Raw genomic sequence first — 138983 nt, 5'->3', positions numbered from 1 at the left:
AGTTCGAATTAGCGCTGTAGTGTAGACATACCCCTAGAGAATTGGGCTGAGGGTGCAAGAATAAAACTCCATACCGTTAGCCAGGACAAAATATTTTTTTGTCTGCCCTCTTATTGGTAGGCAGGGCAGAGGCTGGGGTCTGCCAGATCTCCTCGGCAGATTCCATAATGGCCTCATCTATTGGTAATGTGATTTTGGCTCACTGAGAGGGTTGGAGGTTTTTAAGGAGGTAATATTGCTTCTCCTGAACTTCAGTTAGATGGACCTCCTGGCTAGTGGCTACTCTTTTGAACAGTTCTTGGAACTTTTTAAGATCGTCTATAGGTGACGTATCCCCCAAGATGACAGCTTCATTTGGAGAGGAGGAATGATCTGTGGGAGAAGTATCGAGCTGCTGATCATCTGGTTCCAATAATTGACCTTCCAGTTCAGAATGGTGTGGTGGAGAGGAAGAGATATGAGGTGGGGTGTGTTTTCAATGGGTAGGTGGAGAAGAATCATATCGCTGTGGGTGAGAGGATCTGTAGTAGCTGGGTGACCAATGTCTAGAATAGGAAGGCTGGTGTCGGTGATGGTCAGTTGTCCAATATGGTGGGTGACTGTGGTAGTATCTGTGGTGATCATGTTACGAATGTCTTGAAGATGAATGCCTGGAAGAATAGACACTCCTATGCTCCTCCCAACATATTGCACGCCCCGATAAGGCTGGGGAATGGGCAAGCGTTACCGAGCCCCTGGAGGGTAGGGGGAGAAGAAAGAGATATATGTGTTGGCTGGGAGCTGCAATGAAAATCTGTGCCCTGGTGTCAGAGGTAATGGGGAGAGAGACTTATGGTGGTGCGGTACTGGCGACCTCAGTGCCAGTGGCAAAGGGGACAGTGTCGGCAAAAAGGTTGGAGAGTGAGGACTAAAGCTACGGGGCTTGTCTGATTTTGAATGTGCCTTCCTTGGTACCTGCAGTCTGACAGCTGTGTCCAGTGCCAGGGGAGGGTGAGATGCCCGTGCAGACACCGTTGATGGTGTTGGTGCCGAGGGTTGACTGGATGGCGGTGCCTACACTGGTGCCGGGGTTTTTGTCGATGCGGCTGCTGGTGCTGCTGGTGCCTTTGGTGCCGGATGGCAGGAGTCTGTTCCCATTGTTGGCACTGATGATGCCCTTTGATGGATTTTCAGGTCTGAGATGGCCCTAGGACATGAAGGAGCAGTGCCAGACATACCAGGCTTATCCGTGGTGCTGACCCTGTTAATCGGCACAGGTGGCTGGGAACACACTGGTGAGGTTCATTTCTTTGCTGAGGACTCCATAGTAGGGGCCTCTGCTTTTGGGCCCTGGGGGAGTCTGAGGGAGCTATGGATGATATCAAGTCTGATGGCTGTAGCTCTTTATCGAACAGGAGCATGCAGAGATGCGTTTCTCTGTCTCAGTGAGCTCTGGCTGTGAGCTTCAAACAATGCAGACATTTCTGAGGCTCATGGGCCTCCTCTTCATACAAGAGGAATGCCCCTCAGAAGCCAGTATGTGTCGCACTGGAACCCTGGTGAGCCTGTCATTGTGAGAGGAGTACTGTCGTCAGCCCTCCTCAACTTCGGCTTCTTCTTTTCTGTCTCTCTTTTTGTTTTTGTTTTGTTTTGTTTTTGTAATGGCCAAAGAAACAGTCAGTGAACCAGAAAAACTTTATTATTTTTCATATAAACGAACGATGAACTTGATAACTGTAACTATAACTATGAACCATGAACAACTAACTAACTAACTAACTAACTAACTAACTAACTAACTAACTAACTAAGTAACTAAAAGAATTCTTATTTTCTTTTGTGACTAAAAAGTTGAGAAGACCTTGCTCCATCTGTGACCAAGGATGGCAATGAAGGAACTGGAGTGAGCCGGACCACGTGCATGAGGGAAAGGGGGCAAACATTGCAAGATGCTGACTGTGCATGCACGGTCTGGCTGACTACTGCTGTTCAAAACTCTGATCTGAGGCTCCAGGACGAGCCCAACACCAACAGTGGAGCGCCGACAGGGACATCACTCAAAGAACATCATTTTTTTAGCAAAGACATCTCAGCCATTAGATGGTGACCATGCTGACAGTGATACTTCCAGTTCTGATGATGAAAACTTTGTACCAACAAATAACATTTCAATGCCACTGCCTCAAAATGAGGAGGTCATTAATCAAGACACAGAAATGCCAACATTAGTGATAGATGCAGAATCTACGCTCGATTCAGAGACTGTGAAGGCAGAAAATGAGGACCTCAGAAATGTTGCACTGCAAGAGCAAGAACTTATGACTAGCACTGTACACAGTGTAACACCAGTGACATCAGAACCTGATATTGGACTTCTTGATAAGAACAATGTTGCTCAAAGACAGCAACCATTTTTTGATTCTTTTGGGAGTTCAGAGAACTAAGTGATGAAGATCTATATTCAACAGCTGAACAGTTTCAACAAAGGTACAACAGTGAAATTTCAAGAGGTCTCTGTGACCAGATCATCTTCCTGAAATGTATATGTTCCTCCAACTTTAATTCGGATCGCAAGCCAAAGGAACCGCTTCAAGAAATATTGAAGCTTGGCCTGTCAACTGTATTTCCTAATATCACAATTGTAATACATATTTTTGTCAGTCTCTCTACATCAGTGGCTTCAGGGGAATGCACATTCAACATGCTAAAACAAATAAAGAACTACCATTGTTCTACAATGGGATAAGAGCATTTGAATAGGCTCATAATGCTTAACATTAACAGTGATGCTGCACATAAATTACATTTTTCTTCAATTAACGAGTTTGCACACAACAAAGTGAGAAAAGCATTCCTAAAATGAAAAGTTTTGCTTGTAGTAGAAACTCACAATTAAAGTTACATTTTTAATATACATGCTATTGGTATAATGACTTCATTGTTAATAAATAAAAGTCTCAAGTGTTCATTTTCATATATTCTTTTGGTTTTAGTATGACCATGTGGATGAGAAGTTAGATACGTCTGGGGTTGAGGCTGGGCTGGGGCCTCTAAACTCAAAGTGGCCCAGGCCTCTGTCATTCTTTGAGAGGGCCTGGTGATGAGGGGAAGCAACCCTTGCTGCTGCCCCACACCAAGACCTCAGGTAATCCCCTGGGTCCAATTCATAGGATGGTTGAGGTGGCCACCATGGGAGGTCCCAAGCGTGGGGGCTAGGGTGGCTACCCTGAACTGTCCTATGCTTATATTGAATCCTTAAGTGAAGAGGACAATAAGTACTTGTTAAGTCAGTTGAAAAAGAATACAAACTTCATTCTCACAAATCTACAATAGTGATCTTTGGATTCTACTCAACTTTGTAGCTTTTACAGAAACCTGTCTTATAAAACATGTAGGCTGTGTCTTCATTGGCACCCCTTTCCGGAAAAGGGATGCTAATGTAGACTTCGGAATTGCAAATTCCGCGGGGGATTTAAATATCCCACGCGGCATTTGCATTTACTTAGCTGCCGCTTTTTTCCGGCTTGGGGATAAGCCGGAGAAAAGCGCCAGTCTAGACGTGATTCTCCGGAAAATAAGCCCTTTTCCGGAGGATCTCTTATTCCTACTTGAAATAGAGAAATTTGAACGCAGAGTGAAATATCGCACGACAAACGAAAGAAGATTTAATTTCAACTTCTTTATCATTATTAGGAGTTCAACCCAAACTTTGTGCTGTTTCCTGGGATGAAAGAGGCAGGAATTCATCTCTTGCTATTGCCAGTCACAACAGCTACAGTTGAAGATTCTTTTTCCTCATTGAATAGAATTTTGAGTTCCGAAAGAAGTCACCTTCTGCCTGATCATGAGCATATCATGAAGGATTCTGAAACCAACCTGCAGGACCCTGACATCTTCCTCGGGGAGGTTTAAAAAAACAGGCTATTTACTCACCCTGGTGATTATTGTGAAGAAAAGTGCCATCAGTGTTGAGACTTACCCTTTACGCACTTAGTACACTTTGGAAGGGCTAAATAAATAAATACAGGAATATATAAATAATTAGCATAATTTTGGAGTCCTACTATTTCAAAAATCTTTGGGCCAGATCCTCAGTGTGTCTAAATCATCTCAGTTTAAATCAATGGATCCATATTGCTTTGTACCAGCTGCGATTCCATCCTTTGGTGTTTGTTGTTGTTGATACTTGTAATTCAAATGCCTGACAAATAATTCATAGAATCATAGAATCAAAGACTACTAAGACTGGAAGGAACCTCAAGAGGTCATCGAGTCCAGTCCTCTGCTCCCATGGCAGACTACTAAGACTGGAAGGGACCTCGAGAGGTCATCGAGTCCAGTCCTCTGCCCCATGGCCAAATACTGTCTAAACCATCCCTGATAGACATTTATCTAATCTACTCTTAAATATCTCCAGAGATGGGGATTCCACAACCTCCCTGGGCAATTTATTCCAGTGTTTAACTACCCTGACAGGAGGAACTTTTTCCTAATGTCCAACCTAAACCTCCCTTGCTGCAGTTTAAACCCATTGCTTCTTGTTCTATCCTCAGAGGCCAAGATGAACAAGTTTTCTCCCTCCTCCTTATGACACCCTTTTAGATACCTGGAAAATGGCTATCATATCCCCCCCTCAGTCTTCTCTTTTCTAAACTAAACCAACCCAGTTCTTTCAGCCTTCCTTCATAGGTCATGTTCTCTAGACCTTTAATGATTCTTGTTGCTCTTCTCTGGACCCTCTCCAATTTCTCCACATCTTTCTTGAAATGCGGTGCCCAGAACTGGACACAATACTCCAACTGAGGCCTAAACAGCTCAGAGTAGAGCGGAAGAATGACTTCTCATATCTTGCTCACAACACACCTGTTAATGCATCCCAGAATCATGTTTGCTTTTTTTTGAAAAAAAAAAATGGGAGAACATATTTCTTTCTGACAGTTCTGGAATATCTTACTCCCCACTATTTCTACTAAGCTGTGGAAGTTTACATGCCTATTCTCTTCCAAGAAGTTTTCCAGCAAAAAAGGGAAGAGAGGCCTTGGCATTCTAACAATTTCTAAGATAAAGAATGAGCAGACCCCTTTTCCATTGTTTAGTTTAGGCATTCTGTATAGAACAAGCAAAAGATGGTACAAACTCAATGTATTCTTCCTTGAAAGCAACAGTGGACAAAATGAAACACTACAAAACGTACTATAGGGAACAATCCTGTTCAGCTGTGAAAAGGAGCTTAATCTAAAACTCATTTACAGCAATAAGAGTGGAATCAATGATGGCCTTTGAATCAGGTCATGGGATTGGATGGGACCTAATAGGTCTTTTCCATTTCTGCCTTCTGTAATTCCAAAGGCCGTGTCCAGACTCAGGGGTTTTTTCGGGAAAAGTAGCCTTTTCCCGAAAAAACTTCCCCTGCGTCCAGACTCAAGCCGCGTTCTTTCGAAATTATTTCGAAAGAACACGGCTTTTCTTTCGATGGCGGTAAACCTCAATTTACGAGGAAGAACGCCTTCCTTCGAAAGTTCCTCTTTCGAAAGAAGGCGTTCTTCAATGTAAAGAGGCCATCTTCGAAAGAGAGCATCCAGACTCGCTGGGTGCTCTCTTTCGAAAAAGCGGATTTCTCTTTCGAAAGATCCGCCTGCAGTCTAGACGCGATCTTTTGAAAGAGGCTCTTTCGAAAGATGCTTTCGAAAGAGCCTCTTTCGAAAGAAGCCTGCAGTCTAGACATAGCCAGAGGCTACGTCTACACTGGCCCCTTTTCCGGAAGGGGCATGTTAATTTCACCTATCGTAGTAGGGAAATCCGCGGGGGATTTAAATATCCCCCGCGGCATTTAAATAAAAATGTCCGCCGCTTTTTTCCGGCTTTTAAAAAAGCCGGAAAAGAGCGTCTACACTGGCCCCGATCCTCCGGAAAAAGCGCCCTTTTCCGGAGGCTCTTATTCCTAATTTGAAGTAGGAATAAGAGCCTCCGGAAAAGGGCACTTTTTCCGGAGGATCGGGGCCAGTGTAGACGCTCTTTTCCGGCTTTTTTAAAAGCCAGAAAAAAGCGGCGGACATTTTTATTTAAATGCCGCGGGGGATATTTAAATCCCCCGTGGATTTCCCTACTACGATAGGTGAAATTAACATGCCCCTTCCGGAAAAGGGGCCAGTGTAGACGAGCCCTCTAGAGTGTCTGTCAATACCCAAATGGGGTTCCCAGCTGTTCACTTTTTTCAGTCAGATAGATCCTAGCACTGTAAGCTTTTATGTCTTCGGTTCTTAAAACAGTAGATCCTGCCTCTCATTTAAAGCATTGTAAGAGCATAAGAATTACTACACTAGGCCAGACCAGGGGTCTATCTAGCCTAGTATCTTGCTTTCTAGCAATGGCCATGCCAGATGCTTCAGAAAGAATGAACAGAACAGGGCAATTTCAATTGATCTGGTCTTTGTCATCTAGTCTCAGCTTCCAGCAGTCAAAGATTTAGGAACACTCAGAGCATGGGCTTGCATTCCTAGCCATCTTGGTTAATAACGACTGGTGGAACTATCCTCCATTAATTTATCAAATTACTTTTTTAACCCAGTTATGCTTTTGGCCTTCTCAACATCCCCTGGCAATGACTTACACAGGCTGACTGTCTTGTGTGAAGTATTTCCTTATGATTGTTTTAAACATGTTGTCTATTGATGTAATTGTGTGATCACTAGTTCTTTGTATTATGTGAAGTGGAAACAACACTTCCCTATCTACTTTCTCCACACCATTCATAATTTTATAGCTCTCTAACATGCCCCTCCTTCCCCGAGCAGTCTCTTTTCCAAGCTAAACAGTACCAATCTTTTTAATCTGTTTTCATAGGGAAGCTGTTCCCTAATCACGTTCATTGCCTTTCTCTATTCCTTTTTTCAATTCTAATATGGATTTTTGGGGGGATGAGGTGACCAAAACTGCATGCAATATTGAAGGTGTGGATGTGCCATGAATTTATATACAGATATTATGATATTTTCCCTCTTATTATCTCTTTTGTAGTGGTTCCTAACATTTTGTTAGCTTTTTTTATTGTCACAGCACACTGAGCATATGTTTTCAGAGAAACAACTACCATCCCACTGCAGTATGGATGTTGGAAGATATGTAGTTAGTGCCATGAGATAATTGTACACCTTTTTGTAGTTATACTATGTAATAAACATTTATAACATTTTACATGTATATAGAATTATCACCACTGAAATGTAGCCACCTGTCCTCTGGAATGGAGCAAGGCACCTGTGCACAGAACAGAACAGTGCTACATAACAGTTTAGGATGGGAAAAATCTTGAATCCATTCAAGAGGGGGGCAGGATTTAGGAAGATGAATGTACTACTACTACTACTACTAACTTTGCAGTTCTGTAGCACCTTTCAAGATGCATTTCAAGATAATGCATATTATTTTCAATTTGCAGATAGAGAAGCTGTGGCACAGAAAGGTTAGAAGACTTGTCCAGCATCATAAAAGTCACTTCTAGATAAAGGAATAGAACCCAGGTTACCTGACTCCCAATACTTTGTGCTAAACACTAGTCCAACATTGCCATTCTAAGCTGGAATTTTGCTAGAACACCAGAGTCAACATTACTTGGTATCTTACCACTTTCAGAAGCTCAGCAGCCCCAATCCCTGTATTGAGGCAAAGGTTCTAGTATTTACTCAATGCCATCTACAACAATACCAGTGCCACCTCCTGCTATACATGAATTTCCTTAGCACACAGACTTACTACTAACCATTTGAAATCTGAAAATCAGCTGAACTAGCAGCTTACATGGGCTTTCAAGTTTCTATTAAACTTTCACACACTCTTATCTCAAATGCCCCCGACTGATTGGAGGATTCACAGAAATCTCTTCCCCTTTCTGTTCCACAACACTATAATACACCCCCTTTTTCATTCAACTCTTCTACCTCTTTCCATGTTCTCCTACTCACTGGTCTGATTCCCACCCCCCTACTTATCCCGAGCCCTCACTCATCCCTTTTGCAACAGAGGAAGGAAGGCTGGGAAACAAAAAACAAAAAAAACAAAAACAAAAAAGAGGAAAAAAAGAAATATTCCAAGAATGAAGAGGCTGAGGAACCCCCCTCCTTCTGCAATCTCCTTCCTTCCCCAGTAGCAGGATGGGGGAGTCTAGAGAACAAAGAGACCATTGCTGGAAAAATCAAGGTTTGAGAGAGCAAAGACAACAATTTAAACAATATAAAGAAGAGGAAGTGTCTTGTCTCCAGACAAGCTATTGTCTTCCAGGCTGAATAATAATGTTAATAATCCTGCTAGGCCTGGAAGCTAGCACAATAGAAGAAAGAGAGGGGAGGTGTAGTTCACAACTTGACCATAGCTTCTGTTGTTAAGTAAGCATTATCCCCAGGGCTTTGGAATAAGAATTAGAACTGCATATTGTGGGAAATATCAAAGACCCCTTCAACCAAAGGGTCCATATTTGTTTTACACCCAGGATTTTCAGTGGAGGCTGTTGTCACCTGGGGGAGGGGGGGGGAGGGACATGTGAAACTGACATGTTAAGAAGCTGCTCTAAATTACTTTCCAGCAGGGGACAGAGATCATAAGGAATCTGATTCCAAAATGGCCTACTCTGCCAGCCTGCCCAGGAGGGATTCCAGGGAGGATTTTTCACATGAGAGTACAGTGAGTACCCACTTATTCAAAATGCAAAAACGGAACACATACAATAGCCCTGCCCTGCTCTGTGACCTCACCCTCTGGCCAGGCCAGAAACCAGAGCTGGAGAGTGGTAAGAGCTGGCCAGGGAATAGGGTTGCCAGATGATCTCCCAAAAAATACCAGACACCAGGTATTTTTTTGGTCGAGAGAAAAAAAAAAAAAAAAAGAAACACGGAATAAGCGGCAATTGCAACTCCGCCTCCCACCAGCTGGGACTCCCAGGCTCGGACTGGAGGCGGGACCACGATCGGCGCTGGGAGCCTGTGATTGCGCAGAAGTCTTGTGGGGGTGGACTCCCAGCCATTCCCCCCGCCCCCACCAGGCTTCTTCACAATCACAGGCTCCCAGCGCCGATGGCGGCCCCGCCTACCAGCCTGGGAGTCCCAGCTGGGAGGCAGGGCTGCGATCGCTGCTCTGGGCACTTCAGAAGCCTAGCTGGGGCAGGGGACTCCCAGGCACTCCCCCGCCCCAGCTAGGCTTCTGAAGCGCCCAGAGCAGTGATCGCAGCCCTGCCTCCCAGCTGGGACTCCCCACCTGGTAGTGCTCTGGGTGCTTCAGAAGCTTTGCGGGGGTGGGGGGAGTGGCTGGGAGTCCCCCGCCCCAGCTAGGCTTCTGAAGTGCCCAGAGCTGCGATCGCGGCCCCGCCTCCCATCTGGGACTCCCAGGCTGAGAGGCGGGACCACCATCGGTGCTGGGAGTCTGTGATTGCGCAGAAGCCTGGCGGGGGCAGGGGGAGTGGCTGGGAGTACCAGCCACTCCCCCCGCCAGGCTTCTGCGTAATCACAGGCTCTTAGCGCTGATCATGGCCCCGCCTTCCAGCCGCTCCTTCTGCCCATGCCTGGCTTCCGTCCGGTGCGCATATGGAAAAATCAGAGAATACTGGACATTGCACATGTCTGGTATTCTCTGATTTTTTTTACTGGACAGAGAGCGCTAATACCGGACTTTCCAGTAGAATACTGGATACTTGGCAACCCTACCAGGGAACCCAGGCTGCTGTTGAGGCCCTAGACCCTCCACCTGTACCGGGTGAGGTGCCAGGATGACCAAGAGCAGCCTCTGGCCCTCCCCCCACCGCCCCGCATTTCATGGTGTCCATAGCAGGTGGAGGGTCCATGGCTCCCCCAGCTCTCTGACCAGCTCTAGCTACTACCCAGCTCTGTTTTTTGTCCTGGCCAGAGGTGAGGCCTCAGGGTGGAGAAGGGGAGATGGGGTCGTGGCCTGGTGATGAAGGGTGCTAAAATTCACCTCAGCACTCCCCACCCCCTACTGGAATGAGGCAGGCACTGCCCCTGGCTTCTGGGCAGATACAGAGCATTGCCACAGGAATCCAGGACAAATGCTATCCCAGAGTCATTCAGCCCAGGACCAGAACTTGAAATGTACACTTTGGGATTGTCCTGCCCTATTAGGTATGGGTGGTTGCTCTACTTGAGAGCCCTAATCACACACAGAATCAAGTGATATGTTCTCCTACTCTCTCTTTGAGCCTGTTTCTCCACACCAGCTGATAGACTTCCTGTCTTACCATCATAAGATATGTAGGATGTTTCATGTGATACAGTGATCTTCATGATGTCATGTCCCACAGATGGTGTGTCTAGACTACAGGGTTTTTTCGAAAAGTAGCCTTTTTTCGAAAATAGTTCCCCTGCGTCTAGACTGCTGCCGCATTCTTTCGAAAGTAAATTGAAAGAATGCGGCAGTTTTTTCAACTGCAGAAAACCTCGTTTTACGAGGAAGAACGCCTTTTTTCGAAAGTGCTCTGTCAAAAAAAGGCGCTATATAATGCAAACTGTGCTTTTTCGAAAGAGAGCATCCAGACTGCCTGGGTGCTCTCTTTCGAAAAAGCGGCTTGCTTTTTCAAAAGTACTGGTCTAGACACTCTTTTTCGAAAGAGGCTTTTAGTCTAGACATAGCGTGGATGTCTGAACAATGTAACTCAAAACCTTTGCCCAGGCCTCTACACTCATGGCCTTTCATCTTTACACTGCCATGGACTATCTAAGCACAAGTAAATGAAGGTTTGTGAACTGTGCCTCATAGGAAGTGCATTTTCCAAGATGTGGCCCTGTAGACTAGAAGGAATTAATGCAATGAGAATAGCCTCCTAAATCTAGGCTCATCTCCGCTCTTTAACCCTGGCCTTTCAGCTCACTGACTTACAGGACCATGAAGATGAGAAATAACATAAATAATAGCATGGGCAGTCGGTGAACCCCTGGACTGGGAGGCTAGGTAGCCCCCAGCCCCACTCCTTCCACCTGAGGCCCCATCTGCAACCTTGCAGAGCTCAGCCCTCACTGTGGCCATTGGTCCCCACCTCAGGATAGCACCCAGACTGCCTCCAGCCTCCCACCCCAGTCCCAGAGCACTGGGTGGCTGGACAGCATGACTCTAACCCTTTGGCCTTGGAGTGCCAGAGAGCTGGGCAGTATGGCCCCAGACTCCCCTAGCTCCAGAGTACCAGAGAGCCAGGCAGCACAGTCCCAACCTCCCCAAACTGTGCTGCCCAGCCTGATTCCCAGCTGGCATGCCCCATTCTGGAAAGATGAGTATTATATTTCCCTACAGCAGCCCCTGCTGGAAATACTTAAATATGTCCTACACAGGCCTTTACTCACAGGCACACTTCTGTGACATGGAGTTAACATAACATGGGTTCATACTTTTCCAGTGAGTGATATCACCTCACCTGCCGATCACCTGATCTTCGAGACTGCAATGATATCAGGGCTTTGCAAACATTTACCTTAACATACAACTTGTTCAATTTCTTTCACTTGACTTTTCCTTCCAGTTCAGCTCTACCATTTCCAAAATTATTTCCATTGTCACTGCTCCTGTGATTCCAGGTTCCTTATATAAGCATTCATCCAAAAGGCAGGCCAGGCTGAACTGGAATTTCCTTTCAGCTTCTCTTCTGTTCCCTGTTATATAAGCACCCATGCTTGTGAAGTGATCTGAAGGCTCACTTTGATTTGTAGATAAGCCTAAAGGACTATGATGAAGCTGGGAAGAAAGCTGGAGTGCTAATGAAGGATCAGTCACTGCAAGATCAATCATATTATCTGAGGAGAAAGTCATGAAGAGATCAACAACTTTTACTTGATCTCCTCAAAAGAACAGTGAGGAGTTCAGTGGAATTGTTCTAAATTACTAGAGCCCTGGGAAATCTTCCCCCACTGCATCCAGTGAAACAATCCAGAATTTTACATGGAAATTTTTATAGGGAGGAAGTCTGTGGTTTCACAAGGAATGTGTCCAGTGATTGGAATGGGGGACATTGCATAAAGAGATCTGGGTTAAGATTTTTAAAAACAGGTACCGTCAGGAAGGCTCCTAAATCTACATTTAGCCACCTAAATAAGTAGCCTGTTTTTCAGAAGTGCTGAATACCCAACACTCCCAGTGTTATAAATAATACCTAGCATTACTCTAACGGAAAGAGATTACAGCGTGAAAATATTGTTTTCTCTTTTTTTCCCAGTCTGCTTACTTTGTTCATATGATAGCACTTTGTATATCGTGAGGTCTTGTGTACACTAGTGAAAAATCCACACCCTGAAGGGTCATAGCTAAGCTGACATACGTCTCTGTTTAGACAGTGCTAGACCTAAGGGCATGTCTATACTTAATGGAGGATCTGATCAATCCCCTGAGGGGCAATTTAGTGTGTCAAGTAAAGATCCACTAAATTGACTACCAGTCACTCTCTTGTAGACTCTGGTACTCCACCTGAACAAGAAATGTAAGACAAGTTGATGGGAGAGTTTCTCTCGTCGACCCTCCGCAGTGGAGACCCCACCGTAACTCAGCCTAAGGTATGTCAATTCCCACTACGCTATTCACATAGCTGGAGTTGCATGCCTTAGAATGACATTGCCCTGTAGTGTAGATTTGCCCTAAGAATTCTTCCATTGACCTAGCTACCGCTTCTCAGGGAGGTGGATTACATACATCACAGTGCAAATCTATCCCTTTTTTCCCTGTCTGTCCTTCCTGAGCAAGCCCTACCCTTCCATACCAACATTCCAATCATGCGTCCCATCCCACCAGGTTTCTGTAATACCAATGATATCATAGTTGTATTTATTGGTTAGCAATTCCAGTTCTTCCTGCTTATTACCCATACTTCTCGCATTTGTATATAGGCATCTAAGATACTGATTTGATCTTGCCTTCCTGTTGTGCCCTGACCCTCCTTTCTCCTTGCCATTATAAGCCGTAGTCCCCCCCATTTCCAACCCATCTCCCAGTCCCGCACATTCAGCACTTACCTGTGGGCTTTGCTCACCTGCCCCCGTCGAACCATATGACAGCACTTTTAATGAGCAATGACAGTCCAGGAATTTAACTACTAAAACACATATCAACAGAAGACCATTATATTGACTACTTTTTTGTTTTGGCTTCATAATTTTAACAAATCAAACAAAAACTTCCAATACAATATTTACTGAAATATAAGTACAATCAATGTGAAGTTAAAGGCACTGAGCGGAGAAGTGGCATGGCTAGAAAAGGAACACAGGAATCCTGCTTCCCAGAATCCCTTCCTTTCCCCTGTCCACCCCACCAAGCACTAGCTCCCACAGTCCGCACAGAGCAGAGACTGGAACCCCCAAATCTAAGCAACAGATCCACTGTCCACCTACAGGAAAGGAAAGAAGTCTGAAGTTTTAACACCCAGTTCCCTGCTGTAACCCAGTGCCCCTACCATCCACCAGAACCAGTCACCCTGCATCCCTCCCGCTCCAATCCAATGCACCCACCCCTCCCCCAGAGCCAGGTACCCCCAGCCTCCATGCTTTAACTCAATGCCCTTTCCCTCCTGCAGAACTGGGGACATAAATCTAGTGGGGCAGAGGGTACCCCCTGGGTCTCATTAGAGCCATGCGCTTTTCCCTCGAGGCACTGGGGCCCATGCACAGAGCGGCCATGAATGGTCTGGGCGTGTGGCTCTGAATGTGCCATTGAAGGCACGTGCCACCCCTCCCCCCCATTCCATTTGCAGGGCAAAAAATCCCAGACATTTTTTGCCATTTAAAAGACCTGTCCGGATGGCGATTTGACAAGTGAAAACAAGGACATGTCCGGGATAAACAGGACGTATGGTAACCCGACCCAAGCCCCAGCGCAGACCTTTCTCACCGCAGCCTCGCTGCCTGGCTCTACTACCACCTCGCTCTCACACTGCCCAGCTCTGCCACTGCCTTGCCACGTGCCTCTTGCAATCCCTGGTAGTTCCTGCACATGTGCCAACGTGGCCTGACTTGGACAGGCCCTGTGGCTGTGGCAGATGTGGCAGGTATGCTCTGCCACTGCCTTTTGCCACCACCTCCCCCCTGCTGGCTGGCAGCACCCATGCATGCACCGACACAGACTGTCTCAGTGCCGCGCCGTGTGGCTCCGCTCACGGGGAAGCACTGCCACTGTGGTAGAAGCGGCAGGCGTGCTCTGCCTCTGTCTCTTGCCATCCCCCCCACCGGCTAGTAGCTCCTGCGCACATGGTCTTGGCTTGTGGCTCAGCGCTGCCTCTGGAGTCCCAGTGATGAGGCCGGCAGGTGGCCTGGGAAGTTGCTCAAGGAGTTGCGGGCCACATGCAAAGGGGTTGTGGAACATGTTGAGTAGTCCAGTAATAGGCAATGGTTCCACTTGAGAATGAGGGCATCTCTGAGGAAGCCCTTGCCGATACTGGCTATGGAACAGTACAGGGGACACTTTTTGTTTGCCTTTGTAGTGAAAAGGTCTATCAGAGAGTGTCCTCATGGTGCAAAGATTGTTGAGAGAACTCAGTGATCTATCTGCCGTTCATGATCCTGAGATAGGCTTCTGCTTAGTGCATCAGTGGTGGTGTTTAAGGCACCAGGAAGGTGATATGCACTTATAGTGATAGCGTGAGTGAAGCACCAGTTCCACAAGGCAATAGTCTCTGTACATAAGGCATGGGAACGGGCACCACCTTACCTGTTTATGTAAAACATGCTGGCAATGTTGTTGGTATATAGTCTGACATGTTTTCCAGATATTGCTGGTAAGAAATGTTGGCAGGCAAGGCGTTCAGCTCTGAGCTCGAGGACATTGATGTGGAAAGCCCACTCTGTGGGTGTCCATAGATCCTGAGTTGTGGAGACCCTCCTGTGCGCCCCCCATCCCGTGAGGGAGGCATCTGTGGTGATGACTGCAACGGGTTCTGGTGTTTGGAAAGGGATACCTATGCATAAGTTTTTTGTTTTTGTCTACCATAATATTGTACTTCTTACTGTTGGAGAAATGGACCCGATTTTGGTGAGAGGGTGAAGGTTTGGCTTGTAAACTGTCCTGAGCCAGCCCTGATGGCATTGCACAAAGAGACATGCATTTGGAACTACCGAGTTGCATGATGCCATGTGCCCGAGCAGCTGACAACAGTCATGCACTGTGACTTGTGGCATTAGGTGCAGTTTGAGAACTAAGTCACACATCTTTAAGAACCTGTCTTGCCTCAGGGAGGCTAGTGCAATTGTCACATTGAGCTGTGCTCCGATGAATTGTATGGATTGCGTTGGTGTGAGCAACAATTTTGTCTCATTTATTAAGAGACCCAGGGAGTGGAAGCATGTCCTGACAAGGTAAGTACTTCAATGAGACTCGTGCTAGGTTCTTACCTTGATGAGGCAATCGTCAAGATAAGGGTAGATAATGAGGTCTTGTTTCCTCAGGTGGACAGTGATCACTGCAAGTATCTTGGAAAAAACTTTTGGTGCTGTATAGAGTCCAAAAGGTAGGCCAGTATACTGGTAGTGTTGGCTACTTATGGGGAAGCAGAGAAAATGCCTTTGAGTAGGATGAATAGTAGGCATCCTGTAAGGCGAGAAACGAAAACCAAGGTCCACCTTTGAAGAGGGAATAATGGTAGACAGTGTTACCACCTTAAATTTTTGCCTCTTTACAAATTTGTTGAGGGCTCTGAGATCCAAAATTTGGCACCATCCTCCATTCTTTTTCTGTGTGAGGAAATAGTGTGAGTAAAAACCACTCACTCCCTCGATACTCATGTGGGACCTCTTCTATAGCACCAAGTTGGAGGAGATGATCAAACTCCTGTCTTAACATGGCCTTGTGAGAGTGATCGTTGAAGAGGGATCGAGTAGGAGGATGAGAGGGAGGGATGGAGCGAAAAAGGAATGGTGTATCCTGAGAGGATTGTTTGTAGCACCCATTTATCAGATGTTATGCTCTGCCAGTTGGTATGAAAGGGTAGAAGGTGATGGGTGAATGGCTTATTGTTTATTGGCAACTCTGAAATGGATGGAATCATTTTCGGTCTCTTGACCAACACCCCAAATTTGCTTATTTTTTTGCTGTGGTGGATTGGTAACGCTGTTCTGATTACATCTGCCCTGTTGCCTGCCATGACTGCGTTGTTGTGGTTGGTGGTTGTGTCTCTGATGCTGATAAGTGTAAGCAGGATACCTTGGTCTTGGATAAGGTTTGTATATATACTGTTGCCTCCTGGTTGCAGGTGTATGGCTACAAGAGAGTGGAGTGTCACCTGGGAATCCTTCATGGAGTGAAGGACCTCATTGGTTTTAGCTGAAAACAACTTCTCACCCTCAAATGGTAGATACAATAAAGGCAATAGCCATTCAAGTTTCACAAATACATATATGCTATACATGTACGCATACCCAAGAGCACACACACTACTGTATTACTTCTCAGGCAATATTCATCAATCCTGCCCTGAGTTTTCATGGCCCATTCAGACTTTGCCCTCTTGAGGCAAAGGGGCAAAATTAATTTATCATTGTGGTATTTGTGGCATGATAACAGCTCTGCTAGGAATTAGAGAAATCAAAGTAAATCATATTGTTTTGGCCTGATTAGCCATATAAGCTTTTCCAATGAGAAAAAGAGACAGACCTCTTAGGGATTATGTTAGGCCAATCAAGTTAATAAATTAACATAATACAATCAGAAAGCCCCCTTAACACTGCTGTAGAAACAAGTTAACATCTTTAAAATTGTGTTGTCTGGTTCATTTGCAACCTATGCTATGTCTACACTATTTGGACCATAGCAAACAGTAAGGCAATAGCAATGTAGCTATGCCAGGATAAACCTGTATTGTAGATGGAGCCTACAACAATGAAAGGTGTTCTTCCATTGTGGTAGTAGCACCAATATCCTGAGTGATGATAGCTAGGTCAATGGAGACATTTTTCCAATGATCTACCTGCATCTACACCTACATCCTAAACATCAGTTCTGTTTAGGAATGACTTGTATCAATTTAGCTTAAATTGGTAAGTTATTGACTAAAATAGATAAAACTAAATCTGTGCAACTTCACTGTATAAACAGGGCCTTAGCTAACTCAGTTTTAAAAAGTCTCTTTTCCCAAAGTCTGTTCCAGATCTTGACAGGGGCCTAGGTTAGAAATGCTCTGCATCCCATTCTCTGAAATAAAGAGAACCATGTGTTTAGAATAATAAATCTTGATACCCCTGTGCCTTTTTCCTCTGTGTTCTATACTGACCCTCTAGCTCAGTGTTTCTCAACCCATGGTACGAGTACCCTTAGGGGTACTCGAAAGAAGTCTGGAGGGTACGTCAACACAACTGAAACTTGGAGAAAACTGTATTTTTGTTTTAAGTTTTATAGTGTTTTATTATTTTTGTACTTTTTACATGCAAAACTTTCATCGCCCGCCCAGCTACGATTAAATTGTTTAAACAAATGTGTTGCAATGGTAGAAAAAAATTTTCTGAGTCTGAAAACTGTAAGTACTGGGGGTACTTATAATTTTTTTAAAGGGGTACTTTATAAAAAAAGATTGAGAACCACTGCTCTAGCTCACCTTGTACAGTCCCGGAGTGTTAGCATATTGTTCATCCCATCCTGTGCAGTGAGTACTTTTTTGTGGTCTCTTACCTTCATGCGCCAATTCCTACCTTTTTTCTTGCTTTTTTCCTGTTTTGGCTCTGTCTTCCCTGCCCTCATTGTGGGTTTTCTGTCTTCTTTTCTCCTTCATTCCTTTCCTTCATTCTTGGTCTCCTCTGCTGTTCTTGCCAATCTTGCTGATTTTTTATAAAGAAAATGAAGGGTTTGAGCAGCTGTAATGTCTTAGACGTTTCACTTCCAAGTATCCTACCCAAAAGTTTCCACCCCAGCCTTTCCACTGCAATCAGAGCATCTGGGGACAGGATTTTCGGAGTTTAGACCAGGCTTTAGAGTAATATCTTTGAAGGTGCCAAAGCCCTGGTCTACACTAGGGAGTTCTTTTTAAAGAACTCCCCTTATTTTGAAATAACAAGCGGAGAGTCCTCACTGCCAAGCCCGTTAATTCAAAATAAGGGACTGATTATTTCAAAATAACTCCTGCTTTCCATGAGGAATAATGTTTATTTTGAAACAGTTATTTCAAAGTAGCAGTAGTGTGGATACTCCACTTTTCAAAATATCTACTCCCAGAATTAATGAAAGTAATTACTCTGCAATGCTTCCTGGGGCTCTAAGTAGAGGTAGTGCATCCACATTAACGGAGCCTGCCTTGGACTAATTTCAAGGCTTCCCTGTAGTGTGGACATACTATTTCAAAGTAGTTATTTTGGGAGTTATTATTTTGAAATAATGTCTTAGTGTAGACATGCCCTAAGTGATTTAGGAGTCTAATTCCTACTTTCAAGAGTTTCTGAAGTCATTTAGGAGGCTAAATCCTGCTGAAAAGTCAATCTGGGACAGACTGGAACTGGTGCCCTAGGGGTGAAATGATAACAGTTAATGTATGAGGGCTCTTCTGCAGTGCTTGTCATGAATCAATCTCAAATTGCTTTACAAAGAAGGGTAATACTTTTATTTCCATTTTACAAATGGGGAAACTGAGGGGAAGTTGCCCATAGTCACCCAGCAAGTTAACACCAGAGCCAGAAATAGGATTGAGGTCTTCAGAGTCCTAGTTCAGTGTTCTAACCACTAGGTAACCCTTAATACTACCCTGACCTCCCCTGCCTTAGAACTATCCAATCTCACTTAATTTGTGATTACATTATAATTGTTGCCTTATAGGTGAAAATAACCCCAGAATAAAGGGTTGATATATATAGCTTGTGGAATGGCCTTATGCCAGAAACTATAGGTGATGTGCTGGGTTGTGTATCATTATTCTCAGCTGTTCACAGCTAGGGTTGCCAGGTGTCCAGTTTTGAACCCGACAGTCCAGTATTTGAGCTTTCAGTATGGGAAACAAATTGAGAAAATATAAATGTCCAGTATTTTCCAAATAAGATGCAATGTAGATTGTGATGTAATGTCAAGTGTGTCCGGTATTTTTGTTGAAACCATCTGGCAACCCTATTCACAGCTCCTAGGAGATAAAGGGTAGCTTGACCTGTGAATCAGGGCAGCCCCAAAGCTGCTATAATTTATTTTGGGGGCTTAAGCGGCCCAGAATTCTGGAAGGTGCAAATGCGGTTTAAACTTAAAGCCATGTTTCCTTCTTCTTGCCATGGAGTGAGAAATTAGCCCAAAGTCAGGCAGCGGGAGGACCCATCTTGAGACTCCTGCCCAGAGTTCCTTATAAGCTGAGCGCTTGGGCCACCCAGTTGAGATTAAAATGCTGCCCAGCTGATTAACAGAGTGCCCACTGCTCCCACAGTTGGCATGTGTGCTTACTGGTGGTGCATGTCCACACATGACTGAGTGCACACATCATTTATTCCGCACCTGTATAGAAAAATTTAGATGGAACATTGCTTCTGATCCTTCCTCTCAGAGTCTCAAAGAGCCATGCGCATTAAGTCGTGGGACTGCGGGTCTGGAAGGGGGAAAGTGTGCTCCCTGGGCATGGGCACTGACATAATATGCCCAGCAATCAGATTTTGGGACAGGGGCAGGGAATTCTCCATGTGCTTAATTGTGCTATTGACACGGTGGGGATGACCAGATTGGGTGCTGACCAGCCAGAATCAATGATTGGGCTTTGGGTCCGCAGCATCATAAGCCTCGACTGTCCAAACGACATGAATCCAGGTCTCCCAAATCCTGAGACTGGCCTAAAAATCCTGAGTTGTTGGGTTCAAATCCACCCAGTTCAGTTTGTTTCCCCTGCTTTCAGGTGTCTGAGACCAGGGGTGGGGCGGGGGTCACAACTTTGAGTGTGCACAACTGTAAGGGCTGGGCATGACATGCAAATAGGGAGTCTTGCAAAAATCACGGGACTCCAGGAGCTGGATCTTTAAGAGAAACACCCCAAGCTCTGTGGGGTGGGGGCTGTCAGGGAGTCCCCCTTTATGGCTTTAGGGGGCTGGGGACACATGGCCAAGGTTGACACTGATTGGCCAGGGGCTGGGCTCTAGGGAGCCTGGAGCTCGCTGGCCCCCTGGGCTGAGACCCAGCAAACTCCTCCACTCCTCCCCCCCCAACCGTCATTTCCCTCAGGGACAACGGTTCCCTTCGAATCCTCCCGCCAAAATACCCCCTTGGCTCTGATTGGCCGGAGGGTCTGACCAATGAAAGGGCTGTTGTTGAGCTCCGCGGGGCGAAGGAGCCACGCCCCTTTCCCGGGGAAGGCGCCGTCTGAGGCGTGGCGCGTGCAGGCGCTAGGGTAGGGCTCGCGCTGTGTTGCACGAGCTGGAGTTTGCAGCAAAGGGGTGCTGCAGCAAGGGGGAGTTGGTGGGTGTCCTCGGACCACAGTTCAGAGGGCGGACAATAGAGCATGCCTCAGTCGGGGTGGGGGAGGGAAATGGAGGCTCCCGATTAGTGGTGGTGGGGAGACACCCCCCCCCCTTAGTGTGTATGGGAGGGAAAAGAAAACCCACTTCCTATGGGGGAAGTTTGAGAGCCCCCTTAGCGCGGGGGCAATAATGAAGAGGGCAGTTTCTGTGCAGGATTTGGGTGGTGTACTGGGATGGAGCAGGAATATGGATCTTTTTGGAGTAGTGGGGTGGTTGTGAAGGGAAGCCTCTTGCATGGGTTGCAACTCTGAGCTATGTGGGGTGTGTTTGAGGAGTGAGGGTGTGTCTGTGGCCAGAAGAAGGTCAGGCTCCTTTTTACCTCTTGTGCTGAAGTATCCGTGTTTTCTTTATCTGTGTCTTGACAGCACCTGTTCCATGTGTGGCTGACTCCCATCCTCAATGCTGCTACCAGGCCTTGGTGGCTCTTAAGGTTCCTCGTGTTTGGCAGCTCTCATGTTTCCAACATCCCTGTGCACATTCCATTAATCTAAACAGGTATCTCATTGCTGTTGCTCCCTTCTTTGGGGAGGGGGAAACAGGATGGGGATCTAGGTGGGGCAATGTATTCCTAAAAGGAAACAAGCAAGGACTGGTGGTAACAAGCCAGTGTCTTACCTCAGTGCTGAAAGTGTGTGACAGTAAAATGTGAGGGGAGCTTAGGGAGTTGTCTGAGTTAGAGGCTTGTTTTAATTACAGGCAAGGGGGTAGCTGCAGTGATAAAGCCATGAGAGGAAGCATGCTCCAGAGGTTAGGACACTGGGATTCACCAAGGTTGAATTACCTACTCAGCCACAAACTCCCTGTTTGACCTTGAACAAGTGACTTAGGGCTGTGTCTATGCAACAAGTGCAACTGCAGCAGAGCTTTAGTGTAGCTGCTTACTTCAGCAACGGAAGGGTTTTTTGTATTGTTTTGGTCACTATAATAAATTCACCAACTCAAGAGGAGACTAGGTGGATGAAAAAATTCCTAGACTGGCTTAACTGCATCTCAGGGGGTATGAACTTTTTATACCTCTGAGTGTCATAGCAAGGTTGATTTAAGTTTTAGGTGTTGCCTCTGCTTCTTTGTGCCTCAGTTTACCATCTTTACAATGGGATAACCTCACAGGTGTACTGGGAGGCTAAATACAGTGAAGCTTATGAAGCAATCAGATATTACTTGGATGGGGCTGAGAGAGTTCTAAGGATAGACAGTTTGTGCGGGTTGAGCTTATATCCTTGTTCTGAAACCAGGGAAAGCTGAACCAGGAAAAATTGATGCTTATAGTGGTTTGCCCCTGCCTACAGAATTGATTCTTGTCTGTGTGGGACAGTATTATTGTTATATTGATACGTACCCTGTGTAGACTCAAAAGTAAGAGGTTGGAGTTTTTTTTGGTTTAGTATAAACACTTTCTCAAGCAACATAAGCTGCACTGAACAAAGGCCCCTCTCTCACATTTGTGTGTGAACAATGGTTTATTCTGGTATCAGTTTAACAGCACTGGTATAGTTCAAGTGATATAGGCCCCTTGTGTTGGTGCATTTATGCCTAGTGGACAGAGCATTGGCCGGGGAAAAACCTGGGTTCTGTTCCCTGCTCTGTCACTAACATGCTAGGTGATCCTGGTCAAGTCACTTCATCCCTCTGTGCCTCAGTCCCATCTGTAAAATTGGGATAATGATGCTGACCTCCTTTGAGATCTGATGTAAAGTGATGCATGAGAGCTACCTACTATTATACCAGTATAAAAAGGGAATAAGCTATACAGGGAAAACTGCATCCTGTGCTAGGGATTCTCTCAGTATAACTATTCCAGTTAAGAAAAAATCACAACTGAGGTATAAAAACTACAGAGCAGCCCTTAAACTGCCAACATGTGCATCAGTTTTAATCAATGTTTCCTCTAATTTTCTCCATCTGTGTGCAGAATAAATTTTATTATGTGCACTGAGGTATGTGTGGATGCGCACAACCAGTAGAAACACATGCTGCCCGCTAGGGATGTAAATGGGTAGACGGTTAACCAGTGCCTGGCAAAGTGAGAGCAGCTCCTCACTGCGGCTGCTCGGGGCCCACTGCGCCACACTGCAGGTAGGTGCTGCTCCAGCAGCCTCCCCTGCCTCAGTGCAATGGGTTGGTTAACCAGTTAAACATATAGGTTAACCCATTAACATTTTAAACAGGATTTTGCATCCCTACTGCCACCTGTGGGCACTCTGTTAATCAGCTGGGTGACATTTGAATCTCTCCTGGGTGGCCACCCAAGAGCTCAGTTTACAGAGAACAGTGGTTGTAATTATATAATTGGTGTAACTCTCTGGCTTAAATCCATGCCTTAGGATACAGCAGAAAACAATCTCGTAGTCAGTGCCATGGTTCATTACACAGCCTCTGTTGCTGTAATAGCTAAGTACCCTTAATGTATTTATTCCCACAACACCCCTGTCAAGCAGGGCAGTGCGATTATCCCCATTGTTTGTAGGGGAACTGAGGCTAAGTGATGTACCCAAGGTCATACCAAGTGTCTGTGGCCAAGCAGGGGATTGAACCTAGGTTGCCTCCATCCCAGATAAGCACCCAAACTGCTGGGCCGGCTTTGTGCTCTAGAGAGGGGTTTGAACTGGTGCAGCTGTGTCCGTGGCTGTTAATAGGGCACATGGTAGCCAAAGACTTACTGTGACAGCACCGCTGGTGAGAATTTGGCAGCCTGGGAAAGTAAAGTCCAGGGGCAGCCCCATGCCGGCTCCGTATGGTGCCTGGAACTCATGCTGTATTTGCACAGGTGGTCAAGCAGCGGGAGCAGTATTGTAGACTGGCTGCAGGTGTATTTACCCCTGAGACGTCTCTCATAGCTCAGAAAGGAGTCACGATGGTGGCTGGTTGACGTGAGTGTTCCCACCACTGCTAGTGCCGGCAAAGCTGTGGTGGTGGTAGATGTTGGGCAAATTGCCTGCAGTTCCGAGTGCTGATGAGGCCGTAGGGGGCGAGGTCCGTATCCTGCTTGCCAGTCTCACTGAGCATGGCCATGATGGAGCCATTCTCCCTGTCCCATTTGCTGATGCCCCGGAGCCAGCCAGTCCCTGCCCCAACCTGGGGCCGGTTTGGAGTCTGCTCTAGAGAGGAGCCTGTCTCCCATTTGCTACTTGGCCAAGCCACACCATCCACTTCTTCAGCTGAGGGGGGTGGGGTGAGAGACTCCATGTGGCAGTCCCCCAGAGCCCAATCGGAACCAGTGCCCCTTGGAGACTGAATCCCTGCCCCCTTTCCCTAATCCTTTGGTGGGATCCAGTGACCCGGAGGTGACAGGCTGTGTATTGAATTATGGAAAAAATACCTTATTTAAGTACCATTCAATGGAATGCTTTTCTGTGAGAGTCTGTGCCCCCTGCTAGTTCAGTCTATCCATAACACTGCCTCAGGGAAAGTGGCTTCCCTGAATTAATTCCTGTTTGAACTGGAACAGATCTTTTAGAAGACCATTCCACCTGGAGTAGGGATGTCATCTTAGCGGGCAATGCTTACCGGTTAGTTGGGGGCTCAGCTGGGCTGGAGCGGCCTCCCACCTGCTGGATCAGTTAACTGGTTAAACGTAATGTTTTACTGGTTAAATGGGATTTTACATCCCCAATCTGGAATGAAAAATTGCTAGCAATAGAGAATCCATTACAAGGGTTAGTTAATAAGTTGTTTCAGTGGTGAATTACCCTCACTGTTAAAAACTTCCAACTTATTTACAGCCTGAATTTGTTTAGCATCAATTTCCAGCCGTTGGAACTTAGTCGATCTTGGTCTGAAGAGCCTTCAGTTATCAAACTTTTGGTCCCCAGGTAGTCCTTATAGCCTGTGATCAAACCACCCTTTAATCGTCTCTTTGTTGAGATAATTTGGGTTTGCTCCTTGAGTCACTCACTCTAAGGTGTATTTTTCCAGTCCCCTAATCACCCATGTGGCTCTTTACAGATTCCTCCCCAATTTATCATTGAGCCAGGAATAAAAATGGCTTATAACAACGAGCAGTCTTGCAGCTCCTTATTTGTTAGTCTCTGAGGTGCCACAGGACTCCTTGTTGTTTTTAAAGCTGCAGACTAACACGACGACCCCTCTGAGACTTTTTAACATAACTTACAACAGTCACTGTCCTTTCAGGGCAGATGGCTTGGCAGAAGCTTGCATAGACTGGAGCCAGGAAGTGAACCCTTGAATTGTAGGCATACTGAATCCACCAAAGGGAGCGCTGCTAGATAGGGCCTACTCCGCTCCCAGGACTGTGTTCCCTTTGCAGGGCTTCTGGTGGCTGGGCAGCTCTGCTGACATGTGCTCCCCTGTGGCTGGCTCTAAGATTCTCTATCGGAATTCCCGCCTCCTGCGCATGGCCTTCCTGCAGCTCCATCGGCAGCAGAGGGCAGATGTGTTCTGTGATGTCATCCTGCAGGCAGAAGGTAACCTGAACGCGGGCAGCGGGTTGGTACCCACCTTTCTTGTGCCTGGGGCTGGATTGTCACTTTGCCTGTGCGCTTACCGATGTGCTTTGAGGCACGGTTCCGTAGGATACTAATTGCACATCAGTATGTGGTTACATGTTAACATATAGGGCACTATACACGTGCTCAACCCTTAGCTTTGCTATTTGCAGTGGCTGTTGTATCGCTGGGGACAGTCATGCTCGTGGGGCCTTGTGTGATAGACTTGATTGGGGGGAGGGGGGGAGAATCACAAGTAGAAAAAGGTCTGCACAAAAGTGGAAGTGATTCCAAAGAGGTTTTGCAAATAGCAGCCTCCCTACATGGCGCCAGATATGTGTCAGCAGACATATGGAAATTCAGTGTACATCCTTGTTTGGAGCACTGCGAGACCATTTTACATGAACTTTTGCCCTCAGCTGCTTCATATTCAGATGACAACTGGAGCATATTTTGGTCTGTGAAAGTGTCTGACTCATTAATCAAACTAATCATGAAGCTTCCTGATTTGTTTTGCATGGTGGGGGGAGGGGCACTGTCTCACTTAATATTTTGTAAGTGTCGTCTTGTTCCGTTGAAGCTTTAATTGGGTGAGGGAAAGTTTCCAGTTACAGCCTCCTGTCTGCTTGTATCTGCAAGCAGAGGTGAAAGTGGGTGCACCCTGGTGTGCAGCTCCGGCAAGAGCTGGCAGGGACCCGGTTGCAGGAGGATGGTACCTGTAAGAAATGTTAAGTTACTTTCACTGCTGTCTGTAAGCAAGGTCTCTACTGTGCTACAAAGTTTATTCTTTTAATATTCACTAGGTGAACTCTTTGCCTTTAAGAAGCAGCATCCTGGGGTGTGGGAACCTTCGAATTAGGGATGTTAAATATCGGTTAATTGAATAGTCGAGTAACCGCTTGTATTCTTATTGGTTCTTATTCTTATTCTATACTCTCTGGAGGTGGGGCCAGCAGCCAGTGCGCTCCGGCCTCACTTCTGAGAAGACCCCTGCTACTCCGCACTGCTGCCTCTGTATCAGGTTCCAGGTGGAAGCTGGTCTATGAGGGGAGCCAGTTTAAAATCCAGCTCCCCTTGTAGACTGGCTACCTGTCGTGCTGTGCTGCTGCCTCTGATTAAAAAGGCAGCAGCCTGGGGTGGCAGCAGCCCCTATCAAGGAAGTGGTCTGAACTCCCGGACCTGGTGCGAGCCGGAACTGGGCCGGGCTGCCTGCCAGCCAGCCCAGCTCCTAATATGCTTTAAATGCAGAGCCGCAGCGGGGTAGGTCCCATCACAAGCCAGGACTGAGCTGGGCTGCTGGCCAGCCTGCTAAAAAATGTACTGGCAGGTGTCGGGGGGGGGGGGGGGAGGGGAGGAATGCGCATTGTTTATAGCATTAACCTATAAGCTTTTGCTAATCGGTTAATCGACTACTCTCATCCCTACTTCAGATGAGCAGGTTTTCCGTATACTTCCCTGGCCCCACAGCTCTGACGCCTCGTGTTTCAGAATCTGACTTTGTGTAGGTGGCGTGCATAGAGGGTGAAGCAAGACCCAGGGAGGGCTCGAGTTACGGGTGCGGGAGGGTGTGTTTGGGGGACGTGGCCGTGCATGTCGCTGGTTTGCGCAGACTGTTTCTTGCTCGTTTCTGTCGGTAAGGCAGCTTTTATTCCTTGGTGGTTGGTAGCCTTGGATGTGTCAAGGTGGAACTGCAGAGACGCGCACACCAGCTGTTCTGCAGCTAGAGACGTGCCTGTCAACCTCTGGCAGAAATAGCCTTTGCCTTGATGTGCCAGTGCTCAGTGTCTGCTTCCTCGGGTGGCTTGTGAGAGGGGAAATGAAAAATAAAATCTCTCCTTGAAGGTTGGTTGAAATCTGAAATATCTGGCCACTCGCTTTCCCCTGTTCTTCTCAGCCCCTTCTGCAGGGGAGGGTTTGGAGATGGGAGCAGCCGCGGTGGCCATCCCCACAATATTCCACGCTGCTCCGAGGTAGCAGTGCCCGGGAGAAGTAGGGTTGTGGGTGCTGGCTGGGTTCAAGGCAGCAGGAGGTGCACCCAGTAAAGTGGAGACATACTCAGTAAAATCCTTGCCCAGCGCAGTGAGGTGCCACACATCGGGCAGAGTCTGCGCCCTGTGGATATTTACCAGACTTCTGGATTGGGGGCCCAAATCTTGGGATTGCATATGCTTTCCAGCCTGGTGGGTCTGGGCAGAGTCACCGCACCCAGACCACCGCAGTAGCTTGTACACGCTCACCCCGGAACCCCACCTTCATGTTGCCTCCCTTGCGTAGTTTCTCTTCAGGGACCAGGTGCCATGGGATAGAAGGGGGGAAGAGGGGAAATCTTCCTTTTTTTTTTTTAAAGGAAGCAGACAGTTTAATTTTATTTAGGGTGGGGTTGTTTTTTGGGGGTGTTTTAATTGGCTGCTGTTAATTGGTGCTGTGGCTGGAACGTCAGATGTAAAAGCATCCGCTTGTGTTACCCTCCCTCTAATATTAAATGGGAGTTCTGTCTTTGCGGCTAAGAAGTATCTCAAGGAGCGGCATTCTTTTGCCAGGGGAGGAGAGGAAAGGCTGGAGAGAGGGTCATGGAGATATGACCTTTCTGCAGACAAAAATGAAAATGAATCCCAGGATAAAGGAGACCAAGTTAGAGCTGCCTGGGGAACCATAGTGCAGTGTTGCAGTTCCTGTGATCTCTTCTCTTTTTTTTTATCCCCTGTTGCAATATTTGGTGTTTTTCGTACAGCCCAGCTGCAGGAATTGGAAGACTGTTAGAGAATCTTCATTTTCATTTAAAAGGGGAGGGGGGAGGGGAGCGTGTAGCTAGCTTTCCGGGTGCTTGTGGAGGAAAGCTTGAAAATGGGAAGCAAAGACCCCTGAAAGGTTCTGAAATCAGACAGCAAATAAAAAGAACCCCAGATGTAGTAGCTTTTACAATAATGGTTTAAAGCCAAGCTCAGGACTTTTGGGGTGGGGTCCAACTTGGGATTTGAACTTTTGGGGGCTGGTGGTCATGGGCGGAGGGTATAAGAGGCAGGGGAAGGCAATGCTTCCTGGCCCTGCCCACATCCCCCTCCCCCAAAGAGCTGTCCGGGTTTCAGCCCTGCTGAGGCTTGGGGCTGTGCTGCCAGCCTGCCTGGGGCTGGGCACCCACAGCGTGCCCTTCAGGGCTGGGGGCTGCCCTCCCTATGCTCAGGGAGAGGCTGGGGCCATGCACTGCCTGTCCTTCCCATGTTCCCGCCAGGGCCAGGAAAGGCTGAGGCCATGTGCCACCTGCCCTTCTTCCCAGTGCTGGGCCCAGGGAAGGTTGGGACTACGCGCCGCCTGCTGGGGCAGGTCTGGCTTGCCCTTACAAGGGGGCGCTTGGCTCCCATAGGATCCTGAGCAGTAGGGCTGGAGGCTTGTTTCCCCATTGCTAGTCACCCATGGCCCGTGTTGGCGATACTGCTAACGTGATGAATGACGGTTTTGGGGTAGTGACAGTTCGAGCTACCCTGTTGTATAAGAGAGATTTATTTATCATGAGCTGGGCCACACAGAGGGGCTTACGTCTACACTGGCACGATTTTCCGGAAATGCTTTTAACGGAAAAGAGCATCTAGATTGGCACGGACGCGTTTCCGCGAAAGCACTTTTTGCGGAAAAGCGTCTGTGGCCAATCTAGACACACTTTTGCGCAAAACAAATCTCAGCTGTCTACACTGGCCCTTTTGCGCAAAAGGGACTTTTGCCCGAACGGGAGCAGCATAGTATTTCCGCAAGAAGCACTGATTTCAGACAGTAGGAAGCCGGTGCTTTTGCGGAAATTCAAGTGGCCAGTGTAGACAGCTGGCAAGTTTTTCCGGAAAAGCGGCTGATTTTCTGGAAAAAATGGCCAGTCTAGACACAGCCAGGGGCTCTTCAATGGATGCATATGCAGGGACTGGAGCCACACAGGGCAGGCCCACCCACAACCTTGTAAAGCATCCATTGCCGAAGTGCAGGAGTGGCTAAGGCAGTAGCAGAGCACAGCTAACCCACGACCCTCACCGCCCGCTCCTTTGTTTGCAGGAGAGGCTGTCCCCGCTCACTGCTGCATCCTCTCCGCCTGCAGCCCCTTCTTCATGGAGCGCCTGGAGCGCCAGACGCCCTCCAAGGGGTGTAAAGTGGTGCTGGAGCTGCGGGGGCTAAAGATCGGGACGCTGCGGAAGCTGGTGGACTTCCTCTACACCTCAGAGATGGAAGTGTCCCGGGAAGAGGCCCTGGATGTCCTGGCTGCTGCCCGGCAATTCCAGGTGGCGGAACTGGAGTCGCTGCAGCTGGAGGGCGGGAAGCTGGTGAAACAGGTGCTGGGTCGGCGCTTGAATCGGAAGTGCCTGCAGTCGCCCAGCCCGGCTCCGATCTCTGCCAGGGTCATGCCACAGGCCTGCTCCCCGGCTCCCAGTGCCCCACAGACATTCCTCCCCCTGGTGGCAGGCAAGCAGCATACGGGGGGAGGCACCAGCGGCTCCGCCGGTCAAGCGGAGAGCACCAAGCGCAAGGGGGCTGCCGTAGCTCAGAACGGGGAGGCCCAGCTGCAGGATGCGGATGCTCCAGCGCTGTCAGTGGAGACGGGGAATGTGAGACCCAAGAGCCACCCCCTGGCTTTCGGCAGGAGCCTTGGCGTGGGGAGCACCCTGGGCGAGGCTGAAGGGGCGCAGGGCGAGAGGCGTGCAGAGCAGGCCTTGCCCAGCGAGGGGGCCACCACAGACTGCTCGCCGCTACCCAGGAAGATCAAGCTCAGCCGCCTGAAACTGCCCCCTCCCTCCAAGACCTGTGCCCCAACGGCACCCCTCCCGGCAGCCCCCGGCAACCCACCCACCTCCATCCGGCGCCTCTGGCGGCAGAAGGCACCAGGCGGGGACGAAGCAGGTGGGGTAGAGCAGGCCAGCCCCTCTTGCTGTGCTGGGAGCCCCCCTGTGCCTCCGAAGAGCAGCCACAGGAAGCGCAGCTCCAGCGCCTCCGCTTCTGGCTCGGACACGGCCCCCGAGGAGGGGCACGTGGGGCGTGTGAAGCTCAGAAAGGTGGTTAATGGGAGCTGCTGGGAGGTGGTACAAGACCCGCCAGCCAGAGAGCCCCAGGCTGCCTCAGTGACCACGGGGGAGACAGGCACTTGCTGTGCAGCTTCCCCCCACAACTTCACGGGGATGCAGGCAGCTGGTTCCGCCGAGCGGCCGGCTGGAAGGCTGGAGCCCTCGCTGCTGCCTGAGCTGGCGACAGTAGAACAGGGGCCCTCAGAAGGGAGAGGAGGTTGCAGGGACCCGTACGAGCTGGACGTGGCGGCCTTGGAGCCCTTGAGTGAGAGTGAGGAGTTTGGGGACTCGGCCCCGCTGGAGCAGATGCTGGACCTGCTGCTGGCAGACAGCGGCATGGAGGGCCTGGGCGCTGCTGGGCCAGCGGGTGCCCCTTCTACGGGGCCTGGAGAGAAGTGGTGCCCCGCAGAAGCGCAGCTGTGGCCAGCATGGGACAACACAGAGAAAGGCCCCCTGCCAGGATGGGAGGTGGGGGGTGGCCACTCTGCACATGGGGATCCTCTAGGGAAGGCTGGGGGCGGCCACCTCGCAGCCAGGTGGGCTGTCCCTGGCAATCACCACCCCACCTCAGCCAGCCCAGTGCCCCTGGCGCCAGCCAACCCCCAGACTCCTCAGCGCCCTGCACCAGCGGCTGGTGGCGGGGAGCCTCAGCCAGGCCTGCTGCCCCATCTCCCTGCAGACAGCGGGAGGGGGAAAGAGCAGGGGCAGGCTCTGGGGTCGGAGGGGCAGGCCCAGCTTCAGGCTCCCTGTGGGCTGCCCCAAAGCAACTCCGAGCAAGGGCTCGTGGACAGCCGGCCCCCGGACAGCCCAGAGGGGGACGAGATTGACGTCATGGCTGGCGCGGAGGAGCCGCTGGTACCTGCTGGCGTCTGCGTGAGGCCTGACCTCTCCTCGGAATCAGAGGAAGAAGTGGACGTTCTGAACTAGCAGCCCCCGGGCCTGCACTACTGTGGAGGACAAGGCTGTGGGGACAGCGCAGTGGGCTGGCCATGGAGAGCTGGGAGCTCTGTGGAGCCTGGTAGGGGGAAGAGCTCCCCCAGGGCTGATGACCTCAGCGGGGGGAGGCACAGCTGGGGCAAGGCCAGGGTGGAACTGCAGTAACCCCCCCTCCCACAATCCGGGAATGGAGCTGAGTTACTCATAGCCACCCCAGTGGGGCCTGCTGCAGGGGTGCTCTGCTGACCTCTGCGGTTGAATTAAACTTACTGCTGCTTCCATGCTGCTGAGCAGTGAGTGCTTGCAGGGAGATGGAGGGGAGAGAACAGCCTGCCCCTGTCAGCTGGAGCATCCCTCCCCCACATGTGGACTTGGGGGGGGGAGGGGCAGGGCTGCACATGGTGAAGAGGCTTTTTCTGCTGTCACAGCCATGATAAGACCTGCCACTCCCTTCGTGCACAAGGCAGAGCAGGGTGGGCGCCAGGGAAGGAATGCATGGACCCCACGCAGTGGAAGTAGCAGTGGGAAGGGCAGCCAGCACCCTTGTGTTCTGTACAATGTTTAAAGGCAGCAGAACTGTGTTCCCCAGGAGTCAACTCTGTTCCTGCCTGGCTACACCCTAACACCAGCCCGGCTCCCTCCTTCTCCATTATCCCATTGCTGCCCCGGCACTTGGGACAGGTCACCTGCTGGGCATCTAAATCCAGAGCTGGCCTTTTCCTGTAGGGGGACCCAGCTCCCCTTCCTTGCTGCTCGCTGTGGGGCATGCATCCCTCTGCTGACAGCACAGGCCCCCAAAGGCAGTCTCTGCACATAACATGGTTCTAATGAGAGCTTCCCTTGCCCCCACAGCTGCATGTGTTTTCACCTGCCACGCCTCCCTGGGAGCCCTGCTGGTTTTGTGACAGCAGCCCCGTCCACCTGGAGCCAGGTGAAAGCTGGGAGAACCTGCAGTAAGAGGCCAGGGGCTTGTTTGTAATACTTGAACTGGTCTAGTTCTACTGGATTTGCCCCTCACCTGGGCTGCAGCACTCTGCTTTCCTAGCTGGGCTGTGAGAGCTGCCAGGGGCCATTTCCTCCCTCTTGCTGGGAGCAGGCCACCTGGCAAGACTCTTCCCTCTTCCTCCAAGGCATGAACATGTCCCTGCCCAGGCTGCTCCCCAGCTGCCTGCAAGCAGTGCCCAATTAGGGGGGCTAGGAGAAGGCGCAGTCCAGCTGACAAGGCTGCCCACCTGCATGCCCACCTCTAAGCTGTATCCCCGCCTCCGCGGCACTTACACATGGCTCTACTCGAAACTTTATTACAAAAACAGCCACAAAGCAATGAAAGAGCCTTTGCTTGGGAACGCCAGAGGACTGGCTCTGGGAGCAAAGGGCAGTGGTGGTGTCCGGCCCACCACTCCTTGCGGGAAGAGCGGCAGCGTCAGAGACGTGACTGAGGTTCAGCCGTTGGCCCCCCACTTCATCACGCCTCCTCATGGATGCTCCGGCCCACACAAGGAATGGACGGGTCTGGACCCAGCTGCATGGATGAGAGAGGGGGGGGTCAGCCCTGGCAGTTCACACTGGAAGTGACCTCTAACCACCCTATTCCCCCCTTCATTTGGACCCCACACACTGACCTGCTTGCGGCTAGAGGCAGTTTGAATGAGGTTGCCCTTAAGCCTGCCGCCTGAGAGGAAGGATGGTCCAAAGGCCTGGGCCCTAGCCCAACCCCTGCATTCACTCGTATGACACACTTGTATGACCTTAATGCCCCTTCCCCCCATGGAAGGGGTCATCCCGGAACCCACAACTCGGGGAGAGAACGCAGTGTGTGGATGGGGGTTTCTGCTGAAGCACCTCCCACCTCTTTGCTCCTCCCCACTGAGTTTTTGATGGTTCCAGCTGTGCTGCCGACGCCAGGAAAGGCCACCTCACCCTCACAGCAACAGCCAGCGCCGCCTGGGCTAGGTTTACTCTCCAGGCGGACGTCTTCTCACTGCCCTAGCACGAGCCTGCCACAAGTGCAGCACGTCCAGTGAAGGCAACATGCTCCTCAGCAGGTATTCAATTAGACACAGGCACAGACGTGACTCTGGTGTATGGAGTCAGATCTGACTTCAGTGATCAGTTTCAGCTCCCTTCAGTCTTGCAGAGGCACCACCATTTGGAGGGTGCAAGTGAGACTCGACTCCTCCTCCTCCTCCTCCTTGGCTGTGAAGCTAGGGCTCGTACACCGTGGACAAGGAGGTGGCACTGGGATCTTTCAGGGTGTAGGATGCTCTGTGAGATGGTTTTGACTGGCCAGGATGGGGAGGGGAGGAAAAAGCCCAGCTTGACATGAGGGGCCAGCAGTTAACAAAAGCCCACACAGAGGGAGGGCTGGTGCTGTATTCAGACACATGGATTCCAGCCCGGCCAGCTATTACGATAATATCTCCCTCTGATTTACAGAAGCCGCCCCCTCTGCGGGTCTGCCCTGGGAGCAGAAGTGACTCACCTCTGTGTAGCTCTGCTTTAGACTAAGCTGCTCTTCAGCATGTCCGCCACTTTCTCCGGCTCTGGGAACTTGAGCTTGCGAGGTGGCCCTTTCTTGATGCCGCTCCATAGCTCCACCGCTGAAATCCCAACAAAGCAGAGGGGGTTACCCGGCGATTGGGTTTGACTGCAGTAGACCCTAGACACTCCCACTGACAGAGATCAGGGACCCCCTCACACTGTGCCAGGTACTGCAGAGACCCCCACTGACATCAGGGCCCTAATGAGGCACCATCTCAGCCCCACAGAGCTCTGTCTGACCAATCAGGCAAGGGACATGAGGTACAAGCCATTTAGGATCCTGCTCACGCTGCACAAGGAGCCCACCAGCCCAGCCTGTGCTGCAAAGCACCGCATGGGCATCTGTACCCCAGCATGCTGTCACCTGAGCACCTGCTCGCAGCACTGCCTAGTCCTGTCTGTATCTCCTCCCCCCCATCAATGCACCCCTGACTCAGCACTGCTGTATGGAAGCCTCCGCACTTACTGCTTCCGTCCTCCTTCACCAGGGACACCTCGAAGCTGTTCCTGCGCGGCGTCTCAGGGTTAATCTCCACCACCACACTGGAGACAACGCGGCGCAGCGCCTGGCTCACGGCATCGGCATTGCGCCCATAGACTCGTCAGCTCTTACTGCAGGGGAGGAGAATGGGGGGGGAGGTTAGTAGGGCCGGGAGCCAGCTGGTGGGCCTCTTGCAGAGCAAACCAACCTCCTGTCAATCAAGGCCACACTCCCAGCAGTCTGATCCATCACCGCCTCCCCCCCCCCCCGAACCCAACACCTTCATCTCCCTACCTGCTCCCCCTCTGCAAGGGCTCAAACTAATTCCCCCTACTCCCATAACCCTCCCATCTCTCTGCAGACATGTTCCTCCTGTATCCAGAGCATCCCTGGTGCTTTCCACAAGCACATGAGCCTTAAAAACCACCCACCCTCTTGCCCTGGCCAGGACTCACCAATGCTCAATGACCACACGAGGTCCAGGGCCCCGACTTCCCTCACCCCGGGACCGCTTTGGCAGTGTATCAGAGCTACCAGTTGCCTTCTCATCCTCCAAGTTTGCAGACTTCACCTTGGGCTCCTTCGCCTTCCTCTTCCTCCCTTTGGGGGCCATTGTGCTTTGGGAACATAAAAATGGCCCGTCCGGGTCAGGCTAAAGGTCTATCTAGCCCAGTGTCCTGTCTGCTGACAGTGGCCAATGCCAGGTGCCCCAGAGGGAAGGAACAGAATAAGTAACTATCAAGTGATCCATCCCCTGTCACCCACTGCCGACCTCTGACAAACAGAAGCCATTCTTACCCATTTTGGCTAATAGCCATTGATGAACTAATTCTCCATCAATATATCTAGTTCTTTTCTGAACCCTGCAAATAGTGTTGGGACTTCACAAAATCTGGCAGGGAGTTCCACAGGTTGTCTGTACATTGTGTGACAAAATACTTCATTTTCTTTGTTTTAAACCTGCTGCTAGGAATGTTAACATGTAGTCAACTATATGATTAACCAATAAGCCTGAGCTTCTTAGTTAATCTTGTTGACTACCTGCATCCTCCCCTTGCTGCCTCTGTATGAGAGGAAGCAAAGGGCGGGGGGGAACGAGAACTTGTGAGGAACTGGCTTAAAGGCCAGCTCCCCATGAGCACCAGATCTCCACCACTGCCTGAAAGAGGCAGCAGGGTGGAGGGTCAGGGGGTTAGGTTGGAGCCAATACGCATGGGGAGCTGACTTTCAAGCCAGCTCTCAGCATGTCAGATCTGTGGACCCGCTGCCTCCTACAGAGGTTGGAGGTCAGGTGGGGGGAACAGGCAAGTAGAGTCTGAGCTCCCCACAGACAGAGGCTGCTCCACATCCCACAATCCCGATAATATTTTGTGCAGTTACACAACTATTCAATTACAATGTATTTAACATCCCTACCTGCTACCTATTAGTTTCATTTTGTGACCTTTAGCGCTTGTGTTATGGGAAGTAAATAAGTCATGATTTTATACCCCTCTCTCATGAGCCCCCGAGTCGTCCCTTTTCCAAGCTGAAAAGGCCCAGTCTTATTTCTCTCTCCTCACAGGGCAGCCATTCCAAACCCCTCATCACGTCTGTTGCCATTTTCTGCTCCTTTTCCAATGCCAAGATATCTTTTTTTGAGATGAGGAGACTCCATCTGCAGCAGGGGGCCCCCTCCGCAGGCAGCATTGAAGGGGAGGGAAAACAAACAAGCCCCCTCCCCCCAATGCATCTCTAGGTATTTTTCCATCATGATGGGATGTTTTTCGAACAGATCCGCTCTGATTCAAAGAGGAATTAATCCGGGCAGGTTCTCTGGATGGGATGGGGAGAGGCGGGACCACGGGTCACTTCCACCCGGCCACAGGAATAACCGCGCGGGGCAGAGTGGGGCGTATGATGGGACAATTAAAAACGGGGATGTGGGGAAGTAGGACAGCAAGGGGGAAGGCAGGGCGTGTTCGCTGCCGCAGGACTGCGGGGCCCCTTTCCTGCAAATGGTACCAGACGCGTTCCCGAGCCTCCCACCGTTGGAGGTCTGGGGGGGGGAGCAGCCCCTCCCGCAGCAGCGGAGCACAGACAAGGGCCCACCCCGGAGAGAGCCACACAACCTACCTCCTCCTCTGCAAGGGCACCGCAGCCACGTGCGGGGAGAGGAAGCCGCCCTGCTCCCGACCACTCCACACCGACCGGGGGAGGGGGGGGGAGAAAGGAAGGAATCCGAGGCAAAAAAAGGGGGGAGGCGCCAGCTGAGCCAGCTCCGCCTTTGCACCCGAGTAGTTGGGCGCGACCAGACTCCAGCGCTAACGAAAACACACGGAGCGGGCTTGACTGCACAATCCCCCCTCCCCTTTCTCCAGGATGGTTCCTGCCCGAATTTGTTACACAACGTTCTGCATATAAAGGAGGCGTCCTGGCAGCCAATCAGCGCTCAACCTGGGCGACTGAGGCTTAGAGGCCGCGGAAGACCTGGGCCCAGCTCCGCCCCCCCCCCCCCCCGCCCAGAGCCGCGGACTCCAGCAACCCGCGTGGGCAGGGTAGTAGGGCTCCGCGGGGACGTCGGTGCCGTGAGCTTCCCCACAGCAGTGACCTCGGTGTTGCGAGCTTCCTCCCCGCAGTGCCAAGAGGGCCCCGAATCGCTGAGCGCTTCCCCACAGCAGCGCAAGTTGCTTCACAGAAGCTGCCACCCGAAAGCGGGCCCAGCAACTGTCCAGCGCCTGGGAGCAGCAGAGCACCCTCAGGCCTGCCTGGTAGCACCCAACCTGGCTTGGCAGAGAAGGGCGCTGTGCAAGCAGGCACCATGAGCTCCGCTGCTGAGCCATTGCCACTGCAGCCCCCTCCCACAGGCCTTTCCGGCAGGTTGCTGCTGAGCCCCCCCTGGGATCAGAGAAGGGCAGGAGCCATGGCACAGGGCGCCCTGCAGCTGGAGTCAGCTTCCTGGAGCCAGCAGTGGCCTGCTGAGCCCAGCTCGGACTGCAGGAAACGGGAGGCAGCCAGACCCAGGGGGAGGGTTCATCCGTAGCTTGTTTTATTACAGACATGCCTTGCGAGGGAAGTGATGATTAACACACAGAGGGAGCGTTTGCCCTACACTCTAGCCTGGCCCTACAGGGGCTACTGCATCCCATTCTGAAGAGCCCTGTGTTCTGATTCAGGAGAGCTGGTGCCCCAGGCAACGGCAGCCACAAAATGGAGCCAGCCCCTCCCTCCAGCTCACAGGGCGCTCAGGCCCTGCCCTCAGCCTGCCACCACCTGCCCTCCTTGTCCCCCAAGCGGCCTTTTGGCACCAACAGGAAGGGGCAGTCCTAGTAGTGGCTTGGCTCTTCAGTGGGGAAGGGGCAGAAAGCAGGTGCTTGCCTAGGAGTCCTCCAGAGCAGCAGAGTTCAGTCCCCAGCATCCTCTGGCTGGCAGGAGCGTGTTCCATTGTTCAGCTGCTCTGCCCCTGCCCCCAGAGCAGCACATGCCCTCCAGCCCTCTGCATAGGCCGGCTCTCCAGGAGCTAGGTCTGCCAACAGGTCAGGCCTTCCGCTCCCACCCCCTGCAAGGCCTGGGGGAGGACAGGCCCAACAGGGACCTGACTCTCAGCCCACACATATGGGCACCACAGAGAATTGCCCAGGTATGGCGAGGGGAGCCCCTAGCAGCCCCTTCCCTCACCTTCCAGCCAGGAAACTTCTAGCCAGAAGTGGTTGGGTCCATCAGCAATACCCCTCCTTTCCCCCAACCCTCCAATCTGGCTCAGGCCAAATCAACACATGCCCCCCACCCCCACTGGTTCCACTCAACTTGGAGGGGCCGCACCTTCATACCCAGCTGCTCCAAAGCCCTAGGAGAATTTTACCCCCCCAGTCCCTGCTTATGGGTTGGCAGGGGGAGGGGGGGGGCAGGACTCCCCTCACCTGGGCCAATCAGCAGCTTGCATCCACTTCTCGAGGTCTATTGGCCCTTCTCCTCCTGCAGGGGCAGGTCAGAGCATCACCACACTGGCCAGAGAGGACCAGGAATAAATAAGACGATGCCCAGCAGTCCCTGACCCCTAGGGGAGGGGCGACTCCCTCATGCAGCTCTCCTCAGTCTTTGAGACGGGCTGTGCTGGGCCCCACAGCACAGCTGACGGGGGAGGGTGGAGGGGGCAGCTACAGGGAGCGAGGTAGGTCTATTTGTCCTTCTTGCTCTCGCCGTTGGGGAGCTCCGCGTTGGCCACCAGGGGATCCTGCTGCTCCAGCGGCTCCTCAGGCCCCTCGTCTCGCTGCTTCATCAGCTTCTTGGCCTTCTGGTACAGCTCATTCAGGCTGAATTCCCGGATCACGTTCTCCTGCGGCACAGACGCAGACCTGAATGCCTGCCCGGCCACAGCCTCCGGTGAGCCGCCCCCGGGGCCCACTGCAGGCAACAGCCTCTTACCAGGGGGCATCACCATAGGTCTGGCCAGCCACAGGCAGGGTAGACTGCCCACAGTCATGTCACAGTGGGGCCCAGGGGATCCTGGGGTAGGAGGGAAGCTCTGTGCTCACTGGCAATGGGTGGCGAGGAGAATTCTGCACCGAGGAATAACACTGGCATAGCTCAGGAGCCGAGCACCAGAAGGAGCCCACACAGAGGATGGCCCATGGCTGGCACAGAGCCAATGCCCAGGGAGCAGCCCATTGACTGACCAGGCAGCGCTGAAGCTAGAGGAGGGACCTGCCCGTGCCCTCACGCAGCCCACCTCAGAGAAAGTCCAGGAGACGGCCCGGCCCTTCTTGTCGATCTGTGGCCGGCGCATCACCTCCTTCCCGCCCTGGAAGAGGATCAGGGTGGGCAGCTGCTTGGTGAGGGGCGAGGTGCTCACTTTGTACCTGTGGGGATGGGTGGACAAATGGACGGGTGACCTCTTAAGAGCTCCCAACCCCTCAGCATTGCACTGCTCCGCCCCTGCCCCAACCTGAGGGTTAACACGCGGCCCAGCAGCCCAAGAGAGAAGGAAAGGGGGAGACTCCCCTCCCCTGACACCAAACCTGCCTGCAATCCACGGGAAGGGGACAGTCTCTGCGGCCGTACATGGGAGTCACCAAGCATTAGTTTCAGGGCCACACAGAAGCAGGGCCGGGGGGCCGGGGGGGGGAGGGGGGGGAAGAGGAAATCAGCCAGGGCTGCTCCAGCTGGGGAAGGAGGTCTAGTTCCCAACACAGAAATGTCCCTGCAGAGGGATCCCAGCAGAGGCAGCCCTTGGTGCGAAGCAGTGACCCTCAGTGTCCTTGTACTTGGGTGGGTGCCCAGTCGGGTGGGGCAGGCAGCAGGGGGGGAGCAGAACTAGATGAGTCAGGGGGGCACGAGACTCACCTAGTTACTCCCGGCAGCCTGGACTCACTTACCTGGTGCTGACGTCAGGGTAGCGGCCCACGTCCACCTTGCCAAAGTTGAGCCCCGTGCAGTTGTACCTGGGTGTACATGGGGGGGGGGGGGGGGGCAGTTAGTGCAGGGAGATCTCAACGCCTGGGCAAGAGCGCCTGGCTGGGCTCCATCTCCCACCCACAAACCCCAGCCGGGTCAGCTCCATTCCCTACCCTCAGACAGGATCAGCTGAGGGGGCGGCAGGAGTTTCCCCCTCCCCCACTCACCGAATTCCCAGCGGGGCGCCACTCACTTGAGAGACAAGTCGGCGTAGATGGGCGCAAAGGACTGGCACTCGTTGGACCAGTTGGCAAAGAACTCTATGATCCAGGTCACCCGCCTGTCCCGCTCCAACTCCTCCTGCGGCACAGGGAGAGGGGACCCACTTAAGAACATAAGAACGGCCGTACTGGGTCAGACCAAAGATCCATCTAGCCCAGTATCCTGTCTGCCGACAGTGGCCAGCACCAGGTGCCCCGGAGAGGGTGGACCGAAGACAATGATCAAGCGATTTGTCTCCTGCCATCCCTCTCCAGCCTCTGACAAAGAGACCAGGGACACCATTTCTCTTCCCTGGGTAATAGTCTTTTATGGACCTAACCTCCATGAAATGATCTAGCTTCTCTTTAAACTCTATTATAGTCCTAGCCTTCACAGCCTCCTCTGGCAAGGAGTTCCACAGGTTGACTACATGCTGTGTGAAGAAGAACTTTGTTATTAGTTTTAAACCTGCTACCCATTAATTTCATTTGGTGTCCTCTAGTTCTTCTATTATGGGAACTAATAAATAACTTTTCTTTATTTGCCCTCTCCACACCACTCATGATTTTATAGACCTCTATCATATCCCCCCTCAGTCTCCTCTTTTCTAAACTGAAAAATCCCAGTCGTTTTAACCTCTCTTCATATGGGACCCGTTCCAAACCCCTAATCATTTTAGTTGGCTTTTTCTGAATCCTTTCCAAGGCCAAAATATCTTTTTTGAGGTGAGGTGAGGAGACCACACCTGTAACACAATATTCAAGATGTGGGCGTACCATAGTTTTATACAGGGGCAGTAAGATATTCTGGGTCTTATTTTCTATCCCTTTCTTAATAATTCCCAGCATCCTATTTGCCTTTTTGACCGCCGCTGCACCATGTGTGGAAGTTTTCAGAGAACTGTCCACGATAACTCCAAGATCCCTTTCCTGATTTGTCGTAGCCAAATTAGCCCCCATCATACTGTACGTATAGTTGGGGTTATTTTTCCTGATTTGCATTACTTTACACTTATCCACATTAAATTTCATTTGCCATTTTGTTGCCCAATCACTCAGTTTGGTGAGATCTTTTTGGAATCCCTCACAGTCTGCTTCTGTCTTGACTATCCTAAACTCAAAAAGAAATACAATGTTTTTTAAGTACATTAGAAGCAGGAAGCCTGCTAAAAAACCTGAGGGTCCCCTAGACTTTACCCACATGATGTCTCCACCCGCTAGGGATGGAAAATCCCACTTAATTGGATAACCAGATAAACATATTGTTTAACTTGTTAACTGCAGCAAGTGGGGGTGCTCATTGGATTGCCTCCTCTCCCCCTCCCCACCACAAGCAGGGGCTGCTCCAGCCTGGCCAGAACAGTCCCTACCCACTGCAGGCACCCAGCAGGGATGGAAGCTGCCCCACACCCCACTGGTTAACCTTCACCGGTAAACCTCACCTGTTAAGGGTGAGGCTCATTAGTTAACCAGTTAAACCTTCACATCCCTACCACTTGCCAGGGCTAGATGCAACCTCAGGTACCAGGAGAGCCACGGCCCAGCCCTGCCAGCCCAGTGCCTCCTCCCTGGGGTCCCAGTGTGGCCTGAAGTCAGGGTAGCGATGAGCAACTTAGGGTCAAGCAGGTCCCCAAGCCACAGCAGCCCACAGTAATGTTGGCCGGGAGGGTTGAGGGGCAGGCGATACTCACATCGATGGTTTTATCGCTGAAGTACTTGATATACTCTGGTCCCAGGTACAGGGGCGGCTTGCAGGTCATCAGGAACACTGAAAGGAGACGCACACAGGCTGTGACTGGCTGCACTTTGGAGGTTTGCACACAGATTGGAGGAGAGGGGGCAGGGAGACCCAGCAGGCACAGAAGTCAGACATTTGGTTTCCAGGACTAGGTCGCTTGCTCTGTGGCTTTGTGAGAGGTTTTATCCAGCTCTCCCACACTGGATTCTTGGCTCAGCAAGCGTGGGAGGAAGCAGCCGACACGATCTGGTCCCGCAGAACACTCTCCTAAGCACGTTAGGGAAACGTGACCTACGGGAAGTTGTCAGAAGGTGGGCAAACAGCTGGTTGAAAGAGCGCACCAAGAGCGGTTGCCAATGGTTTGCGGCCCAAGGCCATAACTAGTGGGAACAGCATTCAATACCGTCACCAATGCCTTGGACACGGAGGAGAGCGTGTGCTTAGAAGATCTGGGGTCGAGGGGCTGCCCAGATGGTGGGAGGTTAGAACTTAAAATGAGTTTGACAGATTGGAGAACTGGTCTGACTTCAACAAGCTGAAAGCCAATGAAGACAAGCGCTAGAGGCAGGAAGGAATGAAATCGGATGCAGGGCTACCCAGTGGGGAACTGGCTAGTAGGCAGAGCTCCTAGAAAGGGTCCAGGGCTTCCAGTGGACCGCAATGGGAACAGGAGCCAACAAAGGGAAAAAGGCTAATGTGGCCCTGGGGTGCGAGTGGCTGGGGCCAGGGAATGAAGATGACAAGCAAAGAGAGGGGTGAAGCAAGAGAATGGTCTTAGCAGCAGCAGTTTGCACCGCCCAGTTGCAGAGGCAGGGGCAGTTACCCCGCTCTGGGGCAGGGGAGCATGCACTCGGACAGTGCAGCAGAAAGGAGCTTGGGCCCTTCCTCCCCGTGAAGTGATAGGGCCCGTACCAGCCTAAAAGGGTGCTGCATTTAAAAAGCCAATTGACGGTGGAGAGTCAGCACTCTGAGAGCCCCAGCCCTGAAATACATAAGGAAGCTCAAAGACTGCGTCCCTAACCCAAGATGGGGCATGAGGAGTTCAGCCTGTCGTCTAGGGCAGGGGCTTTCAAACTCTGGGTCACAGCTTCTCAGGGCAAGCTGCTAGCTGGCTGAGACATTTTTTTTTTAAATCTGCACCTCCTCAGCACAGGCCATCGCAGCTCCAGTTGGCTGGCCAATGGGAGCTGTGGGAAGCGGTGTGGACTGCAACCAATGGGAGCTGTGCGCAGGTAAACAAAGCATCATGCAGCCAACTAGTGCCAGAGTTTGAAAGCCCCTGGTCTAGGGAGGAGTCATTTTGCTGGGGGAGGGGACGACTACTTAGCACCATCGAAAGCGATGAGGAGTCCTGTGGCACCTTATAGACTAACTGAAGTGTAGGAGCATAAGCTTTCATGGGCAAAGACCCACTTCGTCAGATGCATGTAGAGACTACATGCATCTGACGAAGTGGGTCTTTGCCCACGAAAGCTTATGCTCCTACACTTCAGTTAGTCTATAAGGTGCCACAGGACTCCTCATCGCTTTTGCAGATTCAGACTAACACGGCTACCCCTCTGATACTTAGCACCATGGGGCACGTGAGCAAAATCCAAGCAAGCACAATGGTGTTTCAGTAAGAACCCTTTCTCCCACCCTGCATCTGGCTGGTCTAGTTGGATGGGAAGCTCCTCAGGGCAGGGACTGTTCCCCACTTTGCATGGGCTCTATGGAGCAACTGACTGGGTTGGGGTGTAGCGAGCGTACAGCACAGACTTGATTCCCTTCGGAGCCAGCCACGTGGCCCCACAGCAGCACCTCACCTATGCACAGCGTCAGGTAGAGCAGCCCCATCCGCACATCCAGCCGGAAGAAGAGGATCGCATTGGCCACTTTACTGAACATGAAGATGTTCCCCACGTGCTGATCCACGGTGACTGGGGAGAGAGGAAGTGGGGGAGGTCAACCCCAGACTAACACCCTAGTTCAGGGCAAAGCTGAGGTGCACGTGGAATAGACCAGGGCATTGCACCTCACGACCCAGCACCTTCTCCTCTCAGTCCAACACAGACTGCCCCACTTCCTGTACCTGCCCCCCGCACTGACGCTGCCATCCCAAAGTCTCTTCCTAAGAACAGCAATATTGGGTCAGGCCAAGGGCCCATCTAGCCCAGTGTCCTGTCTTCTGACAGAGGCCAATGCCAGGTGCCCCAGCAGGAGAGAGCAAAACAAGGAATCATCAAGTGATCCCTGCCCTGTCACCAATTTCCTTTGACAAACAGAGGCTAGGGGCACCATCCCTGCCCATCCTGGCTAACAGACACTGATCCACCTAACCTCCATGAGTTTATCTAGGTTTTTTTTAACCCTTTTAAAGTCCTGGTCTTCACCACACCCTCTGGCAAGGAGTTCCATAAGTTGACTGTGCCTTGTGTGAAGAAAAACTTCCTTTTGTTTGTTTTACACCTGCTACCTCTTAATTTCATTTGGTGACCCCATGTTCATGTATTACAGGAAAACGTAAATAACTCATCATGCCAGCTTTGAGGTCCAGCTGCTCTAGGACCTCCCTGATCTTGCCACATGTCTCCTCAGCCAGACCCCCTCCAGCCCTCCTCCCTACACTTCCTACGCCAGAGTCCTTCCTGGGGTCCGACACGGAGTCCAAGTGTGCCCGCCAAAGCAGCCCTTGGAATGCCGCCCCCATCTCCGCCCCCGGAACAGTCCCGCGGAGGCATGGGGGCGGGGGAACAGGACTCACTGGATCTGCGGTTCTTCATCATCACGATGGCACTAAGGAACATGAGGATCTCCACCTCCCGCTGAAAGAAATGGGGGGGGGGGGCAGAGTCAGCCCGGCTCAGATTGGGGCGCCCAGCCCAGCCAACGAAGCACCAGGGAGGGAGCCGGAGGCGGAGCCCCCAGAATGGAAGCCCCACGTGGAACCAGCCAGGGGACTGGGACAGCTGGACATAGCATGGGGGGAGGCAGGGGGGCTCGGGACTCACCCAGTCGAAGTCGCGGGGGGGGGGAGGCAGGGGGGCTCGGGACTCACCCAGTCGAAGTCGCGGGGGGGGGGGAGGCAGGGGGGCTCGGGACTCACCCAGTCGAAGTCGCGGGGGGGGGGGGGGAGGCAGGGGGGCTCGGGACTCACCCAGTCGAAGTCGCGGGGGGGGGGGGAGGCAGGGGGGCTCGGGACTCACCCAGTCGAAGTCGCGGGGGGGGGGGGGGGAGGCAGGGGGGCTCGGGACTCACCCAGTCGAAGTCGCGGGGGGGGGAGGCAGGGGGGCTCGGGACTCACCCAGTCGAAGTCGCGGGGGGGGGGGGGGGAGGCAGGGGGGCTCGGGACTCACCCAGTCGAAGTCGCGGGGGGGGAGGCAGGGGGGCTCGGGACTCACCCAGTCGAAGTCGCGGGGGGGGGGGGGGGAGGCAGGGGGGCTCGGGACTCACCCAGTCGAAGTCGCGGGGGGGGGGGAGGCAGGGGGGCTCGGGACTCACCCAGTCGAAGTCGCGGGGGGGGGGGAGGCAGGGGGGCTCGGGACTCACCCAGTCGAAGTCGCGGGGGGGGAGGGAAGCAGGGGGGCTCGGGACTCACCCAGTCGAAGTCGCAGGGGGGGGAGGCAGGGGGGCTCGGGACTCACCCAGTCGAAGTCGCAGGGGGGGGGGAGGCAGGGGGGCTCGGGACTCACCCAGTCGAAGTCGCAGGGGGGGGGAGGCAGGGGGGCTCGGGACTCACCCAGTCGAAGTCGCAGGGGGGGGGAGGCAGGGGGGCTCGGGACTCACCCAGTCGAAGTCGCGGGGGGGGGGGGCAGGGGGGCTCGGGACTCACCCAGTCGAAGTCGCGGGGGGGGGGGGGCAGGGGGGCTCGGGACTCACCCAGTCGAAGTCGCGGGGGGGGGGGGGCAGGGGGGCTCGGGACTCACCCAGTCGAAGTCGCAGGGGGGGGAGGCAGGGGGGCTCGGGACTCACCCAGTCGAAGTCGCAGGGGGGGGAGGCAGGGGGGCTCGGGACTCACCCAGTCGAAGTCGCAGGGGGGGGGAGGGAGGGGGGCTCGGGACTCACCCAGTCGAAGTCGCAGGGGGGGGGGGCAGGGGGGCTCGGGACTCACCCAGTCGAAGTCGCAGGGGGGAGGCAGGGGGGCTCGGGACTCACCCAGTCGAAGTCGCAGGGGGGGGGAGGCAGGGGGGCTCGGGACTCACCCAGTCGAAGTCGCAGGGGGGAGGCAGGGGGGCTCGGGACTCACCCAGTCGAAGTCGCAGGGGGGGGGAGGCAGGGGGGCTCGGGACTCACCCAGTCGAAGTCGCGGGGGGGGGAGGCAGGGGGGCTCGGGACTCACCCAGTCGAAGTCGCGGGGGGGGGGGGCAGGGGGGCTCGGGACTCACCCAGTCGAAGTCGCGGGGGGGGGGGAGGCAGGGGGGCTCGGGACTCACCCAGTCGAAGTCGCGGGGGGGGGGCAGGGGGGCTCGGGACTCACCCAGTCGAAGTCGCAGGGGGGGGAGGCAGGGGGGCTCGGGACTCACCCAGTCGAAGTCGCAGGGGGGGGGAGGCAGGGGGGCTCGGGACTCACCCAGTCGAAGTCGCAGGGGGGGGGAGGCAGGGGGGCTCGGGACTCACCCAGTCGAAGTCGCGGGGGGGGGGGGCAGGGGGGCTCGGGACTCACCCAGTCGAAGTCGCAGGGGGGAGGCAGGGGGGCTCGGGACTCACCCAGTCGAAGTCGCGGGGGGGGGGGAGGCAGGGGGGCTCGGGACTCACCCAGTCGAAGTCGCAGGGGGGGGAGGCAGGGGGGCTCGGGACTCACCCAGTCGAAGTCGCAGGGGGGGGGGGGAGGCAGGGGGGCTCGGGACTCACCCAGTCGAAGTCGCAGGGGGGAGGCAGGGGGGCTCGGGACTCACCCAGTCGAAGTCGCAGGGGGGGGGGAGGCAGGGGGGCTCGGGACTCACCCAGTCGAAGTCGCAGGGGGGGGAGGCAGGGGGGCTCGGGACTCACCCAGTCGAAGTCGCAGGGGGGGAGGCAGGGGGGCTCGGGACTCACCCAGTCGAAGTCGCAGGGGGGGGAGGCAGGGGGGCTCGGGACTCACCCAGTCGAAGTCGCAGGGGGGGGGAGGCAGGGGGGCTCGGGACTCACCCAGTCGAAGTCGCAGGGGGGGGGAGGCAGGGGGGCTCGGGACTCACCCAGTCGAAGTCGCAGGGGGGGGGAGGCAGGGGGGCTCGGGACTCACCCAGTCGAAGTCGCAGGGGGGGGGGGGCAGGGGGGCTCGGGACTCACCCAGTCGAAGTCGCGGGGGGGGGGGGCAGGGGGGCTCGGGACTCACCCAGTCGAAGTCGCGGGGGGGGGGGGGCAGGGGGGCTCGGGACTCACCCAGTCGAAGTCGCAGGGGGGGAGGCAGGGGGGCTCGGGACTCACCCAGTCGAAGTCGCAGGGGGGGGGGGGGAGGCAGGGGGGCTCGGGACTCACCCAGTCGAAGTCGCAGGGGGGGGGAGGCAGGGGGGCTCGGGACTCACCCAGTCGAAGTCGCAGGGGGGGGGGGAGGCAGGGGGGCTCGGGACTCACCCAGTCGAAGTCGCAGGGGGGGGAGGCAGGGGGGCTCGGGACTCACCCAGTCGAAGTCGCAGGGGGGGAGGCAGGGGGGCTCGGGACTCACCCAGTCGAAGTCGCAGGGGGGGAGGCAGGGGGGCTCGGGACTCACCCAGTCGAAGTCGCAGGGGGGAGGCAGGGGGGCTCGGGACTCACCCAGTCGAAGTCGCAGGGGGGGGAGGCAGGGGGGCTCGGGACTCACCCAGTCGAAGTCGCAGGGGGGGGAGGCAGGGGGGCTCGGGACTCACCCAGTCGAAGTCGCAGGGGGGAGGCAGGGGGGCTCGGGACTCACCCAGTCGAAGTCGCAGGGGGGGAGGCAGGGGGGCTCGGGACTCACCCAGTCGAAGTCGCAGGGGTTCCCATCCTCGCGCTGGGTGGGCAGCCCCTGGCAGAGCGGCGGCACTTTGCGCACCAGCAGGAAGGCGGCGGAGAGCAGCGCCGAGAGCGGGTAATAGGGCCGCGCCAGCCAGCGGCACAGCCCAGGCACCGAGTAGAACAGCGCCAGCAGCGGGGCTAGCACCGCCATCTTCACCTCCACTGAGCAGCCCCGCACCGCCGGAACGACCGCGCACGCTCCACCGATCCCTATTGGCTAATCTTAATGCCAATCATGATGAGGACAGGAACTGTAAGAAAGACCCATTCTCATTGGTTGATACCGCTGCCCCTCAAAATTGGACACATCCAATTGGCTAAATGGATTTCAAGGGGGCCTGCCTTTGTAGAGCGAGGGACTAATCAGATATCGGAATTTGGAATGACGTAAAGGCCAGACCTGATTGTCATCACAGTGCGCATGGGAGAAAACCAATCACGTCAGGCAGAGGAATGTAGCATTTTTGTCCAATCAGAGATAAACAGTGGGCGGAGTTCAAAATAGATGGGCCAATCACAGCCATAGATAGGACAGGCCGCCCTCCAATGAGGACAAGGCAGACTGTCAACTCCTCGAGGAGCCGAGCCAATGGGAGGAGAACGCGCGGGGCATGCTGGGACGATGGAGCCTTTCTCTGCTCTCTTCGGAGGGGCTGAGCCGCCGCCTCCTGCCGCGGCCGCCGCGCTGGGCTTCGGGCCGGGGAAGCCGGGCGGTCCCGGTCCCGGCGCCGGCCCGCCACCCACAGCCGCCGCGCCCCAGAGCGCAGAGGACGCCGCCCGCAAGGCCGCGGCTGCCAGCGGCCCCTTCTACCTAATGCGGGAACTCCCAGGTACCGAGTGCAGGGGGCGGGACTTTGCGGACTTTGGCCAATCGAGTTCAGGGGGCGGCCTTTAGGGGTCTGGCCAATCGGATTGCTCAGATTTCTGATTGGCCTCTCTCCCCGCCTATTAATGGCCGGGCCTGTTTTCTCCAGCCCAATAGGCGAAACAGACGGTCTGGTGGAGGCGGGGCTGAAGAGGTTTTTTGGATTGTCAGCCCTTTCCTCCAATGGGGAAGTCGGAAACCTATGGGGGAGGCAGTGTGTATGAATGACTAGATTGGCAGTTCTGGGAGCCAATCATGATGCAAGAAGATGTTTGGGGGGGGAATATGGGTGCTCGTAGCCAATGGAGACGGGGGGGGAGGGGAGAGAGAGCCTGCTCCCAACTGGGTCCGCATGAGCCATTTCCCAGACTCTTGTGCTGCCCCAGGAACAGTGCTGCCCCAGGGCGGTGGGGGGTGCCCAGGGGAGGGAGGCAGACATCTGTGGGATGGGGGAGGCTGCTCCCACCCAAGGCCCTGGCTGCTCATGTAGGATCCCCAGGGGCTGGGCCACAGTCCAGCTCTGATGCGGTTAATGGGGCTAAATCCCGTTTCCTTCCCCTGTTGCCTGGCAGCCACGTGAGTCTCCAGCCCGTGGCGCTGCCGTGTCCCAGCCGCTCTGGTTAGCGGAGGGGCTCTTCCCCTGCTCTTGAGCAGGCCGGGCTGAGGTCTGCTGCACCTGTAGCCCAGTGCACTGCAGATAGTAATGAAGTCTCCCCACTGTGCTGAGCCAGGCAAGGGCCAGCCCAAGCTTGCTGCTGGAGACAGCTTAAACTAATATGCTGAAGGCCAGAGGGGAAGCCAGTGGCAGAGCTGGGCGGGGAAGTCAGGAGCCCAGGCTCCCAGGCCTGCTCGCAGAGTGCCCAACCACATGGCCTTGAGCAAATGTACAACCTGGCTCCCCTGGTCCCTGCTCAGGCAACATGGAATTGACGGGCAGCACGAACCTGATCACACACTACAACCTGGAACACTCCTACAACAAGTTCTGCGGCAAGAAGGTGAAGGAGAAGCTGAGCAACTTCCTGCCTGACCTGCCAGGAATGATCGATTTACCAGGTTCGCACGACAACAGCAGCCTGCGCTCCCTTATCGAGAAACCACCCATCTGCAGCAGCTCCTTTAACCCCATCACTGGCACCATGCTGACTGGCTTCCGCCTGCATACCGGCCCGGTGAGCTTCCTCCTAAGCTATAGGAAGTGGGAGGGTAGTTTTGGGGTGGGAGTCAGGACAGGGGGGACTCTGTTTGGGCTGGGTGAGATAAGGCAGAGGGGTCTGTGGAGAAAACAAAAAATCCTTGCTGATTAACCAGGGAACATGTAGTGGTGGGAGAATTTCTCCAAAGATCATCTCTCTCCCCATCTACCCTAATTTTTCTCTCTCCCAGTTGCCAGAACAGTGTCGCTTGATGCACATCCAGCCACCCAAGAAGAAAAATAAGCACAAGCACAAGCAGAGCCGCACACAGGATCCTGTTCCCCCAGGTAAAAACTGCCTTCCACAAATCTATCAGTCCCCTCTCTGAGAGAGAGCAGCACCCACCAAATCTTTTCCAGACCCCAGTAAAATCATAGGTCAACCATCTGCCATCTCCAAGAGGGGCTCACTCAAAGGGAGATCTTGGCTTTCTTTGCAGAAACCCCTTCAGATTCCGACCACAAAAAGAAGAAGAAGAAAAAGGAAGAGGATCCTGAGAGGAAGAGGAAGAAGAAGGAGAAGAAAAAGAAGAAGGTAAGTGACTAAAAGGGGGAAGAACTTGTGGTTCACTTCCCCATCAGCAGTCAGTGCTCCCAGTCCATGCTTACCTTACCGGGGAGGGAGAGGGCTTGAAATGTATCTGATCCTCTCCTGGTTACCTCCATGCTCTGGAGTCTCAGTCTTAATATAAAGGCCCTGGAGAGTAGGGGTTTGGATGCTGCTGGTCCCACCTAGAGTAGGCAGGCAGAAAAATAAGCTTTTTCCCACCCAAAAAGAGGGAGGGGGGAGGGGTAGAGAGAGAGACTCCTTCAAGAGGGTAGGGCCCTGTGTCTGTGTGTGACCCCTTCCTGGGGAGTGGAGAATGGGAGGGGTGTAGTTATTTAGATTTCAAGACTCAAAAGATTTTTGATTTAAGAAATGCTGGTGTGGTGGCTTTGGATGCTACAATTCAGTTGCCTCATGCCCCCTCTTGCATAGAACAGGCTCCCTGGTTTGTCTATATCTCCCAGGACATGCCACTTTCCCACTCCATGAGAGTCCCTGGCCATGGTGCACCGTGGGCGCTGGAGCCTGGCCCAGAGAGGAACGGAGACCCTAAGCATCTGTATTACAGCTCTGATGAGACACCAGGGCTGCATTTGCAGATTGAAATATCTGGGGGTTTGGTAGGAAACTGATGTGTCCTGTTGAAACCACATGCTGTTGGGGGGACGCCTGGGAATGCTCTTTGGGGCAGTGTAAAACAGGCCAAAAGTTCTGAGTCTTCATTCCCCCTGCTCCGATTGGTCCCCGGGCTGAGGAATCCTGTCCTGACTCAGTCCCTTATTGCCACTGTGAATCCTCATGGGGTTGTCTGTCTGACTCAGAACCGGCACAGCCCCGAGCACCCAGGCGTGGGCAGCTCTCAAGCGAGCAGCAGCAGCAGTCTGCGGTGAGGTGCCGACTCAGCATGGCACTGGGAGCGCTCTATGGAGATGCCCATCACCGACATGCGGGGGAGAGCGGCGCTGGAGGCAACATCAGGAACAACCCTGGAGCGCCTCGCGGGGGGCCCAGTGTGTACAGACAGCCAGGGCACCAGCCTGGTGGGAGCACAGACTCAGCTGGAGCAGGGGCACCCAGAGCCTGGGCTGGCTCATCCCCTTTCATACAAAATAACCCTTGTGGAAGCAGAGACTTTTTTTTTATTCACGTTTTAATTAAATGCCTGCTTGGAGGAGATGCTAGTAGCTGTGTTTGGAAGTGCCCTGGCAGCTGCTTGCTGCCTATGCTTGGGCTCTGCACCGCTGGCCTAGATCAGCACAGGCACCAGCCCGGCCAGCGGCAGAGCAAGCCTTGAGGGCCAATTCGCACCCAGGGACCTGGGCAGGGGGAAGCTGCTACCAGGCCGACTGGGCGGAAGGGGCTGAGTTTGTTCCCCAAGGGGGCAGGCATCTAGCTCACAGCTGAGGGGCTCAAGCCTGACCAGGCACCAGCAGCAGACTCCTGGCATAAGGTGGGCAACTTTGCTGTGGGGCTGTGGCTGCCAAGCCTGTGGGGGTGGGAGGCAGCCTGCTGCTTTCTCCTTTGCAGGCTAGCTGGGCTCACTGGCATAATGGGCCAGCAGGGGGCGTACCCTCACTCTGGGCCAGCTGGTGCTGCAGGGCAGGAGGCTGGAAGTAGGGAACACCTAAGGGCCAGTCCATTTTACTCCCTCTGCAGCCCCTAGGAATCCTCCTGCCTGAGCACAGAGGTTGCCTCTTCTGTTGATGGGGCAAAGCAGCTGCTGCCTCCCACAGGTGATTCTAGTTCCCTCCCTGTCCCCTTCAGGGAAGTTTCCCTGGGGAGGCCTGGCAGCTGGGTGCTGCTCATGGCAGTTTGACTCAGCAGGCCCCTGGTTTTACATCAGTGGAGGTGGGATCCTCTGAACTTGCCTGAAGCAGAAGGAGCTCTCCATCTGGCCTAGAGCCTGGGAGGAGATCCCCTGAGCCAGCAGGACATGGACCAGGCTGCCTGGCTCCCCCTCAGAAGTGTCGGTGCCTCTCTGCTGTGGCAGCTGTTTTGTGGACCCAGCCCTCTCCCTCTGCAGGGTTGTTGCCCCATGGTTCCTCCCCCAGTGAGGGTGTCTTGGGGGGAGGGGAAGGAGGAGCTGCCCTGTCAGTGTAAAGCAAGCACAGCCCATCTCCATGGGGGAGGGGCCTGCTGCCTTCCTGTAGAAGCTGAGCCCCCTGCTGTGGGTGAGGTGGCCTCCAGCAGCCTTGTCCCTCCCCTGCAGTGGGGGCTCCACCCACCCACTCTGCTGGGGCACAGCTTGCAGGGCTCCTCTGGATGGATACCTGCCCTTCACTGGCAAGGACAGCGGAGGGGACCAGCTCTGAGCCCACTCCCCTGCCAAGGCAACATGGGTCAGGTGCTGCAGCCAGAAATCTACCCTGAGCAGCAGCTCAGTCCCTCCACAAGGGCTGAGGGAGCCTTATCTGCTCCCCTTACTCCCTGGCTTAGTGAGCCTCTGCCTGGATCCAAATCCTCTGCTCAGCCCCAGGAGCTGGCACAACTGAGTGCTCATGGCCTGCAGGGAGGCTTGAGCCTCTCCCCCTCACAGGATCTAGGAGATGGCAAATGGCTTCCCAGGCAGGAGGGAAATTCAGCCCCCACCAGCGTGGGGCAGGGCCCTGTTGTGACTGCACAGCTAGGAAAGACAAAGTGGCTGCAAGCACCTGTTACTGTGCAGGCTGGGTACTGGCCTGGAGCCATGGAAGAGCCCTTCCTTCCCAAGACCTGTGCGCCCCTGGCCCTCAGTACCCCAGTGTGGGTGCGTGGGAGGCAGATGTGCTGATCACATGGCTAAAGCTGAGCAGGCAGGATGCAGCCAAGGCCAGCACAGACACTAGCCAGCCTGATCCCAGTCCCTGGCTGTTGCTACTCTCCCACAGAGCTGGAGGGGCAGTCCCCCTGCCTTGCCCACAGTCCCTTGCTGCAGGGAGCAGCTCAGTCTCCATTTCCCCAAGGGGGGCGTTTCTACTGAGGCTGGATATGGCCGCCTTCTGCTCCCACTTCCTTCCCATTTCTGCTCCTACTGCCCTAGTTCTAGGGCCCGGATCCCAGCTGTTACTACCCTCCTAGGCTGCACCAGGCCAGGTTACAGATAGGCTGATGCATAGGTGCCCAGCTGGCCCCCACCTCACAAGGACAATCAAGGCCAGTGAATTTGGGGGGAGGAGGGGGGAACAACCACCATGGGTCAGCTTTAAACATCTCCCTGTAGCACCTATGCCAGCCTCCTGTCTTGTGAACTGGGGTGGCTGCTCTCATTTCAGTACCGCTGCTCAGCTTTACCCGCGTTGGATCCTGGCTAACCCCAGCCTGGCCACAGAAGGAGACTGCGTAGGAGTTGGTGTTGCACCATTCCCCTTCAGTCACACCAGCTACAGCAGGAAAGCAACTCTGCCTTTCCCTGCCTGCAGAGGCCACCTGTCTCTGCATTTGCCAACCTCTGCTCCTTAGGGCTGTCCTGCTTGGGGGGAGGGGGGGAGGGGGAAGAGCAGGGGGGAGGGGGGGAGAGGCAGGGCTTTCAGATCTGCCAAGCACACACCCAGATGCAAGGGCAGGATGCAGATGGAGGCCATGCCTGGCACATCCCTCCTGCCCAGAGGTGCTGGGTTAATTGATAGGGTGACCACAGTTGTGGTAACCAAGTTTCCTGTGCACTGCTACTAACACCAGCCATGACACCTCCCATGTTGCATTTCTCTGGCTGGTTGCAGGCTGCTCAGGTTGGCCATGGCTGCTTTACTTTTGCTTTGTGCCCATTGCACAAGTGCCTGACAGCACAGGGCAGCGTTAGTGGGGTAGCACACGTTGCTGGAAAAGGTGTGTTTCCATTAGCGACTCTCAGCAAGGTTTCCTTAGCGACACATGGAGCTCTGACCCTGACAACATGGTTTCCAAATTGCCTGGGAGTTCTAGCCTCTGTGTGACAGCCAAAAATCCCAGCAGGACCTACCCAAAGGAGCAGGTAGGTGAGGGCAAGGGTGGTTCCCATCAGTTCCCTTCTGCAAACAAGTGAATCAGGAAGTTGGTTCCTCTGGCAGTCCAGCTTGCCAGCTTTTCGCAGCAGAATGAGGGCGTGAGCTGCAGGACTCAAAGCCTAGGAGCATTTGTGTGTGTACTGCAAACAGCCACTCCTACACCCGAGCAGCAATTCATGCAGAACAAAGTCAATGTTCCAGAGAGGGTGAACAGAGGGTGTGTCCAGTGTTTTCTGCTCATCTTATCCTCCACTTGGATCTCAGTTCCCTTTCGGTTCTTCCTTCAACCTCATTTGCCAGAGTTGTTGCACCTTTCTGAACAGCTGCCATCAAGGTGTGGTGGTTTCTTTCAGCCACAGTTTGAGCCTGTGCTTTGGGGTCCCTGTGCTCTGAAATTTGTGGAGAAGGATTCACAGCGATGGGAACACGGTAGGACAATCCATAGAAGTGAAGCAGTCACCGCTGCAAGAAGGAATGTTGGAAGAGCATCTCCAGAGAGTCTATGTAAAGGAGGAAGGTCCCTACAAGCCAAGGTGATTGGCACTGAAGAAAACTTAACCCATGAGAAGCTTGAGTTGCAAAGTATCAAGAAGCTCAGGATGAGTTTACAGACCCATCCCCATCACACTGGGCACTTCAACAAGCACCTTACAACTCAGCTAACAAGTAGCGGGCAATCCGGCTACTTTATGGCAAGTGGAAATAGCAGCCAGATGTCACAGCAGGGTTTTTCTTGTTGACTTCAATAAGGGCAGCCCTGTTGGCCCACCAGCCAGACCATGGAAGGGAGTCCTCCAATCACATGGGAGGGACATGTTACAGCTGCTTCACACCAGCTCACAAGCTTTATTCCCCACTTTTGATCATTTCGAAACAGCCACACTTGTCTCAACCACAGAAGTTGGGCCAATAAGAGACAGCCACCATCTTATCTTGTTTATATTACAAGACAGGCTAGGGCTCCAACCAAGGTCAAGGTCCCATGGCACCTTCGAGCTACAGGTGAAAATATGAAGGTTAGTTACTTGTAACAGGAGTTGTGACTCAGAACATCCACATTTACAGGAACTGTGCTGCCTCCTCTGGATATCTCTGCATGGTCACAGGCGAGCTTCTAAAAAGGGGGTGCTGCACCCTTGGTTCTTTTCAGCACCAACCTAGAAAACCACAGTAGGACTCTGAGAAAGAGGGGAAGGTAGATAGATAACTCAAGTTCCAGAGCTGCCTGTAGTAACTCAGATCACAATGCAATGCTTACTCCACCTGGAAATAGACTGAGCTGACAAGCTATGACCCATGTGATTTTTAGCATAAACAGTGTGGGTGAGGTCTTGGAAACTTAATGTATGCAATACAGGCTCCACTTCACTAGCATGAAGGCTGGGAAAGAAAAGTGGCAAATTAATTATCTGTCAAACTCAAATACTAATTTTTGTTAAAAATAACCCTAGGACCAGGTCTAAGAACCACTTTGTCTCTGTGAAAATTAGTTAAATGGCAGGCCAACCATCACAGCATGTTGTTCATTCAAGGGATATTAAGTTTCAATTAATCAGCTAATCAATTAGTTTAGTTGCTTGCATCCCTAGTTCATTCACTCTTCTTGCTGATGTAATAGTGATGATTAAGCCCCCCTTTAATCCTTAAATAAAACAAACTCTCTATTTTGGGATTAAAGGGTGACTTCATGAACATATGAAAAATTAAGGACCCAAAATGGGGCAAGATCCCTTGAAGCAGGAGGTGTTAGACATCCCCTTCATAAACCTGACTGACATGTACAAACAACGATCTACCCTCAACCAAGTCACTGTAGGCTGAAAAAGCAGCCAAGTCAACTCTTAAGAGGAGGATTGGACAATCCTTCAGACTTTAAATGCACTAAATACTCCAGAACACAGGGTATAGAAGCTGCCCCTGGAGAATCAGATTTTCTCTTCATCCAAATGGACCATGGGTGCTCATCACTTTCTGAAATTTAGGCCCTTTTAAAGGTGTCTCCGCCAGTTTTCAGACAAGAACATGTTTGCTTCACTTGCTATAGCACCTTGGCACTGGCTGTTGAAACCAAGCATGCGAACCTGAATGCATATGGTGGCCCACAAAAACCACATCTTGTATAGACAGTGCTGGTCCCCCACCAGGACTCGGAGATCCATCGCTAGCACCCATTATACCACAATGTCCGCAACTAACCACCTTCCTCTCACAGATCAGTGTCAAGTGCTGGTTTCAATTTACTTCACATTTGAGAGCTCAGATCTAGGATGAGCAAAAAGCCCCAGAACTTTACAGTTTCGGGAGCTATTTGGGTAAGCCCCTAACAGTAGCTCTGGCTCAAGGCCTTTATTTGCCAGGAGCGAGAGGACTTCCAGCAGTATTTCCCCCTACAGCTAAACCCAATAGCTCAACTGAGGGATCCCATCTGGGGACTGTGGGAGTACTCAGGGATCCACAGGTTTGAGCTTAGGGAGGGAGAAGGCTTTTAATCTGACAAGCAGAGAGGGTTCCAGACACTATCAGAGGACACCATGGTGTCTGTACACCTGGCTATTCACGTAGGAACCGTTTCCTATCATAAAGGGTTTTTGGATGGAATGGCTTAGCATGCGCCTATGCCTCGTTACGCAGCCAGCCGGCTGAGTGGGCAGCACATGCTTGAAGCTCTAGTTGCTGCTTATGCAGGTTTCAGATCCAAAGAACTCTCTTTTATCCTTTGAGGGACTAGACCAAGCAGGGAAAACTGGACAGCAGCCTTGTTTCCCCTCTCGCATTACCATCCACCTCCATCTTCTCAGAGTACAAGCTCTGCCTCTTACACAGCTGGTCCTTTGTCCTGGTAAGGTTATGCAAACACCCTACTTGCAAGCTCTTCTTCATCGGAGCATTACACAGCACTTTACTGAGAGTTTCCAAAGTCCGTTTGTCTTCACACCCCACCAGGTAACATGGAACTGACAACTGCTAGCAGCTATGCCTCATTAGCAAGGCAGTTTTGCTAGCTTGGCTCAGAAGGCAGAGTGAGGACCCACTCTTGTGTACCTCCTGGAGACCTCTCTTGGCAAGACAGCCTCAGATTGGTTCTCTGACCTTCCGGCTCTTCAAGACTTAGGCAATTTTGCTCCAGATCTTTGGATGAAATGATGGGAAAGGAAGGTATCAAAGGAGACACTCCTCCCCTATCAAAAATGAAACAAAAACCACACAAGCCCGGAGGGGTGGCTTAGACTTTTTATTCCTCATTTTAAAATGGCTAATCATAATAAAAAATAAAAGTGTGGCTTTGTGGAGGCCACAAGAGAGATATTGCCATAGAGAAAGAGTCAAGTAGTGCCTGGAGATTAGGTTGGATTTCTGCTTGGTTTGCTTAAATAGACTTTCATGGGCTTTTGGTGTGAATGTCTACAATTTTTTTTTGGCATATGACATGAAAATATTGCTTTGGGGGGTTTGGTTTGTTTCCTCCTTTTTTCTCTTCCCATTTGGAAATAAAAACAATAGTGTGACAGTGAGAAACCATAACAGAACCATCAAAAATAAAAAAAATGTAAAAACAACAGAGAGAAGAACTGCTAAAATGGTCTGTGGGGGAGGGATTAGATACAGGTCAAATCTCTGTACAGGGAACACAGCCCTCAAGCCCCCTACTGCTCTTCTGAGTCCCAATGCTACGTCTCCAGCACTAAGCAAGCGGCTGTTTGTGCGGAACGAGTAGCATCGGGAAACAGAAGAAACCCACCAGTCTCTTGTTCCCACTTTGCTGGGAGTCAGTTTCATGACACATCCCACCCCACCCCCCCGAATACTGGAGGCTGTAAATGAGAAACTGAGTCCTCAATTAAACCCACCCATGCAAGGGAGACATGGATTTGCCCATCCCACTCAGCTAAAGGGGAGGCCATGCTTAACCACTGCATGATGGGGTGGAAGGGCTGCTTTTCAGGTCTCCCCCTTGCCTTGCTTCCTCAGGATAGAAAATCCATCCAGGAACCAGAGAAGCCAGAAAGGGGGAGATGACACTCAAAAGGCAGCCCAAGCCCCTAGCATGGCTGCTAGGGGAAGGCCCCAGAAACACTGAGCAATGGTCAAGCCTGGGATCACATGAGCAAGGATCTAGTGTCTGTCCCTAAATATAAAATACTGTCCCGTTTCCCCCCACCCCGGTCCCAACACTGGCAATTCCACAGGTCTCTTTTCCAATTAACCTGTGGTAGAAAGCCCCCACTGCCCACCTCTCTGGACCTAGAAACTCTATACACACACGCACACATCCCCATATCAGCCTTCTTGGGGCTGGGTGTCCTAAGGGGGCATAGGGGCTTGGGCCCTTGTGGGGCGATTCTTCCCTCTCTGGTAGATATAGAATTTCTTTTATATTTATATTTATATATAGATATTTATATATACACACACCTGGTAACTCAGAAGAGGAAAAAAAATAGAATCCGTAACAATCATAAAAAAAATTATCCTTGTTTTAAAAACGAACCGTTCCTACCGCACAAGGCGAGCGATTGCACGAGGTCCACGAGTGTCTGGCCCATCGGTTGTGCCTTCCCCCACCAGCTGGGGGTGCTGCCGGGATAGTCCTCCCCCTTCTTTCGGCAGTGTGTGCTAGAGTTAGTTTCTCAGCTGGCTGGGAGCAGGAGGGGGATTCAGGCTGCGTTGCAGCTGTAATGACTTAGGGGATGCTCAGAGCCTCACCCCAAATCCCAGGGGTCATATTTTAAAAGGTCACTTTCCTCTCAGCCGTTTCCCCCCACAGCTGGAGGATTCTTAAAAAATGTCCATGCAGGTGTCCTGGCTCCAGGGCACACCTCCAGCCCACCAGGGCCTGAGTGTTTTGGTAAGAGCCAGGGAGGAGGCGACAGTGGGGAGAGAGCTCCGCCCCTCATACAGAGATCTCATAGGTGGTCCCGCCCACTCCAGAGACCTTCTTGACTCCTCCTCGAGTGGGGCTGCTGAGTGGCGGCTGGCCAGGGGAGGGGGAGGCCGGGCCCAGGCTCTTGGGCTGCCCATTGGACTTGCTGTAGGCGGTTCTCATCTGCACCTCGTCTCTGGGGAAGGAAGGACACAAGGGCGTCAGGAAGCGACCACACACCACAGGGCTGGGATGGGTGGAACTGCCAACCACACAGCACAGCACACTCAGCGGCAGGGGGATGGAGGAATCCGCACACAGGCAGGGAAGGGAAGGTGTGCGCTGACACCCCAGGGCAGAGGGTGTGAAGGAGAGCAGGCATGTGCTAGAGAAGGGGCAAGGTGCCAGGAGCACACCAAACCAGGAAGATGGACAGAGCCCAACCCTCCCCCCCCCCCCCCGGAGAAAGTAGGCTCTCCCACACTGGAAGAAGCCCTGCATCCTCCCAGGTGAGGTGCATACATCCCGTGTCAGGGAGGGGACCAGACACGCAGGCGCACACAGCACCCATGCTCTCCCAGGGAGGGGACCAGACACGCAGGCGCACACAGCGCCCATGCTCCCCCCAGGGAGGGGACCAGACACGCAGGCGCACACAGCGCCCATGCTCTCCCAGGGAGGGGACCAGACACGCAGGCGCGCGCACACACACACACACACAGCGCCCATGCTCCCCCCCAGGGAGGGGACCAGACACGCAGGCGCACACAGCGCCCATGCTCCCCCCAGGGAGGGGACCAGACACGCAGGCGCGCGCACACACACACACACACAGCGCCCATGCTCCCCCCCAGGGAGGGGACCAGACACGCAGGCGCACACAGCGCCCATGCTCCCCCCAGGGAGGGGACCAGACACGCAGGCGCACACCGCGCCCATGCTCTCCCAGGGAGGGGACCAGACACGCAGGCGCACACCGCGCCCATGCTCTCCCAGGGAGGGGACCAGACACGACACCCCCACACCACCTTCTCTCCCTGGGCAGAGGAGGAAAGGGAGGGTGTGCCCCACACTCAGAAGAGTGGAGGGAGGCAATTCCCAGACACAGGACACTTGGGAGATGGGAGAGGCAGAGCTGAACATGGCTCTCGGAGCAGAGGGGGAGAGGATGGGCGTGGCTCTGGGAGAGACAGGGAGGAGAGGGCTGGTCTCACACCACACTCTCTGGCTCATGTGCTGGAGGGAGGGAGGGGAAGGGCCAGACGAGGGCAGGCAGGACTCCTTGTGGATCACCCCCAGCCTCTCCCTGGGTTGCGCTGTCGGCTCCCTCTGCGCTCCTCCGTTGGCACAGCAGTGGGGCGCTCGCCCAGGCAGCTTGTCCCCCGCCGAGTCAAGGAACACTTAAGCGCGTGGTGGGCAGTTGGTACTTACTTTGGCAGCAGCAATGGCTGCAAGGCCACCTCCTCCGTTTCCGGGATGCTGGCGGGGGGTGACTGTTTTTGGCTGCTGTAAGACACAGCTTTGCCCAGCTGGGGGGCCGCGGGTGGGTCAGGCGAGCGCACCCGGAACACGTGTGGCAGCTCCGGTTTGCCGAAGCGGGGCGGCGCCGGGCGGGTCAGCGGGTTCTTGCCCAGCGGGGAGCGCTTCGAATCGTCCGAGGAGGAGCTGGTGCGCGGGGCATTGCTGGAGCCTGGTGTCGACTGGATGCCCGAGTCTACCAGCCCCGTGTCCTCCTCCTTGGCCAGAGGCGGTGGGGTGGGTGACTGCTGCAGCAGCTTCTCCCGCTCTTGCATGGAGGCCACGATGTGGCGGGAGAGATTGTCATAGCGCATGGGCGAGGGCTCGCAGGGGGGCGGGTACTTGGGCGAGCCGGTGCCAGGGAAGCGGCTGTGCAGGTCGGCCTCCCGCTGCTGGGAGATGCGGGCTGAGAGAAAGGGCGAGGTGTAGCCCAGGGGGGGCTCTGGCTCCGGCCCGGCTTGCACTGACTCAAAGTCGGGGCTGTCAGAGGGCGTGAGCAGGCTGTCATACGAAAGGCTGCCGTTGCGCGTCTGGTTCACCAGGCTCTTGTAGGAGGTGGAGGTGGTGCCCTCGGAGCGGATCGACTGCAGCTGGCCCAGCTCGAAGCCCGTGCCTTGGGCTGACTTGAGGCTAGAGGAGCGCGAGCCACTCGACAGCGGGTCGAAGTGGAAGCTCTTGCCGAAGGTGGGTGAGCGGAAGTTCTCGGGCTCCAGGCTTGGCTCTGAGCGGTAGCTGGGGTTCCGGCTGCTCTCAACGATGGAGGTCGGCTCCTTCAGGCTGTCCCCTCGGCTCAGCTGACGGGATGCACGGTACAGTCAGAGCCTACCTGATGCCCACAGAACTAGGAACCAACTTCAGCCCATCCCACCCTCAGATGGTCCTGGAACTGGCACTGAGCACCCCCCAGACAGCCCAGTCCGCATCCCATTTCCCAGGGTTTTGCCCTGTAGACTCTCTGGGGATGCCTGGTGAAGACGGGGCAACATCCCCTCTAAAAGGGCCCAGCGCCCCTCACAGTCCAACCCCCACATTCCCCAGCGTTCTGCCCTGCAGGGTTGGCATAAGGAACCCACAGACACCGGAGGGGACAGCCCAAGAGACAGGGCGTGCACTGCCCTAGGAGATCAGCTGCAGGAGCTGGGGTAACATCCCCTTCTCAAGGGACTCAGCCCTCTCCCAGCACTGCCCTTTAAGGACAAGCCCATGTCCCGTGGAAGGTGTGAGCCGTTCCCCTCGCAACACTGCAGCCACTGATAGTGATCAGTTGGGTGGCTGGGGCAGGACCCAACCCCACATTCTGAGATGCTCAGTCCTTGCATATCTCCCTTTCACTGCCTCCACTTGCCCCGAGCAGCTCCCAAATGGGTCTCTTCCCCCCTCCCCCATGTGGGCTAGCCCCCAGGGCCGTCCATGGGTAGCGTTACCTTGGCGCTGGTAGAGTGGGGCATGGCGGCTGAGGTGCTGCTGCTGCTGTAGCCAGGGCGGTACTTGTACATGGTGGGAGTCGGAGGGCTGTCCCTGCCTAGCAAGCTGTTGTCTATGAGGGGAGAGACACAGACACTCACAAACAGCACCCATGGGGTCCTCTCCCTACAGCTGGGATGCCGAGGGAGACAGTCACCGTGCTGATTCAGGAGACCCGGCTCCGAGCCTGGGGGAGGGGCTTGGGGTGCCAAGGAGGGGGAGGAACTGAGAGAGATGGGCCAAAGGGAATGGGATGAAATGGAACAGAAGGGCCGTTTCCCATCAGTAAGATCAGGCAGGCAGCCAGTTTCCAGTCCCAGGTGCAGCCCGGCCAGCGCTGGGTTATGAGTTCTCAGCTCCACTCCGCTGAGCAAGGGGTCCCGTGACTGGCAGAGAAGCCCCACATTGAGCTGTGCAACAGGCAAGAGGCCCCACTGCTTGGGGGTGAGGCGGATTTGCCCTCATGCCCAGGGGAACCGTCTTAACGCTGCTCCAACCCAAGTGCCTGAGGAGGGAGAGCGGGGAGGCGAGCAGCGCATTTCCAGAGCTCTGTCCAACAGGCGCTACGCACGTCACAGCCTGTCCTCGCCACCTGCCTCGAGGCCACGCATCTTACTACCACCTTGCAGGCCCTGCCCAGATCTCCAACTCCATGGAAGTCTCTTCTCCCACTAATCCTGCAGCTGCCTCCCAGCCCGGCCCCATTCTGTCCAAATGCCTCCTCTTCCACCACACCCTGTAGCTCTGCCTATGGGGCCTTGCAAAACTCTGATACGGTCCCATCCTATGGGGGGTACGAACAGCTGGGTCCACGTGTTCCTCTTCAAAGATCTAGCTTGTGTTCTAACCACTAGCTTGTGCTTCCTTGCCCCCCAGACAGGGGCTAAACACCCACAGCAGCAACTCAGAGGCAGGCAAACACCTGGGGAAACAGAGCGAGGCAACAACCCACCCACGCTCACTAGAGCCCTGGACTCCCAGTAACCAGACCACGCCTCCTCTCCACACACATTCCCTCGGACGGGCTCTCCCAGCAGGGGACAGCGGTGGCAGGCCACAAGCCAGTGAGAATGCCTACACGGGGGAAATGAACACTAGCAACTGTGCTGCCACCTTCGCATCACGACTGGCACCACCACCGTGGCAACAAGCAAGAGTCAACCCCCCTCTGGCTCCCTGCTTCCCACACAAGGGTAGCAGCACAAACCAGTCTAGCGCCCTGGTCCAGAGCGCCGCCACAGCAACCTTCCCAGCCAGGCGAGATGGGGCAGCCCTCGCCATGCACTCAGCAGTGCGTGGGGCCCGGCGCTAGCTGCGCGCAACACACCGCAAGCCCTGCCAACGGTCCATTCCTAGAACTACCCAGCCGCTCCTCCGCGGAGCTCTGCCTAGGCACGTCCCTTCTGCTCTGCGAGCTCTGGGCTCCCCTCCCTGCGACGGTGGGCAGAGCTGCTCCTCAGCCTGGCATGCCTTCCTTACCCTCATTGGTGGCCAGGGTTAAGTGCGTCCTCAGACCTGTGTAGCGGCTGAGGTCTGGCTTGGGTGGGGGGGGCGGCTCAGCGTCGGCCGACTGGCTCTCCGTCACCTCCAGGCTTCCTTTGGACTGCAGAGACAAAGGGCAGAGGAGCAATCAGAAGGGCGGGGCAGGATGCATGGTCCTCCCCGCTGGGCACAGCAGCAGCGAGGGGTAGTGGAGGGGCCCTACTGTCTCCTGGCGCTGACAAGGCGTCCTGGGAACAACGTCCGCCTGTGGCTCAGATACTGAGTGGGAAGGGAAGAGGTGCCTCTGGCTACCCAGGAGGAGAGAGATGGAAGGTGCGAGCCTCATGCAGCAGCGGTTGCCACATGGAAGGAACAGCGCTTCGGCTGCAAGGCAGGTGGGACACACGGTGAAACCACACAGAGGGGAAGAAAGGGAGCATGTCAAAGGCTCACTCGGTTCCTACTCACGGTGGCACCCTGCACCCCCGGGCTCTCCCTGCCCAGGGAGGCAGCCTCCACCCTCCTCACCTTGGTTCTCTTCAGTTCAGCCTGGATACCATTGTCCATGATCTTGACCATGACCTGTCCATCAGACACCTCAGGCCGCAGGAAGGGCGGCCTCACCAGCACCGTCTGCTCTGCCTTTGGTCGGCCGAGGTATCTAGAGAAGCACGGGGGAGCAGTAAGCCATGGGCTCTACAGGAGAGCAGCAGAGCTGGGACAGAGCTCTCTGCACGCAGGCTGCTCCCACCTGGCTGGCACCTACAGCCAAGAGCTGCAGGTCCCAGAGTGTGCCCCACGAGAGCCATGCGCGCCATGACGCTAAGCCACAGCAATGGTGCTTCTGACCATGCTGGTCCCCAAACACCAAGAGATTCTATAGGGAGCATCTCAGCCTCCCATGAAAACCAGGAGGCTCCCCGGAAAGCGGCTGCACTGAGACCCAGAGGCAGGTTTGCATTTAAAGCAGGGGATCAGGGACTTGCCCTAGCGGAGTAGCCCCTTACGTGAGGACACCTACCTCCCCAAAGAGCTGAGCAGGCCCAGGACTGTGGGGCTGGCTCAGATCTCCCTGTAGGTGGGGCAGACTTACCTGGGAGCTGGGGAGCTGCAGAGAACTCGGCTGACATTCTTACAGCAGCCATTGGTGAAGGGGTTCACACCACCCCGGAATTTACCCGTAACCTGTGGGGGACAGAGAACCGTTCAGGGGAGCTGGGACAGAAGCCACCCCCAAAGCCCTCTGGCCTGCAGAGTACGTACCTGTTCGTTGGTAGTGCGTCCCCGAGCTACCAGCACCACGTGGAACCCCGTAAGGCCAGCTACCGGAATGAAGAACAAGCCGGCCACACACATCACCCCCATGCTGTCAGGAGAGTCAAGGGAACAACCCAAGTGCTGTTCTTGTTTACACGCCCCTCTCCCACCCCTCTGCCCAGCCTGGGAACGCTCCCTCTCCCAGCCTCTCTACACCCAGGGGTGCACCCCCTCGCCTAGCCCGGGCTGCTCCTCTGGGCAGGATTTCGCCGGGATGGCAGGAGGATACGTGACAGCCATGCGGACCCCGGAGAGCTCTTCCACCTGGCAGAGGACATACAGCAGGCCAAAGCCGAAGACGCCCATGATGTGCACAGTGAGCGAGAGCAGGAAGAGGAAGAAGTAGCGGTAGTTGCGCCGCCCAATGCAGTTGTTCACCCAGGGACAGTGATGGTCAAATTCCTGCCAGTGACAAGGGAAGGGGAGAAAACAGTCAGAGGTTTGTGTGCAACAGCACAGGGCCACCGCTGCTAGCCAATCGGGGCCATGGGACAAGCAGAACACACGATCACCCTGCCACCCCCAATCCCCCACAGGGAGAGCGGAGGACAGGACCACCCTGCCACCCCACCCCTTCCCATGGCTCCAAACCCCAGAGGGAGAGCCAAGGACAGGACCATCATGTCACCCCACCCCACAAGAAGGGTGGCGCACAGGACTGCCAATGCTACCCCACAAGAATAGCGAAGAGTAGGTCCATCTACTTGGGATCAGAAGGTAGGACCCTCTCTGTCTGCATGGTAATCAGAGCAGAAGGCTCTCCCGCCCACCTGCCGCAGAGAAACAGGGCACAACATGCTCTTGTCCTCTATGGTCCTCACCCCATGCGCCATTAGGCAAATGGTGTGAGACAGACAGACCCACCCTCCATGTCCTGCAGCTAAGCACAGCACAGGACCCCCGCGAGCATACAGAGCAGTGCAGCGCTCATGCTGTCATGTGCGCGCAATAGCCCAGCCCGTGTTTCCTCACCTCCACGCAGTTGTCACAGACGCTGCAGTGGGAGCAGCGTGGGGGCCGGTAGAAGCGGCACGTCGCACACCATTTCATGCGCACCTGGATACCCTTGATTTCCACTGTCTTGTATAGGGGGGCTCTGAAGTCATCCTCCTTGTCCTCATCTTCATCAGCTGAGGGAGGGGACATGCCCAGCAGAGCAACAAGTCAGAGCCCTGGGAAGCCACAGGCCAAGCCTAGCTGCCCCCTGTCCCCCCAAACTGGGAGAGCTTTGAGACCCTCCGCCTTTGCCAACCTGGTGCTGTTGCATTGGACACCTCAGCCACCCCTAAACAGGAAAATCCTGATGTCTGCATTCTGAGCAGGCATGGGGGCCTCTAGAGGCCCCAAATATCACACCCTCTATCGGGAGGGAGGGAAGGAGGAGGAGGAGGGAGAGCAGGAGCCAGCGCTGGGGGGAGCTGGCTTAAAATCAACTATTGGATTAGTTAATCAATCTAAATGTAACATCCCTAATGACCAGGGCTAAAAAGTTCCTTCCTCAGCCCTGTGGTCATCAGCTTATGCCCTGAAGCTGGAGATCATGGGTATCAGCCATGGAGCACTGTAAAGAGTTGGCTCATGACAAGGCACTTTTTGGCCTGCCCTGCGGAGGGTACAGCTCTCACCTCGTGGGAATATCCCCGGGTCCATGAAGGTGGCCATGCTGAAGTTGGCCAGCACGAAGAGGAAGACAACAGCATTGTAGATGGGGATGATCGGGGAGATGTACAGGCTGAGCCCCGGGCACCTGCACACAGACACAAGAGAGGAGACAATGCAAAGCCACCTCCACTCAGGACTGAACGAACTCTAGGCAGGATGCCTCCAGCTCCCCCACTCCCTCCCACCAGCACCTCTCCAATTTAGCCTAATAACTGCATTCTGCAACCCCAGGAGAAGCCCGTCAGACTCATCTAACCACGGAGGGACTCCAGGCAATCCCGTCTGGAGCAGGGAACTAGGGCGGGGTGAGGACAGAGCTGTGCCCTCAACCCTGCATCTGACTGTAAATTAAGTAGCATTTAATACCCTTTCCCCAGCTGCTGCTCTTTGCTGTGGAGTTCAGGAAAGCAACAGCAGGGCAGAGGGGGAGAGCAGGGGATGTCCCTGCTGGGCACTAGACAAGCTGTCCCTGCTATGCTTTGTGGTATGTCCTATCTTCCCAAAGTGGAAGTCCACATCCCACCCCTGGTCCTGCAAACGGGGGGGTCAGATGTCCCAATGGGCCAACCCTGGAGCAGGGGATTCACACTCCCCAGGGAAGCTTAGAAACCACAGGAGCCAAAGAATTCCCAACACACGGCTGTTAACCCTTCCCTGAGCTGCCAGAGGTTTGCTTGGAAGCGGGTCTGCCACCTTCTCACCAGGGCAGGGATATGTCCAAGAGACAACCAGCGCTTGAAGACAGAACTGATGGGCCGTTCCTCTGGGACAGAAACAAAGCCCAATAGGACTGACCTGTGTTTTGGGCCACAAGCCCCTCGCTAGATCCTAACCTTGTTCCACGGAGCACCACCTCCTGCTGGAGCTGGCTGGTATAGAAACTCATACCAATAACCTCTCCTGAGAGCAGCTTGCTTTGAAATCCAGCATGTACCCTCCACACTCTGAACAGTAGCAACTGGGCCTGGGGAACCCAGAGGGTACGTCTAGACTACAGGGCTTTGTCGACAGATACTGTCGACAAAGAGTATCTAGACTACAGCCAGTTCTGTCGACAAAGCAAGCTGCTTTGTCGACATAACAGTGTGGACGCAAAAGACAGCGTAGATGCAATAACACCTTCTGTCTACAGAACTCTGTCAACAAAAGGCGTTATTCCTCGTAGAACGAGGTTTACATATGTCGACAAAACTGCTGAGTTTTGTCAACGTTATGTCGACATAACTCAAAGGCAGTGTGGATGCAGGTATAGTTTTGTCGACAAAAGTCCACTTTTGTCGACAAAACCCTGTAGTCTAGACACACCCAGAGTCCAGGAAGGGAAGTGATTAGCAGTAGGCACATGAGGGAAACATTCTGCTGGGCCCCTCTGACCAGCTCGGGAAAATCTACTGGAAAGGGAGAGTGAAGAACCATCCTCCCCTTCCAACCCATCACAAAGGCCCCCTCCAATACAAAGTGGTCACCCCCAACAGTTAAACGATGGCTCTGTCCAGCTGTGTAGGGCCTAGCTGGGCCCCAGTCTGCATCCAAGGAAGGAGGACTAGTGATTAGGGCTCCATCCTAAAACTTAGAAGAGTTGGGTTCAAATAGTGCTCTGTCAAAGACTTCACATGGCCTCTCCGTACCTCAGTTTCCCAGCTTACAATGGGGTTAACGACACTGCTCTGCCTCACACGGGGTGTGGGTACATACAGTGAGAGACTCAGACTCTACAGCACTGGGGCCCAGACAGATGGAGCCTTGAATGAACCAACTCATCAAGGCAAACTAGATAACAAGGCAGAGAAACAGGACAAGCCAGTCTGACCAGCAGCTCCACACACAGAGACCAACCCAGAGAAAAGACATGGCCCCACAACACAGGCAAGGAGACCAGGTTACAGGAGGGGAAGCACCTGTGGAGCAGAAAGCAGCCAAGCAGAATGTCCAAGTGAAAGAAAGAGAGAGCCTTACACCTGAACGCCGGGACAGTCGGCTAAGGCTCCCAAATGCCGCCGGCCCGTGGTGGGAAGCAGGGGACACAGCAGATCACTGTCTGCTCCTCAGCGCCCTCGGGGGGTGGGGAGAGGCATTCAGGAGGACGGGAGAGTTTGGGGAACGAAGGTCACTAGTTACGGCAGAGGATGGGGTCAGAGTGGAATGCTGGGGAGGGCCCTTTGTGGTCTGTGGTCACACAGCATCCAGCCCAAGGGTGCTCTGGCCCAAGGCTGGGGCGCCTTGGGGCTACTGGAATACTCCTAATAACTAATATGCAGGGCTTAGCTCAGTGGTCCCTGGCTAGAGCCTGTATGTGCCCCGGTCATGCAAATAATGAAATGGGTGAGAGGTCCCCAGCCCCAGCACGGCCCTGCCACAACTGGAGAAGAATCGCCCCTCCCCCCAACCCAGGTGCTGCTGAAGAGAGCTCAGAGGAGTCCTCTCCCCACACTGTAGCCCCAGGGCAGCATGTGCCCCAAACCCCTCACCCCTTCCCAGAGGTCACAGGCCTCAATCCTCCTGCATTCTAACCCCAGGAGCCAGCCCTGAGCTCCTCAGTTCCAGCCCCACCCCTCTCTCCGGAACCCCTCAGCCCTACCCCTGCCCACATGAATTTTGTTACCTGCCTGGATAATCAAGTGTCACACATCACCTCCATACTGGTGCACAGAACAAAATTCATCCTGCACATGGGTGGGAAAAGGAGGGGGAACACGGGTGTCTAGTGTGAGATCTACAATGCCTTAGTACTCTGCTATTGCTAAGCCCGGTGGGCCAAACAGGGCAGACCGTGATAAGGAAGTTCCAGACTTATTTCTGGAATTCCCACCATGACACACAGACCCACTGGAATTAACCAGGCTCCATACAGCAAAGGGCTCTTACATGCCTAAAGCTACATGTCAGTGCTGCAGGCCAGGATGTAGGTGGAGTGGCAGAGCGGGTGAGGGTGGGGCAGGACTGAAAGCGCCAGGGGCTGCGGGACCGGACAAGCAGGAGTTACTGCAGGTAGGATTGCGTACTGCAGTGCAAGTGATGTTATGGTGTGATCCCTTCAAAACATGACACCACCCACTCTCCAGCTCTGTGAGCATACATAGCGTGGGAGAGCAAGATTGCTATGGGGGAAATAGGGATCAGGTGCCCCTCATTCTAGACAGAGTGCCCCACTCACTGCTGGCTGGCTAGCTAGCTAACAGCTCCTCCAGAATACCAGGAGGGCTCTGAGGGGGGTGTCAGAAATGGCGCACGCTACCAGGGGAATCACCGTACCTCCAGCCCCGCCCCTGGAAGGGCCTGGCTCAGGAGACAGTGGGCTTCCCCCTGGAAGGCGCCGGTGTAATACCCTAATCTGCTTTTGCTGCTGGGAGTTTAATCCTGCAGATCTAGGGCAGCATCTGTCCCTCTCCCCCCGCCAGAGCCATCTGCAATAACACAGAGGGATTTAGGCAGCAGGAGCATGGAGACAGAGTGCAGGGCTGACTGTAGAGGATGACATATGGTGTGACTGGGGTAATCCACAGCAGCCGCCGAGTCTCAGGCAGCATTTGTGGGGCACTCACTAGACTGAGCAGGGATGGCCTGCCCTACTGCTCACTGTTCCACTTCCAGCCCCTCTGCTCCCAAACACTGTCATTCCAGTCCCTTCAGAGGGACAGCAAAGCCCATTTCAGACCATCCTCTTCTTGCATGCAGGTCAGTGGGAGCACAGGCAGTCTCCAGTGAAGGGCAGGCGGGGCAGCAGCAGTCACACCCTGGCTCTGCTAATCAAACCTGAAGTGTGAGATGGGCCTGACACGGGGGAAGAGCATGTCCAAATGCCAACACCTACTGACCAGGCCCCGCAAGAGGCAAGCCATCACCCAATGGCACCAGGGGACAGGCTAGCAGGCAGGGCTGCTGGGGAAGAGGGGAGGGCTTGGAGAACTGAAGAAACGGACTCAGTCTGTTTTAGGGCACGATTTCCAATCCAATCCAAGCTATGGGGGACTCTCTGGCACAAGTGTGTCACAGGTGGGGTTGTGGAGCAGCAAGTCCAAGCCAGCCAGAAACCAACAAGCCCACTGAAGGGCATATTACAGAAGTGGGCAAAAGGGCCTCTAAGCAGGCGGATCCAGCCCGCCAAGGCCCTGCTGCTCCCCTGCCCCCAGGTCAATCAGGGCTTGGGGGAAGGGGAGCATGTGAAGCACCACACACTGCTTGCGGGGAGGGAGGAGGAGGAGGAGGAGGAGAGGAGAGCGGAGGCAGCTTTGCGCACTCTCCCACCCCCAGGCCCTAACTGGCCTAGGGGCAGGGGAGCAAGGGAAATCTCCTCCCACGCCAGGGGCATGGGCACCTTGGGGGAATGTGGGGTGGGGGCAAAGGCATTCCCTCACCCCCAGTCCAATAGTTGTGTGGGGGGCAAGGAACCTGGAAATATCTTGGCCCCGCCCCTTCTGCTCGATGCCCCGCCCCTTCCTGTGCAGCCCAGGGCCACTTCAAACATTTCCAAAGTGGCCCCTGGCAAAAAATTCAGCCTAAATTGTTCCTATCCCACTTGTGTGTTTCCCATCATGCTGCTGAAGCAGGGATGTAGTTAGAATCATCGCAGCCATTTGCACGGCTCCATGGACAGATGTTCCCATCCCAAAGTCACCAGAACTTAACTCTCAATTCATAGTATCAGAGGGGTAGCCGTGTTAGTCTGAATCTGCAAAATTCCACTACATGCATCTGACGAAGTGGGTCTTTGCCCACGAAAGCTTATGCTCCTACACTTCAGTTAGTCTATAAGGTGCCACAGGACTCCTTGTCGCTTTCTCAATTCATAGTTGCAGCAGAGGGACTCTGGCTAGACAGGCCACAGACTGGAGGCCCCAGTGCTTGAGGAAGCAGGCACTACCATTTATGCTGTGCTTGCACATGCGCTCTGTTAATGGGGCCTGTTCTGGGAGTGCCTGGAAGGCGGAGCATGCCCTGGACGAGACTGGTAGGAAGAGGAGCCAGATGCAGAGAAGCAAGGGAGAGGTAACAATATATGATGGTCCTGGAAGCCAAGGGAGGAGCAGCTGCACACACGTGCCCTGGCATGCAGTTTCCAAAGTGGGTGGGAGAGGGGAAGAGGGGGGGGCAGGGAGGCAAAGGGAGATGAGGGGCTGTCCAGAGTATGAGCAGGCAGGCAGGCAGGCAGGCACTTTGGCTGCACCCACTGGAGGTGGCATTGGAACAGCTTGCTGATTTCCCACCTGGTAATTAACCCAATTAATTCCCTCAGTCTCTCCAGCCATGCTCTGGGCAGGGAGCCTGCATCCAGGTCAGCGTATTTCCCAACATTTTCAGGCACCAGCCAGGCTCTCACTTCCGCACTCACCCTCTCTGGCGGTGCGGTGACTGGCACTGACTGAACAGGCCAGAGTGCCCCAGGCCTTTGCGTAAGCAGAGGAGCGATGCTCCAGAGCTGGTGTAGCTGGAGTGGGACACCGAGATAGAGAACCCGACAGTTCCTTTGGCTGGTACAACAGCAATGCATGAGGAGGGACAAGGGACCAAGTGCACAAGACTGTGTCAGGGCTCCTGGGCAGTGGCGCTGCCAGCAAGAGGAAGTGCTGGAACAGAACACAAGGCGGTGGGAAGTGCAGGGAGAGTGCTGGAAGTAAGATGGGACAGAGGACTTTGAGGCGGCCTAGGGTGACTCCCCAAAAAGCACGTCCCATCCTACCCCATAACCTGTGCCCAGATCCTGGTCCTCAAAAGTATCTGCTATCTGGGTGGTCCTACTACTTGGCTCCCAGCAGCTCCAGGCCCTCTTGTTTCCTTGCTTGGTCCTGTATGTAGCATCCCTGTTTCCCCGCCTGATGACCCATTGCCAAATGTCCTCTATCTGGGTCCAGCTCCTGATTCAAAGGATGCTCTGGCAGCCCAGGAGGGAAAGAACTGCCTGGCCCAGGACTAGCAGAAATGTTGGAACGCCATTCCAGCTCCTTGAAAAGGTGCTCAATTGCATACTGGAACGTTCTGGCACGGCTACAGCCCTGCTCCTGGGTGTGGTTCCAGGCTGCCATGGACCTGCTAGGTATCTTAGGCAATCACTTCCCTTGCGGGTTTCCCCATCCGCTTCACACAAGGGGCAGGGAAGGAGAAAGCCAAATCCTCTAATACTTGCAAAGTATGGCAGAGGTACAAAGCTAAGTACTGCCCATTAAGCACAGGACAGAGTCCAGGAACAATTTACTACACAGGCTGTGTGAAGTGAAACTGAGGCAGCCTGGTGTCACAATCCCACCCCAAGCAGGTTTTGTTGTGTGCCCAAACAACAGCATCAGGCTTGGCTTGTGTGTGGCTGTGGCGTGAGTACCCAAGCTGCCTTACACCATACTGACTCTGCCCAAGGTTTAGTTGTTTTATGCCAGTACAAGAAAGGGATTAAAGAGGGGTGGCTTTCAATCCTTTCTGTTCCTACAGGACTGTCACATGAAGCAGAACTCCAGAAGCCTTGCGAGGAGCCAGCAGACAAGGAGCAATCATCAACATGCTTCTGAAGCACACCTTCCTAGGGTGGCTACAAATACTCTTCTGCCACAGCTCAGACCATATCAACCCCCAAATCCTGCGCCTCTCCCCACTCACTCCCTTCTCCCTCAAAGCTCTGCACTGCTCAGCCTCCGCCCAAGCCGCCTTCCCGCCTCACTGATCCCAATGCCTGGAGCTGCTTCCCAGGCACCCTTTTGTTGGCCAAATTCCTCCTCTAACTTTGTATCTTTCAGCATTAAGCCGCTCTCAAAAATTATCTTATCTCATTGGCACTCGGGACATCTAGCCATTCTCCCATCTCTGTACCTGGAACCATCTCATCTGCTCAGGTTAGCCTCCACAGCTCCTTAGGGCTGCATCTTACTTTATAGATTACGCAGCGCCAGGCACACTGACCGGGCTAGCAGAGCGAACTGACACTACAATCCACCTCAGCAGACAGTTACACACAGCAACTGAGCCTCATGCTCTGTACTAGCTGCCCATTTCCTGCCACTCAAAATGTGCCTCGTGAGCTGAACTGCATGGTACCAGCCCACAAGGGAGTGCAGCCTGGTTAGAAAAGCATTCAAGGGATTCGGGGAATGATGTTTCTCTCTGCTGGTATTTTTGCAAATGAATAAGCATCCCCAGCACTCTCAGGCCCCTGAGGGGCACAGCATCCCCCCTGCCAGAGGGAAAAGAAAGTGTCTCTCGATCTGGAGCGACTGGCAGAGGGGAGAGGATTCTATTCCTCCATCCGGAGAGATACAGAGACAGCACATGGGGTGGAATGGCTATCTACTCAAGGACATTGCAAAGGCAGCTGAACTTCACTCCTTCAGGCTTTACCTTCACAGAGGAAAAGCCACCTCCAAGGCAGCTGAAGGGAGACTGCAAACAGCCAAGCTATAAGCACTGAAGGAGTCACTCTCACTGCGGTGTCCTCAGTCAGTTAATTCCAGGACTGCCAGCGGCTCCATGGAGCTGTGAAAGCCCTAGTGATGCATAGCATGGAGCAGCTGGACAGAGAGGAAGCTGGGCAAGACTCCAACAGCAGCAATATACTCGCTCGGCTGTGAAGTCAAGGCTTCAAGGTCAGCGATTGTGGGAACCCCTCACACTTTCTCCACTCTGGAGGGCCAGAGCACTAAACCCTCTTAGCTCTCCGCAGTCTAGGGCGGGGGTTGAGACTTCAACTCCCCGAGCAGATCCACGCAGGCGAGTCCGAGGAAGGAGATGGGCTGGTCCCTCTACTCACAAGGTGGCTATTATGGCCTTTGTGGGAGTAAATTTGGTCTCCTCCCTACAAGGCAGCCCCCATATTTAGGGCAGTTCCCTCTCCTCTCTCCTACCACAGGGAGGTGCTTAGTAGTAGCTGACTGTGGTGAGATGGATTCTTGCACGGAGAGAAAGTGCAGGGCTGAGTCCCCCCAGACGCCACCCCTGTGATTTTACGGCTCAGAGTGACTATTAGCTATTGTTGGAATTTTGCCCAACTCCCTACCTCTTCCCTTTGCTGAACAGGAAAGGAAATGGAGGCATTCTGGGAGGGCAACAACTGGGAGGGGGAGGGAACTGAATAAGAGGATCAGGTTAATAACTGGGGAGTTAAAGGGAAACACTAGCAAAAGGAGAAGAGACAGATGTGTGGGTAACACTTAACATTTTGGAATGGCTCTCCCATCTCCAAGAGCAAAACTCTCTTCCCTTAAACCGAAAGTAAAAAGCCCCATTCACGTTTTCTGGGAGGAGGGGAACAGTCAGGGAGAGCCATTCGGCCTTTGCCACTGGGTCCCAGTTACCTCACTTTGCATGAGAAGTCTCCAAACAGTGAATGAGCGAAAAAACCCAAATATTCACATGGAAAGCTGGGCCTTTGCAAGCTAAGAGGCCATGCAGAGCTGCAGGATGCATCTGGGGCAAAGGAACTTTATCCTCTAATAGGAAAGCTGACCCTTCCATGCCATCTCCCTCCCTCACCATGCCAATAGAGCAAGCAACCAATTTTCCAGCATGGAGATGTACTGTCCCTGAGCCAAAGAGGGGAATGAATGACAGACAACCCCCTCCCTCATGGGGCATTCCAGTACAAATGGTACATTCCAACCCAAGCAAGGAGTAAAGTCCCTCCCCTGGACATTTCAGGGAGGAGCAGTTGAGTTTCTAAGAGCCACTGATGGAAGGAGACAGCGATGGATGCTCAGGAAAGAGCTGGATGAGAAAACAAAGCAGCCCAAATGGAGATCCCAGTGCATCAGAATCAATGATAGTTATTTAGTTTATCCTCCTCCCCAATGCTTAATGGGGCTTGGAGTGTCCCTAACAAGCATTTAGGTGAGGAACCGTTTTAACCATTTTAAGAGGGTTTTGGGTGTTTACAGCCTCCACTGTACATTCTTCTCCATGTAGTTCAGAGAACAGGAAAGTGACTGCACAGCACCAGCTCCCCCAGCTCCCCTACCTGCCCTGGGGAAAGCCTACACCCTCTCATATCAAGTCTAGTTATAGCCCACCAAGCAGGCAAGCTGCCAAACGAAGACAATTTGGCACACAGTGAACTTTATACCCAGAACGGCAGGCGAGGGATTCAATGCCATTCCAGCCTGGAATTTCAGAGCAGGAGTTTAGGAACTGAGCCAAGGCTCAGAGATACCCAGGATCCACAAGGAGGAAAAAAAACCTCTTACAGATCTGTAGGATCCAAGCCCCAGAATAGTGTGTTCTTGGACTCCAGCCACAGCAAGCCCTGTTCCTGCACAGCACACTAGTGACAAGTCACACGTGTGCCACCCACGGGCAGCGGAAGCTACACTGCAATTCACTAACATCAAAAAGAGTCTCACCGCCTCTGAAAGCGGGGGGACCCCACCCTAGGGCACTAATGTCAGCACTCCCATGCCCAGGCTTTATGTTGTGGAACCTGCACCCCAGTTTGCTTGGACCAGGATTCATATTACCAGCCTCTAAGTGCTCTGGACACCTGAAATCCATGCTTCTAGGAAATATGAAGCCTGACACTGGTGCCAACTGTAGATCCTACCAGCCAATTGTTCCAGCCTTCGTCCTCCAGGCAAAGAAAGATTTGCATACCAGACACTAGTGACTGAGTTCCCATACTCCACTTCCCAACACAGTGAAAAGAAGCACCAAGAGATAAGAAAGTCCTAGGCAAGTTCCATTTGCTTGTCACAGATCAGAGGCTTAGGCTGATGTGGGAAGGAAGCCTCATTAGCTGAAGTTCAGGCAATGCATTCCTGCCTTGCATGCTCCTAGCCGGACTGGATTTCCTACACTGAGTCACAACAGGCCTTAGGAGAGGCAGCAAAGACAGCAAATGTTTCCATGGCTCATAGTCTACACCAGACCAGGGAAGGTGGGGTTCCCAACATAGCAGCACAGTGACCATTTGAATTCCAGGGAACTCCACTGAGTATGCTCTTAAGTTTAGAGATAAAGCAGCTGATTTTCAGAGGAGCTGTTGACACTTGCCTTTCCATCATGGATAACAGAGTGCTTGGAAACTCAATGGTTCCAGCCCGCCAGGCAAACTGAGTCACACCTTGGGAGCTAAGGCAGAGAGTTTCTCTTCTGATCACACTGGGAAAACCAGTTACTCCATAGCCCATACTCTAATGCAGCCAGATCTTCCTCTCACCCCCAAAAATAGCAGTTACAGCACAGCTCAGTCTCATCTTCCAAAGCCCCTCCCCTCCCCCAACTTCTGCAGCTATTTCACTTTCCCCTAGGAGACACACGCTCCACAGAAAACAACCCTCCACTTCTAACTCTGGAGCTGAACTCTGAGCAGATGCTGTTGGCATTATCACATTCACCTGGCTGATTAGTGATAGAAATGTAGCCGCGTTAGTCTGGGGTAGCTGAAGCAAAATGCAGGACAATGTAGCACTTTAAAGACTAACAAGATGGTTTATTAGATGATGAGCTTTCGTGGGCCAGACCCACGAAAGCTCATCAACTAATAAACCATCTTGTTAGTCTTTAAAGTGCTACATTGTCCTGCATTTTACCTGGCTGATTGTGACGTAGTTCAGAGAATTTTGCCCACGTAGTTTAGGGAAATTGTTTCTTTCCTGTTTCTCACTAAAACTTCATTGAAAATAGCCCTCCAGAGCTCCTCATGGCTGGATGAATATTGTTATGACTGCAAGGGGTACAATCCAGCTAGGGTCATCTGCTCAGACCCCCTGTAACAGAGCCACTGGGGAGCCCTGACATTAACACACACAATGCTTCAAACCCAATTCCAGGCAAATCAAATCACTATGTCCCTGCTCCACCCTTCCTGCTTTACTTTTGCCATTGCCCATCCACCCTCATGAGGCAGAGGCAAGCTCCAATTTCCTGCCCTGGAAAGGGAACTTAAGTTTCCATGGCCCATTCAGTCCTTGGCTTCTCAGCTGAAACTGACAAATGGAAAAATCAATGCCAGTGTTTGTGATATGGACTCATGTGACTGTCAGAGACTGAGTCTACTCAGTAATCAGGCAAACTCAAACCTCAGCACCTTTCAAACAAAATAAAATATCCATTACAAACCAGCCTGCCCAAAATAATGCCACCAAAATGCACCCAATAAACCAAGTGAAAAACAGATGTCCATATTCTCTTTAACAAACCTGTAAAGCACTCAAGTATCACAGGAATAAGCTCACTTGAAGAGAGCACCAACAGGAAGGTGGGCTGATTGCCATCCCTGCACCCTACACACTCTTCAATTCATTTCAAACAGGCATCACATAGCTATGAACAGATGTATTTCCATCGCAACTGATCTTGGACAGGTTTGGCTAGGGCCCCAGAGGATCCATACTCCATTTACCATCCCTGACTGAAATGGAGCTGGAGCCCTCAGTACAAAAGACTATATTCTATCTCATCTCCCGAGATGGAGCTTTTCTTGGTGTCTGGCTCTCTGATGCTTTCGAACTACAGGAACGATACAGCAAGCCAAAACCTGAAGCCCACACTTGCATTTGGATGCTGCTTTTCTGTCTGCAGAATACCCTTAAGAGAAAAAAATGGGGAGTATCCAAGAAAGGACAGGGGATGAGGGGAGAGAAATCAATGGTTGCTTTTTTGGTACAGACTAAAACAAAAGATGGCAGCTTGTTTGGGGAGGTGAGCAGTTGTGCTGCAATTTAATTGGCTTAATTATGGAGCAGGATGGAGAACAGCAGGGAATTCTGGGATAAATTCGAGCAAAGAGACAAATTGGAGTTGGACATTAGGCAGCCTCTGTGAAAGGTGAGATTACATGGATAGCCAAATTTCTTCAAAAGGGAAAGCCAGTGAAAACTAGATTTACTGAAACTCGGGAGCAGTGACCTAATATGCATTGGGAGCAGGCCCAGGAGAGTGTGAAGGGAAGAGAAAGAAATGGGCAAGGAGACACCAAAGGGCTTTCCTCTGGACTAAATTATAGGAAATGTTTAAGAGAAGACCACACTACAAATCCACAGTTTCTCCTTCCAAGAGGAGAATGGGGAACACACCCCACTTCCTTTTTTATTCTCAGGCCAATTCTGTTTACTCAGCCTCTTCTGAACAGTGGCCCACGGCCCTAATTAACTCGATACTTCTCTTAATTAAGTCCATACATTAAAATGGACTCAATTAAGGCTTGAAATTCCTAGGTCAGGTCTCAGATGGACCAATGAGCAGCACAATTTATATGCTGGAAAGATGCATTGAAGGAAATACACAGGCCACAAAATTACGAAGTTTTCAACAAGGAATAGTCTAGCAGTGCCTTAAAGACTAACAAAACATGTAGATGGTATCATGAGCTTGCGTGGGTACAACCCACTTCAGATGAAAGTTCTCAAGAACAGCCATGCAGGTAGAGTAAATAAAAACTCAGGCCCAGGCCAATTCTCACACCCCATTACTGAGGAATGTTATTACAGGCCAATGAGGGATCTGGATGTCTTTACATCGAACCTACTTTTTTCTCTTCATCTCTATTTATTTAACTCCGTGTAACTATGTATGATTTCCAAATCAAATCCTTTAGTGCCAATGCTTGCAAGCAACCCAGCATTAAACAAGGCAATAAGCAGTCATACTGGAGGCAGTTTGGGAACGGGCTGCTCTCTCGCCTGACCACACAGGCTGCGGAGAAAGAAAACTGAACCATACCAGACATACACCAGCATCACCTAATTGCTGCTGTCACTAGCTAAGACAGGCTTGGGGAATCTACAGCCCAACTGGTGGGTTGTATCTGGATGGCAGCTGGCCTTGATCTGACCCACAAAGCTTGGAGCTCCCCACTAACTGGAGCAAGACAAGCTGGCGCTGGCACTCCAACCATGCAGGGGTGAGGGTCACCAAGTTTCAGTGCTCCCCTCAAGTGGCCAGAGTGCCAGCTCACTGCTGCAGTGTGGGAGAAGGGAACCTCAGGCGTCAGATCAAGGAAAGCTGACAGCCACATCCAGCTTGTGAGCTCTGCCGTGTATGGGGGAGGAAGCAGTTCTGTGCTAAGTATATTAAGAGGTGGGTAATTCCCTAATCACGTAGGCGATAAAAATTCTATCGTGTATAGATCAATCAATAAGGGAAGAAGCGTTCAGTCCAGGCTTGCGATGGGTCCAAGACCTACCCCTGCTGTGCAGTTTAAATGTAGTAAGAGCTGTGCACGCAGGCAGCCTGGCTCCTACTACATTTAAACTACAGAGCCACAGTGGGGGTAGGTCCCAGGCACGCGCTGGGCCTGAGCAAGCCCGGCTCAGTCCCAGCTCACGCTGGGTCCAGGAGTTACCCCTTTTGCAGCTCTGCAGCTTTAATATACTAAGAGCCGGGCTGCAGAGGCTGATGTGACTAGTGGATTAACCAATCACTATTCTGCATGCTGCTCTTCTTTGGGAGGGAGGGAGGGAAAAATGTAGCTCAGGGAAGCTCAGCCCTTATGCTGCTTCCAGACTCCACCTCCCATTGGCCAGGAATTGCAACCAATGAGAGGGAGGGTACTAGAAAGTGTAGGGTGATGTGGAGTCACCAGTATCCCCCTGGGAGCTGCACCAGTTAGGCACACAATCCCCTCCTGCATCCCACTCTAGCCCCCCTGCTGCCCAGACCCCTCCCCCCCATCCCACTCCTGCATCCTACCAGCTGCCCAAACCCTGCACCCCCACCACAGCCCTCTCCTCAGTAGCCTCCTGCCATACACTGAACCCCTCATTTTTGGCTTCATTCCAGAGCCTAGGGGCCCCCACAACATTCTGGCCCTGGGGGGGGGGGAGCCCGAAGCCTTGGGGCCCCCCACCACACAGCTGGAGTGCAAAGAGAACCCTGGCACCTCAAGATGCATGAGTGAATGTCTCTGATCAGTTGGGGGTTTGTTGTGCTTCTCACTTGTGTATGGCCCCACCCGTTTGATCTATCTGTGGGTCAGTGGCCTCTGACCTGAAAAAAAAATGTTCCCCACTCTTGGTCTAGGAAAACCAGAAGGAAGAGGTACCTATCTGTAGTAAGGATGTTAAGTACGGTTTAATTCACTAGTAATGAAGGGGGGGGGCAACTAGTCAACTATCTTGTTGACTATCCGATAAGCATTTGCTTGTCGACTACTTCTTAACATCCCTAGTCTGTAGTCACAAATCAGACAGCTCACAGTGACAGGAGGGGAAATAACAGGACAATTATTCAATTTCAGTGATTGTTATCAAATGAGTAAGGATGCAAATCTGATTTTATATGTTCTTTTCCACCCCATTCCCACTCCAAAAGGCTCAAGAAGAGACTCCGCTTCAGAACTGAAGGAAACAATATAACCCAGCCCTCAATCTGACTGGCCATGCACTGTTTTGGCTTCTCCGGGCTGTGCTCCTGCCTGACAAAGGGAGCCTCCTTTGAGTTTTAATTTGACACTGTAAAGTAGGTTAAACAACTTCAACTGGCCTACAATTAAGTGACTGCCCAGGCACTTCCATCCTGAACAAACCTGCTCAACGGTGCAGGTGTTTAAGTAATCGCAACAAGGCTTTGCAGCTTGCAGCCCTATGATAAGATGACCTAGGAGGAGAGGGGAGCTTACTTTTCTACTCAGTGATTTTTCACAGCTGTCCAGCTGCTGGCTCAGATTGGTGGAGACTGTTTCCCTTTGTCCTCCATTTATAGCCTTCTGCTCTATTGTGAGATACTGCACATCACAATGATGGGGAAAACACGCTGTGCATCGTATCCCAGCATGGAAATGCCATGAATGACAGCTCATGGAAAGAAATACAAATCTGGGATGCAACCCCTCATTTTCCCCCTTTTGCATACACCAGGCTGGCACCAATCAACTTACATGTCGGGAGGGGGGTGACATTTTACAACCCAAAATGGCAAAGGTGTTGTCTTCCTTCACTCTTCAGCATCTGAGTCAAAGTGGATATACTGATCTAATAGATATCTTGAGTTCCTGTGCTGGTAATTCTGAGGGCTACTGGACAAAAAGTCAGTCTCCACAAATCACACTAGGAAACAATCAAACCAGCATTATCCTTCCCACCCCGATATATGGATGCTCTCCAGCCTTTCAACGCTACAGTTTTATGATGAAGTAGCAAGGATGAAAAACCCCACGCCCTGCCCTTCTCTTTCCACTCCCCAGTTGAACAATCAACACCTCACCATCTCATCAAAGATGTTTCCCCGAGCACTAATCAACCCTTTGCCAGAGAATATTAGTGACTCCTCCAATTCAAAGCCAGGGTTCAGGTAACACCCAGCATGGACAATTCTTGCCCAAGGCTTAATAAAAGACTCAGCAATGGCAAGTCAACTCATGAACTGAGCAAAGTACTTCTCTCAGCTGCCCCTCCATCCCCAGAGGCATGAGCATGCTGCAGCATCCCACTTATTCCATCTGGTAGATATGCTCCACAAAGAGCAGCTAGTTTGAGAGCCACCGAGAAAAGAGGAAGGGCAACATCCAACCAGGCAAGAAGGGGAAGAAGAGCTTGGTTGACAGTTGACTCCACCTGAATTTGGTAGGTTCTAAAGGGCCATGTCTCTTCTGCACTAGTCTTGACTAGTCTATATTTGGTATGCTTAAACCCTGTCTATCCTGAGTACCTGATTAATCTTTGCACAGTATGTGAAGTTTCACAACCACTTCCCCCCCACTCCACAGATGCTGAAAAAGAAAAGGATCTATTCTCAAGTCTCAGCAAGATTAAAGCCAGAAATGGGGCTAGCTGGCCAACCAGAGGGAAATTAATTTAAAAGTCCACCTTGAGAAAAAGTAGGCGTTTGAGCACCCAAAGATCTTTCCTCTTCTCCTGTACGATGGGATCATGCCCTAACACTGGCAAAATTTCACTTCACACCAAAAATCAGGATATTTCCAATACTGTGAAAATTCTAACACTTCCAGAACCCCCCCACATGTGGTTACCAGCAGGCACTGGAGGGAAAACCTAAGAGTGGCTTGAATAGTACAGGAGCTTCAGCAGAGAAGCAATCTCTCATTGCTTTGACACTGAGCCTCTCCAGCACACAGGTCACTCCCTCCTCCCCACTCACTGTGCTAGCTTTAATCCCTTAGAAGTCACATGTGCACTGCTGTTTTATTGAATGAGTTAGACACCCTCTCATACCCTAGTATTTAGCAGAGCTACAACCACACCCTATATGCAGGGTAATACCCAGAATCTTAAAGGACAAGGGCACCTGCGCTACTCAATGCGGTGCTGGGTCTAATTTGCACAGCTTGGAATCAAGATACTCTTCCAAGAACGGGAGATGAGCTGAGAACAGCAACAGCTTACAGAAGCCAGGTCCTTTCCAGGACTTGAAGTCTTATTCCGCATACACACCACTGAATCTAGAACAGGGTTGGGCAATAATTTTTGCCCAGTGGCCACGTCAAAAATTTTTGAAGTAGCCCTGGGCCACCCTACCCCCAGACCATGATTGGAAGTGCGGGAAGCTTCCTCTTGCCCTGTGAGGACCATGTGACACTTGGAAGTGCTGGGCTACTCACTGGGCCGGGGCAGGACAAAGGGAGCTTCACGCAGCTTCCCTCCCCCTGACCCCACAGGCCCTGATTGGCCTGGGGGCGGGGCACATGAAGCCTGCTCCACTCTCTGCTTCAAAGCGCCATGTGCTCCTAGCAGGGCAGGAGGGAGGTGTGTGCTCCCCCACCCCCCAGCCAATTAAGGCCTGGGAGCGGGGAAGCGCACAAAGCCTTCCCTGTTTTGCCCCCGTCCTGTGCACGGCACTTGGAAGCACCGCGTGCTGCTCACAGGATGGGGACAGAGTGGAGAAGGCTTCATGCACTTCCCCGCACCCAGGCCCTAATTGGCTTGGGGGCGTGGGAGCAGCAGGGCCTCTGTGGGCTGGATCCACCCACTTGGCAGGCCAGATCCAGCCCACGGAGACCCTTTTGCCCACCACGATCTAGAACTTAGTCAGCTCTGCCCCAAATAAGGATGAAAAAGAAAGCTATTTACCCCACCTGAGAGAGTGTTGATGCTCACTACAGTCCAAAGCCCCTCACAGCTAAGGGCATGATTCTCCGGTGACATCACTGCTTCCCCTAGCCATGTCACATCAACTGGCTCTATTATCTCTCAGTGTGCTCCCATGCCTAACAGTATCCAGCATGATTATCTACCACAGTGTTTCTCAACCTTTTTTTTTTTTTTTTTTTTTTAAATAAAGTATCCCCTTAAAAAAAAAAAAGTACCAACAGTTTTCAGAGAATTTTTTTCTACCATTGCAACACATTTGTTTAAACAACTTAATCACAGCCGAGAGGGCAGTGAAATTTTTGGGTGTAAAAGTACAATAATAAAGCACTATAAAACTTAAAACAAAAATTCAGTTTTCTCCAAATTTCAGCTGTGTTGATGTACCCCCCCACACACTTCTCTCAAGTACCCCAAGAGTATTCATACCACTGGTTGAAAAAACACTGATCTGACACACCCTTCCTCATCAACCTCTGACATGGTTATTCCCCAAACTCACAGGTACATCAAGTTTGATTCCAGAGATACTCAACACCGCACACCACCTTAAGATAAAATCTGAGATCAATTGCAGTAAGCGAACCAGATGGGGAGGGGTTGTAAGAGGGTCAAAGAACATTACTCCTTGGGACTTTTTCTTGTAGCTTCCGAGTCAATTTTCTTAACTCTGAATAATTCACACACACGTATTCCTAATTTCCTTCCCAGATCCAACAAACTGCTTGTGGCTTTGGTTATCCCCAGTACATGAAAACTGTTTCAGTTTCATCCCAGATACAAAGGCCATCCTTCAAACAGGATGATGTGACAGGATCCCTGGGTTAAGGCTTGTGTGTTAATTCCAAATGTCCAAAGACAGCAAGAAGCAGAAAATTGTGATTCAACAGCTACAAGGCACTTTGCTTTGGCAACTGGATAGGATTCACCATGTACCATTTCCTCTGACTTCAGCTTGACTGGAAAAGCCAACTACAACATATTTGAACCAAGTTGAGGGCCACTCTGACACCTAAAGCACAAACGCAGAGCTGAGACTTTAGACTTGAAAAAGCAGCATCCCACCCATTTCTTCAGCAGGCTCCTGACAAGAGACTCCTGACAAGAGACTAAGTTGTGTCAAGTCACCTCATTTCTCCCGCTGCCCAGATTTAACTTCTCTGCTCAGTCATAATAGAGTATGGAGCCAATTTGATATCTTAGGTAGCCCTGAGTCACTTTGTCAGCAGGCCCAACTCCCCACACGTGGCAAACTATTTACAACTCACGTGAATGCGAAGAAGAGAGTGGTGGCTCCCACTAAAAAGATGGCAGCAGCTGAGACCGGGACGTATTTGCTGGGTTTGAACCTCTTTCCAGATGCTGCTGGCATGTTGGAGCTCTGGTGGGGGATCCGCCCTGCAGCATAGCCCAGGCGCAACTGGAGTCAGAATGGACACGAAAAGGGGGAGGGGACCTTAAGAAGGGAAGGAAAGAGGAAGGGGGCAGAAGTAGTCGTGAAGGTAAACAGTTATCCAACTTCCTGAAATATACTTTGAGAATATTCCAAATGGTGCAGGAGAAAACAATCCAGAGGAAAAATCCACACCGGTCTCTGGAGGGAGACACAGCCAAGGGAGTTTACGCTGTCCCCTGAAAGTTTGGGGATGTACAGAAGGACATTTAAAAAATAAAATGGGAAACCGAATTCCAATTCAATCTGCTGTTAGTAACACAACAGCTGGGAGCAGCTAAACTACAGGTGTAAGTAATAGCTCCCCACGCAGCTTGTGGCAAATGCTGGCTTCCAAAGTGGAGGCAAAGATTTTATAAGTTAGGGTGGGGAAAGCGGTAAGTGAAAATTGCAGAGCTCTGCAGCACATGGAGGCAAGCCAAGTTCCAGAAGTCCTTCCCACCCTGGTGATTGCTCCTGGAAAGGTGGCCAACTCAGCAACAGGCTGCCATTAGATTTCTTTGAAAAAAAACCACACCAAAATCCCAAGGCAGTCTCCTCTCCTTTATAGTCTGTTCCTGGTGTCCAGCAGTTCTCTCCAGTCACAGCTCAGGGGAACAGGGTTATCCTGAAAAAATGTGCTTGTTTTCCTTCACACTGCTTGGTTCTTGCCTTCCCTTCACTCAAGGCAGTCAAAGAGATACTCAGTTCCTGGTGAAATCAGGGAGAGATTGCGTAGCGGTGGTTGTTTAATTTTATTTATTTCTCGCTTGACGGCTAAAGCCGGCTAACAGCTGGTGCCAGGTTGAGCTGTAAATCCTTCCCTTTGAAAGGAGGGGTTGGAGAAGGAATTCAGTTGGCGTGTGCGTTTTCAACCTCTTCCTATTTGTTTCCTTTTGTATGACACCCCAAACTCTTCAACAGGTCTAGTTTCCACCTGATTTTTATCAACAAAATTGAATTTCAAATCCTTTCTGTAGTGACGGTCTCTACAAAATGCCTGGCTGGGGTGACGTGAGACTTGGAAGTTTTCAGAAAATTCTGTTAAAACTCCAGAATGCAACTGATAATTAAAATAAGGCTGATTGGGCCCCTCTCACACCCATGGCCTAGGGAATTTCAGTCTGTTCCAAGTAGTTCCATTTTCATTTCCCTTCCCCATATAAAATTGTTTCAATCCATATTTGTTTAAAAAATTATATAAAATAATTAAAACTTGACATCTGGAACTCCACGCTTTATCTAGAAAAAAAGAAAAATTAAATTAAAGGAAGTCAGGAAAAATAACCACTTTAATACTAACAATGCACTTTGAATCCTCAAGTACTGTACAAGCGTTCATTTCAAGAGGTAAACATAGTCCAGAGGCCTTAGAACCAAGCAGGGGAAAAGATGTTGCTGTCTCAAATATGACACAGACTCACTCCATAGGCTTTGGAATGTCACTTATCTCTGAGAATCAGATTTTACATGTGCAAAATTGAGATGATACACAACTCTCACTGAAAGATCATCAACTAAGAGCAAGTTTAACACTTAAAGTTCTGGCTTTCAACATCACTTTCCATCGTCAAAGAGCTTCACAATCATTCCTTAGCTAAGCAATCTGAGGTAAGTACAGGCAGTCCCCGGGTTACGTACAAGATAGGGACTGTAGGTTTGTTAAGTTGAATCTGTATGTAAGTCGGAACTGGCGTCCAGATTCAGCCGCTGCTGAAACTGACCGCCAGTTCTGACTTACATACAGATTCAACTTAAGAACCCCAAGCCAGCTGCTGCTGAAACTGATCAGCAGCTGATTCCAGGAAGCCTGGGGCAGAGCAACTCTGCCTCGGGCTTCCTGTAGTCAGCGCTGGTCAGTTTCAGCAGCGGCTGACTTGGGGACGCCTGGGGCAGAGCAGCTGGGGTGCTGCTGGGTTGCTCCAGTAGCACCACTCCTCGGTGCTACTGGACCAACCCAGCAGCACCCCAGCTGCTCTGCCCCAGGCGTCCTGATTCAGCCACTGCTGAAACTGACCAGCAGCGGCTGAATCAGGACCTGGGGCAGAGCAGCTGGGGTGCTGCCGGGTTGGTCCAGTAGTGCCCAGAGCAGCGCTGCAGGACCAATCAGCAGCGCCCCAGCTGCTCTGCTCCAGGGTCCAAAACAAAAGCCTGGTCTGCTGGGGGGGGGGGGGGGCACACTAGCCGCGCCCCCCCCAGCAGACCAGGGACACCGGGAGCAGCGCCGCAGCAGCAGCGGGGTGCCGCGCCTCTGAGGCTTTGCTCTGGCAAAGTCTCAGAGGCGCGGGACCCCCCCGCGGCTGCGGCTCCAGTCCCGGTGCTTGTGGTCTGCTGGGGACCGTCCCTAGCAGACTACTGGCACCCGGACTGAAGCGGCAGCAGCGGCAGGTCCCCGCGCTTCTGAGGCTTTGCTCTGGCAAAGCCTCAGAAGCGCAGGAACCCGCCCGGTGCCCCTGGTCTGCTGGAGACGGTCTCCAGCAGACCAGGGGCACCAGAGCAGCTTGCGAGCTCTGGGGCGAGAAAGCCCCATTCGTAAGTGCGGATCCAACGTAAGTCAAATCCGCGTAAGTCGGGGACTGCCTGTATTACCCTACTTTTATTGTGAAGAATACTGAAGATGAAAACTTGTCCCAAACCACAGCAGTTCATGAGAGAGCAGAGATTAGAACTCAAGACATTCTGGCTCCTTGTTCTATGATCATGTTTTTCCTAGACTATTACAACTAAAGAACTTCTAGCCCCGGCTATGGTCCTGGTCCCATGGAATGAAGGGGACATATAATCATAAGTTTGGGTCCTTTGCTGAGAAGGCAGGAAAGAAAAGGGAAAGCAATACCTACAGGATCTTACCAGCTCTAAAAGTGGGCAAGAGATGCTCACAGAAAAACCCAACCCTATCAACTGCTGAATACATTTACACTTGGCTGCCTTAAAATCAAGAAAAGCACATGTCTCACCAGGAAGCCCTAATTAGGCATAGGAAGAGGAGATCTGACTATAATTCAACTTGAGTGAGAGAGTCAAACTCCTCCTCCCATATAAAATGGGGAGAAAATAAGTTTCTCTCTGGAAATAAAAGTCAGGAGGTTGCCACGGCACAAGTTGAGAGCCAGTGAAGCCATCACAGGTCAAGAACAATCTGGGCACAGATTATATTTCATTGATTATTGCTATAGCAACTCTGCTCAGTTCCAACTTTATTTGCAACACATTTATTCCACTGGTTCCATGTTTTATCATGAAGCTTATATTACTACATTAGGTAGAAAAACACAGAGCTGTAATACAGAATTCCCTTCAATTTTTCCACTGAGTGGAATGAATTTTCTTGTTGAGGTCACAAAATTCATGTTGCAGGAGTGGGGCCAAGACCTTCTGAGTGTGGGAGTGGAATCAGGCCTGCGACAGAGGGTTGGGGTACAGGAGTATGATGGCTCCATCTGAGAGTGTGGGCTCTAGAGTGGGATTGAGGGGCTCAGGGCTATGAGACAGAAGGTTAGAAAGCAGGTCTGGGGTAAGATGGACATGAGGGCTTTTGGGTACAAGGGGGCTCCAGGTTTGGGGAGGGGTTTAGGGCTTGGGGTGCAGGCTTTGGGGTAGTCAGTGATGAGGGCTATGGGGTGCAGGAGAGTGCTCAGGACTGAGGGATCCTCAGGTGGGGTAGGAGGTTGGGCTCAGGCTTACCTGGGCAGCTTCCTGTTTGGGCTGGTGGGGAGAGGCTCCTGTCCACCAGTACAGGGCAGCTCGGTGCTAGGGCCAGCAGGAAGGGGATCCTGACCCCCAGACCATGGCCATGTCAGGGCTTGGGGAGAGATCTTTCCCCATCACTGCCCTGTGTGGGAATGAATGGGAAGCTGCACAGCTGAGGAGGAGCTATGCAGTAATAACGGTTCTAATTTTTCTACTTTAATTTTTCCATGTCTATCACATCTCTCAAACTCACATTTTAGGTAAATTTTAGTGGTGAATTTTTTGTAGGTAAATTTTAAATATGCCAGACTGATATTCTTGGAGCTTGAAAGAACTACAGTATAACATGAAAGAAAATCTCTAATTACCAGCTAATTATAATACAGACTAAATCAGTTAAGCAATAAAACAAGATTTTAAATATCTACTCATTCAATTGCCAAAGCAGAGTAAGATACCTTTCCAAGTGAGGAGGGCTTTAGCTTTTGTTTTTTGCAGAATCTAATCTTACATTTTTAATATGCAAGTTGCTAGCCTACATGATTGAAAGGGAACCTTTCCTAATGTGACTCTAAGACTGCTTTCTGAGTGTGCAGCCAGCTCCAATTTCACTCTATTGCTATTGACTATTCCAAGTAGCAGCAGAGTGCAAACTGACAAGACTGGTCATTTTCACAGCTACTATGAAGAACTTCATGGGAAGAAGCATACTGTCAATTTCACACTGCTGTTTCTAAGGGAAATTCTAAGCAGCAACAGAGATAGGCACTCAGTTTCCCCACAAGTGAGGAGAACCTAAAACAAAGGGATAGAGAAAGCTTTACAAAGATGATCACTGTTCTGCATTGCTACAGAATGTGTAGAGACATTAGCTCTAGTATGAGCTAACCTACAATCATCTTAATGGCGTGTTAACTCTGAAGTTTATTTAGGACAGCAATGCCAACACTGTAAACTATGGCGCTAATTGCCTTAGCGGAAGCATTCAGTTAATGTACTTACTAGGGATGTAAGTGACTAGTAGTCTACTATCCGATAAGCAAAAGCTTATCAGATAGTCGACTAGTCCCTTGACTAGTTGCTCCCTCCCTCTCCCCAGATGCCTCCATCACAGGCAGCAAGGGGTGGGAGCAGGAGCCAGTGCTGGGGGAGCCAGCTTAAAAGCAGGTTCCTCCTAGCACCATTTCTGCAGGGGGCGGGGGAGGCAGAAGGGTAGTGGGGACCAGGCACGAGCCGGGAATCAGATGATTCCTAGCTCACAACCAGTCCCAGACACTGCACCTCTGCTTTTTAAATATATTAGAGCCTACTGGCTCTTAATACATTTAAAAGTCAGAAGCACAGCGGGTGGGCGTGGGGAGGAGGGAACCCAGTGCAAGTTGGGACTCAGCTTTCCCAGCTTGCACAGGGATCCCCCCCCTCGCTGCGCTTCAGCCCTGAACAGTTAGCTCCCGGCCCCAGGAGTTAACCCTGCTGCAGCTCCCCTGCTTACCGACAGAAAATCCATCAACTACTCAATTAGTTGATTAAACTAAACTGAACGTCCCTAGTGCTTACCTACTGTAACAGGACAACCAACACTAAAATAAGGTTGCAAATTTTGAAGATGCATATAAATAAGTGTTCTATCATACTTTGGGGGCTGATTTTGTTTTTAAAGTCTTCAGCATAGGCCTATCCCCCTTTCCACAGCAGAGTAATCACTGTTCTGCTTTTCCCACTCATCTCCAGCTGCTCTTACCTCCTCATCTAATTCAATCACTTAGCAATGCATCTTCCCTTCCAATCAGTCTCCACTGCCTCCCTCTTCTAGACTCATTGACAGCTCCACTATCAGTTTCACCAGCTCACCACCTCAGCAATATCTTCATCTCTTCCCACCACACCCGGGTAGGTACACTCTATATCAGTGGTCTCCAACCTTTTTAAGCACGAGATCACTTTTTGAATTTAAGTGCAAGCCAAGATCTACCTCAAACCCAAATATCCTTGCCCCACCTCCTTTGTGCTCCTTGCCCCACCTCCCTTTGAGGCCTCGCCACTGCTCACTCCCTCCCCCATCCTCACTCACTTTCACCAGGGTGGGAAAGGGGGTTGGGGTGCAGGTTCTGGTCTTAGGCTAAGGGATTTAGAGTGTGAGGGGCTCTGATCTGAGTTCGGGGCAGGCAGTTGGGATGCAGGAGGGGCTTCTAGGTGCAGGCTCTGAGAGGGTGTTTAGATGCATGGGGGCTCAGGGCTAGGGCAGGGGCTTGAGGTATAGCAGGCAGTTCATGACTTGGGTAAGGGTTCAGGATGTGGACTCCAGTTGAGCACTGCTTACCTCAGTTGGCTCCTGGGTGATGGTGTAGTGGGGATAAGGCAGGTTCACCCCTGCCTTGGCCCTGCACCACTCCCAAAAGCAACCAACAAACTTCCTCCATACCTAATCCTGTTGTGCCCCATCTCTGCTCTGCAGAGATAGGGTACAAGGTGGGAGAAGGCAGCACATTGACAGGACCCTCCTCTCCCTTCCCTGCCCAGCACAGGAAGCTCCTGGGAGAACAGCTCCAAGGCAAATGGCCAGAGATGTGCAGCAGTGGGAGGAGGCGCAGCTGAAGTGCTGGCACTTGATAGTCTCTTGGCCAAACCAGTCAGGATCACTTGTCAGAGGCTCTGAGATCTACCAGTAGATCCCGATCGACTGGTTGGTGATCACTGCTCTATATTCTGTTTCTTTCTCTCTGGTATCTCCAGAATCTGCCCTTTCCTCATTAACCCCAATGCCCACACCTTTTGCCATGTCTCATTCATCTCGCATCTCCATTTCTGGGATCTTTTTCTCTTACCTCTCATCTCTCTCTTTTTAGGCTACTCCAAACACTTCCACTTTTCATTCTCTTCTCCACCTCAAAATTCGAGCTCCCTCTTCTCATCTGCAAGACATGATCTCACCTATTCCAATTTCGTCCTCTTCTCACACCCACTTACTCCTTATAGCTCCACCTAAAGTTCTCCTTCCACCTTGGGATTAGGATGTTAAAATGTGGTTAACTGACTAGTTGACAGGCACTTCCGCATTCCTCCTTTGAAATGTACAAGAGCCCCCACTATACATTTCAAAGGAGGAATGTGGAACTCCGGGCTGCATGAGGGTGCCTGCTTTGAAATGTACAAGAGTCCCCAGTGGGGGCTCTTGTGCATTTCAAAGCCACGAAGCCCAGGATCAGCAGAAGAAGCATTTCAAAGAGGCAGCCATGGAGCCCAGGGTCAGCTGGGGAGTCCCCAGCTGGCCCTGGGCTCTACAGCTGCCCCTTTGAAAAACACAGAGGTGGCATTTTAAAGGGGCAGCCACCACACAGCTGATCCACGGATCAGCTGTGCAGTGGCTGCCCCTTTGAAATGCCACCTTGGGATTTCAAAGCCCCTGTGCAGCACTGCCACTTTGAAGTACCCCTTCCCCCCCTTTGCTGCCTCTCAGAGACAGTATAGGGGAGAGGGGGAGGAATCGACTCGTCAACAGACTAGCCGAAAAGCAAATACTTATCAGATAGTCAACTAGTCTTTAATATCCCTACTTGGGATCTTCCACTCTGCTTCCTCCACATACCTTAACAGGTTCATTCTTCTGGTCTGCCAGGAGCCCTATCTATCCTTAAAATCCATTCATCTGAAAAATCTTTCCTGCTGTGCTTTTCTCCTCACAAGTGTCTCCACCTCTTGTCTGAACTGCTACCCTGTATCTCACTCAGACTATCACAGCTACAAGGCAAGGAACACACGATTTACTCTATTCTTTGTAAAGAATGCACATTCACCATGCGAAAGAAAACATTTGTAATGATTTCACAACATTTCCCTACTTATTTCCATCGCCACAGCTAATCACTGCAGTTTCTATTTAAGCCCCTGGAACACAACAGTACAGGCATTACAAGTTTCTCAATGGTTCACCTTTGCCATGGAGAGATCAGCTTAATGGGGAGAAGAGGGGAGTTCTCCGTGCCCAATTCCATAATTTGCATTTTGCCAAATACAGAAGTGGTCTGCATTGTGTGGTCATCTCTCTCAGTGCAAATTAGACAAACCCCAACATAGATCACCAAGCAATAACTTAGATAATTAATAAGCTCTCTGGGATAGCACAAAAAGATGGTCCCTGTATTTGTACAGCACCTAGAACAATGGGGTCCCAGTCCATGATAAGGGCTCTGAGCGCTACGGTAGCACAAATAAAATAAGGCAGGAGCTTATTGTAATTACTATCGCAATAACACACCCCAAACAGTCTACAGATGAAAGGCCTTGTACCCTATTATGGACCCTCTCAATTTTTCAGTCTGCCCTTGGTTAAGTTAGTATAAATCTACAACTTACTGAAATAAATTAAACCCCAATAATGTGCTCTTTCCACCATACTGTGCCTTTGTAACTTGTGAAATGCCTGTTAAATTTCTTCCTATCTCTTCCACTTCTGAACAGAGATGCACTGGTCAGAGCAGGAGCTCAGCCCCCTCCTTTCCACTGGAATGTGAATTGATAATTTCATTGAAATAGAGAAGACAGTCACATAATTGATCCTTTCCCATTTTTAAATTCATCATCACAACCTAAAAATGGCTGGGACAGGAAATTTACATAGTGTTTTTAAACATGTCAATCCATTGGCACACACCACACAGCCAATCTAGCCCAGAACTCACAAGGAGCTCATCACTTCCCTCTCTAAAACAACCTCTGGTTTCCAGCTAGGAGAAATGCTGCTGGGACCTGAAAGGCATTCCAGATGGCACCTCTCTGCAGGGAAGGTCACCCATGAAACGTAAAACCCTTTATTTTCAATTTTACCCAAAAAAAATACCCAGGTTTTACAAAAGCAATTTGTTTTTACCAAAATTCACCCACAATGTGGGCCACTCAAGTACATGAAATTACTGTTAAGAAAATCCAGTACATTAGTTGTAGGCTGTTGTTAATAAATTAGTCTAAGTACTAATACAAGGCTGTTTGTTATTGTAAAACAAAGTAGAAGATATGCAAACACACACGGGTGCATGTGTGTACTTACTGTTAATGGGCAATTCCTAAAATACACCACAGCATTAAACTGCTTTTACTTTTAATACTCTTTACTTTTCTCTGTTTATTGCTTCTTTCTGTCCTTGCATCCCCTAACACTAATGTTGATATTACCCCAAAAAAGTGAAGTTTGTTTTTTTTCCATGGATCTTCAGACATTTGAAAATCTTTATAATAAAAGCTGAGAAACTCTGAACAAAAAAAAAAAAAAAAAAACTGAAAATGAAGGGCCTCGACATAGGGATGTACTCAACTACTGGCTCATTCCCCCTCCCCCCCCCCGGGATCTGAGTGGGGTTAGGGGAGGCGGAGCTGCTGCTCAGTCCTTGCTTGTGCCAGCCGTGCTGCAGCTCTGTGCTTTAAATGTAGTAAGAGCCTGGTGGCTCTTACTATATTTAAAAATGCAGAGCCGTAGCAGTCTGCAATTGCCACGAGCCAGGACTGCTAAGTCCCAGTTCACGCCAGTTCCGAGAGCAATCCCCATTGAAGCTCTGCAAAACGCCTCCTCTTACTGACTAATTGTGTAGTTGATACAAATTGTATCAACTACACCAGTGTTTCTCAAATGGTGTTCCATAGAATGCAACTGTAGGACTATATAGCTCAAAATCAGTGAAGAAATGCAAATATTAAGAATCCCATAGTAACATTAACCTGGTTACACTGTTCATATGAAATATTTTATTTGTACTGAGGTAGCCTCCAGACTAGGGATGTGAAAGGTTAATCAGTAAATATCATCCTAACAGGTGATATTTTCCCTGTTCACCAGTGAGGACTGGTGCAGCTCTTTGCATGCCACAGGCAGGGGTCTGCTTGAGTCCTGGGGGGGGGGGGGGGGGGGCACCCGTGGACAGGAGCTGCTTGGGTTGTCTGGAGCAGCCCTGTCCACCGTGGGCTCAGGTGTGCTGAAGTCAGGAGTTATTTCAGACTACGAGAGCAGCCCCTACCTGCAGCATACGGAGCCCTACCTGGGATAAGGCTGGCCGAGAGAGGCCCTGCCTGCAGCAACAGGGAGGAAGAGTGCTCCAGCTCAGTCCAGCTGAAGCATCCCCCACCCATCTTCCCTTTAATTGGCTAACTGGTTAAACATCATTTCCAGACAGTCCAATGAGGAATCTGGGGTCTATTGTGCTAGATAACCAGAGTCCCTATATTAAAAAAGCCTATTTAATCAATTTTCTTCTCCTGGTTTTTTTTAAATCATATTCTCTTTTAAAAGAAGAGAAACAAAATATTAGGACATTGGCTGTTGGTGCTGCTTGGAGAAGCGGGGGAGAGGGAAGCTTTATCTTTTGCATTGCCTTGCTTACAGTTCCTACAATGAGACCTAAAATTTGCATTCATGGTAGTTATTTCATGTTTATATCTTTTTCTTTTAAAGATAAGAAAAAGCAGCAAGAGTCTTACTCCAGAGGTAAGCAGGCACCAGTTTATACCTTTACGCTGGCCAAGCTGCTATTACTGCTAGTAAAGACATACAGCTCTGCTTTCTATCCATAGATTTCAAAGTGCTTTATATAGGAAAGCAAGTATTATCCCCACTTTACAGAGGAGTCAGATGAAGTGCCTTGCTTAAAGCATCACAGGGACTCCAGTCACAGTCAGAAATAAAACCCTTATGTTCTGCCTCAGCCCTAACTACACAAGCAAACTGCCCATCCTCTCAAAACATAAGACCTCTCAAAAACAGACCTTGTCTAGCCTAGGAATCAAAGTTGGGATGTTACATCTTCTAAAACTTTAATTAGATCTAGCTACCTATCACCACCTACCTGTATATCCTAGGCCAGTGTTTCTCAACCAGTGATATGAGTACCCTTAGGGGTGATACGTCAACGCAACTAAAATTTGGAGAAAACTGAATTTTTTTAAAAGTTTTACAGCACTATTATTTTTGTACTTTTTACACCCAAAAATTTCATTGCCCACCAGGCTATGATTAAGTTGTTTAAACAAACATATTGCAATAGAAGAAAAAAAATGTGTCTGAAAACTGTAGGTACTAGGGATATTTATAATTTTTTTTTTTGGAAAGGGGGTACTTTATAAAAAAAGGTTGAGAAACACTGTCCTAGGCTAGACCTAGTTGCATTATTAGTCTAGAAAAAATCATTTTGGGCCAAGATCAAGCATGGAAAACGTCAGGCTAAAATGAGATTGTTTACTGACATTTACATGTGAGTGAAAGCAGAAAGTTCTAGATGAAACCATTTACTACAATGACTATTTAAAAAGCCTGTAATAAATACAAAAGAGGCCTTTCCAACCTAAATCCACAGGGGGAGTGATAGGGTGAAGTTTAATTTATTAAAGTTTTATTTTGAGGTCTTCTAAGCAGGTATCAGAATACCCCAAAACAGACAACAATTTGGGGGGGGGGGGGGGGAGAGAGAGAAAGTAAATAAATAAAATTAAAACTGTGGGAGAGATTATACTATGAAAAGCTTCACAACTCCTCATGGGTAACACTCATTCCAAACTCACACCAATAAAACCTTTATCTTGCATAAAAACAGCCAAACTGAGTCAGACCAATGGTTCATCTGCCTATTATATTATCTTCCAACAATGCCAGATGCTTCAGAAGGAATAAAGAACATGGCACTTGTTAACGGAGCAATTCCCTAACATCCAGTTCCAACATCTGTAGAGCCCTGAGAACAGGCATGTAGACCAAATAACTACAGTCCTGTGAGGATACAAAGTTTGTATTTGTATCTGGCAAAATGAGCCACTGATATCTGTGCTGAGGATGCTGACACCCGTGAATATCTACATGTTTACATAGTGATAGAAATGTAGCCCTGTTAGTCTGGGGTAGCTGAAGCAAAATGCAGGACAATGTAGCACTCATTTTGATCTGAGGAAGTGGGTCTGGCCCACGAAAGCTCATCATCTAATAAACCATCTTGTTAGTCTTTAAAGTGCTACATTGTCCTACATGTTTACAGGGACCTAAGAACCTGGCAGTCAGAGGCTTAACCACCCTGGTTGTTAACCATTGACTGACCTCTCTTCTATGATCTTATGTAATTTTTTAAACCTTGTTATAGTTTTGGTCTTCATGGTATCCCCCATCAATGAGTTCCACAAGTTGACAGTGCGTTGTGTGACGTTCTTCCTTTTGTTTGTTTTTAATACGCTACTCATTAATTCATTGGGTGACCCATAACATTCTTGTGTTATGTGAAGGGATAAACATTTCCCTACTTGCTTCCTCCACACCATTCATGATTTTATAGATCTCTTTCATGCCCCCTTCCTGCCCTGCCAGTCATCTGCTTTTCAATTGACTGGTCCCAGTCTATCTAGGTCTGCAGCATGGGTGTACTATTAATTTATACAGTGGGCATTATATTTGTCTTATTATCTATTCCTTTCCTATTGGTTCCTAACTTTGTTAACATGCAGCAGCAGTCAAAAAGGCTAAGTGGATGTTTTCAGAGAATTATCCATAACTCCAAGATCTCTTTCTTGTGTCTTAACAGCTAATTTAAACTCCATCATTTCATATGTATGATTGGAATGTTTCCCAAAATGCATTACTTTGCATTTATCAACACTGAATTTCACCTGCCATTCTGTCGCGCTGTCACAACCATAAACACTGAGACTATAAATTTAGACATATATAGAGAGGCAATCTGGATTTAGACAGGGCAGTAATATTCAACGCATGGGTGTAATTTGGATTTATGCAGGGAAGGGGTGACATTGAGAACAGGGCATAATTTAGAATTAGAAGCACAGGGAGCAATATTCAAAGTGAGGCATTATGTGTAAAATCTAAATTGTATCCTTGAGGAGTAACTTCTCAGTTTTTTGTAAATGCCACCAAACAGCAGCATGAAACCAATCTGCCTGCCAGTTAGTTCACAGCCCCATTTAATGATATCCATAGTGCATGCTGGAAAATGTGCGCGATTGGGGGATTGTGCAGAATGGATCAAAGTGCGGCATAAGATAGAGACATCCTGAACACAATGTGGGAATGCTATGTTCAATCACAATGGGATATTAACAACTGAGGTGCACTGATTATTATCTTTGACAAAATAAACACTTTACTGTATAGCAATACCCCACAGGCTCTTGCAAAACCTGCCTGAGCCATCTGAGATTCAAGCTATACTGGATAAGTAACTTTAAAAAAGAATCCCCTCTCCTGCTATCCTAGCTTTACACAAAAAGGGGTCATTAGCCTGAATGTATTAGAATGAAGTGAATTGTAGGGTCCTTTGAGGGCTATAACTGGAAGCTATAGTGGGGTAAAGAAATCTGAAAGTGGATACAGCTGACAGTTACTCTGGCAGATGAGTGATAATTTTCCTTTGTCTATGAGCATATAATACAGGGCAGCTGTATCTGAGAAGTCTATTTTAGACACTTATCTGGTCTCCATCACCATAATAGCTGAGTGGCTCATAAAATCTGTGAGGTAGGGAAGTGCTATTATCCCCATTTTACTTATGAAAATTGAAGCAAAGAGAGGCTCAATGACTTGCCCAGGTCACACAGAGTATCTGTGATGGAGCTGGGAACTGAAACCTTAGTCTCCAAATCCTAGGCTAGCACCTTTCTTTTCATGCAAAAGGCAGGGGGCACCAAGAAAGGGAAAACAGGTTTCATGCAGCTGTGATACTGTAATCTAGTGCAGGGAAAAGCTTAATTCAGGGAAAAGGAGATTCTAAGAGCAGGGAAAAGGAGATTCTAAGAGCAGAAAACAGGACTCGCATGAGAGAAGATGTAATCCAGGAGAGAGAAGAGATGAAGAGGGCTTGTACATCAAGGGAACACTGCATATAACCAGGGATGGAGGCAACAGGAGACAAGCTGGGAATTTAACAGGTTGTGCTGGCTAGAGAATAAAGATGTAAAACCAGGGAAATTAATAAATAAGGGATCAGACTCAACAGGCAAGAGTCCACACTAAAGGTAGACTGGGGAAGGGAGGGTTGCACATGAGCAACAGGGAATTAAACACAAGAGAGGGCTACAGGGTGGAGAGAAAGGTGGTCCCTTAACATAAATGAGTCTATGGAAGTGTCAGAGTGCCACAGCAGAAGGGAAAAATCAAACAGGGGATCAGCAAGAGTCATAGTGAGTGGGGTGATCACATTAGGGGACAGTCAGAAACAGGATGTTCTGAGTGGGGAAAGAATCTTTGTGGGACAAGGGTCACATAAGAGGGGATGGGAAAGGATATGGGGATTTCCAGATCACACAGAAATGAAGAGGTTTGATATGAGACCAGATGTCTGGGAGGCAGGTGAGCTGAGAGGAATCATTTGGTGGAGAGACCTGGGGAAATGGTGATGCTGAAGAGGGAGGAGTTATGTGGGCAGGGGTCTGTGGGTGTTGAAGGGATCTCTCTTGGGGCGGCAAGGGGGTGCTGAGCAAAGAGGTATCTGTGGATGCTAGGGGTGAGAGGAGGCTGATATAGAGCAGTGGTTCTCACACTTGTGTGTTGGTGACTCCTTTCACACAGCAAGCCTCCAAGTGTGACACTCCCCTTGTGAATTAAGAACATTAACTCCATTTTAAATGCTAGAAGTAAAGTAGGGTTAGGATAGGGGGTCTGACTACTCACAGCACCCCACCTAATGTCACAAAGTTAGACCCCCCCAGTTTGAGAACCCCTTCAGTATGGGGAGGATCAGTATTCAGGAAAAAAGTCTGGGTTGCTGAGAGGTGTCTCTCTGGAAACAGAGGAGCAATGAGGAGCAAGGATGCTGGAGGTGTTTATGGGGGAGTAGAAGTGTGGAGGCAGGGGTGTCTGGAAGTATGAGGTAACTTTGCAGGGAGAGGAACAGGAAGAAATAAGATGATGCTAAAGAGATGTCTGTATGGGCAGGGAAATTTAGAAGTGAGGCCATGTGGGGGAGGAAGTAATGTAGGGACACAGACACTGAAGGAAGTAGGGGTCTGTGGGGGAGGAGCAGTGCAGGGGTACTGAAAAAAGGAGTGGGGGGACTGTGGATACTCTACATATTATGGGTGGCAGCAGGGGCACTGAAGGAGGAAGGGGTCAGGGACTCTGAATACTGTGGAGGAGGAGCTGCACAGGGACAAGGATGCTGAAGGCATAATGGGTCTGTGGGGACAGTGGGGGGGGGGGGGGCTAAATAGAAGAAACCTGTAGGGGGAGAGGCAGTGTGGGTGTGCTGGAGGAAAGGATCTCTGGGGCAATGACAAACAGAGACCTGTGGGGGAAGGATACTATGGGTGCTAACAAGGAGACTGGGGGGGGGGGAGGGGAGGCAGTGAGAAGTAGGGGGGTTGCTGATGAAACCCATGGGGGGGTGGGACAATGTGGGGAGGGGGAGGGGGAGGGGAGATTAATAAGACCTGTAGGGGGAGCAAGGGGAGGATGTTGATGAGACCTGTGTGGGGACAGGGTGCACAGTAGAAGAGTGACCTGTGGGAGGGGGTGCACTGAGGAGGAGAGATGTGAGGGGAGGGACAGTGTGGGGGCACTAACGAGACCCGTGGGGGAGGGACAGTGTGGGGGCGGGGGGGCCCCGAGGGGCAGAGGCCCGTGGGGAGGGGAGGGGCGGTGTGGGGGCGGGGAGGCCCCGAGGAGCAGAGGCGGTGTGGGGGCGGGGGGCCCGAGGGCAGGGGCAGTGTGGGGGCGGGGGGAGGGGCGCGGGAGGATGGGGCCCGCGGGCCGATCCGTGGGGGCCGGGTCCGAGGCGGGCTAGGCCCGCAGGCGGGGCCCGGCCTCCCCCCGATTTATTTCCCCGGCTCCCCGCGGCAGGCGAGGCCCCGATCCCCCGCCCCGTGCAGCTGGGCCCGGCCCGCCCGCACTCACCGCTCGGCGCCGCGGCTCCCTCCGCCCGGCCCGGCTCCCCGTGTGAGAGGCGCGTCCAGGCAGCAGGGAGGAAGCGCGCTCCCGAGGCCCTGCGGGCTCGCGCTGCGCTCGCCGGTTAGTCCCAGGCCGCGCGCTCCGCCTTCTGCCCCCTCGGCCGGCGCCGCGTCGCGCGCCCGTGCGAACACTGCCCGCCGCTGATTGGCTGCGGCGTGAGGGAGGGCGGGAGCGAGAGAGAGACGAGCCGTTGCCCATGCCCAGAGAGACGGACACCCCCGTCCGCGCGTGCGCCGCAGAGCGCCGCAATCGAGGCGGGATAGGCGCAGGGGAGCGGCTCACTGCGCACGCGCCGAACAGCCCCGCTCCCAGAACCCACTCGGCTCCAGACGCCACATTCGAGCTCGGCCCAGCAGATTGATGACCCCGCCGCCCAATCAGAGCTCAACCCCGCCTAGCGTGGGAATCTACGCACGGCTCGTGGCGGATTCGGGTGATCGCGTCAATGGAACCCCCCCCCCCCGTCTCGTTCTGTTGATATTTGGGGGAGGTGCCTTATTGAAAACAATTTAAATAAGCAGCGGAGAGGGAATAACCCCCCCCCCAATGACTTCATGGTACCGTTCTCTGTGACGTCATAGTATACTCCACAAACTGCAGAACCCCCCACTTCGCGTGACTCCACCCCCCCATTCCATTGTCACGACGAGCCCACCACCTGACCCAGCCTTCAGTGGGTGTGAACCCCCATGGGCCAGTGACTCATGGCACAGCCCCTCCCCCCCGCCTCCACAGCCACCCAGCGCAGCATCTGGGGAGAGGGACCCTTGCCCCGTGTCCACAGCGTGGGTTATCGCCCTGCCCCGTGTGACCGAGTGGGGATTGGGTTTGCTCTGGTATGCTGTATGTGATTCCTGCTGTCCTGTACTGCTCTGTTGTAACCCCGTGTTTGCGCCTCAGTTTCTCCAGGCCTCGCACCCCCATCCACAGCCAGCTCTGACTCTCAGCTAGCAAGTAGAACAAAAGTTTCATTCCTTGATAGGGACACAGCATAGCACAAACTTGTTAACACAGGAACCAGAAGCAGATAGTCCAATCCAGCTTAGGCAGAGGGAGACCCAGGGCCAGCACCCTGGGCCCCCTCCCTGCATCCTCCACCAGCAGAGAACTCATATACGCCCCACCTCATCCCCCAGCCTGGAGGCGGCTCTGCCCCCTCCTTTGTTCAGGTTCCTGAGCAAGGTGTCAGCTGGTTGCTCTACCCACCCAGGCTCAGGTTATAGGACAGCCTGAGCTATTGTTGTGTACTGCTAAGATGGGACAGCCTGGGGTAGCCTCCCTTCAGTGACAGCCAATCCAACATTCCTATCCCCAGCCAGACACCAATGCAGTACCCAGGGAAACTGAGGCACACACAGGGTTACAACAGAACAGTACAATAGGAATCACTTTCAGCACAACAAAGTAAACAGAGTGAACACAATCCCCACTCCATTACATCCTGGCACCAGGGTTATATTGCAAGCAGGATGCCAAGCCACTCAGGTGTCCTGTAAGCAAAAATGAGGAAGGAAAAGCTTAAGCTATAAGCAGCTGATGTTTGTTAAGAGACAATGGCATGGCAAGACAACGCCAGCACACAGCAGAGATCAAAAGACTACCGTGGTTTAAAAAGGAATTTCTCCCTCCAAAGGGAGGAAAAGCAGACTAAGATGCAGGGCCCCATTGGATGAGCACTTTAATGAGTGTGGTCACAACAGCAGCACTGAGAGAGTTCTAAGTAAATTCCCTCCATGAAGAGATTACCTTACAGCCCTGGAAGCCTGTGCACACAGTTGCTTCTCAGCACTGTAACTTGCTGTGCTGGGGGTGGGAAAGGGAGGAAATTACATCTAGGGTTGCCAGGTGTCCGGTTTTGAACTGGACAGTCAAGTATTTGAGCTTTCTGTTCAGGAAACAAATTGAGAAAATATAAATGTCCGGTATTTTCTAAATAAGATATAATATTGATTGTGATGTAATGTTAAGTGTTTCCAGTATTTTTGTTGAAACCATCTGGCAACCCTAAATGTACATCCCTGACGAGAAAGTTAAAGGAGCTTCAGGAGGTAGCCGAGTTAGTCTGTTATAGAAAAAACAACAAATGGTCTGGTAGCACTTTATAGACTAACAAAACATGTAGATGGTATCATGAGCTTTTGTGCGCACAGTCCACTTCTTCAGATGACCGGAGTTATGAGAACTCAAACACCTAGATCTATATCATGACAGAGGAGGATAGCAATGGTTCCACTTACAACAGCCTGAATAAGTAATCACGAGGGCTTCAATTTTAAATTATATCATAATAGCACCTAGAAAACCCAAGTAAGACCAGGGCCTCCCAATGCTGGGTACTACACAAACACGAAGTAAGAGATAGTCTTTGCTCCAAAATAGCCACCTTTAAATGGATAAAAGACAAAGGGAGGATTATTATCCTCTTTTTACAGAGCGTTAATGTGGCCTAGAGATGTGACATTACTTGCCTCAGGTCACACAGGTAATCTGCAGCAAAGCCAGGAATTGAACCTGATATGAGGCTCCGCACAGATAAGGCCAGCTCCTGCTCAAAAACTGCAGTTCTACCACCTAAGCTGGAAAAACTCAGTCATAAAAGGGGAAAGAACAAGGAAAACAGCTGATTGACATTTCATCATGCAGAGGTATAGCACTGGTTTCTCTTTGCAGCAGCATACATACCTCAACCATGAATCCTTCTTGCAACAGCTGCATGGCATGACTGGCTTTATTTCTCCCCTCCCCCACACTCTCAAAGCCCAAAGCACAGCCAGGAAGTTACACAAGGTCTGCACATCTCTGGTAAGTGGGAAGTGCTTCTGCCTAAGCAACAGGTCCTGACGTGCGACTTATGAAGTTTTTGATCCTTAGAACAGGTGAAAACGTGAATTACCTCAGATTACAGTGAACTAATTACACTGGGGAATTTGGATATGGCCCTTCTGCCCAATTCACCATCTTTTATAATCGAATCATATAGCCAGCACTATTGCCTTGTGATCCAAGAAGTCACTAGAAGGGGTTAATCAACAGTGCCCTCTCCTGGCTAGAGGGGTTAGGACAACTCATATTCCTCAACCCAAAATCCACTCTTTTTCTTCTATTCTATAGTCTTTCCCAGCATGTCCCGTCTTCTCTCCTGCTGTAGAACCTGCAGCATTCTTCCTACCTTTTCCATTTGTAAACCTTTTGTCCCCTCTTACCCTGAAGCTCCACCAACTTGCAATAGTTCCTTGTGATGATTTCCCATTCTAGTGGCAAATTCCTGGCTCCAAACCCATTTAAAACCACTGTACAACTTTATTGCAATGGCAGCCAGTCAAGGATGAGGGCCCAAGGTGTTGTAGAAACACAGAACGAACCTACTATTCCAAATATAAGATGAGACAACAGATGAGCACAATTGATAAAAATGGTGGGGAGAGAAGGCAACGAACACAAAGAGCAGTCACTGAACACCAACTGCCCAGCTATGGGTGCTGTCCACATTATAGCACAAGTAGGCTTTCAGGGGGGAGTTGAAGGAACTGTGGATGTTAATGGGGAATTCATTTGATAGATAAGGGTAATGGGGAGCTCTTTGTTGGAATGTTGGAAATGGGTGATCCAAGCTGGCAGTAAGTCAGGACAGACATCTCCATAGTGGAGGTGAGGTGAAGGGCCTAGAAAATGAAATTGTTAGTTCCTCGTAACCTAGCTCCTGGGATGATCCACATTTTGCTCAAATGCTCCAGCCTACTTTGTGTGGCCCTATTTCATTCCTTACATCAAAATTCCCCTCTCCAAGCCCCAAGCAGTGCATCTTGTGTGCATGCACTACAGAGCTCTCTCACACTGCAAGAGGTTACACAAAATTAATCCAGTCACCAGAAAACAACAAAAGGCCAGGAAATTTATTAACATTAGAAAAATATAAAAGAATATTGATCATCTCCTATAAAGAGAAGCCCCATGAAGCGTGGGCTGTGCAAAAGCGACAACAGGTCCAGATTTCAGGGGCTGAAATCTAAGGCAGGGAAGGGAACCTAGAGAAGGGAGGTAGGCAGTGAATCACGTACAGCTACATTTAATCTCCTATTTCCTCCCTGCTTCCATCTACAAGTTAATCCACAAACTTCCTCATCTGACCGACTCTGGTTTGTCCCAATGGTTTGTTCTGCACAGCAGCCTCTATCCCTTCTCACGCTGGTTTCAAATGGTTTAGTCTATGTGGCAGTCACCACCCCCTTCATTTGGTAAAAATACTGTCCACAATGAAGATGCTCTAAGATGCTGGAGTACACCTCTTCTGCTCCAGTGCAGCCCCTACTTAAGGTCCATGAAGCGGATGTCCATGATCAGCAGGAAGTTCTTGGGCAGTGGACGAGGTGCCGGTGCCAGCACCGTGAAGACCTGGCGATCTACGTCCACCCCAGTGACAACAATGAACCCAGCCACACTGGTCTCAGAGATGTTCTCCTCACTGCCATCAGCAGTGCTGACACTCAACAAGTGGTGCACCATGTCACGGCCTGGTGTCACTGGCACAAGCTTGAGTTGATTGTCCTCCTGTGACATGCCCAGAGGCAGGCATGAATCAGGGATGGTGGGCGCCCCCACCTTGTAGATCTTGACATCAGAGAATTTGACATCGAAGGCGTGGGGGTAGAAGCAGCCACGGAAGCCATAGAAGTACTCACGGATGCGATCATCCCGGCATTCCCGCCGGAAGTCCTTTGAACGCTCCACCACCCCACCTGACTTGGGGAGCAACACCGTGCGCACAAAATGGGGCAGGTCCCGCTTCAGCTCATTGTACAGGCGTTCCTGGTCCAGCACTACCACCACATCCACCTCAAAGGCTGAGGCTGCATGCACCAGGGCCTGATACCCAGAGCCCTTCACCCAGCCGCACGTGTTGATGACACAGCCACTGACTGAAGCCCGACGGTTCACTTCGCAGCGCTGGTTAAAAACGTCAGCCAAGCGAGATGTGATCTGCAGAGAGGAAGCAGCATAGCTAATTAGAACCCAAGAAAGATGTGCAGGAAGGGCTCCACCCGCAGTCTTTTCCTTTCTCAAGGTGTGGCCTGTATTTTTCACAGCCTGCTACCACTAGATGGTGGACTTATCACATATAAATTGCCCTGGAGTAGCTATTCAACTCAGTAGAGGAGATACCCACACAAACGTCTTTCCATTCAAGCACCTCATTTTAGATACCTAGACATAGCAAGTTCAACACGGCAGAGCATAGCTTAATACGAGATACACTCTATAAATAACTATATGATGTTTAGTTACTCAGGACTAGGGATATAAGAGGTTAACTAGTTACCCAGTAAGCAGGTGGCTTGTCAGTGTGTGTTGTGGTTGGAAAACCGGAAGATCATTGTATTTCGAGGAGTTAGTGTATCTTCCCAGTTCTCATGTCTGCAAACTAGAAAACAGGCTTTGGACTGCTGTTAGCAAGGGAAATTCCCAGCTAGCTAGCTCGTTAGAGAGATAGGCCCTGTCTGGCATGGCTGAGCTCATTGCATAGTTGAGATAAGCTTCCAGGTAAACAAGCCTGCCTTCGGGAATCTTCTCAAGCAGGCAGGTGTTTGTTTTGGGGTTTTTTTTCCTCTGTATGTAGTTAGTGGCTGATTCTAGAATTTTGTGTACAGGCTATATATTGTTTAATGTTGCCAACGCTCTTTGGACTTCCCGAAGGACCTGGAACTGTACAGGTGTCTTCTGACCTGGCCCAGGAGTCCATCCTTTGCTGAGTCAGAGTCCCCAGCAAGCCAAAGGGATGTTGTCAGCCTTCTCTTGCCTTTTCTTTTTATATCACCTGTAATATCTAATAAATCTTGCATTTATATGCATTAAGCTATTTGTGTCTTCTTGGTTACCCTCCGAACCTGAGAGCAGAGTTTGGCTGGCCCAGTCTCTGAAGTAAGACAGCGTGCTTTCAAGGTAACTGGTTAACTGGCCTGGCCAGCTGGATCCTGCTTGTGGCCACAGTAGACTCGGCCAGAGGTCACCTCTCTCTCCCAACCTGCAGCCAGGACTGGAGCATGCAGTGGAGCCAGAGCTGCCTCCGTTTTCTGGCTCCGTCTCAGCCGCAACCCATCATGGGCAGGGGGCTGCTCCAGGTTTGACCAATTAGACTTAGTGTTTAACCAGTTAATATGTTAAACGTTAAATACAGCCCTATTCAGGACCAACTACTAAGCACCGGGGCATTTATTTGTTTTGTAGAAAACTAATCAGATTGGAGATCTAACACCCTGCCGACTAAAATTGAAGATAAATGATACAGGCAGTCCCCGGGTTACGTGGATCCGATTTACGTCGGATCCCTACTTACAAACGGGGCTTTTCTCGCCGCGGAGGACGTAGGCGGCGGGACCGCCCAGACGCACCATGGTCCCACCGCCCGCGTCCTCCGCGGCGAGAAAAGCTGCTCCGTGTCTCCCTGGCCTGCTGGGGGGCATTCCCCAGCAGACCAGGGAGACGCGGAGCAAAGCCGCGGAAGACGCGGGTGGCGGGACCGCGGCGCATCTGGGCGGTCCCGCCGCCCGCGTCCTCCGTGGTGAGAAAAGCCGCTCCGCGTCTCCCTGGTCTGCTGGGGGGGACCCCCCACCAGACCAGGGAGATGCAGAGCAAAGCCGCGGAGGATGCGGGCGGCGGGACTGCGGCGCGTCTCAGCGGTCCCGCTGCCCGCGTCTCCCTGGTCTGCTGGGAGGGGGGGCGCACTAGCTGCGCCCCACCCCTCCCCAACAGACCAGGCTTTTCTCGCCGCGGAGGACGCAGGCGGCAGGACTGCGGCGCGTCTTGGCGGTCCCGCCGCCCCCGTCCTCCGCGGCGAGAAAAGCCTGGTCTGGTAGGGGGGGGGGGCGCAGCTAGTGCGCCGCCCCCCCCAGCAGACCAGGCTTTTCTCGCTGCTGGTGAGTTTCAGCAGCGGCTGACTTGGGGACGCCTGGGATAGAGCAGCTGGGGGACTGCCGGGTTGGTCCTACAGCACCGAGGTGCGGCGCTACTGGACCAACCCAGCACCCCCCCCAGCTGCTCTGCCCCAGGTGTCCCCAAGTCAGCTGCTGCTGAAACTGATCAGCGGCTGATTCCAGGAAGCCCGGGGCAAAGCAGCTCTGCCTCGGGCTTCCTGTAGTCAGCCGCTGGTCAGTTTCAGCAGCGGCTGAATCGGGGACACCTGGGGTACAATATGTACCAGTGCCGACTTACATACAAATTCAACTTAAGAACAAACCTACAGTCCCGATCTTGTATGTAACCCGGGGACTGCCTGTAATTTCTTCTGCACTAGGAATGTTAGAATGTAACCAACTAACCAATCAGCCAATAACCTGATGCTTATCAGTTACATTCAAACTCAGCCTGCTTCCGGGGAGGCTGTTTCACTGAAGCAGAGCAGCGAAGCCTGCTCCCTGGGGAGTGGGCTGGTGGCCCCACTGCAGGCTCTGCAGTATAAAGCTAAACTTTATACTACAGAACCCGCAGTGCCTGTAACTGTGTAACCACTAAAAATCTTAGCAGCTACACGGTTACTGTATTAAACACTTTTAAACATCCCTATTCTATACCTCTACAATGGTGCTCACAGAGGAGAGATTTACTGAGTATTGTGCAGGAGACTAACAGAAGGTATGTAACTATTCACAGATTCAGAAAAACAATGTAGGTTTGTGTCTACAATGAAATATAGGAAGTGGCAGTTATTGCTGCATTAGAGAGATGATATAAGCATCACCCCTATAGGAAGGTGTGAAATGCTAAGCTGTGCTCTTTTAACACAGAAGTTGCCAAGTAATCAAATAGAATATCCTTTTTACTGGCCTCTCCCCCATCATAGATCTTTTCGAGCTGTATTTTTTTTAAAAGGTTTAGCCTGTTGTCTTGATTGGGATATCTGCAGTGATGTGTAATTAAAAAGATTATTTGGACAATATTTACAGGGGATGTGGTGGTTAATTAGCTAATCGAGTAGTTGATGGAATTTCCATTAACTATTCGATAAAGGGGAGCACTTGCTACTCCCACTGCAGTTTAAATGTAGCAGGAGTCAGGTGCACAGGCAACGAGGCTCCTACTAGATTTAAACAGCAGAGCTGCAGTGGCATTAGCCCCTGTGGGTGGCACGAGCCGGGACTGAGCAGTCTCAGCTTGCGCTGGCTCCGGGATCCACTGTGGCTCTGCATTTTAAATGTAGTAAGAGCCACCTGGCTCTTACTACATTTAAAAGTCAGAACTGCAGTAGGGGACCCAGCGTGAGCCGAGACTGCTGAGTCCCAGCTTGCACCAGGTCCCCCACTGTGTGTCTGCTTCCCCAGCCCCTCCAAGGGTGCTGGAGGGAACTAGCTTGTAAGCTGGCTCCCCCTAGTACTGGCTCCTGCCCCCCTCCCCCCCGATACAGAGGCAGCAAGGGTGAGGGAAGCAAGTAGTCAAGTAGTGACTCAACTAGTCACTTATGTCCATAATATTCATAATCTCTTAGGTTAATAAATGCCAATGTTCATCTCAGAACATGCCGATGTTTGATTGCTGTCCCTATTCTGCAGGTAAGGAAGTAACTTAAGAACATAAGAATGGCCACTCCGGATCAGACCAATGGTCCATCTAGCCCAATATCCTGCCTTTGCTAGCATCTGGGACTGGACCATCAGAGACTTAGGGACACCCTGAGCATAGGGTAACAGCCCTAAACATTTTGATTAACAACCAATGATTGTCATGACCTCCATTAACTTATTTACTTCTTTTTTGAACCCATATATTTTTTGGCTTTCACAACATCCTCTGGCAATGAGTTCCACAGGCTGACTTTGAAGAGTATGAAAAAGTCATTCTTATTTTGTTTTAAACATGCTATTTATCAATTTCATTTGGTGACTCTGGGTTCTTGTATTACGGGAAAGGGTATTAACTTCCCAAGATCACACAGGAAGTAGTAGCAGAGTTGGCCCAAACATTGTGACTTCCAGTTCACCATGCAAGCCTGCTCTCTTTCAAGGTAACAGATTAACAAGAATTGATGATAAGAGAGGATAAAAGAGGAAGCAACAACTCAAACACCCTCCCTCGCCTCTTCTCCAGACCAGGAGATGAAAATGCAGCCGAGCAGGACCAGAGATGATCATGAGGTGGGCAGACAAGGCAATGTTACCCCTTTACTGCTAGTAATATTGAGATTTACTTTAGGTTATGAAGGTGCCCTCCTATGCTGTTTTCTAGTGGGACCACAGTACATGTATGAATCAACATCCCATCTCCAAAAGTATGGCTCCATATACAGTCTCCTATACTGTTCCATCACCCAGATCCATATGCTCTAATTATTAAAGGTTGCCATGTCTCTAGAACTGTGCATGTAGGAAAAAGAGTCCTGGGCTGCTTTGAATTTCACCCTCAAATCCACCATTGCTCACCTTGTTATAGAGTTTGATGTTGGTGCCAGGAGTGGTGGAGCCAAAGTGATAAACGAGGGGGGCCTGGATAGAGAAGCCCTCCTCTACATCAGCAGGCCGCTCAATGTACAGTGCTCCCATGGTGCCAGGGATGGAGACAGAGCCTTGGCCCACGTCCAGCTCCACGAATGTGGGTCGGCGCCCCAGCCGCACGGCATAGTTCAGCAGCAGCCGGCACACTGTCGACTTACCCACATCTGTAGGCCCTACCACCATGACCCGGGGCCCCTGCTCATCCTCGCGCTCTGCCTGCCGCCGCATCTGCTCAAGGGCAGTATGGGTGTTGAGGTAGAGGAGCATGGGGGTGTCCTTCGATACATAAGCCACTTCAGTGCGGCCGCTCAGCTGCACTGTACAGCCATGCCATGTGAACACAGCCACCTTGGCACCAGCATCAAAAGTGAATTTCTTATTGCGGGTCAGCTCAGTGCCGAAGATCTCCGCCATGCCTGTCAGAAGCTCCAGCTGGACAGTCTGCGAGGCCTCCACCTCAAAGCGAAGCTCTGTCTCCCGCTCCAGCTCAAACTTTGCCACCTGCTTCTTCTCATCCCCGGCCTCCTCTGCCATCTCTATCCCTGCATAAGCCTGAAACAGACACAAGAAAAGAAGTGACATCACAGGGAATATAATGCTCTTCCATGCCCCTCCCCCCCAGTGTTCTGTGTTGTCACACAGTCACAGGCATTATTATACATGGACGAGAGGGAGGTTCCCACTTCCTGCACCGTGATACGACTGATTATTCTGGAACTTCACTAATTAGATAATATTCCTGTCACATCCCTAGGAACCACACACAAAAGAGCACCAAGGCTGATAGGGGCCACAGACGATCGTCATGGAAACAACAGGACAAGAGGTTGACTTTAGCAAAGCTTTCGATACAGTCTCCCACAATATTCTTGCCAGCAAGTTAAGAAAATATGGATTGGATAAATGGACTGTAAGGTGGATAGAAAGCTGGTTAGATTGTTGGGCCCAATGGATGGTGATCATCAGCTTGATGTCAGATATATGGTCGGTTTCATGCGGAGTGCCCCAAGGATCAGTTCTAGGGAGCATTTTGTTCAACATGTTTATTAATGACCTGGATGAGGGGATGGATTGCACCCTCAGCAAATTTGCAGATGACTCTTAGGGGGAGAGGTAGATACGTTGGAGGGCAGGGATAGGGTCCAGTGTGAGCTAGACAGATTAGAGGATTGGGCCAAAAGAAATCTGATGAGGTTCAATAAGGACAAATGCAGAGTCCCGCACTTGGGACGGAATAATCTCATGCATAGTTACAGGCTGGGAACTGACTGGCTAAATAGCAGTTTGGCAGAAAAGGACCTGGGGATTACAATAGATGAGAAACTGGATATGAGTCAACAGTGTGCCCTTGTAGCCAAGAAGACTAATTGCATATTAAGGTGCATTAGAAGGAGCATTGCCAGCAAATCTAGACAAGTGATATTCTGCTCTGGTGAGGCCATAGCTGGAGTACTGAGTCCAGTTTTGGGCCCCCCCCCTCCCCCACTACAGAAAGGATGTGGACACATTGGAGAGGGTCCAGCGGAGGACAACCAAAATGATTAGGGGACTGGAGCACATCACCTATGAGCAGAGCTCGCCAAGTGGTGGAGAGCCCCACTCCCCAGCCATGCGGAACCGCACGCTGCATGGCCTTGACGGGCTAAAATCTACTCTCCACAGGCGAGTAGATTACATTAATTGTTGAGCCCTTCCTATGAGGAGAGACTGAGGGATTTGGGCTTATTTAGTCTGCAGAAGAGAAGAGTGAGGGGGGATTTGATAGCAGCCTTCAACTGCCTAAAGGGAGATTCCAAAGAGGATGGAGAGGGCCTGGTCTCTCTGGCGATGAATGGCAGGAGGAGGAACAATGGTCTCAAGTTGCAGTGGGGGAGACGTAGGTTGGATATTAGGAAAAACTATTTCCCTGGGAGGGTGGGGAAGCGCTGGGCGGGGTTCCCTAGGGAGGGGGTGGAGTCTCCACCCCTGGAGGTTTTTAAGACCCAGCTTGACAAAGCCCTGGCTGGGTTGATTGAGTTGGGGTTGGTCCTGCGTTGGGCAGGGGGCTGGACTTGATGACCCCTGTGGCCTTCCAGCCCTGGGATTCTGCGAGCGCCGGGATGTCCGCTCTCCGCAGCAGCGCCTCGTGCTCACGTCAGCAGCGCCCCCCTCGCCAGAAAAACGGCAAACCCCCACCGAGGCGGACACACTCCCCCCTCCCCCCCCCCCGGGCCGCCCCGCGCCGCCCCGCGCCCCCTCCCCCTCCGGGAACGGCCGCCCCCTCGCGCCCGGGGCACCCCTGGGAACGGCGGGACCGTGCCCCTCCCTCAAAGGTAGCACAGGGCGTTACTGGGTGTCGCCATGACAACGGCGCGAGAGGGACCACACCCAGGCGAGCCCCACAAGAGGCACCCACCTGCCGCCTCGCGATAAAACGACCAGCCGGAAGTTCCAAGCCCGAAGGCACACCGGACGCCGGAAGTGTACGGGGCTGATGGGAGAAAGGGCCGGATCCGGAAATGCGACGGGGTGGTGGTGGCGCGGTGCCTGCTGGGGGACGTAGTTCGCCTGGGTAGGCCGCTCTCGGAAGTAGGGACTTGGCATGGCGGGTGAGCGCTGGGCCTGTCGGGAGATGTAGTTCCTGATCTCCTGGCGGCTCCCTAGAAAGGATGGGGAGGGGTGTTTCCATGGGGCCGATCTCTGGCTTGGGCAGCCTTGGGATCATGCGGAGTCTCCTCCTCGCCGATCATCTCTCCCTGCCACGTGCGCCAGCTGCCTGAAGCCTTGTGCTCCTGGAGTCTCTCTGGAGGTTCCTGACATTCAGGGTGGGGGCAGCCCCATGCTGGAGTGTTGCACGAGATGCTAGATACCAGCAGCTATGTCGATGTGCTAGGGGATTATCTGTGGGTAGGAGAGGACTGTTCAGGAGGCATTACCCATGCGCCCATTCGCAGTGTGGGTCCAGCCCTGATGCCCTGGGGAGGAACAAAAGAAGGTGGACATCTCTGGGGGGTGTCTCTATTGACGGGGAGGGCGGCAGATGTGGGGTGGGTTGGAGCCTAGACAAGCAAGGATTGGAAAGAAAGTGCACAGCCCCCAGATAGCTGTGTCCTGGCCTCCACAGGGGATTTGCCCTCATCTCAGCCACAGTTTCAAACCCAGATGCAGAGCCAATGCTGCTATTTGGCAGCGACTGGAAAGGCCACCACTTGGAGTGTCATTCGTCGGGGCTCCTGTGACTTGTGACTGGCTACAGATCCATTCAGTGTTTTGGGGGAGCAAGACCGACATGAGTCAGTGTTTGGAGATGCTGCAGATTCGGCTGTCAGTGTTACAGCTGTCACAGAGGAGGGGATTATGGATGGTTGGGGGAGTGGCATGAGGTGCGGGGGAGGAAGGGGGGCCGTGTTTGGGACAGTGAGATTGCAGGTGCCAGTTGGGGAGTGACATTCAATGAGATCGGGGGGGCGCCAATGCTTGGGGGCGGGGCGTGCCATGTGGATGTCAGTGTTTGGGCGAGTGGCATGCCGTGAGATAAGGGGGTGCCAGAGTTTGGGGGAGGGGCATGCCATGTGTTTCGGGCAGCGAGATGGGGGGCCGTGTTTGGGACAGTGAGGTCGGGGTGCCGATGCTTGGGGTGCCAAGGTTTGGGGCTCTTCGTGCGCTGGGTGTCTGCAGTTAGGCAGGTGCGGTTGCTCTGCGTGGGGGGGGGGATGTTTTGCTGGGGGGCGTACGCTGGCCTGAGGAGCTTGCAGATATGCAGCCCATGACCCCGAGCTGTCTCTCGCTCCCTCTCCCTGCGTCAGAGGCGCAGCACATGATTTATTACTTGTTCCCCCCCGTCTCTCCGGGGGACCGCTCGTCCTGAACCCCCCACTCTCGCTCCATCACTCCCCCATGCCCACCCCTCTCCAGTCACTGCGTGCCCCACCCCCGCAACCCAGCCCAGTGGCCCCGGCCCCCTCCCTGCCCGGCCCGTGCCTCCCAGCCCCTTTCTGACGTAGCGGGAGGCGGGGGGGGGGGGGACGGATGACTCAATGTTATGATGCGGTTCCACAACACACAGCCACATTCGGCTCCAGTCGGAGCCCCAGGGCCCCTTTCGCCCCCCAGCCGCGGCCCCTCGGCCCCCTGAGCCGGCTCCCCGCGCCCCACACCGCCCCAGTGCCGCCCCCTCCCGCGGCTGCAGGACGGACGGACGCGGCTCTTGGGACGAGATTTCAAGGTGAGGGGCGGCGGGGGGTGCGCAGCGCCGAGGGCTGCGGCGGAGAAACTTTGCCCTCCCGCGCAGCCTGGGGCTCTCCCCTCCCCTGCCCGTGGCCAGAGAGCCCGGATCCCCCCCCCCACGCGCCCATCCCACTCGCAACTTTCCCACGCCACAGCCTCTCCCGTTTCCTTTCTCCCGGGAGCTCATCTCTGCCCCCAGGGGTCACCTTCCACCTCCGCCCCCCTCTGGTCCTGCCTCCTTTATGGTTTCCCCGGGGCGGGAATGAGGAGAGTAGCCACATGGGGCTCTGGCACTGGGCTGCCCCAGTTTATGAACGTGACACTCCAGGGGCGAGCTGGGGGCTGTCTCAGCCATCTGGGTTAGGCTGGTGACAAACTCAGGCATGGTCATTTCAAAGGCAGTTCTGGGCAGCAACCAGCAGGGGGCGCTGTCTCTGGGCTGCAGCAAAGAAAGAAGAGGAGACCCCAGGAGGGTGGGAGAGGTGGAAATGGGTCTGTCCCAGCAGGGGGTGCTCTCCTCTGGGCAGTAACAAAGATGGGAGATGAGCAACCCCAGGAGGACCATCCCTTATTCCCAGCAGGGGGCGCTGTCTCTGGGCTGCAGCAAAGAAAGAAGAGGAGACCCCCAGGAGGGTGGGAGAGGTGGAAATGGGTCTGTCCCAGCAGGGGGTGCTCTCCTCTGGGCAGTAACAAAGATGGGAGATGAACAACCCCAGGAGGACCATCCCTTATTCCCAGCAGGGGGTGCCATGCCCAGCACGGAGGCGTGGGTTTGCCAGCCATAGAATGGGATCCCCAATACTGTGCGTTTCCTCTCTAGCTCCAGTGGGGGCGCTTTCTTGGTTGAGGGGGAGGAGAGAGCTGGCCCTGGGGGAAGAAGAGGGGGATGTCTCCCCTTCTCCATCAAAGAGTGCTCTCTCTCCAGTCTCCCAGGAGGAGGGCGCTGGGCATAGGGGCAGCCCCCCTGATTTACTGCCCTGTTCTCTCATTCTCTGCAGGTGACTCCCCTTTCGGCCTGGTTCTCATCTGGGGGGGCCCTGGCTGTGCAGCCCCCCCAAACTCCTCCCACCCTGAAACACGGCTCTAGCCAACCTGCTTCGCTGCTTCACCTGCGACCGATTGTGCGGGGGGTGCACAGCACCTGCCCCCCCGCCCCGCCAGGGTATCGCCCTTCAACCCGTCATGCCCAGTTGTGAGCCAGGGCCGCCCGCCGCCTGCCTGCCCACCAAGACCTTCCGCAGCTACCTGCCGCACTGCCACCGCACCTACAGCTGTGTGCACTGCCAGGCCCATCTGGCCAAGCATGACGAGCTCATCTCCAAGGTACAACTGCTCCTGCCTGCTAGGGGCCTGCGCCAGCCACTGGGCTTCCCCATGGGCATGCCTTACCACCGTGAGCTTCCGCAGGGCTGTGCCCTGTCAGTGCCCAGCAAACAGTCCCACCTCTGTGAGCTTCCTCACAGCCGCTGCCTTGTCAACTGCCCGTCTTCCCCATGGCAGCGCCCAACCAGGCCCTGGGTGCTGGAAGCTTCCCCGTGGCTGTGAATGAAGGTGGGTGGTGGGGACGACTGTTGTTTGGGGGGGAGGGGAGAGATATAATTCCTGTCCTTTGTCTCTACAGTCTTTCCAGGGGAGCCATGGCCGAGCCTACCTGTTCAATTCTGTGTGAGTGCCCCTCTGTGATCCATCAACCCATCTATTACATAGGGCCGGGGGGGGGGGGGTGGGAGGAGAGTTTTCAGCCAATCAGAAGGGAGCAGGCAACAGCCAGAGCTATATCGTCTGTTGTTATAATTGATTAAGTGTATTATGTTAGTGCTTCAGTCACCCAGCCATAGAGCAGGACCCAGAGGTGCTAGGCGCTGTACAGTCCCAGAACGGAGATAGTCCCCCAAAGATCTCACCATCTAGGCTGTCTCCATTCTACACGACCCAAGACAGAATGACTTTTGGCTTCAAAGGCACGAGGGACCCTGTCCTGTCCCAAAGATGGAGTCTCTGCAATGGGGTCTCCTTGATGGTGAGTCCCTGGGTAGAATCAGAGCCATTGTCATGGGGAGGTATAACACTGGTCCCGTGGGCCTCACACTCCGGTCTCCCACCTAGGGCACGTGGTGCCCCTTGTCTTGGTACCATTCCCAGGCAAAGAATTCCCTGCCCAAGATGGCAAGAACTTGTCAGGCACCGTCCCCGGGATCTCTTGCACTGGGGTCTTTCTCCCCAGAATGTTTCGTATGGGTTGGCTCGTTGGCAGCAAGCCCACGGTCCTCCCTGTGATCCCAGTGGTGAAAACCCAGGACAGTCACATCATCAGCTTTGGCAGGGGGGTCACAACCTCTACGTTCGCCCATGGGCCATCCCATTGCCAACAGCAATGGCTATTGACATAGAAGTATCTCGGAACCTCCTCTCTTATCTGGCTTATGGGGGGCCATGGCCAATGATCAAGCATGGCTGAGCAACCTCGAGTAGAAGTAGAGAGGCTATTGCACCTCTGTATATGGACCTGGTGTGACTGATGCTGGAATCCTGTGTCCAGTCGTGTTGCCCATCCTTCAAAAAGGTGGTTGGTACATTGAAAGGGTTTGAGAAGAACCACAGCCTGCTGTTTAGTGATAGACTCCAGGAGTAAAATCTATTTATCTAAAGGTTGAGGAGTGACCTGACCAAAATCTGTAAGTAGCTGGGGATATATGGGGAACAAATAATTATTAATGGGCTCTTTGGGCTAGCAGACAAAGGCCTAGCACCATCCAATGGGTAGGAGTTAAAGCTAGACAAATTCAACTGGAAACAATACTCGTATTTTTAAGAGTGAGGGTAATTAACCAATGGAACAACTTACACAAGACTCTGGAAGATTGTCCATCTCTGGCAATTTTAAACTCAGGATTGGATGTTTTTCTAAATCTAAGAGATCTACTCTACATCAAACAGGAATTAATTTGGGGAAATTGTGATAGTTACATGGGAGATCAGAGAAGATACTCACAACGGTCCCTTTTGGCCTTGGAATCTGTGAACAACATGGCAGAGAGAAGGCAGAGACAGGGAGACTGTATCCTATGGATTTAGGGTCTCTGGGGCTGTGGTTTGGGTGCTGCCTGAGGCTCAGAGTGGCTTGGTAGCTCCTTCCTGCCGTGGCTCAGAAGTGCAGCTGCATGGTTCTCACTGCTAGGAGTTTATCTGCTTTGTATCAGCGATTGATCAGGCTAGGGCCTGTTTCTTCCGTAGAGACAACAAAAATGCCCTGTCTTTGCTGGTTCTCAAGCAGCTTTGCTTAATGATGGGCAAGGAGTCTCAGGGAAGTACAGCTTCATCTTTGTTGGCTAGCATAAGGCATAAGGGCCCATTTTTGAAACTAGTTATTAGCACCTCGCTTGTGGCTATGGAAGGCTCCGCACCACTGGAAACACACAAAAATCCCCCTCCACTCCCCAAAAACACCAGTCTGCCTCAGAATTCTGCAATTCCACCTTTTGCCTACCAGAGGCTGCTGTGGCACCAGAACAGCAGGCTGCCTTTGTGCTGCGCCTGTCTGGGTGCCACAGCAGCCTCTGGTGGGCCAAAAACAGAATTGCAGCACTTGTTGGGCAGAAATATCTTTTCAGGGAGGGAGAGGGGGAACCTGCAGGACACATGAATTCTGTGTGTGTGCAGTGGTGCAGGATCTGCCCAGGAGTAGAGACTCCTAGTGATGCCACTAGATCTAAGAGCAGCTCTTACCACTGATCAATGTCACACATGCTAGTGTTTGACTGATAGCTGGAGAGACCTTGAGTTTGCTTCTTCCCAGATGGAGCTCCGCTACTCCCCAGAGTCTGCTGCACCAGGGCCAGGCAGTGCCTCCTTCCCACTCAGGATCTACATGAAGCCATGAGGGGCTGCAGCATCCCAAATGTATCAGTGAGCATCGGCTCTGTCCCACATCCCTGAGCCACACTTCCACGGTTGCTCATCCTTGCTAGTGTCTGACTCAGTGAGGTGGGGAATGGTCACTCTTCAGCCTGGATCAGCTGTCCAAGCTGGACTGTGGCTTGATCCCTTCATGGTTGAGCTGGTGGGCACAGCTCTGGCTGCAGCAGCAGCTGTCTGGCAAGCCTGCCTCTTGCCAGAGACCCCAGCGTGGCAGCTAAGATGGGTCAGATGACAGGTGGCTGGGATGGGCAGGCCACAGTGGGGGCAGCAGGGCTCTCTTGCCCTTGGAGCATGCCAATGCTGGCTGCTATCTGAGGGTCTCTAGGGCACCATGCATAGTGGGTCAGGTTTGTGATGCATAGCTGTGGTTATGGAGAAGGTCACCAGATTGCAGTGGGGAGCATGGGAGCCTGACTAGGCCCATGGGGCAGGCACAGTATCTAGGGAGAGTGGCAATAGGGCCATACCAATCTCCTTGGGATCCCCCAGGAAGCTGGCCAGAGCCAGTCCCAGCTGCCCCACAGGGACACAGCCTGGAGCTTATTTGAGATCCTCTCCAGCTCTCTGTGCTTTCCCTGAAGAGGCACAGGTGTGTGAGGAGGGGCAGAAAGGCAGGCATGGGGAGGGGGGGAATGAGTGAGGACTGAGACGGTAGCTGCTCTCAGATCCCCACAGCTTCTGCCCCGCCCGCCCCTCTGATTCTCCATGGAGCCCATCCCAGCCTCTGCCCTGCTGACTGTCCCCCTGCAAGACTCCTGGGTCTCTCTTTACCCACTTGGGCAAGCCCTGAACACAGACACCAGCTCAGCCCTCCCCCTCACTGTAGCATCACCAAGTTGCACAATTGTTTCTTTTAACTTCTGGAGCCCTGGGAGTGTGAGGATCCCACTGTCTCAGGAGTTCCTGCGGGGGAGAAAAGCTGGGGCACGGGGTCCCTAAGGCTGCCAGCTTAGTAAATAGAACCTGATATTGGCTCAAAGCCAGGCAACAGTTAAAAGACACCCGTGCCTGAATGTGTGAGGCTGCTCTGGCTGCAGGTACCTCGCAGGAGAGCACAGCTGTGTATGGAGCTCAGCCCCAGCACACAGGAAGGGCTGAGCTCCTTTGCTTCGATCACAGAGTGCCTGGGAGCCAAGCCTGCTCCGTCTAGTCTTGCACGGGGTGTATGTTTGCTAGGATACTGGCCACTGAATTCCAGACCACCCCCCCCCCCCACACACACACACAGGGAGGGTGTGCGGGGAGTTGGGAGCGGAAGGCAGTGTGTGACCTCGTCCCATGTTGCTCCTCTTTCTGGTGCCAGGGTTAACGTGGGCTGCGGGCCAGCTGAACAGCGCCTCCTGCTCACCGGGCTCCACTCTGTGGCTGACATTTTCTGTGAGAGCTGCAAGACCACCCTGGGGTGGAAATATGTGAGTAGTGCCCCAGCCCTACAGGAATCCCCCATCATAGTGCCCCCTACTGGGGCAGCAGGGCTGGGCAGTACAGGCCGGGCCCCCTCCCTGGTCTCACAGCCCCACCCTGCTGGGCAGACTCCTTCCACTCCCTGGGCTCACAGCCTCCCCCCGGGGCAGGCAGACTCCTTCCCCTCCCTGGGCTCACAGCGCCCCCTGCTGGAGAGAACAGCATGCCCTAGAGGAGGGGGCCAGCTCAGAGGCGCTGTTCTCTCTCCCCTCGGCCAGGAACAAGCCTTCGAGACCAGCCAGAAGTACAAGGAGGGGAAGTTCATCATTGAGATGTCACACATGGTGAAGGACAACGGCTGGGACTGAGACGGGGGGAGCTGCAGCCACACCCCCAGCAGCATGGCCCTGCCCCCCCGATCACGCTGCCACATTGCCCATCCCAGCACGAGAACTCCCCTGCACAAGGATCGCCTTTCGGGAGCAGGGGATCCGGGGCCCTCGCCCCACCCTCAGCCTGATGGAGTACAACTGAGCATGGGGACTCCCTGTTCCCCTTAGGGTGGGCATCCTACTGGGCTCGGAGCCTGTAGGCACCGACCCTCTACTTGCATCACGGGGCGCAGACACGGGGGAGCATGACTCTTGTCTTCTAGCAAGAGCCTGCTCTGGTGAGATGGGGAGCAAGGAGACCGCCCCTTGGGCATGGCACTGTGGAGACCCAGGGAGGAGAGGCCTCAGAGCACTCCTGCCCCTAGTGTAGGGTTGTGAGGGGAGAAGGCAAGAGGATCAAAGCTGGGTCCCTGGGGTGGGGGCCATTAGCATAAGAGAGCTTCCCAGCCCACTTTTGGTGATGAGGCTCAAAGCCAGCCCCCTTGGCATGAGGCGCAGGGGGCAAGGTCAGAGTTGCCTCCACCCTCATGGGCACAGGGGCAGAGGAACAGTTTCATAGCTGTCCCCCTCTCCACATGGGGCTCCGGGTAGGGAACCAATAGGAGCAGGGCAGCCCCCAACCTGGGGCTTATGATAGCCTTGGGGAGAAGGTAAGGGCTGCCCCACAGGGGAAGAGGGTCACTGCACTGGGGCTCAGTGTGGGGCGGGGGGGTCAGAGGAGGGTGGAGCTGGACTCCTGGCCTAGGCCTGTGAGTGAGAAGTGAGAATCGGAGCCAGTGGCCCTGGCATGGAAAGGGAAGGGGTGAGAGTATGGGAGCTGGGTCCCTGGCTTGGGGTGGGAAGGTTGGAGCCAGCACCTCTGGGCCTGGGGATCAGTGGGGGGGGATGGGAGCTGGCCTCCCTGGGCCAGTGGTGGTGGTGAGCTGGGAGGGTCAGAGCTGGGCCTGGGACTCTGCTGTTCATTTCCCTGCTCCCGTGCCCCTTCCTTGGGCCTTCTATTGCATTCCTCCATGTCTGCTCTGGGCCATTTGGTTCTGTGGGTCACCATGCCTTGGTGATCCCTGGGCACCGCCCACCCCTGCCTCCCCATCGCTGCCATGGGGCCTGGCCCGGGGGCTCCAGCACTGTGGCACCAGCACCACCGCACGTGGATTTTGTATTATAAATAAAGGTGTTTTTATAGAAGGCCAAGAGTCTGTTATCAGGGGAGCTGTCCCCCCACATCTTCCCCTTCTGAGCTCCAACATTGCCCCCCCCCCCCCCCAGTCCTGGTGCACAATGTCCTGCCCAGGAGGGGCACCCTTTAGTGGGTGAGGCTGGAGATGGAGCCAGTGTTCTGCCCCCTCTCTGTTCCTCTAGTGGGCCCCAGCACCTCATCTGGCTATTCCCAATGGGGTGGCTCCAGGCTCTGGGCATGCAGGCCTCTGCCTGGCTTCTAGCAGCTCTGCCCCCTCTGCAGGACCTTCAGCCCCAGCTCTGTACAATGGTGGGCGGGGAGAGGTGCTACAGTGTCCTGGAAGCAGTGAGCTTGGAAAACCACTGCAGGAAACGGCTTAGCAACATTTTATTGGCATTGCAGCCTTCACCCTGAGCACAGCACCTCCCATGGATGTCAGAGCCCCCATCCCAACCACAGCAGTGCACCACCAGCATCAGTGGGGCATGTTCCACCTAATTTTTTCCACCCATACGTAGAATACATTTTGTTGTGTGCAGAGGCATGTGCAGATGTTCACCACCAATAGAAACACAGGCTGCCAGCAGTGGGCACTCTGCTAATCAGCTGGCCATATTTGAATTTCTCCTGGGTGGCCACTCAAGTGCTCAGCTTACAGGGAACACTGTCAGTGGGGCCTTGACCTCTGTGCCTCCCCCCGCTGGCATCAGAGCCCCCTCAATGTGAGCACAGCAGTCCACTATGAGCAGCAATGGCCCTCACCACCACCCTGCTGGCATCAGAACCCCACATTACACGCTGGGATCCCAGCAGTACAACCTAGCAGATGGAGCAGACCTAGTAGGCAGAGTAGAATCAGAGAAAAGAACTGCAGTCATGACCAGGAGACAAGCTACTGGAGCAAAGCCATGACTCAGAATGAAGTCAAAGAAGGCATTGCATGTTGGGGAATAAAATGAGGCCGCTTGGTTAGGAGGTCTACCATGGTGAAGATGATTGTATGCACTCGGGAGCAAAGTAACTCTACAATAAAAAAAGTCCATTGAGATAGTGGAGCAAGGCCATGGAGGTGTGGGGAGGGGAGGAAGGAAGTCCACAGGCTCAAGGTTTCTTCCTATGGGCACACAGGTTGCATAACCTAGCATTACTTTTAATGTCAGTTCATAAGACTGGCCATCAGACACATGCAGGCTGTGTCTAGACTGGCCAGTTTTTCTGGAAAATCAGCAGCTTTTCTGGAAAAACTTGCCAGCTGTCTACAACTGGCCACTTGAATTTCTGGAAAAGCACTGACGATCTCATGTAAAATCATCAGTGCTTTTCCGGAAAAACTATGCTGCTCCTGTTCAGGCAAAAGTCTTTTTCCGAAAGACTTTTGCTCAAAAGGGCCAGTGTATACAGCATAGTATTGTTTTCCGCAAAAAAAGCCCCGATCGTGAAAATGGCGATCGGGGCTTTTTTGCGGAAAACTGCATCTAGATTGGCCACGGACACTTTTCCGCAAAAAGTGCTTTTGCGGAAAAGCATCCTGCCAATCTAGACGCGCTTTTCCGAAAATGCTTTTAACAAAACACTTTTCAGTTAAAAGCATTTTCGGAAATTCATGCCAGTGTAGACGTAGCCCCAGTGATCAGGGTCCAGGTTTAAAACCGGCTGAAATGTCCAGTCTTAGCATAACTTTAGCACCTGAAGCCAGGATCTGCCCTCAGTCATGTAGAGATAATCCCTGCAATAAAAGGGGTTGTATTGCAGATAAAACTTGCAACCTGGGGAAGCACTGGTGGCTCTTACAGTTCAGCAGATTCGATCTGCAAACAAGTAACGTGGAGGCCAGGGACAGATAGAGATCATCAGGTGAACCAGTGAGGGTTCCACTGACAAAAGTGGGAGGGTATAAGAACAGTGGTGAAAGCTTCCTGCTCCCCCTCATGCTACTCATCCTTGTATGACGAAGCATCTGCCCTCCCGTTCTTAGTAAGTAACCATGACATCAAATTTGGAGAGAAAAATGGTCCAGCAAATTTGATGTTGGCCAAGTTGCTGCATTGCTCTAACAGTGCACAGTGGGTGGTCATGGGGTTCTTGAGTCTCTAAAAAACATTAGATTATCATCTAAATAGATTACATGAATTAGTTGAGGATGTTTTGAAAATTGTCATTCATGAAGTGATGAAAGGTAGGTGGGGCACACCAAATGGCATGACCAAATAGTCAAAATGCCATATGTCCTGTCGCCATACAATGGCTCAGGAGCATGAACACCAGCCTCCAGGCACTCTTATGAGGTAGGGCACAAACCCCAAACGGGCTAGGAGTTCTAGACTTTTGCCAACCAAATATCAAGTGTAAACATCTCAGGCACTGTAAGAGCCAAACCATGGAGTCCCAGATGGTCCTCTTGTGTTCTCTAATCTATCTTGGCACCTATGTAAGCTTGCCTTTGCAAGACATTGCCCCATACACCAAAGATCACAACAATATTCAGGTTACCCACAGTTGGAAAAGACCAATCATTTATCCTGGGCAACAACCCCTTAGATCTCATACCAAAGGCGCTTTAGGCACCAACCCTAAAGTGAATTCTCTAAAGATTTATTAGCTAGGCAAAGGAAACGGAATTATTTATGAGGCTGAAGCAGGTAAACATACACATCTATGTGCGCTTGTCTTCAGTTTCAAAAGGTAATAGAAGCTTCCACAATAAATAAACTCTAAGTCTTTAGGGCTAATCCAAGCCATCCACTGGGGACATTTTACAGGCAGTCCTTCAGACTCCAAGCAGCAGATACAGTTCCTCCTCGTTAGGGCTTTCTATTCCTTCTCCCCCTTCTGCTGTGAGCTGTAAACTATAGTCATCTGATTTCCTGTTCACAGAGGCCGGGTGGGGGGATGCAGGGGGCGGGGAAGAGGGTGCAGTAGGAGCAATCAACTAAGTGTTTTGTCCTTTGATGCCTCACAACAGTTCATCTGGTATCTCTGGGCCTTTTGTTGGGCAGGAGCAGGGGCGGCGGATAATGTAGGCAAGGGGTTGCCTTCCCCAAACTGCCTACACTGCCCAGCAGCTGGGGAGGGCTGGGGCCATGGTGCAGCAACCCCAGACCTCTGGGTGGCCGGGACGTATCAGACTTGAGGGCTGGGGTTGGGTGGGGCAGGTTGTTGAAGGGGCGTAGATCTTGGGAAAAGGGTGTGGCTTTGGGCAGAAGGGGTGGGGCTTGGCTTGCCTTCCCCAGCTAGGCCTTGACCCACTGCCCATGGGCAGGAGCACGCCCCTCCTGTGGCAATCTAGTACATGACAAAGCCTCTCTCCTCTTCTGATGAGTTGCAGTTCCAAAGCAAACAGGTCAAGCACTTAATAACATGGGATACAGGTATTATAAGTGAGACTAGTGCATGCAGCAACGCACTTTTATAATCCTCGTGCCTCTTTTAACTGTTCTCACAGTTCCTCGCAGCTGAGCGAGACTGGTTCCAGTGATGCGTCTGGGTTCAGTAGTGACCTAAGGGATGCTGGCATGATGTGACAACTGGTCTGCCAGCCTCACACATCCCCCTGCTGGAGTCTGACAGGTGTTATGCCCCACACGAGTTGAGCTTTGTGAATAGAGTCCTTCCAGAAGTTTCTTTATTACTATTTATGAAAAGGGGCATTGATCCAGACTGTGATCTTATTAAAGCTCAGTGATCCACACAACATGGGAGAGCGCCATCTTCGTGAGGCTAGAGAGGATGAACCCCTTCCACAGATTTTCTCTTAAGCTACTCCTGAAGGGCCTGCAACTTGGGTGCAGAGAGGGTGTAACTGTGCAAGTGACCAGAGGAGCTTAGTGAACAGGAGTGGCTGGGGCACAGATACACGTAACTTTATTTAAACATAAAGCCAAAAATATGCCCTGATAAAAATAAACAAACAGCAGAAGAACAAGCTTCAGGAAAGGAAAGGAAAATGCAGGCAGAAGTCCAGCAACAGAGTGAAGGCCAAGACTATAATAGGGTTCGAAAAAGAGCTACATTCATGGAGGATAAGTTCCGTCAATAACTACTAGCTGGGACGGGCAGAGATGGTGTCGCTAGCCTCTGTTTTTGTCAGAAGCTGGGAATGGGAGATGGAATGGATTACATGATGATTCCCTGGTCTGTTCATTCCTTTTGGGGCACCTGGCATTGGCCACTGGCAGGCTAGGTCTACACTGCAAAGATAAATCGGAAAAAGAAACGCAATTTGCAGTACACCATTGCGTATCTTTTTCCGCTTTACAGTCAAAAGAGGTTTTCTGAAATTTGGCATCGTGTAGATGGTGCCAAATTTTGGAAAAAAGTCCTCTTTTGACACATCCCTTCTTCCTCATAAAATGAGGTTTACAGGGAGGGTGAAAGAGCGCATCCACTTTTTCAAATTTTTTTCCGAAAAAACAGATGTGTTCCTTGGACGCAGCATTGCTTTTCCAGGATACTTCTGGCATCCTGGAAAAGCACTGAAGTCTAGATATAGCCTCAGATGACAAGACATTGGGCTAGGTGGACCTTTGGTCTGACCCAGTGTGGCTGTTCTTATGTGCATCGAAAAGGAACTCCCATTCCCGGATGAATGTCAACCGTCACGGTGCCGAGAAGCTAGAAAATCCACCTTCTGTTTGTTAAAAATCTCGGCACATTCAACATCATAGGCAGGAATTCCAGGCCCTGCTGATGAAAATTTGGATTGCAACTCTTGATCGATCCTTCGGGGGCAGGAGCACACCGTAGCATGCTACCAGCCACTGACAAGAGCTGAAAAGGCGCAAGCATCCGCACTGCAGGGAACAGCAAGATATAGGGAGCAAGGGCCAGCTAATTTGGGGGCGATGAGTAATAAGTCAGGGACAAGCAGTGAATGCAAAACACAGATGATCCCAAACTGGAAGATCTCTCAGTGACTGCCCGGGGTGATGTCCTGCAGGGGATGGTCTGACACATAAGAGTGACCCATCTGTAATCTCAACAAGCTCAGAAAAGTCCTTGCAGAGAATGGGAGTTCAGGCTCCTTAAAATTCTGATCCGTAAAATTGCCAGAAGTGCCCGAGCTGACCAAGGCTTCTTAGCTGGGCATCTGGCATGGAAGGAGGCTGAAGCTGAAGAGGGAGATGTAGCAGGGTGGCACGTGGGTTAGGAAGCAGCATCATTCACTGTGGGGAGCAGCCGAGCACTGACCCGGCCCTAGTTCCTCTACTGGGGCTGGGTTCTGGAATTTCCTGACCTGGGGTGGCCCACGGCTTGGCTGGGCACTTCGTTGAAATGTGCCCGGGCATTGCCCAATACCAATGCAGCCCCAAAGCCTGGTGACCATTCATTTCATCTGTGGAAAGGTGGTGGGTCAGGATTTGATCGACTTGTCTCAGTTTGCGATCTAGTAGGAATGGGGACTGTGGAGATGGAAGCATTTTGGCCAGCAGGGGACAGGTGGAGTGGTCCCTATCAGCTGAGCACTTGGATGGCCATCCAGGAGAGAGTCAAATGCCACAGAGTACCAGCTGGGGGTGCACACATAACAAAATATATTCCGCACATGGATGGGAAAAATTAGAACACTGATCAGGTGGCTTTTCCAGGGCTTCCTCCATTAGCCAAGCAATGTGGATGCAAAGATCAATTACAGCCACCAGGTTAGGCAGAGGTCCCACCCCTGCTACTTCATCTACCATAGCGTTGTTGCACCCCGCCTGACACGGTTTCATGACACAGCCTCATTCCAACAGGCATCTGTGGCCAAAGACTGAAATTCCTGTGTGTGTTTGGCCATGGACCCGCCCCCCTGCTAGAGGGCATAGAGAGCAGCTTCTGTGCTACGGTCTCCATTAGTGCTCTCGGAGATGCCCATCACCGCCTGGACCAAGCTCTGTGTTCCAGGAGAGGACTGGACCCTCGCAGCAGACTGAGAACTCATCTCACTTGGGACTGAGTTGCGGGGTAGGACTGTGGCCACAACACACACTGGACACGATATTGGTTAAGGAACCCATTAAACTTGGCCCAATCCCCGTCCAATTTATGGGGTCGGGGCAGCTCGGACTCGCGGAAAACAGATGCGAGAAGGGGAAACAGAAAATGGTGCCTGGGCTCGTACGAGGGCCTGAAGGGCTGCATCCTGGTCACAAGCACAGCAACCTGAGATTGTGGGCCTTGCAGGTCCCCAACGTCTGTTAAAGTAGGGTGGGCTTTGCTGGGGCCGTTCCCGTCAGAAGCTCCATGCTGTGTGGCAAAGCACCTGCTACCTTCAGGCAGGCTGCTCAAACTGCCAGCAACCTAGACAAGTGAGCAGTCCGCGTGAGTGGCCCAATTTCATCTCAGTGGGCCACAAGAGGGTCTCCCAGGACAGGGCTGTTTTGCTCCCGGCACCGGCGTCCTTAGAATTTGTGGGGGGTGCCGACTGCACCGTAGCGGCGCTGGGATTGGCTGCAAGGGGAACGCACACCTCCCACAGCCAGTGTGGAGTGCAATCAACACCCACCTCGCTTCACCTGCCCTGGCTTTATGTGCGTGTCACTTAAATACCAGTAGGAAAACACCTAGGTGGACGGGAAACCGCGGAGTCTGGCATGCCTGCACATGAGCAACGGTAAACAGAACGGCTGGCGGGCCGCACGTAAAACCCTGACAGGCCGCACGCGCTCCATGGGCCGCACATGCATCACTGCGGCAACCGAGGGGTGAAAGCAGGCTCAAAGGGTAGAATTGGAGTCGTGGCTAGGGGACAAGCCGTTAAGTCAGGGAGCAGGAGTCCAGAAACGGGCAGGTCTGACGCAGTTTGAGGTGAGAAATGCATTAACCAGCCCTGGTGCAGCTGTTGCTACACGGCATCGTTAGGGACTTGATGGCCCCTCTGTCCAATCAGGGAGCACAGTCACTTAGTGCTGGTTTACTGAACTAAACGAGCTCCCTCGGTTGCTAGGCAACTGACGTCTCTGCCCCGAGCCGCACCCCTCCTTGGCCCCCTGCCAAGAGCACAGCATCCCCTGTTGGCATCAGAGCCTTCTGACCTCACCACAGCACCCCCTCCAGCCCCTTGTCTGCCCCACACTGGGAGGGGTAGTCTGTGCCCCCCTGCAGATCCCCGCTTGGCCCTCCTTCTCCCAGGCACCCAGAGGCAGAGGCTCTGGGCCAGGTGCTGCTGGCACCACCTGCCCGATGCCCTTTTGACATTGCACTGCTTGGCAGGGGCTCAGACAGTAGCACAATGTGAAAAGAGCCCAGGACGGCGGCGTGTTGGTGGCGGCGGGAATCTGCCGTACCCCTGGTCCCTTCTCCTCCTCCTCAGCAGCAAGGGAATCACCGCTCCCCACGCACCCCCACAGGGCAGGGGAGTTGAGGCTGAGGGAGCCTGGGCTAGGCAGGGCTAGGGCAGGGTGTCGGGGGCCCCACACCATGAAGAGTCACAGCTCTAGGAAGGAGCAAGCCTCCATTTTCACAGCTCTTCGTACGTTCCTTTGCAGGGCTGTTTGTGAGCGACACTTCAAGAGTCAGAGCTGGAAAAAAAGAAAAAACCCTTGGTCATTGGCTCTAGCACCAGAACCCCCCCAACACCTCCCATGTGCCCCAAAGTTAGAACCCCTTACCCTTACTGGTCTGTGTGCCCCAGAGCTGGAACCCCGACACCCCCAACGGCGCCTCTGTGTGCCCCAAAGTCAGAACCCCCGAACATCCCTCACGTGCCCCACAGCTGCAACCCCCTGCCCGCCTGCTGGCCCTTCTGTGCAGCAGAGAGCAGCTCCCCTCCCCCAGCCTTCTGTGTGCCCTAGAGCCATAAATCCTCCTCCGCTCCTCTGAGCTCCACAGCTGGAAACCCCCCACACCCGTGTGTGCCCCAGAGCCAGAGATCCTCCCCCCAGCACACACCCACACCAGCTGCATGCCCTGGGGCCTGTTCAGTCCTAGGCCACCCTGCTGCTGAGACTGAAATGCCACTCCCTACTCCCCTGAGTCTGCCACTCCCTGCTCCCTGAGGCTGGATCAGAGCCATCACCCCAAGAGGGGAAAGGATCTATGTCCCATTCCTGCGCCACCCCCAGGAACCAGCCAGTCCCTTCCCTGTAGCTGGATCAAAACCGCTACCCCCTAGCGGGGAAAGACCCTGGAACCCCATTTCTCTTCCCCAATTCATCTAATCCTCAAAATGGATGCTATTTGGTGGCAGCCACAGATAGAAACATTCTTTCCCATCTAAACACCCTGAGGGGCATCTCCTCTTCAAAGAGCTGGCTGCTCCAAGAGGGAAAATAGCAACATATCTATCCCAACCCTCAACCCCAGAATGGAAACAAAGAATATCTACACATCAGCATCATTTATTAGAGCAAATCTATGGAGCAGCAGCCCTGACTGACTGGTCTTGTGTTTTTCTTGCCGCCTACCCCCTCTAGTGCCCCTTCCCTGACACTGCATGGGAAATGCTACAAGGGAGGGAGACTTCTGATCCAATCTTGTTTCAATTCAAAATGCCAACAATCTGCCTACACATTCAAATTTGTGAGCTACAAAATGTCTCCTAATCAGCTGAGACTCAGCCAAAAGGCATCAGATACAAAATAAAAATCAACTCTGTTGGTTTCCCATGCAGAACAAAGAGCTCTCACTCCGTTTCAAAGGTTTGCTTTTGTTAATTATTTCTAATTGCCCCCAGGCATGACTAACCAATATGTCTACCACCCCAGCCGAATCCTTCCTACAAAGCTGCAACACAGAAGCTGGCTGTGTTCAATTCTTGGTATTTTGGTTTATTTGTTTGGATTTGTTTGACGGGGAGGGGAAGCAGCTGTAAATTTCCTAATCTTTGACCTATTTCGATTTCTCTGATAACAAGTTTAAAACCAGTGGGGGGATTTCCTCTCTTTCTCTTTTCCTGTCATTCCATGATCATTTTCATGGCTGATTTCTGAAAATCCTGTTGAGAAATTTGTTTCAACCCATTTGAATATCATTCTTTTAATCTACTGCTGAAAAAAAATCTGGATTTCTGGAGAGTAGGCATTTCTCTGATAAACAAGAGTGTTTAAAAAAAATCACAAAGGGATCGGGGAGGGGAAAGGAAGACGAGAAAAGAACAAACCATCCCCTCCATACCGGTGCGCGCACAAAGATCCTTTAAACCACATTCATTTCAGCCAGATTCTTTCCTTTCTTAAGCACAGGCAATGCCAACATTCCCCCTGGAGACAGACCTTGATTATCCATTTTCTAACTGTAATTAACATCCAGATGCATCCCCAGTGGCAAACAGTCCTGCTTTGCTTCTGAGGAATAGATAAGGGGACTTAGTGATCTGCTGACAGCTTTTCTACATAGGGAAATTTACCAGCATTACAGTACTACAAGAATGGCCACACTGGGTCAAGACCAATGGTCCATCTAGCCCAGTATCCTGTCTTCCAACAGTGACCACAACCAGATGCTACACAGGGAATGTACAGAACAGGGCAATTTCAAGTGATCCATCCTCTGTCATCCAGTCCCAGCTTCTGGCAGTCAGAGATTATGGGCACCTGTATATTTATACCACTGTAAGCCTCCCTGTGGGCACACTCATTAGCAGGGCTTGCTGAACTGCGGCGAGCCCTGCTCGCCAGCCACGCTGTCCGGCGATCTGCGCATGCGCAAATCGTTCTGTGCATGCGCAGATCGCCCAAACCCGGCTCTTCCGGGTTGTAATCTACTCACTACAGGCGAGTAGATTACATAGTTTGTCGAGCCCTGCTCATTAGGAATAATAGTGGCCTTTCCAGGTTAGCTTGTATCCCTTTGGAGGGACATCAGCTCCCTGTGAGGATCATAGAATGAATCATAGAATTGAGGATGACTCTCTTAATATAATTAGCCAATGACCCCATCCAGCAAGAGTCATGGTGGATTCTCCATCACTGGCAATTTTTGCAAATCAAGATGGGATCTGATCTTACAGCAGCTGATGTGTCCTTTTCTCTAACAGCTTTGCTCCTGCTGTTAAACAACCCACTGGTGAGAAAAGGCTTCCCGGTCCCTACATACCCGCAGACACAGTCTCCCAAGACGACGACGCATGGGTGCTCCTGGGTAAGCCTGGCTGAGCCACAGGCACTAGCAGCCCAGAGGCCTGTTTAGGACTGAAAGACTCCCTGGATTCCACCCCAAGAGAGGCAACAACATCAGGCTTGGGGCCACAGAGGGGGCACTCAGAGGAACCAGAGGCAGGCTAGCTCTGGCAGCTTTCTCCTGAGGCAGGATCAGCCCTCCCGGCCTAGCTGCGAGTTTCCCCTGCACACACTCTAGCCCTCAGCCTCCCCACAGCTTTTGTTTACATCAGCGGTGGGGAACCTATGGCCCAGGGGCTGGACCTGGCGCCCGAGGCTCAGTGCTCCCCCCTAGCATTGGGGAGCTAGCACTATAGCCTTCCAGTCCCCCTCCCACCCAGACCTCACACCCCCTCTCTGCTTCTGCACCCTACCATCTTCCCAGACCTACCAACCCACTCCTGCACCTTCCCGCCCACCCAGACCCCACTTCCAAGCCCCCTTCCTGGCATCCCCCTCCCACTCACTGAACTCATTTTTAGCCCCACCCTCAAGCATAAGGGGGCCCACAAAAATCTACTAGCCTGGGCCCCCTGAGGCTCTGATGTGTGAGGAGAATGTGGGTTGGTTTTATATTTCTCATTTTTGTGTGGCCGCCAACTGATTTTTCTGACCCACTAGAGGTTCCCCACCCCTGGTTTACATCTTCGGCAAACACAGGCCCACATGCACCATTGCAAACCTGCTTGGGGGCAGGGAATGGGTTTGCCAGTCGCCTCCCAGGCTCCCTGGTGATTGGGATGCCCACTCACCCCTGAGCTCAGTGACCTGCAGGAGTGGCTGGACTTTGCGCTCAGATAGGGAGCAAGTGGTGTATGGGAAACAAAACCACTGCATGCAGGGGAGGGGGAAAGAACAGCCAATCAGATTTATCCCAGGGTCACAGAAAAAGGCCAGGGATAAAAAGGATCTTTTGGGTCACCAGCTCCCATCCCTGTCCCCATGTCCAGTCCAGCAAGGGTCCACGTGGTACCAGCCGCTTGCAATTCATGCTCCTGGGAGACTCTCTCTCAACTTCGGGGCAGCCACTGTCACTTAATTGGCTTCACTGCCTTTCCACTGAGGATCAAGCCTTAGCTTGTAGGGATCATTATTCTCATACACATTCCATACACACATTGCTCTGCATCACTGGTAGTGGCTGGAGAAAGTGTAGAGATTCAGAAGTTCCTGAGCTCTTAGAAAGGGGCAGACTAAACCAAGAAGTTCCCATAGAAATTTGCAGGCATGTTCCCATACTCCTCCAAAGTCAATCTAGATAAGTCCTAGATAAGATCTCCACTCGGGATGCTGTCTGAGGCCAGGACAGAATGACAGGAGTGGGAAAAACTTTAGGAATAAACCAGAAAAAACCCAACCCAGCAGCTGTTCCAGATGGGAATATTTTGCGGTTAACACAAAGCCTCCGATCTCACCAGCGATCCTGGTTTCAGAGCTGTCTTGCTAAGAGGATTGCTTAGTGGCAGGTGCTTTCAAAGCACGGACTAGCACACACCAGCGCTAGGTTCCGATTGAGAAGCAAATGATAGCCATTGAGTTAGGTTGAGAGCAGTGTTCTCTGTAAGCTGGGTGCTAGTGTGGCCGCTCAGGAGAGATTTCAATGCTGCTCAGCTGATTAGCAGAGCACCCACAGCTAGGTTTTTTGTTTCTACTGGTGGTGAACATGCACATATGCCTTGGTGCACATACAAATTATTCTGCACATGGATGGAAAAGATTAGAGGGAACATGGGAGGGGAGCTGGTTCATAAATATGGGGCAGACGCCATCTGCGGTAGGAACCAACCCCAAACCACTGGAAGCTGTACACTCGGGTCAAGTTTGTCCAGGGTCCCCAACAGCTTCCAATGCTTGCTGGTCTTAGTTTTCAAAGCAATGGTGGATCAAGTGCCAGCTACAGGTGACTGAATTCAGCTTGATGAACCAGTGCCACAGCTGTGCTCCTCTGGGACATGGCAGATCCCACAACCCAGGCCAAAATGCTCAAGAAGCAGCCACAAAGCATTCTCTGTCTGGGACAAGAATTTCCAGAGATTCATTGAATCTAGAGTCTCTAGGAAACACTACAAAACTTTCCTCTTTAGCAAAGCCTTTCAGCCGAGATCCAATGGCCGGAAGTTGAAGTAAAAAAGAAGGTGCACATTTTTAGTAGAGGGGGAAATTAACCACTGGAACAACTTGCCAAGGGATTCTCCATCCCTGGCAATGTTTCAAATCAAGATGGGATGTTTTCCTAGATCTCCTCTAGTTCAAACAGACAGTAATCCAGCACAGTTCACTGTTCTGTGTTATACCAGATCAGACTAGAGGATCCCAAAGGCCTTTTCTGGCTTTGTAATCTATGAAATAGAAGAATGACATTCACAGCACCACACCATCTTCTTCCCTTACTGCCCGCTATGGAAATTAATAACAATCTTTAAACACCCTCTGTCATGCCCCCCCCATGCTTATTGAAATTAGCTTATGGATATGCATAACTCAAAGATGCTTCATGCAAACTACATCATGGGATATGCCATTTTAAAAGTTGTAACCCACTGAATCTGAATAGCCTATTTGTGTGCATGCATCTTTCTTATCTGCTTCCAAAATAAGTTTGCAGTCTAGACAGCCCCAGTTATCTCCATGCCTCAAACTGCAGTGGAACCACAGAGATGACACAACTGCATAGGATGGGGCTCCCTACAGAGAGCACTGAGTTATGATATTTCACAAGAGGCCAATTGTACATTGGGGAGAAAATTCTCTCCAGACTCCTACAGAAGATCAGCTGAAGACCTGAAGCATGATGTTAGAGTATAGTTGCCATCTTCGTGCACTGCTGCAGTGAAAGTGGGAGATCCCAAGGGGAAAGGGGTCATGAGGTCACACAGCATAACCCCTTGGTGACACCTACATGAGGCGCAGAGACACCTAAACAGAACCAAGGAGCATGCTGGCTCATTGGGCACCCGGAACGCTTCCACCACCGGTGATGAGAAACAGCAGGAACAGTGAGCAGAGATGTCAGATCCAGCTTGGCAGCGCAGGAAGAAGCAGCAGCCATTTTGACCAGGATGCAATGGAGATTCCTTAGGCACTGTGCAAAGGAAGCCATTTGTGGTACAGGGCAGCTCAGATGGATCTCGCAGAACTCAGTAAACATGCAAGTGCCACCTACTGGCAATTCGCCTACTCGCTATGGACATGTTGTGACAGACCTCATTCCCCACAGTGGTTTCCAGAATATTTTCTCTCCTCCTGTGGGGAAGCCAGCAACGCCCAGCTTAACTCTTCACCTCAGTGGCTCACTACATTTCTCAGTCAAATCTCTTTAGTTCAGGGGAAGTCATAATGATTCAGTCACACTCATCATCAAGATAGCAGGGGGAAAAGAAGGGAAACATCTCCAGTGAGCTCATCGGATGTGGAGGCAACAGACTAGATTTCTTAACTCAGTTTCTCCCCTTCTAGCAGGGATTTCTCTCCCTAGGGCTCCTGGGGCCCAAGCCTCCCTGCCCTTTGCCTATAGGGTTCCCTCCTGGTACCTGACAGTGGCTTTACCAAGGCTCCCTCTAATTGTTTCCATTTATGTGCAGAATAAATGTTGCTGTACACACAGAGACATGTGCAGATGTGCACCACCAATAGAAACATGCTGTGGGTCCTCTGCCAGTTATCTGCATGGCACCTGAATTTCTCCCGGGTGGCCACCCAAGCACTTGGCTCATGAGGAACCCGGGTCTTTACTATTCCTACTCTGCAGCAGCATATACTCCTTCCACAACTCCTGGAGCAGGGCCGCAGGGCCAGTAGGTCAGTGGGGCTCAAGCCTGAGTCTTCACAAGCCTAAGACTCCTATAGCAGTGAACCCCAGCTCTGATTTCCCCTGCTGTCCTACCCCACTGCCCACTATGGGCAACCAGCCGACTGCGCTGTGGCCTTGGGGAAGTTACGGTGGTCTATGCTGGGCACAGCAGTGATACAGACTGAGTTGGCTGGGAGATTGTGGGTGACTGGGGAGGAGGCGGTGGGAAGGGACAGTAGGGCTGTGTCTACACTGGGCCACTTATTCCGGAAAATCAGCCGCTTTTCCGGAATAAGCTGCGAGCTATCTACACTGGCCCTTGAATTTCCGGAAAAGCAACGATGCTCTACTGTACAAAATCAGCCACTATTCCTGAAAAACTATTCTGCTCCCGCTCGGGCATAAGTCCTTATTCCGGAACACTGTTCCGGAAAAGGGCCAGTGTAGACAGCCCAGTAGTCTTTTCCGGAAAAAAGCCCCGATCACGAAAATGGCGATCGGGGCTCTTTTCCGGAAAAGCGCGTCTACATTGGCCACAGATGCTTTTCCGGAAAAGGGGCTTTTCTGGAAAAGCAGCCGGCCAATGTAGACGCTCCTTTTCCGGAAAAACTGAAAACAGAATAGTATGCCGTCTTAAGCATTTCCGGAAATTCATGCCAGTGTAGACACAGCCTAGTAGTGTAGCAGTGAGGGAATAAGGTGCAGTGTGGGACAACAGGCATAGAGGGGATGGGCAACTGTAGAGGCAGAGTGTTGGGTGGGTTGGCAAGGGTAGGTGAGGAAGGGAGACCGTGAGAGAGGGTAACAGTAACCTAACCTCCCCCCCCATCCAGGGGTCTCACACCATCACCCTCCCTCTCTCTCCCCCCTAACAGAGTACCCTAGCCCCTTTCAAACATCCCCACATGGCTCCCATGCAATCCAGAACCCACCACCCCTGCACAATCCCCCACATAAATGGAAGAGAGGAGGTAGGGAAGGAGAAGGGGGCAGGATAGGGGGGGTAAGGAAGAGAGGGCGGGGAGATGGGGAGGGGACAGGGAGGGTAGGATCCCAGGAACTTGGGACCAGGGAGATGCAGGCAGCAGGATGGGGCAAGGGGAAGGCGTGGGGGTAGCTCTGAAGGGGACCAGTACTGCTGGGGAGGGGAGGGCTGCAGGCGGGAGGATGGGGGAGCAGCGGGGGGGGGCAGGGCTGCAGGCAGGGGAGCAGGGGCGGGGGGCAGGTGTCCCTCCCCCCAGCACCGCGCCGGCCCGTACCTCGCTCTCCTCGCCGCGCTCCTCCCTGCTTCCCCGGCGCGCGGCCCGAGGTGAAACTTTCGCGCCCTACCCCCCCCCCAACACCCCCTCCCACGCTCTTCCCCTCCCCTCCCCTCCGCCGTCCATCTTGAATAGTTGGGATTCCTGAATGGAGCCTGCGGGATCCGCTCCCATTGGCTGCGCGGCCCCTCCGGCAATAGCAGCCCCCCCCCCAATCCAGCCACGCGCCTCGCCCCCCATGTCTGGGCCTCCCACCCCTGCACTGGGCCCGTCTCCCCTGCCGAGAACTCCCTGCCAGCCCCCTGCAGGAGAATCGGGGCCACCTACAGCTCAGCCCCCCCCCCCCCCAATGCCCCCGAAGCTGCGGGGTTCGATTCAGAGACGTCCCATCTTCCTGGCCCGTGTCCTGGTTCCGATTCTCCCTACCACGCACCAGGGCGTCTTGTCCTTGCGCCTGCTCTTCGGTCTGGGGAGGCTGGGAACCCGGGGTGTTGGGGGGCTCATTGACACTTTACAAAAGTCAGGGGAAAATTTAGCTTCAACTTCCAGCGTATCCAGACCTTTTGGCCAATCAATAATAATAATAATATAATTAATTAATACAAAAGTTTTGGACCAAACAAGATGTTTTGCATCAATCACATTTGAAAAGTCTCATTTCAATTTCAATGGCTTTAAAACATTTTTTTTGTTTTTTAAAAGAATTAGAATCATGGAATTACTCTCCAGTGAAAGATGCTTTGGAACCCAACCTTGTTTCAAACCAAGAAATTCACTCAAAAATGTCCAAATGAAACATGCTAGTTTCTTCAGGGATTTTTTCCCTCAAAATGATCAGTTCAAGAAAACCAACACAAATCTGTCAAGCCTTGCAATGTTTCTGAAACTACATTTTTACCGGCTGTGAAGGCTAGGACTGTAACAGAGTTTAAGAGAAGCTAGATAAATTCATGGAGGCTAGGTTGTGATGAATTCTCCATCACTGGTAATTCTTATATCCAGATGATTAAAAGATCTGCAAATTATTTTTGCTCCCCTCTCCAACCTTGAAGTTGTTTTCTTTGTCTTTCAGAGCATCAGAAAAAAGAAAGAAAAAAGAAAAACCATGGTTCTGTCTGTCATGACATAACGTAGTTTGTGTTTTTGTTCTGTCCAAAGTTTGTCTTGTGTGTCTAAATTGTGATACATATTGCCAATGTTGTTGTGTGTAAAATACTGTTTTTCATGAAAGGATATTTTCAGTAAAGCAGAAGCGTGAGTTTAAACAAACAAAATTAATAATGGGGCCCAATCAATTGGCAACTCTAAACTTAATGAAAGGATAATGGCGTGGTAATTGTTTAAGCTAGGAGAATGTTAACAGTGTCTCCACAGGTGAACAAAAAGGTAGCCATAAGGCAGGGGTCTCCAACCTTTTTCGGCACAAGATCACTTTTTGAATTTAAGTGCAATCCAAGATCTACCTCACACCCAAATACCCTTGCTCCGCCTCCTTCGTGCCCCTTCTCCGAGGCCCTACCTCTGCTCACTCCATCCTCCCTCCCTCCCTTCTACCCCTATTCTCCCTCCCTTTCATCAGGCAGGGGCAGAGGGTTGGGGCGCAGGCTCTGGCCTTGGGCTAAGTGATTTGGAGTGTGAGAGGGGCTCTGAACTGAGCCTGGGGCTTATTACTGGGGCAGAGGATTGGCGCTGGCTCCAGCTGGACACTGCTTACCTCAGGTGGCTCCTGGGTGCTGGTGCAGTGAGGCTAACGCAGGCTCACCCCTGCCCTAGCCCTGCACCACTTTCAAAAGCAACCAGCAAACTCCCTCCATCTCAAACCCTGTTGTGCCCCCTCTCTGCTCTGTGGAGATAGAATACAGGAGGAGAGGGGGGCACCCTGACATAAGCACCCTCCTCTCCCTTCCCTGCTCTGTACCGCAAGCAGGAGGCTCCCAGAGAAGGGTCGTTTCAAGGCAAAGGACAGGAGGTGCACAGCTATGCGGTGAAGAGCAGCTGAAGTGCCTGCACTTGACAGCCTCTTGGCCAAACTAGTCAAGATCACCTGTCAGAGGCTCCAAGATCTACCAGTAGATCCCAGTCTACTGGTTGGTGACCACTGCCATAAGGCTATTTCTGCCTTCCTATGGAGCTGAAGAAAAGGAGCAAGGAGTGTGCCACGTGAAAAGAAGAACTAGGAGTAGGGTGCCAAATCCCCTCCACTGGGTTTGCTTTGCTTTAATTGCCACACTAAAGAAATATTTAGCTTTTGCAACTTGCACACTAACCATGAAACTGGCTTGGCCAGAGATAACAAGAAATCTGTGAGTAAAACGATACGGGCAAGTGGGACAACAGAATATTTAAATAAAGCCCACAACTATGGGGAAATTAGTAACCCCACCATTGCAATAATAGCCACTTGCCCTGCTACTCATTAGTGCCTGATGCCTTAAAAGGCCTCAAGAATCATAAAATTACATGGGTTCCTATTAATAATTAAAACATCCTGGAACCATGCTGTGGTCCCATAAGAGGGACAGTGACTCCAGTCAATGTAACCTGCCTTCAAGTCACATACATAGAACAAATACACACTAATAGCAATGTGGAATACACAGTCTTGGGCCACTCCTCATTCACGCATAGTTATGTTGCTTATTGTAACAACATGGACACTACGAGGACAAAGAACACACAGTCCTTAGTATAAATTTTGTATGGAATATTGTGAGAAAAAACAACTAAACACTAACATCAGGCGGTTGAAGTTGGACCTATTGACTCCCACTAGGGTTTACCACTTAAAGCCCAGACAAAGGTAACCCCCGAGGCATGACAATCATTTGTTAGACAATGGTCATCCTAACTTGCCCTCATTTGGATATTATTAACCAGGTCCTCAGAAATAAAATAAAGCCTCCCAATTGTGCATCATGCCCGAACAGACCCCTGTCCCAGAACCAGGACTGGTAATAATATAGACGAGCAGTGCACCAAATTGGCTAATCGAATTGGCAAATGCCTGATTTGGCAACAGCGGGACTTAACAGATACCATCACAGGCTGGTTTGGGCCTGGAAAATCTGTCAGTAATATCCAATACCCATGGAGGCCTAGACACCAGCCAAGCCAACCAGTTGATCCTAAGTAGTTTAAAGGATCTGTCCAGCTCTGTCCACTTCATTAGACATAACCAGATATTTGGACCAGAGACTAATTGGTTTGTTAATTAATGAAACTAAATTAAAGGAATTAGAAGACCAATGTTGGAAAATAGG

At 52.1% G+C, this 138983-nt stretch overlaps 7 protein-coding genes across 12 annotated transcripts; 3 read left to right on the top strand and 4 right to left on the bottom strand.

Annotated features, from left to right (window-relative positions):
* The first annotated feature begins 20200 nt into the window (after positions 1–20200).
* On the top strand, positions 20201–31645 carry BTBD18 (BTB domain containing 18). 3 transcript variants are annotated; one of them, XM_075928618.2, is made up of 4 exons: positions 20201–20281; positions 20777–20906; positions 24679–24835; positions 28892–31645. In XM_075928618.2, exons 3-4 carry the CDS (start codon positions 24709–24711, stop codon positions 30817–30819), a joined length of 2055 nt encoding a protein of 684 aa, XP_075784733.2. In that variant the 5' UTR covers positions 20201–20281; positions 20777–20906; positions 24679–24708; the 3' UTR covers positions 30820–31645. The 3 variants fall into 3 exon arrangements, with proteins under 3 accessions (XP_075784733.2, XP_075784731.2, XP_075784734.2); XM_075928616.2 differs by having other exon boundaries at positions 20246–20349; XM_075928619.2 differs by lacking the exon at positions 24679–24835 and having other exon boundaries at positions 20246–20349.
* Positions 31646–32113: 468 nt separating this feature from the next.
* SELENOH (selenoprotein H) lies at positions 32114–36175 on the bottom strand. Its single transcript, XM_075928622.2, has 5 exons — positions 35966–36175; positions 34306–34467; positions 33836–33981; positions 33311–33428; positions 32114–32350 (listed from the first exon to the last, which is right to left on the bottom strand). Exons 2-4 carry the CDS (start codon positions 34461–34463, stop codon positions 33328–33330), a joined length of 405 nt encoding a protein of 134 aa, XP_075784737.2. The 5' UTR covers positions 34464–34467; positions 35966–36175; the 3' UTR covers positions 32114–32350; positions 33311–33327.
* A 681-nt stretch (positions 36176–36856) lies between these two features.
* Positions 36857–47377, bottom strand: TMX2 (thioredoxin related transmembrane protein 2). Of its 2 annotated transcripts, none has more exons than XM_075928620.2 (8): positions 47115–47377; positions 43965–44025; positions 43027–43140; positions 41175–41251; positions 39477–39583; positions 39205–39270; positions 38559–38688; positions 36857–38165 (listed from the first exon to the last, which is right to left on the bottom strand). In XM_075928620.2, the coding sequence occupies exons 1-8, from the start codon at positions 47301–47303 to the stop codon at positions 38007–38009; spliced, it is 903 nt and encodes a 300-aa protein (XP_075784735.1). In that variant the 5' UTR covers positions 47304–47377; the 3' UTR covers positions 36857–38006. The 2 variants fall into 2 exon arrangements, with proteins under 2 accessions (XP_075784735.1, XP_089635101.1); XM_089778975.1 differs by lacking the exon at positions 47115–47377 and adding an exon at positions 44799–44835.
* Positions 47378–47649: 272 nt separating this feature from the next.
* Positions 47650–50933, top strand: MED19 (mediator complex subunit 19). The gene is made up of 5 exons (XM_014571181.4): positions 47650–47982; positions 48933–49189; positions 49404–49500; positions 49653–49747; positions 50581–50933. Exons 1-5 carry the CDS (start codon positions 47742–47744, stop codon positions 50647–50649), a joined length of 759 nt encoding a protein of 252 aa, XP_014426667.3. The 5' UTR covers positions 47650–47741; the 3' UTR covers positions 50650–50933.
* Positions 50934–56939: 6006 nt separating this feature from the next.
* ZDHHC5 (zDHHC palmitoyltransferase 5) lies at positions 56940–100247 on the bottom strand. 3 transcript variants are annotated; one of them, XM_075928614.2, is made up of 13 exons: positions 99969–100247; positions 90925–91011; positions 84246–85651; positions 65989–66110; positions 65336–65493; positions 64593–64765; positions 64310–64412; positions 64140–64231; positions 63575–63707; positions 63044–63167; positions 61525–61637; positions 60014–60894; positions 56940–58778 (listed from the first exon to the last, which is right to left on the bottom strand). In XM_075928614.2, the coding sequence occupies exons 3-13, from the start codon at positions 84347–84349 to the stop codon at positions 58613–58615; spliced, it is 2169 nt and encodes a 722-aa protein (XP_075784729.1). In that variant the 5' UTR covers positions 84350–85651; positions 90925–91011; positions 99969–100247; the 3' UTR covers positions 56940–58612. The 3 variants fall into 3 exon arrangements, with proteins under 3 accessions (XP_075784729.1, XP_075784728.1, XP_075784730.1); XM_075928613.2 differs by lacking the exon at positions 90925–91011; XM_075928615.2 differs by lacking the exons at positions 84246–85651; positions 90925–91011; positions 99969–100247 and adding an exon at positions 83480–84190.
* Positions 100248–103894: 3647 nt separating this feature from the next.
* CLP1 (cleavage factor polyribonucleotide kinase subunit 1) lies at positions 103895–112399 on the bottom strand. Its single transcript, XM_006110960.5, has 3 exons — positions 111897–112399; positions 109430–110053; positions 103895–104999 (listed from the first exon to the last, which is right to left on the bottom strand). The coding sequence occupies exons 1-3, from the start codon at positions 112203–112205 to the stop codon at positions 104328–104330; spliced, it is 1605 nt and encodes a 534-aa protein (XP_006111022.4). The 5' UTR covers positions 112206–112399; the 3' UTR covers positions 103895–104327.
* Positions 112400–113499: 1100 nt separating this feature from the next.
* On the top strand, positions 113500–120607 carry YPEL4 (yippee like 4). The gene is made up of 5 exons (XM_075928612.2): positions 113500–113705; positions 114706–115030; positions 115329–115372; positions 118929–119037; positions 119308–120607. Exons 2-5 carry the CDS (start codon positions 114890–114892, stop codon positions 119395–119397), a joined length of 384 nt encoding a protein of 127 aa, XP_075784727.1. The 5' UTR covers positions 113500–113705; positions 114706–114889; the 3' UTR covers positions 119398–120607.
* Positions 120608–138983: the final 18376 nt, after the last annotated feature.

Source organism: Pelodiscus sinensis, chromosome 5, assembly GCF_052426305.1.
Source record: "Pelodiscus sinensis isolate ZL-2025 chromosome 5, ASM5242630v1, whole genome shotgun sequence".
NCBI classification, from domain to species: Eukaryota; Metazoa; Chordata; order Testudines; family Trionychidae; genus Pelodiscus; species Pelodiscus sinensis.
Note: the sequence above shows the minus strand (reverse complement) of the source record. Positions and strands in the feature narration are given on the sequence as shown.

Bases quoted from the DNA above. Each gene is read 5' to 3' on its own strand.
- CLP1 (XM_006110960.5), bottom strand. From the start codon at position 112,205: ATGATCCCAAGGCTGCCCAAGCCAGAGATCGGCCCCATGGAAACACCC. The intron at 110,054-111,896 runs GTGGGTGCCTCT...TGTCTGTTTCAG, and splicing joins GTTTTATCGCGAGGCGGCAG to GCTTATGCAGGGATAGAGAT. The intron at 105,000-109,429 runs GTGAGCAATGGT...TCCTCTCTGCAG, and splicing joins ACATCAAACTCTATAACAAG to ATCACATCTCGCTTGGCTGA.
- BTBD18 (XM_075928618.2), top strand. From the start codon at position 24,709: ATGTGCTCCCCTGTGGCTGGCTCTAAGATTCTCTATCGGAATTCCCGC. The intron at 24,836-28,891 runs GTAACCTGAACG...CTTTGTTTGCAG, and splicing joins TGTCATCCTGCAGGCAGAAG to GAGAGGCTGTCCCCGCTCAC.
- MED19 (XM_014571181.4), top strand. From the start codon at position 47,742: ATGGGAGGAGAACGCGCGGGGCATGCTGGGACGATGGAGCCTTTCTCT. The intron at 47,983-48,932 runs GTACCGAGTGCA...GTCCCTGCTCAG, and splicing joins CCTAATGCGGGAACTCCCAG to GCAACATGGAATTGACGGGC. The intron at 49,748-50,580 runs GTAAGTGACTAA...TGTCTGACTCAG, and splicing joins AGGAGAAGAAAAAGAAGAAG to AACCGGCACAGCCCCGAGCA.
- YPEL4 (XM_075928612.2), top strand. From the start codon at position 114,890: ATGCCCAGTTGTGAGCCAGGGCCGCCCGCCGCCTGCCTGCCCACCAAG. The intron at 115,373-118,928 runs GTGAGTGCCCCT...TTCTGGTGCCAG, and splicing joins GCCTACCTGTTCAATTCTGT to GGTTAACGTGGGCTGCGGGC. The intron at 119,038-119,307 runs GTGAGTAGTGCC...CCCCTCGGCCAG, and splicing joins CCACCCTGGGGTGGAAATAT to GAACAAGCCTTCGAGACCAG.
- TMX2 (XM_075928620.2), bottom strand. From the start codon at position 47,303: ATGGCGGTGCTAGCCCCGCTGCTGGCGCTGTTCTACTCGGTGCCTGGG. The intron at 39,271-39,476 runs GTGAGTGGCGCC...ATGTACACCCAG, and splicing joins TACGCCGACTTGTCTCTCAA to GTACAACTGCACGGGGCTCA. The intron at 38,689-39,204 runs GTAAGTGAGTCC...CCATCCCCACAG, and splicing joins TACCCTGACGTCAGCACCAG to GTACAAAGTGAGCACCTCGC.
- ZDHHC5 (XM_075928614.2), bottom strand. From the start codon at position 84,349: ATGCCAGCAGCATCTGGAAAGAGGTTCAAACCCAGCAAATACGTCCCG. The intron at 63,708-64,139 runs GTAAGTCTGCCC...GTGCTTCTCTAG, and splicing joins TGCAGCTCCCCAGCTCCCAG to ATACCTCGGCCGACCAAAGG. The intron at 61,638-63,043 runs GTAAGGAAGGCA...CTCCCCTCATAG, and splicing joins AACCCTGGCCACCAATGAGG to ACAACAGCTTGCTAGGCAGG.